The following is a 107,599-nucleotide window of genomic DNA, read 5'->3' as shown; positions in this document are numbered from 1 at the left end:
TGGCCACAAAGGTGTCCAGAGGGAGTATCTGTCACTACATAAAAAATACAAATGCAATCAAATCAATTTTGCTGCTAATCTTTGACATATCCAAGACTCTAATCACCACCAAAGCCCCATCTCCGTACTATTTATAAAATGGAAAATAATTCATTTTTTGTGTTTTTTTGTGTAGTAAATTTGAGGGGGGCACAAGGGTTAAAACCTGGAAGGATAGTAGTAAACCATCATCTTCAAGGAAGAAATGTGGTTGGGAAAAAATCATGAATGACCATGATCAGAGATCACTTAAACGTTTGGTGAAATCAAATCGTAAAACAACAACAGTAGAGCTCACGGCTATGTTAAATAGGTCGAAGTAAGACCATTTCCACGCACAAAATGCGACGAGAACTCAAGGGATTGAGACTAAACAGCTGTGTAGCCTAAAGAAAACCACTTATCAGTGAGGCTAATTGGAAAATAAAGGCTTCAGTTTACAAGGGAGCATAAAGATTGGACTCTGGAGCAATGGAAAAAGATCATGTGGTCTGATGAGTCCAGATTTACCCTGTTCCAGAGTGATGGGTGTATCAGGATAAGAAGAGAGGCGGAAGAAGTGATGCACCCATCATACCTAATGCCTACCATACAAGGGTTAGGGCTAGGGTCACATTGTGAGTTTACCGTGTGTGTAGATGAATGACCCAGTTCTTTACAGACCCTCCTCAAATGTTGACGACAAACTGCTTTCAGAAGTTACCAATTAGAATAATCTTTGAAATTATGAAGCTGGAATAGGTGCCGGTACTGTGGTGTTGATTCCATATATTTTATTTAAAGAAAAAAAAACTCCTCTCATTATTGAACATTTCCTGTTGTCACCAAGGTTAAAGTAAATACTTTTAAAACTTTAATATCTATTTATCAGAATTATTCAACTTTTTCTTCTGCAAAATAGATTCAGATGTAAATGAGTGAAGTTTGCTCTTTCTGCTACATGAAAAGAGAGACTTTCCTTGTTCCTTGTTGTCTCTCTACATGTCATAGCAGGAAATGCACAGATGTTATCAATAACACAATAATTAATAATGGCTGCATGCATCACATTTGGGTGTGGGTGCATGTTGGCTCTTCTTTGTCACAATTAAATGGACATATCAGTGAGATAATATAAAATAAGCCAAACCTTTATCAGTCCTAGTGTGGGGATATGTGCAGTGCTGCAGCAGTAAAGGGAAGAGTACAATGATAAGAAGTAAACAAGTAAAAATGGTTGAATTCATGTGTGTGTGGTTGATTGTAAAGTCTGACAGCAGCAGGAAGGAAGGTCATGCGGTATCTCTCCTTCACACAACATCGTGGGTGTCGCAGCCTACCACTGAAGGACATATCAGTAACATTATTAGTAGCACCCGTGTTTCTCCTGCTGACATAAGTCAAAATGTTTGCTGTGTAAGAGCGCCATTGTTGCTCTTGCTTCCATGCAGATGTTGTTGTGTATTTATTCATGTTCTAACTTCTTGTGTGTATATGGCATGCTATTAACCTAACTATAGGTTAATAGGTAAATAACTATTAAACTAGTACCCATAACTTTATTTAAGCTGTACACTAAAAACATTTGGGTAAGACATCAGAATATGAATATGAGACAAGAAGTCATTATGTCAGCTTCCATTTCCAAGTATTTACATCTAGATCTGTTAAAGAACTTAGAAGATAGCAACTTTTGTTTGAACCCACCCATTTTTCAAGTGAGCAAAATGTCCAGGCATTTATAGTTAAAAAGGTGTAACCAACACGAAGACCAGAGAGCTGTCTACGGGAGAAAAGCAAACAATTTTGACGCTGAGAGAAGATGGAAAATCAGTCAGAGCCATTGCACAAACATTGGCCATAGTCAGTACAATCATTTTGAATGTCCTGAAGAAGAAAGAAACCACTGGTGTACTCAGCAACAGATGTTGAGCTGGTAGACAAAGGAAAACATCAGCAGTTGATGACAGAAACATTGTGAGAGCTGTAAAGAAAAAAAACCTAAAACAACTGTCAGTGACATCACCAACAACCTCCAGAGGGCAGGAGTGAAGGTATCACAATCCTCCGTTCGCAGAAGACTTTGGGAACAAAAGTACAGAGGCCACACCAGAAGATGCAAAGGCTAATGTGTGGAGAGAGAAAAGATCTGCTCATGATTCCAAACACACAAACTCATCTGTGGATCAAGGTGGAGCTAATATCATGGCTTGGGGCTTGCATGGCTTCTTCTGGGATTGGCTCGTTGATCTTCATTGATGATGTAACACATGTTGGCAGCAGCAAAGTAAGTCTACAGAAACATGTTGTCTGCCAATTTAAAGAGAGATGGAACCAAACTGATCGGGAGATCCTTCATCATGCAGCAAGCCAACGACCCAAAAAGTGGAAGGTTTTAAACCGGCCAAGTCAATCTCCAGACTTGAACCCTATTGAGCATGCATTTTACCTGCTAAAGAGGAGACTGAAGGGAGAAACCCCCTGAAACAAACAACAACTGAAAGAAGCTGCAGTGAAAGCCTGGAAAAGCATCACAAAAGAAGAATGCAAAGGTTTGGTGATGTCAGTGGGTCGCTGGCTTGATGCAGTTATGGCAAGAGTATTATTCACTGTAATCTAAATAGATTACAGTGAATAATAAGTCTACCTGTTCCTAATTTGAGTAAAATACCTCATATTTGTGTCACACCAGTCCTGCACTATCCTCTCATTATGAATATGAGATCTTTTCGTCCCTGTGATGTACTGTAAAGTTTGCATTTCTAGTCCTATTAACAATATTTTGTTGTATGTCAGAAGCAATGTTCTGAAAATAATACACTTTCAACTTGGGCTTTTGTTATAACTTGTTTAGGCAGATAACAGACTGCATGTGGACACCAGGACGGGCATGTACAAGTTTGTGTCTCTAGATGGAGCTCCAGTATTATGCAAACATTTTTGAACCTGCTTGTATCTGCTTTCACTCTGGTAATGTTGCCAATAAACAATGACGTATAAAATAACAACAGTGAATCATTTTGAAAAGTGAGTAATCTAAAAGACTTTAATGTCCTAACATAGCACAAATGATGTATGTTAAGGAATAAAAGGCATTAGCTGAATATAGAAAACAAAATATTGAATAGCAATAGCCATTGTTTCCTTGTGCTCCCCCTGACATCCAGGTACTTAACTGACCTGCAAGTCTTGTTTTTTTCAACAAAATGTTTATTTTCACAAATCTGAAAACTGCTTTGTCAGAGGAAATAACCAGAACTGTTCACAGTTAGGCAAACCATTAAAATTACACATCATGGCATCATGTGTATCCACATAGAGAGAAATCCCAGGAAAAAAACAACCATAAAATAAAAGAATAAAACACCTTGAATTTGAAGTTGGCTTTTTTTAAATATAAGCTGGTACCACATTATTTCACGGTTTATTTTAACAAATTTGCATGAAATTGATAGTGACAAGCAAACAAATTCCACTAAAGTACACAATAGGCTACTGTTAAATAACACTGTAGACAAGACCTGCTAAACATGTTTACAGATCGGTTAGTAAAACTTCTATTGCAACTAATATTCTACATGTTTTGAAGCCTTTTGTCTCATATAAATATCAAACAGGGTTTCTAACAATCATTTGCACTTATTCTATCCATGTAGCACCAGAGGACATGAGCTCACTGTTATAGTAGAAAATCTTTTTATAGACTCAATGACATAGTACAGTATTTACCAATGGAAAGTATGCCTAATAATAGAAAGGCTTTACACAGACACGGTGAGAAACGGCAGTATTGGAAAGCACAGTACCTGCCCGCTGTGCTCTAAAAGTGGGACAGTGATAAGCTGGTTACTTCTGCATAAACACCATTTAAAGTGTGTTCAGTTATCTCATGTGTTGTTGTTGACTGTGAAAAGACCAAAACTTCTGTGTACTGTTACACCCTTAATGTTTGTGTGTCTGACTTTCACCCTTGAACAAGCTCTAACATTCACAGAATTTTTGGTATTTTCAGAGGGATCTCTATCACCATGGTTACACATACAGATGCAGATTAAATGTGAAACACGCACAGCCTTTGTAGCTGTAAGCTCTCTGAATGTTATTTATTTATTTGATCTTATCAGTAAACATTGTTTGCAGGACGAGCTCATTGCTCATTACACAAACAGTCACTGATAACCGGACCTGGAAGACGTGTTACCCAGGTTCACCACCGTTTGTGTTTGTTAAACCAGCAAACTTCATGGTATCCCGGCTATGACTAACGTGAAACAAAGAGGGAGCTATGGTCTCATGTGCATACTGTACACATGGAGAGTGCTGTACAGTACACTTGTGTTTCCACTCAGCCACAACCAAGTTGGGCAAGAGAGGAGAACAATGGGTTTATTGTTACCTTCGCCAAGTGGGTTGTTTTCACCCTGTCTGTCTGTCTGTTTGTTTATTAGTTAAAGAGAAACTTCAACTCCTCAAGAAATGTCAGTGATCTTTGGTGGTAAGGATGTTGAACGTTGAACTTCTGTTTTTCTGTAATACAACATTTACTTACAACTGGTCAAGGACGAAATTTTGATTTCAGAGGTGGGGGGGACACAAGTATTTTTAATAAAACTCTAACTCTTTCAGTTCACTGTGTTTTCTAGTAGTTCTTCTAGTTTTCTATTGCTACTTTTAAGTTTACTGTTCCCTTCATGGTTTGACTGGTTGTGAAGCATGTAGCAAAACGTTATCACCCATTTCTGTGTTTCACCTTGTTAGTCAACTTCACTCCAACTCAGTACCACCAATTTTACACTTATTTTTGGAATATATGGTAAACAGACCTCATTTACATAGCACCACCCAGTGGTGGGCAGGTCAAACTGGCAGGAATATCACAGGTGGGGAGAAATTGAATAAAATGTCCATAATTCAGTGTAAGTAGTCAGTGAAGGTTTTGCAGGATGGGTGCAACGCATTTCTTTGAGTAACTCACACTTTGACTTCCAAAGAAGTCTCTTATGTCCACTTATATTTTTTTAGACATCCTGGCTGCACCTTATTACCAAACACACATACACACACACGCACGCACGCACATGGACACCGATTCAAACGTTAATGTAAATGAAACCTCTGATATTACAATCCTTCTAGCTGACGTGACCCAGGCAGCACAAGTTCAACTAACAGTGGCAGATTAATAAGGACTCCTGGGCAACTAGCAGACTGGTGTGCAAGCAAGATGGAGTGACAGCGGGGACGGCCAATCACACAAGAAACGGCAGTTCCGCTTGGTTCTAGTGCTTGACGTGTGTCTGTTTACTATAGCGTAACATTGTTTTTGGAAGGTAAAAACTGCAGGGGACCAAAACGGCCTTTTGAAAAAGTGCAGGGGACATGTCTCTTGTGTTGTCCCCCCCCCCCCCAAAATTACATTGTGCAACTGGTCGTTAACGCATCTAGTAGCTAATGTATTGTGCAGTTTCAACAAAATTTTGGTGGAAATATCAACTCAAAGTGGTCCTGCAAAATGATGTGCCATTTTGCCGACTAAAACATTGTGCATGTTTAAGTTTTGCACAATTTATCCATGCACATAACCCAAGATTAAGGTATTCTCTACAATACCAACAGCATGATTGTCCATCACTTTGTGTATTTGGGTCACCATTTGGATCCAGAAGAAGATTAAAAAAACCCAAACATGATCTTAAATCAAAAATGAAGAGGATTGTGCAGCAGAAGTTTACACTTCATGTGTTTTTTAATTTTTATTTCCTTTCTCATTAAAGGTGCATTTTGTAGTTTGGGTTACGAAATTTTAATTAGAAGATAAAGATCTTCATTGACTGATTTTTCATGCCTAAACAAACTAAATGAACAAACTCTCTTTTTTTTCATGACTGAATAAACTGAATAAACAAGCTGACCTTAAAGGACAACACAATTTCATACTGTTTTACTTTGTTATATATATACTTATACTTATACATATACTTTGTTTATATTTGGCAGACCCTGACGCTATTCTAGCTTCAAACAGTGTTCTAGGGACCTTATTTTCCTCTGAGAACAGCTTGTTTGTGCAGTTGTGGAAAAAATTTAACTACAAATTGTTTCCTCAAGTAATTTTAATCAGAAGGACCATGTCTCATATTTCTCCTACTTGTGCAGTGTTGGCACTATCAACAAAGTAGGATGACTTCACACAAGACAGCAAGGTGCTTTCCTGTACACAAGCTCACGTCCCCCTGAAGTTTGTCCATAAATAGCTTTGCGGGGATTCATATCAAATAGATGTCACAGCCATAACTCTGCCATAGACACTAGGTTGTTGAATCAACCCACCAATTCACGGACAAAAGAAAGCAATGTTAAACATATTAAAGGTATCCTGCATCCCATTTTCCCTCACCCCATTTCCTCTCTTTCTTCTGGTCATCGAATGGAAGGAAATCCGTGCATTACATGATCTACAATGTCGGGACACTGTGACATGAGAGCAAGATCACGGCAGGTAGCTCACATTTCTAGTTAAAAAAGCATTAATTTAAGTGTTCAAACAGAGCCTAAACTGCTTGTTGTTGCAATATAACTGCCCTTGAGAGGGACATCTTTGTAAGTATGCAAATACTGTGGAGACTGAGGTAGCTCTGACCCCAAATTTATATTAATTGGGCTTTTCCAAAAATAGAAAGCATTGGTTCTGTTAAGTGGTCCCTTCTTTCATAACAATTAATTTACATTATCGAGAGGGCACCGTTTGTTGAATGTCTTTGCCTCTGAAATGTAGTGCAGTGGAAGTATTAAGTAGCAAAAAATGGAAATACTCAAGTAAAGTACAAGTACCTCATAAGTGTACTTAAGTACAGTATTGGGAAAATGTACTTAATTAATTCCATCCCTAGTTATAGTTTGGAGGCAATAGATGGCTGAAAATAACTGACCCACACTGGAGCCAGCTCCTGTTCCACTTGATCTATCTTCTTCTGTTTGCTGGCAGCAGAGAGAGGCGCTCTGGCTGGAGCTGTGGCGCTGTGGCCTTCCACCCCATAAACCTGAATGGAAGCCTAATGAGGGAACAAAGAAGGCTTTGAACAGTAACACAGATATACAAACTGTCTGTAACCACAAAAAACAGTAGATTAATTACACTGCAGTTTGGTGGTCAATCGAAGTCCACGAATATATTAAATCTACACTGACTGTACTTTGACCCTGGAGTTATTGAGTGAGCTAGGTGTGTCAAATCTGACCATTTTGAAGCAGTGAAAAAATCACTTTGAAAGGTTTTAAACAAGTTCTGGCATTTAGAGCAAACTATCAGGCAGCTCTGTGAACTCAACGCAGTTCATCAGGCTTTTGAATCTGATACGATCTCATCAGTCAGACACAGATATAGCAACTGAACATTATCCTGGCTCAAATTGTTGGCATTAGTTGAGAGCATTTTGTAATTTCCAGCATCACCAATCTGGATGCTGGACTCAAGCAAGGCACACAGACGCCTTCTTCTAATGAATCTCTTAGACTCTATATTTTACCATTGTTCCAAATTTACATTAGAGGTGCTTCAAACTGTAGTATCAACTTGCATCCCCACGACTTATATCTGCCTGCAGGGCAGCCAGGTTGAACAAAACTGGCAACCTCTCATGGATTCTCATTGTAACCAACCATGAAGCACAGCTGCTCTTGAGCGCTGATTCTGGTCTTATGACTGGGATGACAAGGCAAAAGCTGGCCAAAGTGAACAGCATCCTATTCAATCATTAGGCACTTTGGAGATGAGCCAGGCCTGGGTGGGATCAATTACTCACTGCACAATGCATGACATTGCATCATGCTGATATGGGCAATGATAGTCTTACAAGATCATAAAGCAGCGCCCCTGATCTACAGTCAGGTGTTGTGTTTGCCTTCTGCAAAATCTTAATGCATGATGGGAAACTATTGGCTTTCAGCTCGTCTGAGTGCTCACTGGCACAGATGTTCTTCACAAGCTCTCCTTCTGGCTTCTGTGCTTAATTTCATACTAATGTTATTAGTTTTAGTTTATTCCCTAAAGCTTGATTTATTCAACAGAATAACTTCTACATGCTTTTCTATATCAGAGGAAAAAAGGATGAAGCTTGTATAATTATTGTGTGAGTGTTTTGAACATGATTATATGCTGACTGCTGTGTTATGTGAGAATGTTCTGATCAGAATTTCGGATGGGGAATAAATTCATGGAATGTCTACATATTTCTCATAAACGTGAGACCTATAAAAATTAAAAGTCTGTATGAATAACAATTATTTTATTTTTTCATTTTATTTGCTATACTGTCATTTATATGACGTTTTGCCACAAACACTGTCTCAAAACAATCAAGTGACAAATTCAGATTTGAGTAAAAGTAAAAGAATCACGTCTTAATTGATCTTAATTGAACTTTTTGATAGGTTATTTGTATTTTTTTCAAAAATACATGATAAGCTTAAGGCTTTTAGACAATATACGTGTAATTTATTTATTAACCGAATCAGTTTTATAATGCATTAACCAAGATCAATTAGTGCACATGTGGGCTTTATGGTTACACTTGTTTTTATAGGTATGTTTTGTTATTGTTATGTTTATTTGTTGTTATACTTTATTTAGGCTATTTAAACATGTAGTCCTTATATGGCCACATATTGTGATGTAAAATACTGATGTAAAATACTGAGGTTCTGATCTGGTAATGACCAGACATTTAAAATCATTAGGCTAACTCTTTCATTCAATTTGATGACAAAATAACATTGGTTAGATTGAAAGTTAAGATTTTTCCTCTATCATTACTAACCTGTACCACTTTCCAGACTTTCCTGCCCAAACTTGAGCTCCCATCTCAACAGGGGGGTCGTTAGTTACAGTTACAGTAATCTGTAATCTATTGATCTAAATCTAATTCAGCCTTTTCTCTATGATGTAATAACGTGATAAGTAGCAGCAGCACGTAGCAAAGCTGTGACGCGTGAGACACGTCTGCTTATCGGACACACGCGTGCAAATTAAAGGAGACACGCAAAGATATCGATACAAAACGGCAAGTGAACTGATTGATAAACCTCTACCTCAACGGCGATGATATATGTTTCGTCTCCGCAACAACAACAAAAACGCAACACAGCCTGGGTTTGCTGGGAAATGTAGTTCTTGGTGAAGTGGAAATTTCCAAGATATCTGTCTGCAGGAGTGAGTGGAAATTTACCCTGTCTCCCTCCATGCAGAGCTTTGTGCCTTCAGGGATGTTTTGCTGCAAGTCAACCATGTTAACCTTATTCTCCTCTGACTGCGGAGGCTGCTGACGGTTGTTATCACCAATATGGCAGTTAGCACGTTTATTATTGTATTATTGTTATGTTGTGGTTCTCGTTAACTTATTGTAAATGCTGCAATATTCTTCTTCTTCTTCTTCTTCTTCTTCTTCTTCTTCTTCTTCTTAGGCTATTATTATGAGTTTATACACACATCTACACGTCCACTCTACATGGTGTTGCAGCCTGATCAGCACCGTAACGTAAACGTGCGCCCCCCCGCTGCTACACATAAACACACACACATCATGAGTGCGCACGGTGCACGATGCTCTCTCCCCGACTTGATGTTGAACCCGCGGGCCTGCGCTCTCCCTGTCCTGGCGCTAAAGCTTCAGGGCGCACAGTGGACTCATCTGACGGTAACACTGGGGTGTCTCCCTCATATATCATGTAGCTACCCTGTCTGTTGATCTCTATCTTTGCAGGCTGCCCTGTTTCATCCCCGTCAAACTCGCTGTTGCTTTCTACATCTTCCTGGTCGGCTGTGTGTGGCTGTGTGGCTATAACATTTCAGAAAAAAAGTTGTTAACTAACATGCCGGTTAATATTTTTTATTATAGCTTGTATTTTTATTTATGAAACCTATCCTGTATTTATGGCTCTTATGTGGCAGGCAGTACGTCTGTAGGCTAGAAAGTGAAAGTGAAAGTGAAAACTTTACCGAGCAATCCTCATTGTGGGTGATTATTTATTATTTGTGTAATAAGCAGGATTATGTAGGCTACAGTTAGTCGGTTGTTCTGGAGAAATAACCCCTCCGCTTAACAATAACAACCTCCGAACTATACAGTATCCCTTACCTACTCACCTGTCATACTGCATCCTTCACGTCTGTCAGGATTTACAGTTCCACATATAGTTGTTATTTTCGGAAGCTTGGCAGTAAATTCATCAGATTTTTCTTTATTGTGCCGTTTTTGGGCACCGCTTTAATATTTGCGTTTCACATTCGAAGTGTCTCTGACCGTGGTGCTGAGCTGTAGGCTACTGATTTGAATTTCCCGCCTGACGTATTAATTAGACCAAAAGTCTCTGACGTATCAAAGAAAACTATGGACCAGTGAAGTTTTTGTTTTATTTTAAATATTTGATTTATTTTTATGCTCAGAATACAGACAATATCATGACGTGAACCCTACATTGCATGTAAAGAAAGAAAGAAAGAAAGAAAAAAAAGAAAAAAAAGATAGTTTTACAGGCGGGGTTTACTTCACGGCCCAGAGTCTGATGAGAATTTGAGATTATGAATTGTTTTTCAGAGAGTGAACCTAATTGCGCTTAACTGTGAGTACCAGTAAAACTATGGACTATGCACAATAGATATTAGTCATGCTGGGCTATGAGTGCTTCCATCTATTGCTCTAAAATGACAATCATTTCCTCTTGATCCGTATGAATAGCTGCGTCTGTGCCAGGCCAAAACGTGTGCTTGCAACAGCCAAGTATGGATAACATTTCGTCTCTTACTGGAAGTAGCCTATTATTGACATACAGGATGAGAATAATACACATTTTGAAACTAACCCCATCCTTCTTCAGAGAGTCTGCAATTGGCAGTTTCTAGATTGTTCCAGATTACACGCGCCACCCTATAATCTGATTAGCTCCTCAACGGTTTCTAGTAGTTTCTTTGATTTGCAACAGATCAGGGCCATTAAAGCTGTGTTATTTCAGGTTAATTAGCCACCTTTACATCTACATGCTCGTTGCATGCTGAGGAAGATTTGCTGAGCTTAATGAGATTTTAATATATAATTTTTAAATATATACATATATATGCAAACAAATCTGTATTTTCAACAAAGTATTAAAATGCATTAGTATCCAATCCAAACACAGTAGTCAATTCTCTTCCGCAGTTACACGATCTGTGCCTGGAGAGTGGGTGTGTCGTCTCGTCGTGAACGACATAAATCAACACACCTGTCCTTGTTATTATTTTCTTTCATTACCTTGCATGTCAACACATGTTGCCAAGATTTTTGGCTGAAACAATTTCCAGAAGCGTCTCTGCCACAGAATAAGTGACGTGTTTGTGCGGGGCGTGGATCTGAATGAAGACGTTATAAGTGGGAGAGGCAGCATTGTTGGACGGTATGTAGCAGCAGCACCTGGGACACAGACAGAGACACAGAGACAATTACCGGGCTGCCACCGTTAAATCTACATTCTTGACACGGAAGAGGAGCCATCTATCCCGAAGGTCTTCATCAGTAGGGAGTCACTCCTCCTCCTCCTCCTCCTCCAGCAGCATCTTTTAGCTTTTGTGCTAACGCTAGCTAACAAGGTACTTCTTCAGTGCGTATCTGTGTCTAAACAGCGGCGGTCGGTGAGTTAAGTGTGTATGGAGCACTAGAGTGGCGTTTTTAATCTTTTAAAACATGTGGTCATTGTGTCATTGTTAAGCGTGTTGTGATGTGTTTTGCAGTAATGGCAGCTACTGTATCATTCATTATCCTCAGCTGCCCCTGACTGTAAAGACGTCAGCCCGGGCAGAAATGCTTCAAATACCTGAGTAACATTATTATCAAGACTGGACTGTGTGTTAGATATAATGAAGTGCTTTTAAGATGGGTAACTATGAGGAATACAAATGCTCCTTGAAGATGCGCAGCGTTTGCTACAGCAGGGGACAAAAATGATCTCTGACACTAATCCAGCTAACAGTGCTGCTAAAACGACCGGAAAGGGGAGCAAATACTAAAGCTGCTTCACAGTAGTGTTGTGACGTTCACGAACGAACCGATTCTTTTGAACGGCTCGTTGACATGAACGATGGGAACCGAGTCGCAGCTGGGAACTTAATATCACTGTGTGTTTCACGCAGATGCACACAAAAGCTCCTCCTTTGGTCCTCCCCTGAGTGGGACAGAGAACAGGAGGGGAAAAAAGTTACATTGGGAGGAGTGCATCCCCGCTGCACGGTGCTTATTAGATATGCAAATGTAGCATGACGCTACCTGAGTTGTGCACCCTGCCTTTGCGCAAAAAATCCTTGCGCAACCTTGTGGAATATTTACAATGAATCCAGATCAGACTTTAAAATCTAGTCCACACATGTCAAATGAGGTTATAATAGGGCTGCACAATTAATCGAATTTTAATCACGATCACGATTTTGGCTGCCACGATTAAATTAAGATGATCGTCGCGATATTAACATTTAAAAAGCGGGCTCTGTTGCATATCAAATCAAGCACTTTCTCGACCCAATAGTCAGCCAACCACCAGGGGGCGAACGAAAGGTTAGGGCTTCATTAAGCTGCCTAAATAGCAAGCGAGCGCACCCTGCAGCAGCGGCAGCCTCAAATTATATTCAACAGTGTGACACCCTGTTCTTGACATACAGCGACGCGACAGCGAGCGAGCGAGGAAAAGATAGCATATTTATTTTTTGCCCTTTGTCTTGGGTACATTTTATTTTATTATTTATGATTTATTATTATTTTAAGTTTCAATTTGAAGCCTTGTTCACATACGGTTTTTTTTTAAAAAGTGCAATAAAAAGATATGTTTTACCTAACATAATGAATAATCGTGATTAATAATCGTGATTTCAATATTGATAAAAATAATCGTGATTATCATTTTGGCCATAATCGTGCAGCCCTACGTTATAATCAATATTTCAGAATAATTCAAACTCAGATATTGGTGGGATATCTAATTTTGTATTGTTTTGTTCCAAATCTCACCCCATCATACCTCCCAGTCATTATTTCCAAGACGAAATGAGTTACCACCAGGCTGGCTTCTTAAAACTTAATAAATACAAAAATCAGTCAAATGAGCCAGTTTTTTGAACGGCTCTTTGAAAGGAACGGCTCACCAAGATCTTTGAGGCTCCCCTCAAAGAGCCATAAATCCCATCTCTACTTCACAGACCACAGGAACCACAGGGCAGATCACTGAGGAGCTGGTCAGGACCAGTATCTTTAGCGCCCCTAGTGGTTGTGACCACTGGTCCCTGCCACAGACCAGCTGGTCGGTGCCACAGAGCAACTGGTCGCGACCACTGATGAGCTGGTCACGACCAGTGTCTCTAGCACCCCTAGTGGCAGTAACCACTGGTTCGTGCCATGGTCCATGGTCCCTGGACAGACCACGGAATCGGCTACAACCCCCTCTCGTTTGCTAGTCGGATGAATGAGTGACTGTTCTAGAAATTTCCTTCCCCTCATACAGTAGGAGCATCTGTACTGAACTGGTGTCGCCTCCTCTTTGTACTCTCAAAGGTAGTCTTAGGCTCATTGCCACAGCTGGCCATTAATTAATGAGCCATTGTTCTGTTCACCAACTGTCAATGGCACGCCACTGTTCTGCCACGGTTTCACCTGCACTTCCCTATACAGCTGGATTTGGTATTGTGTTCATTGTTATGACTCAAAGCAAAAGGTGAAGCAGTTGGACCAGTGTCTCCCTTTAAACTGTGTGAACCTGAGTAGCATTAATCTGAACTGTCTCTCAGTTGTATGAAGGAAGTTGGGAAAAAAAAGAAGTTTTGGCCAATAAATGAAAATTCAATGGTTATCTACTCACCTGCATGCCGATGGAAATACAGGTGAAGTTTCATAGTCTGCAAAACATTTCTGGAGTTTCACAGCAAAACGGAGTTGCAGCATTCTCCTTAACAACTGAAGTAGAAGGGGACTTGTTTTGAAACGTAAAAAAAACCCAACCAAGCAAAACATTAAAGGGCTCCATACAGCTTGTCCTACCTAATCTAAGTCCCTAGAAGCCCTGAGACCCCAAATTGCGCTGTTTGCACTGTTGTGCATCCACTTCAGACAGTGTGCATGTTAACTCTTCTAGCTCAGCAGCTACTGTGAAGGCTTTGGCTTAAAAAAGGGGGTAAATAACATCTTTTCAAATCAGTTTGGGGTCTTAGGGCTCCCGGAGACTTGTATTATGCTGGATGAGCTATATGGAGCCATTAAAGTTTTGTTTTGGTTGTTTTTTTCCCCATCTACTAATACTGCAACGCTGTTTGCTGTGAAACTCCAGAAATGTTTTGTGAACTACAAAACTTAGCCCGACTTCCATCGGTATGGAGGTGAGTATGACAGGATTATTATTTTTGGTTGAACTTGTCCTTTAAGAGTATAGGTAATTCTTACCTCTCTGGGCTTCATGCATGTCACGGCTGGTTTGCCTCACCATCTCTCTTGTCTTTTAAATACCTGGCACACGCTCACATCTTTATCATAGCAGTACTCCTGTTTCATCACCATTGATAGAGCCTTGCTTTTTCAGTGTCAATGATCAGTTTTAGAAAGGGGAAGAATAGAAGAATTACACTTCTTGTTTTTGTTCAACTCAAATATATGAATCAGCTTGGGCTAAAGTAGTGTCCCTGTGGCACTGGCAGGGCCAAATTCGTAATAATTTTGGGAGCGATCTAAGTGTGGGCTGTAGAAGTAGGTCCTGGCATACTGGGATGGTAGTGATTAGAATTCCACATTATGTAATTTTGCAAAAAATTATATTAATCTTTTGAATGACTTTGCTGTATTTCAGAGCCAGAGTCTCTTGGACTGTTTATGGTGAACACGTGGAGTGTAGCCCTTGATGATGACATGGAAAAATGCAAACAAAGACTTCTTTTATTGAGAGGGATGGTTACGCATAAAGCCTGATTGTGAAGACAAAATGCGTGGGGTTATTTTCGACCATGCATGGCAGGCTGAAGCCTCAAGAGGGGCCAGACATCCAACCGTGTGTGTTTGTGTGTGTATGTGTGTGGTTGTGTGTGTAAGAAATGGAAACAAAGCAGATGTGCACACACATCACCATGCTTATTATACCTTTTGGGGCATAGGGACTCAATTTGATCCATCTCACCATTATGTCTAATTATCTATTGAATTTGAACTATTTAGCAGATGTTAATAGCATACAACTAGGTGTAAGTTCATGGTTTGACTTCTAGCATGAGGTAATTTAATGTGATTAGGTAATGTCCTGTTGCATCCCTCTACTCTTTATGTATTCATGGCCTAAACCATAAAATGTAGTGCAACAATTTTATTAGAGGTGCACAAAGTGGCATTTTCCAAAAATGCTTAAACTGATATTTCGACAAGTTTTATGTGGATTTCCAATCAGTGTTGATGATAAGTATAATCAATTAAAGCAATACATTTACAGTTTGTATTATATTGACCAAGAAAGCTGAGTTCTTCTGCTTGTGGAACCGTGCTGGCAATGCCGACGTGTACCAGGATGCATTGAGCACTGAGCTTCTTATGTCCACGTCCACTCAGCAAACAAGTTGCTTGGTCCTAAACAAACTTACTCAATGATGCAAATCAAAGCACTTCCTGACATTTGACTCCTTTTTCACACGTAGCTATATTGTTAACTTCAGGGCAAGACCTCAAAGTAAATTACACAGCAGCAACACACACAGGCTACCAGCGAGGAGCACAACTGGCAGCTGAGCTAACGCTGCAGTTTAAAGTACAAAAAGCAATTAGTATAAAGATTTGAATATCTAGAGTGTGATTGTGTCAGCATTCACACTAATTACATCCAATCTTCTACTCTCATTTGGTACCTGACTTGACTGTCCCTCAATATTACAACATTAGTACAACATTGCGCCAGATGAAATAGCCCGTACTTCCTCTTTGACAATGCTAGTGTCAGAGGAAGAACAGATCTTGAAGCAGGTGACTTTTTCAGTCAATACAGCATGCACTAAAGAATTTCTTGCTTATACAGTATTGACTACTTACCAACACTGATTGGACATCCACAAAAACATGGAAAATTGTGCCTTTAAGACTACCTATATACAAGTATGTCTGTTATTAGTGCAAGCTTGTGAAGATGACACAAGTCAGAAGAGATATTAGGTAATGTAGGAAATGCATAATTCTTGGCTAGATGTTTTTGTTCCTTTTTGACTCTTCTTGATTTCTTACATAATGCTCTTAATCTGTCTTTGAAGATTTTACAGTGGCATGGCTTGGGTTCTTTGTGTTAAAAAGATTAAGGAGGAAAGTCATTCATAGGTTAAACCCATGGACTAGCACTTGAAAAGTACTGCAAGTCTTATTAATCGTCCCGTGGTTTATAGAGTGCTAAGACCATTTTTCCCATTAGTGATGTTCAGTTAGACTCTTGAAATTTTTAACCTCACTTTTAATTTTTTTTAATCCTGCTCCTGTTCAGAGAGGCTGTTATAAAAGTTCAAGCATTTTTGTTCGGTGTGTTTCCCTCTCAAATAAAGGCTCTAATGAGGTGTTTTTCTTTGTCTTTGCTGTCTTGCAGGAATATTTACTCTAGGCTTTTCTAGACCAGAGGCCCACAACATCCTCCTCTAAAACTAGAACGACCTCAGTGCCGGTGGATAACCCCATCCGAAGCACGACTAGTGAATTTGACCTGACGGTGGATACTACAGCTTCCATCCAGACAGCAAACCAAAGCAGAGCATTTCCATTGCTCCTTTTTTAACAATTAAATCCATAACTTTGACTGTTTGTGTTCCCTTTTTTGCAAGGACTCGTATAGCTGTAAGATTTTTTTTGATCTGTAAAAATGGGTCCTGGAATGGAAGCAGCGGACATAGCTGTGGTAGCACTGTATTTTATCGTGGTGCTAGTCATCGGGTTTCTTGCCATGTGGAAAGCCAATCGCAGCACTGTGACTGGCTACTTCCTGGCTGGACGCTCCATGACGTGGATAGTGATAGGTGCATCACTCTTCGTCAGCAACATTGGCAGCGAACATTTCATAGGCCTGGCTGGGTCAGGAGCGGCAAGTGGCTTTGCTGTTGGAGCATGGGAATTTAATGCACTTCTACTTCTGCAGCTGCTTGGCTGGGTGTTCATCCCTGTCTATATCCACTCGGGAGTCTACACCATGCCTGAGTACCTGTCAAAACGCTACGGCAGCAACAGGCTGAAGGTTTACTTTGCTTTCTTGTCTGTGTTACTTTACATTTTTACCAAGCTGTCTGTGGACTTGTATGCCGGCGCTCTCTTTATTCAGGAGTCCCTAGGGTGGAACCTTTATCTGTCTATTTTTCTGCTTATCAGTATGACTGCACTGCTCACTGTCACTGGTGGATTGGTGGCAGTAATGTACACGGATGCACTTCAGGCAGTGTTGATGATAGTTGGAGCCCTAACCTTAACCACCATCAGCCTCATCAAGGTTGGTGGGCTAGAGGGTGTCCGAACTAAGTACATGCAGGCCGTTCCCAATGTTTCTGCCATAATGGCCGCAGGAAACTTCACCTATTCTCCCTCCTGTCGCATTGAGCCAAAACCACTCTCTCTACGCATCCTTCGAGGTCCCCTGGATGAAGACATTCCATGGCCAGGATTCATTCTCGGCCAGACCCCTGCGTCTATTTGGTACTGGTGTGCAGACCAGGTCATTGTTCAGAGAGTTCTCGCAGCTAAGAACATTGCTCACGCTAAGGGCTCAACACTCATGGCTGGATTTCTCAAGGTCCTGCCCATGTTTCTAATAGTTATTCCAGGTATGATCTCCCGCATCTTGTTTGCTGACGAGATCGCCTGTATTGGGCCTGAGCACTGCATGGCTGTGTGTGGTTCGCAGGCCGGTTGCTCAAACATTGCCTACCCACGGCTCGTCATGGCAGTGATGCCCGTGGGACTCAGGGGTCTGATGATGGCGGTCATGATCGCTGCCTTGATGAGTGATCTAGACTCGATCTTCAACAGTTCAAGCACCATCTTTACACTGGACATCTACCAAACTTTTAGACAGAAGGCGTCTCAGCGTGAGCTGCTGATTGTGGCCCGCATATTCGTTGTGATCATGGTGGTTATCAGCATTGCCTGGGTCCCTGTAATTATTGAAATGCAAGGTGGACAGACATACCTCTACATCCAGGAAGTTGCTGGCTACCTCACTCCACCGATCGCCGCTCTCTTCCTGCTTGGTGTGTTCTGGAAACGGTGCAATGAGAAGGGCGCATTTTGGGGAGGCATGACCGGTTTCATACTGGGTGCCCTCCGACTCATCCTAGCTTTTATTTACCGCCAGCCTCGCTGTGACCAGCCAGATGATAGGCCTGCCTTCATCGTCAAAGTTCACTACATGTATTTTGCTGCTGGGCTGTTCTGGATTTCAGGATTGGTAGCGGTGGTGGTAAGCCTCTGCACCTCCCCACCAGATGAGGAGCAGGTCCGCACCACCACATTCTGGGGGCTCCGCAGCATTGAAAGGGTTCCCACGAAGGATCGTGAGGAAATTTACAGGCTGACTGAGAAGAGCCATAATAATGGTGATGGAAGCCTCCATAAAGAACTGCCCGCGGATGTCAGAAAGGAGAGGTGTTTGGATGGGGCGGACATCAAACTCTTGGTCCCGTCCACTGAACATGACCCAGCAACCCCTAGTACAGAGACATCCCCTACCACCACCCCTGTAGAACGATTTGGTAATGGAAGGATGGAGATGAGCAGAGCAGAGGAAGGCTGCCATGATAATGAAGAGACTAGCAGGTGTCTGCGTGTGCTGGAATGGTTTTGTGGATGTAAGGAGGGAGCACAGAGCACTCAGCAAAAAGTAGTACAGGAGGAAGACATTGTAGAGATGCTGTACGAGCCACCTAGAGTTAAAGTTCTGCTCAACTTTGGTCTGGTGCTCGTCTGCTCTTTGGGCATCTTCATGTTTGTTTATTTCTCACTGTAGTCTAGCAGTGCACTGAACTAATGGGGACTGGTGGGGGGAGCTTTTATTAAGGGGGAAGTGACTTGGGGGATTGGGGGTTGCAAACAAACAGTGGAATCTCCAGAGATTTGAGCAGCTCTGTCTGTAATATTTACAGTTGTCTTTCTGTAGCTCTCTAACAGAGATCTAAGCATAATCGAATCATTTTTTTAAATGATTAAAGCTACTCCATATGAGAAAAATTATACTCTTTTATGACTATGAAGCTTATTGGCACTGGTGTGTCCATTTTGTACAGCACTTGTCGTTAGCTAATCCTGCATTCAGAATACCTACTGAGATTTTTAGAATTGTTGTACTCAAAGTTAATTTAATATTTGCCTTACACGTATATGCATTTGTCCTCCTTTTTCGTATGGTAAAAACCAAATGTATTCTGTGATTGAAGCTTTTTTTTTCCCACTCCTGCCGAGAGTTTGATTTATTCGACTGGAGGTATTGTATCAAAAACAATTTTGTGAAGCTTACAGCAGAAATCTGGTATTTAGAATATGTGCGTGTTTTGCAGCACAGTGAATGAAGAGAAGAAGCACAAGATTAGAAATTATCCTTTTTTTATTTAATAAAAAATGTCTGGATGTTGTCTGGATGTTTTCATCTTAGAAGAAGAATTAGCCAAACTTAGTAAACGATAGAATGGTACTTATTCATTTTTCATTGGCTGTTAAATGTGTTGTCACTGTGAGGGACTTTATATATTGCATTTTTTACTACTGTGTTTTTGTTATTTTTTTTGTGGCTGTATTCTGTGTTACATTTAAAAACCAACATGCAGCTTCTTATGCACTACTATTGTATCATAACAAAAAGCCACAAGTACCAATGCTCATCATTCTGTATCAATTTATATTTTATGCATATCTCTCATGTTTCACATCGTTAAAAAGTGTGTTGAGTCTGCTACATTATTTTTACGTGTACAATATAATTCAGGGCTCACTGGATCACTCACTATATAGATTTCCCCATATAGTAGGTTATCTCTTGTGTATCTACTGTGTGTCAGTGTACGTTTAGTGTACTGCAGAGCTGAAATGTCATTTAGTCTTGTTTGAATTGCATCTTTCATAAACTTCTTACCAAACGTGTCTTATCGTGCAATGGGTTAGGATTAGTGGGAAAAAAAAGAAAAAAGTCAGGAGACGAAAAAGTTCACGTCCTGAAAATTTTGTGCAGTGAATTCCACATTTGTTTAAAGCCGTTTGATATATCAGCTTTCTCATGTAGTACAATTTCAGAGAGAATGATAATGCAAAGCAGAAATGACATTTCAGACATTTGTTGCAGGATTAGCACATAACTGGATTTGCTTACTCATGACATTATCAAGGGTAATTCAACCAGGTGCCTAAAGTTGCTGGCCTTCTTGATTGTCATTATTTGAACAGTGCAAGGTGTCCACACATCAACACCCAGCATACAAAGACATAAAGATAAACTTTGTGTTCATGTGTATTTCTGAATTTGACCACATTGTTGCATAACCTCAGTCTAAATATCGGTGAAATAATGTGACAAGCCAATCATTATTAATGTAGATGATGCATAACATATGGAGGGTTGATAAGTGATGATTGTTCTATGGGAAAGAGCTTTAAAAACCTTTCTTTCTGAGAGAATACATGTTCTTATTTTTATGGATTTTATTTTTAGAGACTGAAAATAAAAGTTTCTGTGGAGACAAAAAGACACGTGTGCTCATTCTTATGTTTATGTTTGAAATAAAATGATATTTTAATGTGCTTCAGAGCTCATGCAAAGTCTGGTAATTTGTTGACTTGTGTACTCACTAGGAACATTCTTTATTGATCATGTGATTATCAGCTTGTCCAAGCATCTGTTTTACTGAAATTTCAAAATGAGAGCAGAATAGCTGTGGCAATTTATCACGTGGTTATGTTGGTATTGACACTTTTGAATAGCTCCATTATTTTTCAGTGATATTTTGCAACTTGTTCACACTGGTTGTTTTCAAAACTTACTCAGTGTGTTCCCTATATATTTTTGGGCTTTCAGTTATTGTTGACCAGGGTTATATAAACCCCAGCAAGGCTTTATTAATCTGCTCAGAGCCAGAAGAGGATTGGGTGATTGCAGGAGTCTTTACACAAGATTCAACCAATCAAAAAGGCAGGATCAGTGGCTTACAAATCTCTGCTTCTTACCAGTTTAGCTCCATACATCAGTTTGTCCTCAGCTGACCAAACCTCATGACTGTAACTTTCCCTAATGAAGTAAGGGTGGATTAAAAGTTACCTTGTGAAAATACACTTTGAAATGCAATCTGACTTATTAAGAAGCACAATTCACAAACTGATCAATATCATACTGCTGCATATGGTTAAGTACTGTGTTGACATAACATACTATGTTTATAAGAGTGACACAATCAACACTGTTGAACTTATCTCTTAGTCAGCTGATGGCATTAAGGGGGCATAAAATGTATTCCTATTTAGACAGTGACTCATATCACTGATGTCCTATGACTCTCCGTAGCAACAAGTTAAAATGTAGCATACACACTCTGTGTGTGGTTAGCGAGTGGGAATAAATTAAAATTAATTACTACCATGACCAAAGAAGGTAAATAAAAGACTTTGGTAGCAATTTGTTAAAGGGAAATCTTTCTTTTGGTGTCACCTTACTTCAGTTCCTCACTTGATCTCAGGAAGAGGACATTTCTCTCATGGTAGTGCATGGAGGCGTGATTAATGCTGGTGCATCATTCATTCAACCATGACCGTGAATGACTGAATGTTTCAATGTGTAAGGAGGACCTCAATTCAACTCTGGTTGAAGAGAGCTACACCCATTTAAATAAATAAGTCATTCATTCAACCATGACTGTGAATGACTGAATGTTTTAATGTGTAAGGAGGACCTTAAAGGAATAGTTCACTCTAAAACAAAATTCAGTCATTATTAACTCACCCACATGCTGATGAGAAGTCTGGTGTAGTTTCTTATTCCTCAAAGTGCAGCTGGAGACCTGCGGGGCTACCCTCCTGCAGGAATAATCCATATAGCAAGTGTAAGTGGCGCCCGAGAGGAAAAGGTCCATAAAACTACACAAAAACGTTGTAATATTCCTCCATACTGCTCGTCCGCTGCAATCCAAGTGTCCTCAAATGGCGACATCCAGAGTTTACTCAAAACGATGTAATTTAGTAAATTTTTTCTAGCCTAAACAGTCACTATGCAATTGCTGCCTGGAGGCACGCTCCGCGTTCACGCGAGTCTCCCTCACAGCGTTTGCACTACGGAAGCCGCGCTGGACAAGATGAACGAGACTCGCGATAGATACACACTGGTATTTACTTCCTGCTTTGAGCGACCGAGCGACACACAAACACAAGAGGGATCTGCTGCACTAGTGATTTGAAACTTTGACACTCACAGCAGGATGTAAATACCGGTGTGTATCTATCGCAAGTCTCGTTCATCTTGTCGGCGCGGCTTCCGTAGTGCAAATGGCTGTGAGGAAGACTCGCGTGAACACGGACCGTGTCTCCAGGCAGATATTGCATAGTGACTGTTTAGGCTAGAAAAATGTACTAAATGTCGTCGCTTCAAGTAAACTCTGGATATTGTCACTTCAGGACACTTGGATTGCAGCGGACGAGCAGTATGGAGGAATATTACAAAGTTTTTGTGTAGTTTTATGGACCTTTTCCTCTCCGGAACAATTGACGCTCATTATATGGAGTATTACTGCCGGAGGGTACCCCCGCGGGTCTCCAGCTGCACTTTGAGGAATAAGAAACTACACCGGACTTCTCATCAGCATAAAGGTGAGTCGATAATGACTGAATTTCGTTCTAGAGTGAACTATTCCTTTAATTCAGCTCTGGTTGAAGAGAGCTAAACCCATTTAAATAAATAAATCATTCATTGAAGATTAAATGCCTGGCAATGTTGTTTCTGAGTTGATCAGACAATTATCTACTGTGCTAACTGGGGCTACATTAATTTTAGTACTGTTGTTGTGTATAGAGACCTACAATGGACCAAACCACGTCATTTTTGACTTGAAGACTATCTTTTCAACTTGAGTAGACTAAGCGTATAGATCAACATAATATTAAAATACATATACTTCAAAACTATGGAAAGTGAAGTGTGTTAGCATGCTAATATTTGCTAAGTAGCTCTTAACAACAACTTACGGCTGGGCGGTATGGCCTGAAACTAATATCACTATATTTTTAGGCGATACTGCAATATATATGTACATCGTACATATGTACATTAAACTGTTGCTACCACTGTGGTAGCAACTTCGTCTTCTTTTCTCCATTTAAAAGCGAGTGGGAAGCAGTGTTAAGGTGCACTACTGCCCTCCACTTTGACTGTGTGAGAAAGGACGTAAACAGAAATGATTATTATTGAAATGATATCAATTTCATTTTTAAATATCATAATTATTGTCAATATTGGTGTATTTTGACACCCCTAATTTATAGTAGTCAAATCATAAAAATCTGTGCAAAATTACATGAAATCAATTTGATATTTCGATATAGCTAACTGAACCAGCTACAATAATAGATTCATACTAACATGATAATGCATCATACGTCGGCACAATGAGTACTTTTACCTTTGATACTTTAAGCACATTTTGTTACTTGCACTTTGACCTGATCACTGGTCTTACAAAAAGCACTACTACTTACTACTAAGAGCAGAACTACTTCCACCACCTCTCTTGATTTAGGTTGTACAGATGAATAGTTCTTATGTAATAACACTCATCTAATGAAAACTACCTGTGCACAATAACCTCTGCCTGTGTTTCCCATCCGATAAATGTGCAGACCAGAACTAAACAAACACTTTGAGTTTATAACACTGTAATGTAAACTGGTTTGACTTGTCTTTGTCATGTCTCTTGCAGCTCACCAAACCACCAAACGCCACCTGACACACACCCTCCCTCTTTCCCAAGAGCAAACTAATGATATTGTCCTTGTGGAAAAGTACTGGCATCCAGGCCATGGCTTTGTTCATTGTCTATTCTGGACAGTGAAAACACAAACAATTGTCTGAAACAAATGCTACAAATGGCCTCACAGGGTTGGAATGATGATATTATCAGAGTGGATTAATAAGGCTGAATGCATTCTAAATAGCAATATGACTATGCCAATAGCTATGTGTAACATGCATAAAAAAAATCTAAAAAAGGTAGTCAATTAATATGAATATAATTATGTATTGTATGTTATTCTTTATGCGGGCATGCAAAGTTGATCTAAATATTAAGACCTATCCATGCATAAGTCATTTTCATGTATATAAAAGTTAAATATCTTCGAATATACAACAGCATAACAACATATCAGTGTCAGGTGAACTCTGTTAAGGATAAGATGCCATTTGTTTGCCTAAAGGCATGCTGAGGTAGGACTCTCCCCACTGGAACACCATAACGTAAATATGACCCATTTAGTCTTTTTCTCACATCCTATGTAGCCTGTGTCAGTTTCTGCAGTGACCCAGCTGTCTTTCTCTGTTATGTCTTCCTGTTATAACAGTTTGGGGTCTTTCAGGGTGGTGATCTTTCAGCGCAAGATGTGAAACAAAGATATGTTTTCTTCATGCCCATAACTGATCCTCTAACTCGCTGTCAAGTTCTACTCATGAAAAGGTAATAATAAAGATGGAGTGTGAAAATACGGCCTAGGGCTGTGGTTGAGGCTAAGGTCTGTCAGTCCTGGCGAAAGGCGGGATTTACGACTACCTGAGAGGTACAACTCAGGACATTAATATAATTTAGATGTGGTGTGGCTAGCCTGAACCTGCAACATACCAATAGCACCAATACAGGGATTGATAATAGAACTAGATACTGGATCCAACGATGCCGCCTATTCAGCTTCATGAGATTTGCTGGCCTGACTCAGCCAAAAAAGAGTCTACATTGAACATAAATACACATAATGGCTTAATAGACTAAGAGAGCAGTAGTGGTCAAATGAGCTAGACAGTGGACGCAGAGAAGGAGATCTGTTAATGTGAACAAAGCAGTGAATCACAGAAAAAGGTCTTTTTTTTAATGGTTTTATGGAGGTTTTGTTCTAAAGCACACATAAACACATCCACTCCCCGGCACAACCCTGCAGGAAAGTGTCCCATTGCAGAATTTTGTGTTAACTCAGTCAAAGTGCAGGCTTCATCCTGTCCTCTCTGCTCTGTGTGTGTGTGTGTGTGTGTGTCAGTAGCTCAGCCCCGACCTGCAGCTCACACAGACAGAGCAGATCCAGAGAGATGAGGAAGCAATGCAACCTGGTCGCTACGTAAGGGATAATGTATAGTTCGGAGGTCAGCAGCGACAAAGATTGCTTGGTAAGGTTTTCACTTTCACTTTCACTTTCAAGGCCGGCCTGAGAGAGCTACTTCTAGGTCTACACCACTGGCCAAAAGTTGACACCTAAAACCATCCCAAGCACAGCAAAATAAGAAGGGGTGTGATTGAGAGGGATTGTTTTTGTATGTATCTCTACAAAGCTTTTAAAGGATCTTCAATTTTATACCTTAAATGGTTGTGCTTTCCCTCTGGTATTTGTTTCATGCTTACAGGTCTGGCATAATGCCTTTAATACCATATGTTTCTGACAACACCAGAGGCGACAGCTGGGTTTGACAGCACTAATGTGCAGTTCGAAAAAAGCTGACATCTCTCTCATTTAGAGATGCAAATTTCCCTTTCGAGGTCTTTCGGGCTGAAATGATGCGACCATTCATTCATTCATTCATTCATATTTTGTTTATTTTGTCTTATTTCTGTATATGGTTTCCAAAACAATCGTACAAGACACATACAGTTATACACTTTTACCAGGAGCAGGAAGAAGAAAAACTTGTATCACTTGCCCCATTTTAAATGCTAACATAGGCTACTGTGGATACAGGTGGCCAACCTTTCTATATTTACCTTTCCCTTCTTTTCACATATTAAATTCAGCAATACATACTTGGATACAATCAATTACGGTCATCTAAAAGTAATTGTAACTCAATAAATTCACATTTTTTTCTTCATACATTCTCTTAAATTGAATAACATTTGAGCAGCATTGCAATTAAAGAATTGAGTCAAGGTTATGAAGACCATACAACTGAAATGAAAGTGATGGATTTGATTTCTGATCCAAGCTGAGCCAGTTGTAGTTGTCATACCAAGTTGTAGCCAAATACATATTACTCATAAAAATCAGCTTTCTTTTTTTGTTTGTTTTCCCATCACAAGGAATACCAGGTTGGACTCTCTTTTGTTTTGTCTTTTTTGCTGTTGATCCATTTTGACCAAAAATGTCTTTGTTATTCATCTTTATTGGGATGGGAACGGAAGCAGCCATGCAGGGAGTGTAGTGGCCTTTCAAATATATGGCAAAAACATAGTCAATGCATTCCTGCCATTCCGCGTGCACAGCCCCAACTAAACTTTGACGGCATGCCTGGTATTCTGGCATTATTCCATGGCCTCAGTGGCAAAAAGAAATATTTACCTCGCTTAGTAATAACAGCGGGGAAGAATAGTGTCTAGAGCTGCGACGTGATGAATGTGAATCAATGAAGCATACACTGACGAGGCCTTTTCCCGTCAATCTGAGTCAAACTGATCATTGACAACAACATTCTCGATTAGTGACACATCAACAGCACAGCAGTTTACACAGTGTCAAGTCTAAACTGCTGACAAAGAGTGTAAACATATCAGTCAGTTATTGATATGTAACATGAGAAAGTTGGTTAGGTTATGTGTATTGACACAAACTCAAGCAGTTGTCACTCTTGTGAGTCATGATGTATGTAGAGAAAAACAATCCTCATCACGTTTGCCACGTGTATTGCATTGGACTATGAACTCACTGCCACACCTCCCAGGAAATAGGTGAAGGTGTGTGGAAAAATTTAAGACAGTAGGGAGGGAGAGAGTGAAGTCTCAGGTTCAAAGCGTGATATTTCAAGCCTTCTTGTTCTCTTGGGTTAACCCTACAGGGCCCGAACTTCATTCTCCTCATAGCATGTTTTGCATTTTCCTGGGAGAAGTAGGAGTAGTTATGAAGAAAAGAAGCATGATATTTCTCCAAATGATAAATAGTAGTGTTATCATGGAAGGAGCCCATGATTAATATTAGTTTAAACTTGGCTCTGAAGGACCTGTACAAGGGAAACAGTTTCACAACCTCCCACATATCTGTTTCTAGAAGTATATTTAAATCAGACTGTTAGTGTTGACAATTTAGGGTCTTTCCCCAATATGTTAACAGAAGTGGAATTCAACCACTTTTGAGGAGGACATGGACACAGACTTTTACTGCCTTGGAATGGAAAATAAACTTACGCAAAAAACAGTTTTTAAAAAAGGCATGTGAAGTAGATTTTTACAATTCAAAATAATTCGAGGTTAAGGTAAAAGTTCATTTATGTAATTTTAAAAGACCAGAGTTGTCAAACAATAACTGAGTTAAGTCACTTTATGCTACATCACGGGGAAAAAAAAGTAGTGTGGAGGATGAATTGAGGAGTCTCACAGCCTAAAGAAAGGAGCTACTCTGTAGTCTGGAGGTACGGCAGCGGATACTTCTGTATCTTTTGCCAGACTGCAGCAGGGTGAACAGGTGTTTAGTCGTCTTTTAGCATACTTTGGGTTTTGAACAGACGTCTATTAAAAGGGTATATTGGACACGGACAAGACTGCATATAGTTAAACTTGGAGAGAGCTAAGAGAGCTAAGAGATGTGCTGGAGATGTGGGGATGATCATGGTACACATACACATATTCATTTCTTATGGGAATGGCCCAAAATACAGACTTTATGGATTTGCTGTTCAGGAAAATACAGTATAAAGCAGATTATAGGCCAAGATATGAAGCTTAGCGTAAGTTCAATCAGAGAGATGATCTTTATGTTGCTCATCATTCCTATTTCTCTCTCTCCCACTTCCTTCATAATCATCAGCTAATGTCACCTTCTTAAGCCAATCATATCATTGCTGCCAAACTTTACATCAGTACTCCTCTCTGCTGCTGTCAGTTGTCGTTGCAGTGCAAAATGTCGCAACCCTCCTCGACCCCACTGACCAAGTGCCCCAGGTCTGAGCTCACCAGAAGCCTCTTCACATCCATCCAGAACTCAGCCATTCTCTTCATGCAGCCCCTTCAGCAGTGACTAGACTCCATTAGGGGTCCCAATACCAAGCACGGCTTCATAGACATCATGATGGGGTCTAATCGCCTAAGACTTTTCACATTTCGCATATTATTGTGCACATCAATACATTTTTCACACACTCTCACAAGTCTCTTCTGATTGAAATACTATCTAACTTTTTAAACGTGTTATTTAAAGATATAATATGTAACATTTCTGCATGACCAGACCTTTGTTATATGTTTTGTTGAGTTGTGTATTTACATCATCACAAATGTTTCCAACAATGTTCAGACCAGAGAAATCTGATTTTACTGATGTGAACTGTGTGTTTCATTTGGTTGCCTGCGGCTATAACTTCTAGGAGAGAGTCAGAGAGTGAGGAAGTAAGTCTGCGAACGTTAGTATGTAGCGTGAATAAAATATTACCTCGTCTGTATATTTTTCTGCCTTTTTCAGTCATGTAGATAGATTTTGTTCAGCAACTGTCATGGTCCCATGCTGCTTATGTCTTTTGTTATGTTTTGATTGAGAGACCCCTAGTGGCAGAAATTATATACTGTGTGTTTACATTTCTTCTGTTTCTCATCTATTGTTTATGGTAGTTCATTGTATGTTATGTAGTTATGTCTGAACCAAAAAAAAGAAGCTTTAAAAGACCAGAGCAATGTCTGATTTCAAATTATATAAAAAAAACAAACGTTTGGAGACTTAAAAATACATATTTCTGAGTTTGTATCATTACCTCATTGATATTGTAAATACAAAAATATTTGAGTTTTAATCCAAAACTTCTTAGTGCACCTTTAAATGCAGCCTTAGGTACATATGTAGAAAACTGGTACACTTCGGCTGTGTCATGTCATTGTTTATAACAAGTGAGCCATAGAAAAGTTCTCTCTACTGCTAAAAAGTAAGCTCTGATGTTTGTGATTTGATGTCAGTGATGATGCTTATTCTCCGTCATGATTTCATCATTTTTATTTTTACTCCTTTATATAACCATGTAACCTATGCTGACTCCGGTGACTCACAGAACCCCGGTTTATGTTTATGCTTTATGAATGACACAACCCCACGAGCACACATATCCACACACTAAGACACTTAACATGTGAGGTAACAGAACAACTGCAGATGAATGTGTTCCTGCCTATGTGTGCATAAACAAGTAGGCACTGGTATATGGTGTTAACGGGTGTCAATCTGCATTTCAGAGTTTATGTAACATTCATGCCTTGCAGGGGTTTTATGCTCCATTAGCTTCAAAGGCACTGCCCTCTCTTTTGCATATGACAGTCTTGCCTTGGGGTTTCCGTTGGTGTTCTTGTCCGTGTCTGTCCCCTGACGTTTAATCCAGGCAGGCTTGTGATGATGTCACATGGCCTTTGGTCAGTTCAGTCATAGTTTTGCTGTCTTTAGCTCATTTACACCCATGGGGAGCTGTACTTCACAACTTTTTTGATGTACTTTGGATCTGCCAGGTATTTGCATAATGTGGGCTTTTTTGCATATTTTCCTTGATCACAAACTGTCAGCGTACATCCTACTCCCTTGTAATATAAAAGTGTCTCTTATTTCTAGTGCATTTGAGGAAATTAGGAATATACAGATGACATTATCCAGCGGTGAACTTGCCATCTGGCACATGGGGACAAATCCTGGTGGGCTGTCGCATTGGTGGTCTGATGGACCGTCAAAAAAGCCATACATTTTAACCAAACGTCTGGCCCTGTCTGTCTCTTTAACCAGCCATGTGTGCTTGTCATTCAGGTGCACAGGAGAGAGTGCCCAATGGGCCAAACTTACATAAAAGTAAAGATATGTATTTAATGCAATAATTATTAATGCATTCTTGTATGTTGTCTCCTTGCCGCTCTGGCTGTTTGGTGTTGCAGGTGCTGATTGGAGGGTTGACGTTCATGAGCTACTGGGGCCAGTGTGCTCGGCCTTTTAAAGGTCCTATTTGTGAGAAAAGTTGATTTTTGAGTCTCAATCTCAACTCTTCAAATACTGAAGCTTTGGGATTGTAGGACGGCCAGTCACCCTCACAAAGCATCAGAATGCGACGAGTTGGGTATGAGACTCAAAATCCACTTTTCTTACAAATAGGACCTTTAAAATCACCCTGCAACCTCTCTCTCTCTGTCTCTCTGACTCTCCCTCTCTCTCTCTCTGTGGGGGAGATTGTCTCTCCCTGGTTGACCAAATGACAGCCTTTATTTGTGTTCTGTTGATTTGTATATATATATATTTTTTAAATAAATCACTTTTTCTTCCAACATGTCTTGTGTCTCCATTTTTGTCACAGCCTTTGAGCTGGGCTGTGACATAACATAATAAGGCACCATTTATAAAGGGTTGTCATTGTTTTATCAATGGTTTACACATGTTTTATAGATTTACATGATTAAGCTGTTATAAGAACAACCTTTAGTTTCCCAGGGTGTGAAAAAAAGTGGTCGGACTATTTGTCATTTTGGACCAAAGGGTCCTTTTCAAAGGGTGCCTCATTCGAAAGACTTAGAAACTGGTCCACAATAATGCTGGAATACTTTAAAAATCAACACATAAGAATGTTGTATCATATTATTATCATTTGTTAATTTTATTTAGTTTATTTCTCAGGGAGAATACATATTGAAGGTGCAATATGTAAGAATTGGCCAACTGTTGAATTCATACTCAAAACAAATAGGGGTCTGCATATCACCAGAGTTACAGCTAACTGCTGCTAACTGTAGCTGCCATTATCTAGTTAGCCTAGTTAGCAGTGAATCTAGTGGTCCAGAGTGAGAGCTTGGAAAAATAGAGGAGTGTTGGCGTTTACACGGTAGGCAGCGGAGCTTTGGACCGGAACAGGCCAGGGCTAGCTGTTTAGCATGCTTACTTCAGTACATATCTCTGCAGTACAATACACACATAACGTGAAAACTGTTGTTTCTTTACAGTTTGTTGATAATTTTAGTTGATTTTGGGAATGTTTTCAACTAAAAGTCTTTGCATATTTCACCTTCAATGAACATTACTGTAACAGTGCCAGTCGTTCTGGGCCAGGTGTCAAGTCGGCAACCTAAATTCAAGAAACAAGCATGTCAGGACAAAGACATGGGCAGCACTAAAAGCAGAGCCTATTATGGTGCAACAAAGCAAAAACAAACAACACAACAACAAGCAAACACAAACATGGAAGACGGAATTTGCAGTAAAAAACTTGCAAAATCAAAGACAAGCAAGGACAGATAAGAACAAAGACAACCATAAGCAGAGACAGATATGAATGCACAGTAACACTAACTTAGGTCAAGCAATGGTGCAGTTTTGTTGCATTATATAAGGTTATTTCTACTTTTGTGATCGCAAAAGCTCTGTCTGCATGAGGGAAAGATAACAAAGCTGTTTAGGTTGATGCAGTATCCCTGTCCTTTATTGTGAAAAGCATCAGATGTTCTGGTCCCCTGGTGTCAGTTCATTTCAACACACATTGTGTTGTAACATGCTTTCACCACACTGAGCCAACAGAGAAATTCCTGATCTTTTAAAGAAACATCAAGTTGTGAAACTTCAGATTACTGAGATGACATCAGGATGTGCAGATGCTGAAATCTGACCAGAGTTTGAGAGAAACAGAAAAGAATCCAGGGATACACTTTTAATATTTTAGCATACAAAATCTCACTTTGCACATACTCATTCTCATTGTGCATTTGCAAATACAACACCTTGCACCATCCTATTACACGTCAGCTCAGGGTCTTGGGTCAAGGTCTAATGTTTCTGTCTTTCTCCACCACTCCTTCAGGTGATGGAATTTGACCAGTTACAAGCTAATTTTCAGTTCCAGTTTTTCTGCATGTGTTTTTGTGTATCTGTTTCTGTGCTCTTTGTACATACTGTCCCATTTCTCTCTTGTTTCACTTTACAGAGCAGAAAGTCAGTGCAGCGTCCACCCGCTGGCACTTCATAGCAAAACATAACTGATCTGGGAACGATCAGAGGCAGTGGGAGTCGTCCGCTCCGGCGGTGCAACTCTGAGGGGGAGAATCGCCGCCCCTCCAAACACAGGATCCAGTTCCAAGCATTCTTGTCAGCAAACAGATACAAAGCTGAAGTGTCCTTGAGCAAGACAATGGACCTCTAAAGACTTCAGGGCGCTGCATTGTGGCTGACACTGATACCTCATTTTACCTTAGATCAAGACTCCATTTCAACTCCTTACATAAACAGATGGCACAAATTTGCTTTTATTTACAGGAAAAAAAACAATTTTAATGTGATGATTTGACAATGAAGCAATCATTGACATAATTTTACTGCAGAACTGTAACTGCATGGCAGAATGACTCCAAAATATGTTGCATTATACTGCCACCTAGAGAAAATAATAGTAAAAACTGCCATAGACTGAAATGCAACGTTTTCTTGTACTTTACTCCCTCCATGTGGGCAGATTTGGGACTACAGGAATAAGCTCACCAGTCAGCTACTCTCTAACCAGTCAGGTCGATATTTGTGTGTTTTCGTGGCAGGTTATTATGACCTCCAGCACTCCCTTGTCTTTATCAGCTGCAGGAAAAATATCAGCATTTTGTGTGCTTAACATTTTCAAAGTCATTCCCCCACTATCTTACCCTCCCACCCTGCTACACACCTGCTACACAAAACCCACTGTTCAGCCAAGCAGAAAGATTAAAAAAGTCAACAGAGTGTGAGCAGTGGTTGATGGGGTTCCTGTGAGCTAATGACTTTGCTTCTTACTCTAACCGGCTGTGCTCGCCTAACAGTGCCTCTTTATTTTTTTTGTTTTATTTTCACTCCAAGGTGTCTTGCTCTCCTGACCAATTTACCGTGGCCTTCAAAAACTTGGCAAAAGGTTTGTACAATAAAGAAAAGCTGGATAAAGAAGTTGCTTGTGTGATTGTTGCACTTAAATGAGGCTTAGTGGTTAAACTAAATAACTTTGAAACAGTTGAAGGTCAGTTTTGGGCACAGATGATATGTCCTTTTTTGAGCTCTTTTACTTATTGTGTGATGTTTTTAAAAACTATTATATCATAGGACCAGTGGTGGGAGAAGTATTCAGATCTTTTACTTAAAGCAACATTAACTTTTTAAAATCTTAAACTAACAGCTTCCAAACCATGTTGATGGTACAGTGTCTTGTAATAGAGTGAATGGTGTCTCTATCAATTGTTTCTGCACTATGTAACTTCAGTGAGAGGGTAGGATCACAGCGTTACATACATGTTTACTTCAACTTATAAGTTTTCAACACCTAACATTGTTATGACATAATGAGTTTTGTTTGTAGTCAGCACCTACATTACAACTGACAAATTGTTACAAACTTGGAATTTGTATTTACCACCATGGTATTGCACTCAGAAACTGTGAGGGGTGCCATATCTCACAAAACAACAATTTCTACATAATGTTGCTTTAAAGGTGCACTATGTAGTTTACAATCATCACCGGTCTCCATTTTCTCTGCTTTGATTTACAGGTCACTCTTTATGTTAGCAAGTGGTTAGCTGACTTTGGCTAGTGAGCCACAGTTACATTAACCAGTGTTTGCATCAGCAAGTGTAAAAATTTAGTTTTCTTTCGCTGGCAGGGTGACGGGGTGTTCAATAGCTGAGTTACAGCAGAATATTCATGTTGTCCAAAGCTCATATTAGATTTTTCCTCCTGATCGTGGGAATTTGGAGAAATTTCTTTCATAAAAATCTAAGTTCTAAAAAGTCTAAGTCTAAGTCTAAGTTCTAAAGTTATATCAGTCGAACTCAGTACATTGAAATAAAGACAACTATAATTTGTTTTACATTTTCTGAGAAAAATATCAGAAAATCATCCTGTTTTCCCTCCAACTAGATGAGTGCATCCGATTGGTCCAACCTGACCCTTCACTTGGAGGAGACCCTGACCAGTGCTTTGGGTAACTTCCTGAACAACTGGAGAAGTAACGCAACGGCTGCAGCCAACGCTTTGGACAAGACTCTGGCTGATGAGAACTTCAGCAACGTCATCTGGTATCTGGCGGTGATGATTGGCATGTTTGCCTTCATTATTGTGGCCATGCTGGTGAGCACGGTCAAATCCAAGAGGGGGGAGCACTCCAACGACCCCTACCACCAGTACATCAAGGAGGAGTGGACACAACAAAGTGACATCATCAATAACTATTCAAGATAATGCAGACACAGACACATAACCCAGAACAAATCATACACATTTTTTCACAAAAATTGTTGTTTTTCAGTAGATGCTGGTCATGGTGTTCAAATTTGTGAAAAGAATAATAAACTCTAATCAATTTTGTGTATCTAACTTGTGGTTTAGCTCTTTTTAGATCTCTACATATTTAATCCATTAACATCAACAATAGATTAGGATGGTGGTTCCCAACCTTTGATGATCTATCACCACTTATCTTACATTTAAATTAATTCTGAAGGAAATGTGGTCCAACACTGTCAATTATATAAAAGTGATCATTGTTATCGATGCAGTTTCAATGACCCTGAAATGATAGAATAAAAAATGGCTGAATTCCATTTTGCTGCTTCAGTTTCAGGTTGCAGGTATTGTTTCTGCTGGCTCACTATCACATAATCTTCACTGACTGGGACACTTCAATACAACAAAGCTATCATTAAAGATCCTATTTGTAAGAAAAGTTGATTTTTGAGTCTCATTTCAAACTCATCAAAAATACTGAAGAATTGGGATGGTGGACAACCTGTCCTACAAGCCAATCAAAAGTAGCCAACACAAGTTGGTCTTGTTTGCATCTCTAGCTAAGACACCATGGTGGGGCTTAGTAGTACTGGAAGCAGTATATTTTTTAATGTTTGATGATTGATATTTAGTGCTCTGAGCACCCAGTCTGGACCACTAGCTGCATGGCTAACTGAGCTAATAAGCTAAAAGCAGCTACAGTTACTGGTTTCTCTGGTGATATGCTGCAACCTATTTGTTTAGAGTATGAATTGCCAGGTGGCCACTTTTTACACATTGCACCTTTAATTTTAACAATGCATGTAGGAACAACAAGTCACATACAGTAACTATTTATTGACTTTCTGGAGCTAAGCTAAGTTAATCAATGCTAATCAGTTCATTAATAAGCCTTTTCATGCTGGCTCACTGTCACGCTACATTCACTTACTGGGGGACTTGAACAGAACAGAGCCCTTGTTAATGTTATTAGTAACACCTGTGCTTTTTCCACTATGACAAGCCAAAATGTCTGCTGTGAAAAAAAGCTATGCACAACAAATATACTAAAAGTTCAACCTCACACCATTTATAATCCCTTTCACCTGCTTATTTTATTCAGAATATTGCAATCATAATATTATATTAATTTCCAAAAAGCCACACATCCATATATCCCCTTGCAACTGCAGAGAATACATGGTTAGGAATGATAAGGACCAGAAGATTCTGGGAGTGGTTTTACTTTTACTTTCATAGTATAGTCATACATGATTTCTACCTGCAGAGGGCAGAAGAGACTCCTTTCCAAGCAGCTAGAGTACAACTGAACTTGAGAGTGAAGATGAAGAAGACTGAACAGGGAGGCCAAAATAGAGGCGCAGCTGCTGTTGCTTTGTTCAATAGTGTGATAATGTCGTATGTAAAGGTTAAAAGGGCACTATGCAGTTTTGGGACAGAAATCTATTAAATATTAATGAGGTAATAATACAAACTCAGTTATTATTCCATAACTGAATAAACACGAGGAAAATAAGGTCCCCAGAACACTGTTTGAAGCTAGAAAGGTGGCAGGGTCCGCCACATATAAACAAAGTACTGTGTTGTCCTTTAAGATCAGTTTGTTTATTCAGTTTATTCAGTCATGAACGTATTGTTTGTGAGTTTGTTTATGTAGTTTCTTTGCCTTTGTTTTATTTTTTTATTCTTTGTTATGCCTCTTGACCTCTCCTGAAACATCTCTTAATTTGCATTATCTGGATTTTATTGCAATCTTATGTGTGCAAATAAAATACAATAATAAAAAAGCAAACCAAATTGCACTCAAATGAAATCAATTGTTGTTATATATCGATAAGAATATTTTCAGTTCATGCTGCACATGCAAAACTCGTGAGACCACATCTGCAGAGCTACGCGCAGACTATTCGAGTTGCCCTTTGCACACCTGTTGGCATTCTGAGCTGTCACTTTAAATACACCCCCATTTTCCACTCTAGCACCAAACCACACATCCACAAACTTAAACCCCTCAAAATATCTGAACCCCCAAATCTCCAGGGCTGAGCTCTCTCCCCCCACATCACCCACTCCCTCAAAGAGACATCACATCGAGCAAGAACTGTACTCACGTTTAACCACCCCACCGTTGTCCTCTACTATCTCACTTGTGGTTTTATTTTTAGAATTCAAACAACTGGTCTCCTAAAAATGGGCCTGTCCTGCACGGGTAGGGAGAGAGGAGCTGCTGCTATGTATGGTATCCACCCCCCCGGCACCTCACAGGCCCGACAGTCCTCCTCTTTCGTCTTTGTGGCTGAAGAGAGAAGGCGTGAAGGAGTGTTAGAGAAAACAGTTGCTCGCTCCTGAAGATGCTTGCAGAAGCTGGATTTCTCTGCACAGCTTAGGATGCTTGAGAGCTGCCACTGACGGACCAACTTTTACCTCTAAAACTTTCCAACTTTTCCCTTTCGCAGGGCTTAGGTGACCTTTTTGATACTGTGAAACTAGAACCAAACTCTTGACTCTCGGGGGTGTGTGGTTTGTGTCGCACCATGCTCTCCCTGTGGCTGTTCCTGCTCCCTGTGCTGAGCCTGGTTCCTCTGGCCCCGGCCGAGAAGGGCCTGGAGTTCCCACAGTATGATGGGAAAGACCGCGTCCTAGATATCAATGACAAGAACTACAAGAAAGCCTTGAAGAAGCACAGCATGGTGTGCCTGTTGTACCACGGGCCCATACCAGACAGCAAGGAGCTGCAGAAAAAACACCAGATGACTGAGCTGGTGCTGGAGGTAAAGTATGAAGACGAATGCAGGGAGAGAGGAGGTGCAGGGGCAAAATAAAATGACAGGACAAGAGGGAGGGGGAAGAGTTGGGAAGAGATTAAGAATGTTGGAGAAGAAAGGAGATAAGGGAAAGGACAAGGCTAAACCTTTGGTAGTTTTCATCAAACAGACTTATATAAAAGATTAAGAGCATAGAAACTCCACATTAGAGCTCCAGTAATCTGAGAACCAATGCATGCATGGGTTTCCTCAAGGTCAGTGTGTATCTATATGTGCTCTATGACTGCACAGAGAATCTACTGAGATGCAGCACTGTCACTTAAGCTTAACTTCAGCTTAATTCAATGTGCGCTTCTATCCCTAGGAAATGCATCCGGCTAATTCTCCCTGTGGCTCTCATCCGCTGGCAGAAATAGGCCAAGAGCTCATGTGTATGATGTTTTTGAGTAATAAATATGAAGGACACCATACACCTCTCATCTCTTTGAGTTTTTGGTTGACTTTTGGTGACAAATGTAAGACAGCTTGAAGGTATTTTGTGTTCAGGCTCAGCTATGCAGCTGGATACACGTCTAATTAATAGATTAAATGAATCTCTCTGTTTGAATACCATTCAGCTGGAAACAGTGAGCACTGTGCCCTGTCTCATGTTACACATGGCTTAGGGTGAGCTGCTCTCTGATCTGCTGAAGGTAACCTGAGCCCAGTCGGGCAGTCCTGATATTAGCTTCACTTATTTTACACAGCACAGGTGGGCCATGCTACTGTAGAGTAAAGGTGCTCATGTGCGCTAACAATGCACAAAGTTGAACTTACTTGCACACTTGTGACTGCTGGCGTGAATTCAATAGATTTGATTATTGATTGACCCTTTTTTTTTTTGCTTTAAAGCAACATTATGTAGAAATAAGCATTTTGTATGATTTGGTGCCCCCCACAGACTGAGTGTTACACCACTGTCATAAATACAACCCCAGGTCTGTAGCAAAACTCATTACATCATAACAATGTTACGTATTGAAAACTTGTATGTTGAAGTTGACATGTAGGTAACGCTGTGATCCTACCCTCTCACTGAAGTTACATAGTGCAGAAACAAGTGACAGAGACGCCATTCACCCTGTTACAAGACACTGTACCACCGTTAATTTAAGGTGGAAAAAGTTAGCTTACAGAATGGTGCTTTAACTTCTCATTGTGAAGTATACAGCATGTTGATTTTACAATAGAACATTGACAGCATCCACAATTTTGTCAGGCTGACTGGCGATTCAGGCAGGCTGGCAGCCTGGCACCATCTCTTCTGATGTTCACGTCTTCATTACAGACATTAAAAAATGAATAAACTCACGTTCTGTCCTGTGTTGTTGGTGGTTGCTGCTCTGAGGAAAAACGGAAAGTGATCCAGTTGTCTTTACGACAGCGGCACCAACAAAAATACCATTTGGAAATGCTAGGGTGGGAACCTCTTAAACAATTTTGCTATTTTGTCAAAATATGCACAACTTGGAGTCTTACAACTTTCAGTTTAATTCCTCTGTGGTGGGACAAACTTCTTGTGACCACACAACAGATATAATTTATATCATGCATTGCTTGCATTCATGTTTGCTTGCTAGCAATGTTCTTCTTCACTGCCATTGTTGATGCATTGCCACGTGTGGAACCATAATTCCAGTGTTGTACACGTTCATACTTCACAAGAGCAAACTCAGAGTTCATGCACAACACTACATGTTATTGACATTGACCGTGAATTTTGTCATAGTATGAATTCGAGGGCAGGACACACGCAAATAGCCTGCACGTATACATCTGATGCTAATGTATCAGAGACCTACATGTAAAAACTGCTGCATGGCGGTGATAGTGATCAAAACTCCACAGGATACCTTCAACCTCATTGATCCTGAGCTTTTCAGTCTTAGTGTAAACAACCTTGTTGTAATTGTGCAACCATCATTTCTAGCAGGAGATCCTCGCTTAGCTCGCCTACTGTACTTCACAGAGCTATAGCCAGAACAATTACATATACTCTTACTTGGTTATATTTAGATCAAGTCAGTCTGGGCGATTATGTAACTGTGTCTCCATGGCCTCTGAGCCGTTGAGCACCTCTGTCACATTGCCAACTTTGGTATTAATTTTTCTGTCTTAAGACCTTTCCCGACACTGCGGTCAAGCTCCTGTTAATTTTTTTCCAGAGAAGCAGCCTCCATGAATATTTCATCTGACCAGTTTTTCATGTTTCAACGATTCATGTCATATGTCCTCTTATTGAGTCCTTCATGATCTTTATCTTTTGGTTGCAGCTTGTAGCTCAGGTTTTGGAGGAGAAGGACATTGGGTTTGGGATGGTCGACTCCCACAAAGATGCAAAAGTGGCAAAGAAACTAGGTGAGCATGTAAATACAGCTTTTATTTCACCTCCCTCTCCTATCTGATTGATTCTTGAGCCCTGAACGCCGGCACTGTTCTGTAATTTCCCTCAATCACAGGCCTGGAGGAGGAGGGCAGTCTGTATGTTTTCAAGGATGATCGGGTGATCGAGTTTGACGGCTTGCTCTCGGCTAACACCCTGACGGAGTTCTTGTTGGACGTGAGTAATTTAAGGGCAGATTCCCAGCTGCTGCCACTCATCAACACCGGCCTTTCCAAAGTCACAAACCTTCTGCACTTCTTTTATCTCCTCTTTCTTTCCGTCTCTAGCTGCTGGAGGAGCCGGTGGAGGTGATTGGAAATGCTCTGGAGCTGAGAGCCTTTGACAGGATGGAGGAAGACATCCGCCTCGTTGGTTACTTCAAGAGCGAGGACTCTGAGCGTGAGTGTGCAGGGCTGTTGACATGAATTTGATCAGAACCTTGTTAGATGGGTCTGCGATGGGCTCTCTGTGGCTCATTTGAACCCGCTCATCTTCATGGATTTACAGATCCATTTTTACCACTGCTGCACACGCAGCTGCCACTGTCTGGTCCCATCTCACATGCTGTGGAAGAGCTGAGTCTAGAGTAGTTTACTTGTGGCGATGAGCTGCAGCGACATCCCGTCTGACCAACTGTGGGAGCATTAAGTAGAGGTCAAAGTTCAGCTATTTCCGCTCTCTGATGTGCAAATGTCACGTATACAACGGCCAAAGAAAGCACAAACAGATGTGTTATCAGAAAAACAAGAGTACAGCAAAACCCTGTTGTGTACAACGCAATCTGCAGCCTCTAAATAACTCCCTGTTCTCTTTCATCCTCAGACTACGAAGCGTTTAAAGAAGCTGCAGAGCAGTTCCAGCCCTACATTAAGTTCTTTGCCACTTTTGTGAAATCTGTAAGTAACCAACAAGCACTTAAACACATGACTATACACACCATCATTACTCTTGTCTTGAGTCTTTGTTGCTGGCCAACAGGTGGCCAAGGAGCTGACTCTGAAGATGAACGAGGTGGATTTCTATGAGCCCTTCATGGAGGAACCAGTCACCATCCCAGGCAAGCCTCACTCTGAGGAGGAGCTGGTGGAGTTCATAACTGAACACAGACGGTAAACGAAGAGCAATGTTGTGCGAAATACTTCAACAAATGTGTATTAACCAACTACCTTGTGACTTTTTAAAAAGAGTATTTATTAACTCTTTATGCTCTGTGTCGACAGACCAACTCTGAGAAAGCTGCGTGCAGAAGACATGTTCGAGACCTGGGTGAGTGATGTTTAACAACTTTAAATGTAGTTTCCCGTGATACTTATAATATCCTGACATTCATATTTGTTGTCTTATTCTCAGGAGGACGATATTGAGGGCATCCACATCGTGGCTTTTGCCGAGGAGGAGGACCCCGGTAAGAGCATGTTATATGTCATACCACTACTTGTTATTGGAGGGGATAATCATGGGACTGTTGAACACAGGCAAATGGATCGGTAACTCTTGTTCCCTGATATTTAATTCATCAATCAAACTTTTTGTATGGCACTATCATACAGGTTAGTGACTGTAAACTAATCATAAGACAGAACAAATAAAGAGTAAAGATTAGACACTCATGCATGATGCATGTATACAATTATAATAGAAATTAAGTGAAAGTCCAATCTATATATGGATGGTGTCATATTTTGACATCATCTGATGTTGTGTGTTATTGCTTCCAGACGGTTATGAGTTCTTAGAGATCCTGAAGGAGGTGGCCAGAGACAACACCCACCTACCTGAGCTCAGCATCGTCTGGATTGACCCTGATGACTTTCCACTGGTGAGACATGACCACTTCTAGCTTAGACAGACACAGAGGCAGGCAGACTAGAAACAGGTAAATGGATATTTAGCTCACAAGCTGCAGGTTTAATGTGATCGTTTTTCTTCAGCTGATCCCCTACTGGGAGAAGACCTTCAAGGTGGACCTGTTCAGACCACAGATCGGAGTCGTCAATGTTACAGATGTAAGTCAACCTGTCTGACGTCACGTGAATATCAGTGAGTTTCTGCAGACATTATCTGACCTGTGTGTGTGTGTGTGTGTGTGTGTGTGTGTGTGTGTGTGTGTGTGTGTGTGAGCAGGCCGACAGCGTGTGGATGGAGATGGACGATGAGGAGGATCTGCCCACGCCCCAGGAGCTGGAGGACTGGATCGAAGATGTGCTGTCTGGCAAAGTCAACACTGAGGATGATGACGAGGAGGACGATGACGACGGCGATGATGATAGTGATGATGACGATGATGACAGTGAAGATGAAGATGATGGTGATGATGAAGATGAGGATGACAATAATGGTGATGACAATGATGAGGAGGATGATGGTGACGAAGATGAAGATGATGATGATGATGAAGATGACGATGACGACGATGAGTAATCCACAGCATGAGAATAGTAATTGTTGACTCTTCAGTTTTTACTGTACAGTAAAACAACTTTTCACAAATGTGTACTGAATATGTTCCCACTAATGACAATCAGTCTGTCAGTCTGTCTGTCGGACATGTTTGATGATGTAAATAAGCCTGGAGTGGGTTTGGGGATTTAGAATAAAAGACTTATAGAGTAAAATGTCTGGTCCAGACATTTACCTCACATTACACATGACAATTATTTATATATTTATATATGTAAATGGTTGTTAATAATAAAGGACTGTCGATGTCAACAATCACTGTCTTTAAATTATTTTTTATTTTAGGTTGTCCTTGAGGGGGGCCTCCAGCACAAAGGGGAGTTTATTTTCACTATCCACTACTTCAATCCATATATAACACAATGACAGAAAGTGTGACTACTTCGTCCTGTGTTAAAATGTTGCCAGTTAACGTTTCTGCCACCCACTGATACATTAACATTGGTACGTGGACACTCTATGTCTACTTGCACACCACTACATTTCGGAAGGAGATGTTGTTTGTACTCCACTACATTTATTTTCAGATTAAGATTGTACAAACAAACAAAAACCAAAGCACATGTAAAGTTTATTGGACACAATGTGTTGTTAAAAATTAAATTAATGGTTCCAAACCTTTTGAGCTACAAAAATCAACGTCTCGTCGCAGCTCCTCGTCACTTCAGAATAAGTATAATGCAACTTTTTACTTTAGTGAAATGCAGGGATTTTTTCTTAAAGTAGAGTATCTTCATGTGCTTGTGGAGGCTGTTACACACTGTTACACTACACAATCTAAGGGCTTCTTCCACCACCGAGCAGCACTTTCTAAATGTAATTTCTTTTACTTATAATCTGTTCAATTACATATGTTGTGGCTCATTGTCCTCAGTGTCAATAAACCAAACTGGGCGTTAAATATGTGTTTCCTTCTTTTTTAAATTCTACTTTCAGGTAATATAACTTAAGATCTAATGTTCAGTTTACCTAGAAAAGGTACATTTTCTGCCCGGGGGGTGACAGCTTTGAAATTGTAAAACCCCATGCTGACAGTCTTCATTTTCAGTAGGAGCCTCTAATCTCTTCTTTCATCTCTCACTACTTCCTGTTTCTCCATCAGCATTATCTCTCACCTGAATTAATGGGGCAGCAGCAACTGCACAGGGAGATAATACTGCCGTTATTGAACCGACACTGGAAAGCTCATCTGAATACAAATTCCTCACATTTCTCTTCTCTCTTACAGTCATTCACTTCACTTTGCTTTGTTGTTCTCTATGTCTTGTGTGACTCATTGCTCTCTCTGCCACTGCACACAAAGAGAAAATACAATGACAGATGATGTTTCTGCAGCCGTGGGTGGTTGTCGACTTTATATAATGGCACAGATATAGAACTTGTATTTGATCCTCACAACTGCGTAAACACCACTGAATATAATCATAAAAGAAAAAATGGTTGTTTGCAGACAGAAGGTTGAAGAAAAGTCATCTTTCGCATGAAATATTAAGAAATCTGACAATATTAATGATGAAAGAATAGATAAATAAAGAAGAATTTTGCTTTACCTGTTTCTTTTTAGCTCTTTATCTGTAGGCCTTAATGTAGTAAACTCTTCCTCAAACAGCACATGTAATTACAATACCTTTAAATATATATGTAATATATTCCAAAGTGCTTCCAAATGTAGTTGACTACTTTTTTTTAGTAGTTCTTGCACTACAGAAAGTCTCAAAGGCTTATCATCATAACTCTGACTGTGAAAGACACAAAAAATCCTGCAGTCAATTCCTCATTTCATATCTTCATCACGTAAAACTCGTTCATCTGATCCACTAATAAATCGTTGTTACATAAAAACACAACAATAATCAAATGCTTTGAAAAGGTCAATACAAATATTTATTGTTATTATTACTTTTTTTAAACAAATGTGACTTTGACACAGCAGCTGTGACTTTACACGTTGTGTTGTATAAAAGAAGACAGACAACTTGAGACTCTCAGCTGCAGGACATTTAGGAAAGCAATCTCTTTTCTTCATTATTTTCCCTTTCTTTCTCTTTTTTCTCTCTCTCTCTCCCTCACACACACGCACTCACACACACACTCTCACACACTCGCTTGAAAACTGCACATGTATGCTGAGCACATCCTAAATATGTAGAACTGAGGCACATGTGTAGTCAAGAACTATTCACGACCATCGACACTCTAAAAGCCTAAACGAAACTACACTGTCAGTGACCACGGTAACACTTGTGTAAATATAAATTTACAACGTAACAGGCCTCATAAGTACAAGGGGATTTTTAAAATACAAATATTCAAACAAATTAAACAGTTTGATTGACGCTCAGGTCAGGACAGTGTTGCTGCTCCAGTAGCTGTAGATAGGTGGCAGTAGTGAGACAGAGAGGAAATACTGACAGCAGAAATACTGACACTGGGTTGAGCTATTTATGTAGTGAGTTCCTCTAAATTATTCATCTTACACACTTGTTTGAACAGTCGCCAGCATGAGATAAATGCTTATAAATTTTAGAAGGGGATCTGGAGAGGATATCCCAAATATTTTGGAATTGATATGAAATAAATATTCTCTTATGCTCATGGCTGTGTATATCTGCTGACAGGTTTACATTGTGCAGAGAGGTGATGTGTTAATACTACCCCTTCATGATGAATTAAAGGTGCAATATGTAAGAATTTTGGTGTAAAACATTCAAAAATGAACTAACATTTTCAACAGAATGTTGATGACGTCTGAGAGGTTTATGTCTTGTGTTGAAGAGATATTTATTGAAGTTAGCATGCTAACCAGCTAGCCCCAGGCCTGAAAACCTCTTACTCCAACCAGTGTAAACACCAACAGTACCCTGGTAGCTGCACGGCTAACTGAGCTAACAAGCTAACAGTAGCTCCAGTCATGCATGTATAAACAGAATACAGTCAGCAGCAGTTGGCTGGGACTCTGGTGATATGCTGCCCCAGTTTGTTGGGAGTATGAATTCAAGTTGTATAAATTCTTACGTATTGCGCCTTTAAGCTGGAAATCAGGAGTGAATGTTTTTAAATCAAAGAGCACAAAGGCGGCAGTTTTAACACAAGATATAAAAACAGCCGTTGGAACATTTAGCCTCTCTGCTAGCCTACAAAAAGATCAGTGTACACTGCACACACTTAACTGTACAAACATAATGAGCACTATTGGCTATACGGTCTATATTCAGCTGTACTGTGGCTTCCAGTCAAGAGACTCCAGTGATTTGTCTGACATTTCATCTATTTACAGTCCAGTTATCTCCACAATTACAGTGCAGACAGACCAGGTAAAAAAAAATCTTTAAAAAAATCATTCAAGCACAATTTTGATATAAAAAGTACAGGTAAAGGTAGGTAAAGGGATAAAGTATATTCACATATAAATACTGTACATACATCTGTAATACATGACAGTTAAATACTCGTTGCTAAGACTGACAAAGAGCATGTCTTCTTGAAAAGGGTGTTTCAGGGCTTTGTCAAATGTTCTCACTATATCGCTAAGGAGAAAGAAGAGACAGGTTGAGACAGATCCCGGGTGTACAAACACATTTTTGCATCCTAAATCACATACTCCTTCTAAATCATCTCTCTCACGCAGGCACACACTGGCACATGCAAATGAAGGAAGAAGGAAGTCTGTGAGGGTCATCTGTCGTGCATAGAGGAATACCTGAACTGTGTTCTGTAAAATGTCAAGACAGAGAAAGCCAAGCATGTCCCCCCCCGTTTTCTCTCTTTTATGTCGCCCAGGTCAAAGACACAAACTCTATGTGAGAAAGTTACATAAACAAAAGTACAAAAAACAGTACAAAAAGCTATCCTTGAAAAATTCAATCAGTAACAGTCCTGTAAGTCCAGTTGAGCAGCACTGCTCCGCCGTGTCGCTGTTAAACTGAGGTTTCTGATTGGAGCAGCAGTAGAAACTTGTGGGACTTGGGGTCGATGTACTCCTCAGTGATGCGGATGTAAGGAATGCTTTTGATGGTGATAGCTAAGCTAAAGTCAAGACACCTCAGTAGGAACTCCGTCCCCTCCTTTATGCCGCTGGTGACTGAAGCCTCGCTGACCAAAGTCCACTGGTCGGCCATCCAGCGCTCGGGGCCGTACTGCAGGGTCGGACCAGGGGCCAGGTAGGCTTCAAGGAAAGCCTGGACAAAGACAGGACAATGTTCACCAAGAAATAAGTACAACACTGAACATTTGTTTTAAACCTGTTGGATGCTTAAAAGGATATTTTCAGTGCTTTTTCAATAGTTTTGGCTGCCACTCCTAATTGCAGTTCCTACTATATTAATTTTAGCGATCTGGGAATATAGAAATGTTACTAAAAATAGATAGACGAGACAAGAAACACAAGCTGCCCGATGCTGCCTGAGGAAGAGTGCCAAGGTTCAAATGTGTTGCAAGCCAGAATATCTGCAGATCTAAGTCTGTGTGTTCTTCACGCTATTGAGCCTCTGTGTTTGTGCAAAATAAAGACTAGATCCAAAAAAAGATCTTGTTAATACCACGATTGGGAATCTACCTTTTAAATCGTGTAATGTATCGCATTTGCATTAATTGTATTTTTTGCTTTAGTTGTCCAGAATACACAGGGTGCCCATGATAAAGACACTACCTGCTTTCGTTGGGCAACCCTGTATAAATAAAGGTTAAAAAAAATAAATAAATAAATCTAGCATATAACATTTCAGCTTTTCTGCATTTTACTGTTCTCCTCTCATCCCTCCTTTTACTCTGAATCAGTAAGTAAATATTTGTTGCTGCAAAGAAGTTATGTTCCCACATCTCAGCAGTTACACTGGTGAGTACAATGTTATCATAACTGACATGATGGCAAGAACTGTGAAAAACACAGGTTGCATTAACTGGAGTTAGTCCTGTAAACACTGACTTCTGTGGCTTCAACAACACATATATTCTTACACAGATTTTAGTAATCTAATTGGAGGTTCAAAGCCAAACTCACCTTCGGGCTCATGTTATTGACGAGGCAGAAAGCGAGGTGCTTCTGGATGCTCTCCATGCTGTGGCAGTGCTGCCGCCTGGTGGTGCGGAGGTACTTCTGCAGGGCGCGGGCCATGGAGGGAAATATGGCCAGAGCTGCTTCACGCACGTCCATGATGTCAGACGGTGACGCGCGCTCGTCCTCTTTCTTCATCCGCCGCACGTGTGTGAAGGCCTCCTCCACAGCCACCACCAGCCTGAGGAACACGGAACATACACACAGCAGTTAGAGTACTGTCAGTTCTCACACTCGTGTCTAATGAAATGTACAAAAGTCCTTTTCAGACATGGAATACATAATACTTCTGGCTTCATGTATCATCTGTCCTCGAAAACGCATTTCTGTTCTCTCAAACAAGGCATCAGTGAGAGATTTTAAAATTGAAATATCTTGTAAATTGTATAATGTTTGACGATGCACAAGCATAGACTGACAAGATGTTCAGGTGGGACTCTTGCTGGTTATTCATGTTTTCATCCATGCAGTTGGGCATGGATGAAAATTGTAAATATAAGGAGGGAGACTACAGGTTTGGTCAAGAACAATGGTTTTAAGTCAGTTCCTTTATCCTGAACATTGAAGCGAAAGTGTATTCTGATAGACTAAAGTGACAGGAGAGGAATCTCCTCAACAACTTAAAATGGTGGTTCACAATGTTTCCTGGTGAATTGATTTTATTTGCTCAATGCATGAGAGAAGTGTAAGTGAATTTCAGTGCTTTCAAAGGATAGGTTCAAGTGTATCTTGAAGGTGCACTATGAAGTGCTATAATGGACGATGTGTTTACATTTTCAGATCCTTCAATTAGTCAACAAAAAAAATTTACTATACATGCAATTGTTGTAAAAAATATTATGTATTATATGCTATGTCATCATGAATCGACATACATATATTTAAGGTAGTTTCAGGCCTACAGTATGTTGGTAAACAACATGGCGGATCCTGTCTTTATTAACCACTTTAACATAGTTTAAACACTGTTAAAGCCATTAGAGAAGGATCTTTTAAAGCTGCTGTAAGTGATATAATTTTATTGGAATGAATATTAAATAGCTCTATATCAGTGTGTGATCAGTGACCCGTGTTTCTCCTCCCCCTGCTCATACAGTGAAACAAAAGGATTAATCACAGCAAGAAATAATAGAAAAAATAGACAACTCACCTGGCTCTACGTTTACGGACTCTTCTTTCATAGTCGGCCTCTTCGTAGTAAAGCTCATTATGGGCTGCGTCCTTGCGTTTGCCAGCAGCTGTAACCATGGTCCGTGACTGATTCCCATTACCAGGCTGCGCTCCTGCTGTGCTCCCCGGGGCTGCACCAAAATAAGAGGACGGAGGCAAATTAGTTATATCGGTTTGAGCTGGAGGTGGCAGCCCCTGACCCCCAGCAGACTCTGATTAATGGGCTGTATCTCAATTTCAGTGGTGGACAGAGAAGGTCAGATGGGAGGAGAGTGCAGATTTTCAACCTTGTTGGCCAGCATTATACTCTTGACAGTAGACTTTTGAGAGAGAGTTGAGAATAGTGGATGTTGATCTTTGTTTCCTATCTGGGGCATCCCGCCAGATCCTGTGTCTCACTCACACAGAACGTTAATTATAGCATGGAGAAAAGAGCCGATTGCCACTGGAAGCATTCACGTTTCTCCACAGACAGTCGGATGCAGGAACCTTTTTATTCGGGTGAGGATTAAATATTCATCGTTTTACACTTCAAAGGCCATCCTTCTTGTCTGATCCGTGATTTTACTGGTTTGTGCAACAACCCCATAAAGCTAATGGAGCCTGTAGAGCAGTATATTAGAGTTCCTGGGGTTTTATTGTGGGGGAGTCTGATCTGGTCCATATTCATGACGATCAGCACAGTTTGGGGGAGGTTATATAGAGTAAACGCTGCAGGTCAGGTAAGAATCTAAATCATTAATAATCTGATCTGCATATGTGTGTTTATGCGTGCGCAGGTGAGAAAGACGCGTTGAATGTAGTTATAAAACATCATCCTGGTGCATACTGTGGAAAGAATGAGGCGAGATCATTTGCACAGGGAGCATTGTAAATATTTTCCACTGAAAATACGGGTAAACACCAGCCTCTTTAACTTCCTGGCCTACATATTCATGCATGGAGAAGAGCTGCCTGTGAATGACTTTGAATGAGAGAGAGAAAGGGGGTGGAGGAGGGGTTGAAGCGAGCAAGAAATGAAATAAAGAAGGGTTGGGGGGGGGGAAGAAAGTGAGAGCGAGGCGAGCTGGAGACGGTGCTGAGCGGGAGGAAGGAGAGCGATGTGGGAGTATGTGAGGAATGAGCGTTACTCTGATGAATTATTTAAGGCTTGAAATTCCACGGCCCTCTGGAGGCCTCTCCTCTCCGCCGCACTTTGATAGGGAGAGGGGGGGGTGAGGTGGATGGTGGGGAGGCGCTATGAGGACACCATATACCACACCGTATCCGTGCCATAGATCATCAAGTCCTCAGTGTTGTGCAGCGCATGGGGGATTGATGTGAGGCGAGTGGGAGAGCCTTTTAGAAAGAGTGCAATATGTGACATTACAGCATGTGTGTTTATGGGAGCAGGGAGGCAGTATATCTGGTGTGTGTGTGTGTGTGTGTGTGTGTGTGTGTGTGTGTGAGTACTTGCAGCATATACATTATAGTGGAGGCTTCAGAGTGCACTAAAGATGGAGTGAACCCAACCGTGAAATTAGTGGCTTCCTGTGATAAAGTGCTGTGCAGAGAGATGATGCCGACTTTTATCTGTACTTACTGTCCAAAAGGTATGTTCTCAGTATATTTCTAAAAGCTGCTCACGGAAGAGATGGAGATGGAAAAGAAAACATCACAACAAGAGAGAAGAAGGAGTGGAAAACCTGCTCAACCAAGGTACATGACAACAAAAGGAATGTTATATAGGAGGTAATTATTGGGACAGATGAGGCGACTAACCGTCGACGTTGTAGACCTTTAACCCGGCCAGGTGTTTGGCAGCCCGGTGCTTTGAGGCAGAGAGAAGTGCTGGGTTATGGATTGGAAAATCCCTGTAGTAATACTCCAAAATGGACAGAGCAGCCCTCTGAATGCTGTGTGAGATGAGAGAGAGAGATGGAGAGAGAAAAGTTAGAGACAGATTTGAGTGACAGCTGGTCGAGTCACTGCATGGATTTATCTTCACTCAAGGTTCTCCACCTCTGCAGCCATGAATGCACAGCTGCTAAAATTCACTGTTATGTTATCTCTAATTTGATTACTGAATGAAGGGGACGCTATAAATGCAGAAAAGTCGATTAACAGAAAGAACCAGAGTTTCTGGTGAATGCTGCCTTTAGTCAGAGGATAAGTTATTCTGTCTGTCTGGGGCGAACAAACCCATGGTCAAACTTGTGCACTTCACTTGAATAAATGCAGGTAATCCCGCCATCAATCTTTCAGAAATAACATTTTTGGTTATGCCACAATGCTCTGGAGCCACAAAAGGCTTCATCTAACTGGGAATATTGCACTTCCCATGTAAGTAAGTGGAAGTTGGCAATGTCTATGGTGTTAACTTCCTGTTTACCATCCTGCAAATTCATTTTAAATAATACCATGAAGAAGAGGGTAAATTGTATTTATCCTGGTCACACAAACCTCATCTGATTACTACTGTGCTCCTGTTGTAGTCACACACGCGATCAGAACAGAAACACAGTAAGACAGGCACAGGATGAAGGCCTGTGTCCGCCACTTTCTCATCCCGCCCGCCAAACTCTGAGAATAGCTCGCCTTGAGCAAACTAGACGAGGAGGCTGATGAGTAACTCAATTACTGCCTGTGCCAGTCTTCCCTGTGGACATTTATTACACACATACTTCAACGTGATAGAGTGTAATGGCTGTGACCAAGTGCCAGTGTGTGTTTCTCAACGTGCACTGAACAGAAAGGTCATATTCACACGAGGAATTGTAAAAGGATTATGTTCACAGTATCTTTTTCAATTCTTTCTTCATTACAGACTGTGCTTAAAGCACAAAGAGGAGGTGATTAAACTGAGGGATCAGTCGTACCTGAGCTGCCCGATGTTGTAGTGACGCGTCTCTCCATCAGTGGAACGCATGACACACACGCTGTAGCAGGGCTGGAAGTGACGAAGCTCCAGCAGCACCACGGCCAGGTAGTGGACAAACAGCTGGGAGTCCACGAGGGACACGGCAAACTGGACAATACCATGGTAGTCCTCATCCTGACAAGTTTTTAAGAAAGAGTTTAATGAAAATTCAAGGATGACTAAGTCAAACACAAGTGCAGAAAATGTTTGATTTGCATTTTTTAAATTGTTTTGAGCAAAACAAAAAGCTCTGAAGCAGCAGCATCAATAATGTTTTTAAATATGCCATTAAACTCTTGATTATGCTGGTAAATGTCAAGTAAAATGTGTTTTTCTGCCATGAATGACAGTAAAGTACTGTAAGTAACCCAATGAGTGCCCATTTTTTCTTAAATCCATTGAAATACTGAACCACACATCAAAACCCACCTGAGCATCCAGGATCCGGACCCCATAGAAGAGCCAATAAGACATGGTGAGCAGGAGTGTAAGCGTGGTGAGAAAGGCACGGTACACACACACTCTGGGCAGGCTGGCGCGGCCAGGTCGGAGAAACAAGGCCCAAATGGCCACCAGGAGGATGAGGAGCTTGAAGGCGATGGAGAGGAAGAGGCCTTCGCAGGCTGCGCCACATGCCTGCAGCCTGTCGGGCCACATGACAGCCGGAAGAAGCAGGAAGACCAGAGGTGTGGCCAGCACCAGCAGCCCCACACACAGGCCCACAGCCAGGGGGAGATAGCGGCGGAAGCCTTGGGTCCGGTCCTGTATTTCTTTCCCCAGACCGACCACCTCCTCCTGGGAAATACTCAGCTCTGAGGTGCCGGTCACTGCGGTGGTGGTTTCCCCCCAGTTATCATCCTGAAGGAGGAAAGAAAGAAGAGTGAGGTCATGGATGTATATTTTAATATGTTTGATTGTCTATGCTGTTACTTCATTTTTTCTTTAAAGCTGCATTGAAATAATTTTTTCATCATTTTGCTCAAAAAGATGTACAATCACTATTTACATATTATAACTTTATCTAATGAACAAAACAGTTCATTTGTACATCCACCAGGCTCTGTGCAACATTTGCATTCATATGAATGTAAATCCAGTAGTCACTCTACTGAAAGGTAGTTCAATTAACCTCCAAATGGAAAAAAGCATATTTTTCTGCTTACTTGTCGGGCTATTTGTCCATTTAGATTGTTTTAGTGTGCGTTTTTTTTAGATATTGGCTGTAAAGGTGTCTGCCTTATCTCAAATATAAAGTAACAAGATGGCATAGAAGGAAGCGTGCATCTACTCTTGGACAAAAGCCTAGCTAACTAAGCTATTTGCCAGCCGAGGATAGCGATGTTTACATACAGTGCTGATTATGAGCCTCTCATCAGTGAGTAGCATTTAGGTCTGTGCAGTGATATGGTGTCGTTCAGTAGAAAGAAAATAGCTCCTACATGAAGCTGATCACAGCAAAGAACTCGGGAACTCAGACAAAAATAATCAAAATGGATAAACAGCCCTCCCCAAAAAAATTTGGGGTTAACTGTCCCTTAAACACTGATACTAATTTGTATTGGGGAAAAGTAGGTTACAGTAGATATCTTATAACCTGGGAAAAGAACAACAAAACTATCTGCACTGATAGATAATACCAGGGATAAGAGAGATGTGCTTTTTGTTTGTAAATTTAAAATGGCTGGCAAAACGGAGTAAAATTCATCACAAACTGGCAAATCAGATAATAAACATTAACCCAAATCTGACAGGAAACAATGCCTCCATTATCCTGTTTCACTCCCGTCTTTGCAGGAACAATCGGCTCAGATTTTATGCACCGTGCACACAGCACGTCCTGCGTGCTATTTAGAGATGTTTGGTTTTCTTGGGGTTTTGCCTCATTATGACAGGCCGTTTCAAAGTCCCACTGAAATAATATAAGATGACATGTCGGGAAGTGCAGTAACGTTCACGTAGGCAGGAAGATGCACACCGACATATGCCGGCAAACACACACATAAACACACACACACACACACACTGAATCACAACAACAAAAGCTGGAGCTTTCCATGCCCATCATTGCAAATTAGAGTCATATTTTTTTTCTTCCTCGGCAGCCAGGGTCATTTTAAGCATAAATCTCTTCAACAAAGAGGCACGGGGAGTATAAATTAATGACAAGTCTGCTCCAAAGAGGCATTTATTTTTTTGTCTGCTTGTCATTAATTCCACTAATTAGCCATTCATTGTCCCCCCGAGTGTCACTGCATTGTATATCTCTCCGACTGCGACCAATCACAGGAGCAGCAGCTGCAAAGAGAGGCATAAAGGCTGGAAAAATGACAAGCTGACAGATAAGCCATCATGGCTTCACACACACGTGCACACACACACATGCACACACCTGAGCACATCAAAGCTCCGGACTGAAGCCATATGGGCCTGATGAAGAAATCCAGACAGATCCGTCCGCATAAATTCTCACCTGTCTACTGTATCTCACTGTAAACTGTGTCATCCCAGGCTATTAAGAATTTAATACAACTTTCTCCTATTAATAGGAACCCTGCTGCTGTTCCTGGAATGGAAAATAAGAAATCAACATTGCGTTTGCATATTTCCAGTCGGGGAAATGCAGCGTGAGTACGGCACATTACTGTTCACAGCTAATTAACTCAGCCATGCTGGAGGAGCGGATGCCATCAGGAGGCAGAAGATGAACGAGCGTGAGATGAGGAGAGGGAGGGAAAGTGAGAGCGGGAGGGTGGCAGCGGTTAAGGTGTGAGAGAGACGTAAATGAGGAGAGAAAGAAGGAGGTGGAGGTGGAGCGTGCCGACGCAGCATTTAGCTTTTAATTCTCGCTATCTGTCTGCCAGACTAATGTGTGAAGCCAGAGGTCAGCTGTGTGAGCGCAGTGTCGACTCCATTTAGTATCGGATCTCATTTCTATTCCTCTCACATCTCTCCTTCGACGCTCCCTTTCCTTCTTAAGTCAACTCTTTTTACAGGGTCACAACCTTTTGAGCATCATCTCACATCATTCCCCACTTCAGTGCAAGAGCAGAACAATATCCTGTTATTCTCAACAGTTTTTTCTTAATCGTGGAAACAGAAGTCGACCAAACAATATCCACTTAAGGCCCATTTGTTGACTTGTTCTGGAGTACGGAGCCCTGCAGTGGCCATCATCAAGGCCATGTTTCACTACATCAAGGGCTCAAAATCCTATCGCATGTGCACGAGATACAATCTGTCCCCATGTTTGGGTAATTAGCACACGCAAGGTACAGTTAGCGCAACTAGTGTGTCTCAATCTGAGTGTCTAACTGTGTTGGTGGATGAGTTGTGCATGTCTTCATGCAAGGTGGGTATATTTGGATTGAGACAGACCATTGTGGCATGTTGATTGTTCACCAATGTGTTCAAACTTAGCACATGCACACAATCAATCAATCAATCAATCCATACATTTTATTAAAAGTTGAGAATCAACACGCAGCGTGGTCCCAGTACACTTTACAATTACAAATTAACCAGAACATGGACACTAATTGTATATCGTGCAGACGCCAAAGTATTTTGAGCACACAAATTAGTGAAACCGGGTCCAGATACATAATTTTTTTCCCTTTATGGCCTCTCCAGGGCTCTGTACTAGAGCTTTTGACAGCATCATCTAATATTCATGAGCAGATACATTTTGCTGGGTTGTTACTTGTGCGTGTATGCTGTCTTTTAGAGTATGCATAGGGGGCCGCATTTGGAAATATGTAGTTTTTGTTCCATTTTGCTCCTCTGTTGATATTAAGCTTATTGTTCTAACCCAATAAACAGCCTTTGGTTGTTTGACAACTGAAACAGAAAACTATTCAAGCTGGAGCAACTACATTATTTATTTGACTGTATTTAAATAGCAGAGAAACCAGCCTGTGAGAATGTCAGCTAAGAGGCACAGTTTTGTTGTTGCTGGCTGCAATAGCAGGAAGATATTAGCTTATCTTTTTTCCTGTATTTTTAGTGTGATTGAACATCAGCTGTGGCTACTTTGGTGTGGTGCTTTAGCCTTAACTTAATGGCAGGAAGTAATTTGAACATGTCACAGCAGGAAAACCACAGGGTGTAAAAAACAAAATGAATGGTGGCTAATTAACCGCTTCAGTTTCAGGGCCAATATATTGCACATGCTGGCTCACTGTCACAACTTTCACAACTTACCTGGCACTTGAACACAACGGAGCCATCATTACTGCTATCAGTAACACCTGTGCTTTACCTACTATGAGTCAAAATGTCTGCTGTGAAAAATCTGACGTTTTGGACAGTTCAGGTGGATATATTCACTGCTGGTGTTGGTTTTGCAGTCTGAATTGAACTCAACACTTAATCTATCAAAACTAACACCTCAAGAGTCAGCTCCTGAAAGTGTTGATGTAGATTTTGGTCGTTCCCAAAATTCTCACACTCCAAGTGTTAAATTGAAAACACATTCATTTCCAGTGAAGAAGCACCCTGCAGAATCTGCAGTCACCATTTTTTAAATTGCTGTTTAAATTTTAAGTTTTAGGGTGATATTGGTGTAAGTAATATCACGTAGTTGTTATGTCGTAGCATAAAAAAGGGTCCAAATCCAGGCAGGCAAATGGTGGAACAGAGAGTGAGCTTTAATAAAAGCTGATCAAAAGGCAGGAGGAAGAACTGAGGAAATACAAAACATGAAAAAACTAAACCAAGCACAAAGCGCGGGGAACTCAGAACACAGATGAAACACGAAGAACAAACACCGACGGACCGACAATAGACAAAGGGGAAAAAACATCAACTAAATACACAGGAGGCTAATCAGGGACAGGTGAAACTAAACAGGACAATCACAAGGGAGGGAAACAAGACAAAGACAGGAAGTAACACACCATGACACATGGAGATGACGCTTACAAAATAAAAGAGGAAACAGTAAAACTGAATCCAAACATTAACCCTCTAACCCAAGACAACTGTTTGTCAGTAGAATAGCCTATTATAAAACGTTGCTAGCTAATAGCTGCCACGGGTTTTAATCAACACATTTCTTTCTTTTCACTTTCATGCTAATGTCTCAGTTAGCGAGAAAAAAACAACATATCACCTACCAAGCTAATACACTCTTAAAACCAGCCATTAAGTCTCAGTGGAATAATCCCAAAGATTAATGCTCCACTAATCGGGCCTGATCTCTACATACAGTAAAGCGAGGAGAAACAGTAATTAACGGAGAGAGAATGAAACAGAGAAGGGTTACAGGAGAGAGAGAGAGAGAGAGAGAGAGAGAGAGAGAGAGAGGGAGAGAGAGAGGGAGAGAGAGAGGGAAAGAGGGAGAGAGAGAGAGAGAGAGGGAGAGAGGGAGAGAGAGAGAGAGAGAGGGAGAGAAAGAGAGAGAGAGAGAGAGAGCGAGAGGGAGCCGCTGCTTTCTTGGCATTCTTGTCATCTGGCAGTGGGTGAATATGGATTATGGTTATAGGCCTGTTCCACCCTCACAAAGCACAACAACATACTGATTAGCTCCAGAAACACACACATACACACACAACACAGTCTGCCAACTGTAGAAAACAATGGCTAAGCCCCACTGGCCTGGATGGAGGTTAAAATGACATTAACACATTGGTGTGTTGGTGTTGGTGAGCAGATTAGTGTCACTGTGTATGTGGTTGTGTTCAGATGAGCCTTGCAGTAGAAGCTATGGTACGAGAACACATTATTTTAAAATGCCTGGCAGGTTTTCTGAAATGTACTCCAGCTACGAAGAGGTGTGTGTGTCTTCATCTATTAGGTGACAAGGACAGAAGAAGCAAAGCGGAAAAAATACCAAAATAAGAGTACGTGCACCCCCCATATGCTGCGGTGTTGCTCGCGCTAACATTGTGAATCGAAGCTGCTGCCTTCTGGCACAAAGTCTCAGCGTCTAAGTCTCACAAAGCAGCATGGACAGTCTCAGTAACAGACTTGGCGCTCCCTCTGTGACTCACTCGCACATTCACAGAGGCTGTGGTCCAAGACCGTATCCTTATGTCATAGGCATGCGTGTAAACATCGAGGATTATTCATATCAGCTTTCCACAAAGTGGCGTTTGGCCGGGATGCTCAAGCTAATCTCAGTCTGTGAGAATGTCTCTCTGCACCCGAGCCTGTTAGTGTTACAGCAGAGCTGCAGCTACCCCAAAACAGCACCGGCTGGGGTGCACTTTGGTAGTGGTTCTGGTAATGATGGTGCCATTTGGACACACTTTGCCTGGAGGGCTGAGGTAACACAATGGCAGATTACCTTACACTGCGGACAATGGACCTAAGCTACTAGCTGACAATCACATGACATCGTGGAATGCGGCTGCCCGGCCAGGAGGGCATGCTGAGAGAGACGGCAAAATAGGTCAGACCTCTCAGAAATGGCCTGACTGAAGACATGTTCACATCCTAATCACGTTAAATAACACTCAATCAATTAATACAATACAATCAGATTTTGCAGGCAGCTTACACTTCACACACACACACTTTCTCTTTTTCTCTAGCCCACAAACCAACAGTACATACACTGACAAATGCTCTCTTTTTACTATAGATATCAAGTAGGTCAGAGAGCCTGCGAAGGCAGCCCAAGGCAGAGTTCCCTCTGAAGAATAATATCTTTAACTCTCTTGTCTTCCTCCTTTGGTTGTCGTTTTTGCTCCTCACTCAGCCTCCATTGCAACGCACCTGCTCGCCTGCAATGAAAGGAATAGTCTGACATTCTGGGAAATACGCCTATTTGCTCCCTTGCTAACAGTCAGATGAGAAGATCTGCCAGTCTTTTATCTGTCCTTTGAGTATGAAACTGGAGCCAGGAGACAGTTAGCTTAGCATAGAGACTGGGAACAGTCGGTCTGGGTCCGTCCAAAACTAAAAACAAACACCTACGAGCAGCTCTAAAGCCTCTAAATCTTTAATATGCACCAAAAACAAAATCCTCACAGGAATAGTCACTATTCCTGGAAAAGAAATAGTCCGGCACATAACATCCTGTACAACCACAACTCCCTGTTCTTACCCTGCTCCAAAAAAACAAGACAGGACCACTAGTTACATGGCTACCTGAGCTAGTTAGCCAACTGCAGCTGCAGTTAGCAGCAGTTAGCGGTTACTCCGGTGATATGCTGTCCTCTATTTGCTTGCAGTGTGAATTCTACAAGTAGCTAATTCTTACGTATTGCTCTTTTAAACAAATAAGACAGAACATGTTAGCTTTAGCCAGACACTTGCTGTTTACCAGGCCAGTCTCTATCTTAATATCCAACAGATATGAGTGTAATCGATCTTTCTAATCTAACTCTCTGCAGGAAAACCAATAAGCGCATTTTCATAAATATTCTGAATGCATCTTTAATCCCTGCGGTTGACTACGTTAAATATCCACTCTGTCTTTGAGCTGCTTTATCACATCATTCTGCTTCCCTCCTTCTACTTAAAAACCTATTTTGCTTGCAGAGCTCAGCAAAATCAGCTTTATGGGATGACTGGTACCAGTTTGCTCTGCTTTCAAAGCTATCAGACATGACAGTTATACCCAGTATCACACACACACACACACACACACACACACACACACACACACTGTAACACAGCATTGTCCTTACAAATCCGTCGAGACCCACAAGAGGGATGCTAATCCTCTGACCTATTTGATCCCTTGTCACCATTGTTATTATGTGTCAGGCGTTGTGCCAGTGGGCAGCCAGCTGTGTGAGGATGAGTTTAAAAGGTCACGGTGCAGAGTTCATGGGCGGATTACTGGGCCTTCTCATTTATTCTAATGGAACGAATCACTTCTCTAAAAAATAGCTGGCATTCCTTCACACTGTAGTCGTCCCGTTTTTGTCACGTGTACAGTTTTGTGCTACTACGCTTCTTTGGAGAAATACCTGGGGGTCATCGCCAGGATCGGCCGCTGGCGAGGGTTCTCCCGGCAGAGGCTCTCCATTGTGAACAGGGGATTCCTGAGAGGGGGTGTCAGGGGGGTTGATGACGACGGACCTCTCAGAGCGACTGCTGTCTTTACTGCTGCTGGCCTTGTGCCGCTCACGGCTTCGATCCCTGGAGTTGAACAAACACACACAATGACTCTGAAGAAGGGTGTTCGTAAGATCAAAAACATACTCGGGCTCATATAATCGTTATTGATTAATCTGCAGATTATTTTCTTAATTCATTTTTTTTGTCTATAATAACACAATTTCCCCCCTACTAGTGTTTCCAAATGGTATTACTGAAATAATGAAATACTGAACCTAAAGAAACATAAAGCTGTAATCTAAAGAAATGTAAAGTTTCAACATTTATTCTGGTGACTGGGTTGCCAATATGCACACAAAACAAGAGCTGTAATGATACATTGATCTGTATAATAACAGAGAATTCTCAAAAATTTGCAAAAAATCTGCTTCTCTCTTTGTCTTTATGAGGGCAAACTGGATATATTTAGGCTTTTGGACCATTTCTGACAAATCAAGACACTGAAAGATGTCACCATGGACTCTGCAGGCCTAATGATGAATCAGTACACAGGCACAATACAATGCTGATTATTTAATCATGATAATAACTGTTAGCTGCATGGCATAAGCTGGTGGAAAGGAAGGGAAATGAATATTCCAGCAGACAAACACAGGAGGGAGGAATCGACAGGACGGGAATCGAATGATTCTCTCATTTGTGGAATAGGCCGAGTGAAATAGGTTAGAGCCACTCAGCTGTGACGACCCTAATCCACAAGCTCTGTCTGTGTCAATCTCTAGCTCGTCCTCTCTCTTAGTCCCTCATCTGATTTATTTGGCTACAACCAACATGTGGCTGGCTCAATCCGAAGACAAACCCAACTTGCACGGAGGGCGTTGCGTTAAATACCACAACAAAGGCGGCTGCTAGAGGTGCAGCATGTGATCCGGTAGACATTCCTATCATGGAAAAAGGAGACAGACAGCGGAGGAGCAGACAGTCAGATGGGAGGGAAGGCAGACAGACAGGAAACATACCCATGTCGGTTTGATCTCCCGGAGCGGCTGGAGTGATAGGAGTAGCCTGAGTGGGTCGACTCAGTGTCCATTCCAACGCAGTTCAGAGGCGCCGATTGGCCAGGGATGTGAGGAGAGACTGGTCAGGTGGCAGAGAGGGTAAGTTGGCAGCAGTGCTCAGGAGGAGGAGTGGGTTTCTATAGAGACGGGCCGCAGGAATCCTCGACGACTGACGACTACTCCAGAGAGCTGCTTTGGTAGCCACATTGACCTGAGGGATAGAAGAACAGAGGGTATGAGGAACGCATTAAAGCTGCTTTCTAACAAATAATGATTTATTGGAATATATTTCTGGAGAGGCTTGTTATCGAAATATTGAAGTCATCTCCATTTGTATTATCTGTAGCCTACTGTAAGACTGGAAGGGCAGGAGGATACACAAGATTATTTATCATATAATGGGGAATTCATTTCTTTTTTAAAACTGGGCCCTTTATTTATATATTTTGGTATGTAAACGATTTATACTTTGTTAAAGTTTTGGTCAGTCCGACAGTACGCCTCAGCTGGCAGCCGCAACAAGCCTGCAACAGTTGCAATCTAATCCTTTGGGGCAACTTCATCTAAGTTACGTCCACCAAAAGTGCTTGTTTCTGCTGCTGACAGTGTCTAACAACATTACCTAATGATCTGGTTTGATAAATACGAAGATCTGTTTTGTCACCAGAAACACAAGTCTCACTCAAAGATAAGTCTCGCTCTGAAATCTGGCGAATGGTAAGTTATTATAGGAAGACGACGGGAGAAAGAGTTGGAGAAAGAAGTTGGAGTTCACCTAAAGGAACTGCCAGCAAGAATTTATTTCCAAAATCTGTAGTTATCATTTCTAAAATGTTGTTGACAACTTTAGTCAGTCAGTGACATAACTTTGAAGGTTGCAGTTGCCCCAAAGGATTATGTTCCATCCATTGCAGCGGTGTTGTAGCGGCCAGCTGAGACAATCTAGTGGAACTGATTCCACAACTTTTGGTCCGTATGAATCATTTACACAACAAAACAGTTAAATATATGCTAAAAATAGCAGATTTCCCCTTGTTTATTCCTGTCTACCTCTGTAAAAGGCTTTTCCCCGTCTCTAACAGCTATATATAGCTGGCTACTGGATGGAAAATCCAGTCTATTATGTGGTGTTTGCACTGTAGACACATTGACTTGGAATCATTTACAAGTCGAACTTTATTTGGAAACACTGCTTTATAACTAGGCATTAAAACACCACATTCAAAACATGTTTCAGGAAGAATGTAACTGTTTTAATTGGTCGAGCTCTCTCCGTTATGTCTCTCAAATCAATTGTGTGCCTGTGTGTTTCGTAAGTGACTGTGACTTCATGCTGCCGTTTTGGCGAGATGTCAGTTTTAAAAGAATTAATGCATCTCAGCAGACTTCCTGGTTAAATAAAAAAGTGAAATAAATAAAGATTGTTTGCTGAGATGGCTACAGACATACTGAGGGAGCTTCGGGGTGGGGGTGGGGGTGGGGGAATGGAGGCCGGAGCAACCAGCTTCAACACAGTAACTGTAGATGATTTGACATTAAAAAGAATACAACTCTGTTGGGGTAAATGCTAAGGCCTTCATTTATTTATGTATTACTTTCTGGAATAAAGGCAGTAAAATCTAAGTGTAATTAATCTAAAAAGTACTAGAATCCACTTAAAAATAGCCGCCATGTATAAAATTTGGATTGTAGAAATTTAAATTTCCATCAGACTGATAAAACTAACTCATCCACACAATAAATAGGTAATAAATGAATAAATATATTAAGAAAATAAATGAAATAAGCGGAAATAGTCAAAAGGAAATAGTAGGAAATGACCCTAGTGTCCTCCACAAAAGCATAAAAATATTACAAAATGTGGTCCTTTAATAAATACATTCTCAGTTTTACGTCTGCGGACTCTCCATCCTGTCAGTCCTGTTTAGGTCATTATGAGGTTGTCGGACTGAAACTATCAGACTCACTTCCTGGCCTCTAATGTAGTCTGTGTGATGCATGAGGACGCCTCGGTGCCTCGCCATGCATGACCGTTCATTTAGACCTCAATCTACACCCTGTCTGTCTCCCAGCTGTTGTCCTGACAACCACCTGCCAATCAGCATCCCCAAGCCCTGTCTCATTTTACGAACTGGAATTATTCTCCCTCCCGTCATTTACAGGCTATTTGTTATCCCTGCAGCAAATGGTGCGTATGAACAGAAAAGAAATAGCTCATTCAGCATATTAGGACGTGAATCCAGACAGCGGCGTGGAGATGATGCTCTGGAAACGACGCTGCAGTGGAGCTGATTCCCATTAAGATGATACAGATGGGTTTTCCCCTCCAGCCCTTCCCATTAAAGGAAAAATGGCCCGTGCATATGATGAACTGCAGATTTTCCATTCAGGATCGACGTACAATGCATATAAATTATGTAATATTACCTCTGGCTGTCTATAGGATTACATGTGCCACACAAAAGCTAGAATTTGTATTATCCTGCAGACCTGTACAGTAACCTACTATTATCTGAGTGTGAAATGAAAAAGCACAGTTTCTCTGGTGCTATTAAAAGCAGGGGAACACGTGTTGAACAAGGCAGAGCTGCATACATGCAGGACTTTAATAAATATTGTACAACTCACAGCATCAAAGCTCACGTCGGAGCATCAAATTTTAAACACAAGGCAGAGTTCTGACGGAGGAAAGTCACATCTCATCCGCTCACATCTGCAGCGTCCGCTGTTGCCTTGGCAACAGTGGAGGCAGGAGGCCCCATCTAGCTGCAATAATCAATCACCCTTGCTGAGAGTAAATTTGTGTGATACACTTATGTGTGCGTGAGGGTGGGGGGTGGCACAGCGAGAGGGCACAAAGAGCAAACAATGGCCTCTCATCACACACCCAGCAGCGCCAATGTAGTTAAAGGAACAAGCCCGCGAGTTGAATAAAAAGCTGTTAACCCCCTGAGTGCTGATCTCGGAGCGCGTGGCAGTGGTATGTGGGCCAAGATGATCCCTCTGAGCAGCCACTCATCCACGAGACGAGCATGCAGAGGCACAGTGAACCAGGCCATGTGGAAAATCGCAGCCACGGGGTAAGAAAAACTATCGGTTACAAACCAACGGATAACTATGAATAAAGCATGCAGGCATAACAACGTGTGTTAGAGATGTGTGGCTGCTTGCTTACTCTGGTCCATCTGAAAAAAAAAAAAAAAAAAAAAATACAGGGGTCCTCTGAGAGGGTCTCTGTGTGGAGAACCGATTCTCTAGTGAAGCGTAGTTGCTTCGGCGCAGACCGTTCTGCTTGACTGCACCGGGAAGAGATTCACAAGGGCAGAAAGTGACACTAATGTAAAACAAACACTCATTAACATGTTTGTTTAGCGGATGGAGGCTGTTGCACAGTGGGAGCTACTGTAATTACGTGTGGTCGGGCTCAGAGAGCTGCTGCAAACTCGTTTTTTTTCCCCAAAGAGAGAATATAAACAGACCACACGATTGCAACAACTATGTGTGTGTCTCCATGGGCAGAGCTGAAACATCTGATAGGTCGGGGTCTTTGCAGCATTTTGCCCTGCCGATCCAACTCATCAATTATTGATGACTTGACTGAGAAAGTGGGATTTAACTGTACTGTCCCTGGCTTCAAAGACTTCAGCCTCCAGTCTGGACGGAGAAAGAGAGGTGTGGATTTTGACAGTCCATGAAAGCGCCCGATGCCGTGTTGGCACCCTAAAAGACACCAGATCAGCCTCGTAGCTCATCTGAAGCGCATGCTGAGGTCTGGTTGCCATGGCATCTGTGCCCTCCCTCACACCCATTACAGCCCTCGTGCCTTCCTTCCTTCATGTGTGCCCTGCCCTGGTGGCATCATGCCATAATCTGCCAGATGCAGCAGCTGGCAGTCTGCTGTGCCGTGTGAGTTCATTTCCTTTAACGTTTGTTTCACAATTTCAATGCAATCTACAATCTACAACATATAGCACAGATATGACCTCAGGGACGAAACTAATGACTATTTTCATTTTTGATTACCCCGCTGGTTGCTTTCTTGATTAATTGTTCTGTACTAGAGCTGCAACGATCAACCGATTAGCTGGTAACTGTTAAATTAATCTATTTTGATAAGCTATTAAGAGAAAAGTGTTTTGAGTATTTCATAGGGGGAAAAAATGTCAGAATTCTGATTCCAGATTCTTAAATGTGCATATTTTCTAGTTTCTTTCCTCCTCTGACAGTAAACTGAATATCTTTGGGTTGTGGACAAAATAAGACATTTGAGGACGTCATCTTGGGCGTTTTGGGACTCACTGATCAAGATTTTTCACCATTTGCTGAGGTTTTATAGACCGAACAACTAGGTAACTCTTAAAAATGCTTGTTTTGTTCAACCAACAGTTCAAATGCCAAAGGTAGTTAAGTTACTATCATAGAAGACTAAGAAACAAGCAAATAGTCAGACCTGACCTGGAACAACTGAATATTTGGCATTTTTAGTCCATCCTGAGTCCATCCAGTGGTGGACTGAGGATGTTTGAGTGGCGAGTGAGAAAGAGACACTATTAGACTTTAATTATTAATTATTAAGACTTTATTATGTTTCGTCCACTGGAAGGGCACCCTAGAGGGCACTTTCAGATCATTATTTCGAACATGGGGGCACCAATGAGGGCAATGGCCCCCTCTGGACCCCTCATCTGAGTCAACCACTGAGCCTGACCAATGCTCCATTTTTTGGACTGATGGCGATACTGATAAAATATTCTGATATCGATATATCTGCCGAAATACAAGCATTTTCTTTTACAATGATCCCTCAAACGTGGTTATCAAACACACAGATATGTAGCGGAGGCAGGATATTTTACACTTTAACACTAAATGTTATCATCTAAAATGGCATCAGTACAATGACACAGTAACCTTCACTGGGGATTTATGTATTATAAATTATCCTGAGCAGGCCGATACAGATATATCTGTGATAGGACAATATCGGCTTTTAATCAAAAATACTGCAAAGACACACACACACACACACACACACACACACACACACACACACACACACACACACACACACAGGCGCCACAGTCCAGTAAGCTGGATAAGACCTCTGAAACAAATCAAAGAAAGGGTGACACAGCCTGTGCCAGTGTTATTTATAGTGATAACGATCTCTGATCCCTCCATGGACTTCAGATAACCCAGAGGAACAGCTGCTGATTAACATATTATAACATCTCTGCATAAAAGGGAGCCGAGGATGCTCAGGCACGAAACTCCCACGGAAACATTTTCTTCTCATTCACGACCTCCTCCCCTCACTTCCTGCGTGTTTTCCTTTCATTGTTTGATGTGTCACATTTGATTCTTGGCTCTCAGAAACATTTTTCAGAGAGCGAACCCGTGACCTTTGATTGACTGGATCGAGTCTGAGCCACTCCCACCCTGCTGCTCTCTCACACACCCTGCAGTAAAAGGAGAAAGTTAAGACCTGACACAGTCCTGTGGAATGCAAACTTAGTCCCCCTCTGATCCGCTCATGTGGAACTAAATAAGAGTACAGTGGAGGGAGCGGGAGCTCGGCAGATACCTCAGCACATTCCTGCTTTAAGAGCACTGCTTTTATGCCTGTACATACAACTGCTCCACAATGCAGCGTGCTATCCGAGCCTTGCAGGACCCTAATGCACCTAGCCTTAAGGTAGCTCCTCTTCTCCTTACACTTGTGACACGCTGCCTGCCAGCCAGAAATGAGGGTTTATAAAGGGAACAATGAGGAAAGCATCACCAACACCACTTTCCCTTGATCAGTCAGGCAGGAGTGGCTTCCAGGGGATGACAGTGTCCCTAAACCTCTCTGCACAGCACCTATCAGCACTGCTCAATAATAAATGAGTGTAGGTGCTGCACAGTTTCACTGCATCACCATCATCATCATCATCATCATCATCATGACTCCGAAGACACTGAACAAGGCAGCACCGACAGTGTCAGAGGAGGGCTCGTCATAGTAACACCTCATCCAGCTGTGCAGCCTCCAGACAGCTGCTGATGATGGCGATACACACCGTCACCCCGCAGCAGCAGCAGCAGCATCTGAAAAACGCCCTTTATTTTACAGGCTTCAGGGTCTGGAGGAGAGAGGGACGTGGTGTTACTTCTCTGTTACACAGAGGCAGCTTCGGTTACAATAGATCTCGTTTCAGTCACATCCTGAGCACCATTAACCACAGGAGATACTATCACCTCCAAAAAATGCATGCATTCTTGTGGTTTTATCTCATTACGCACGCACAACAGATACAGGAGCAGTGTCTTATTATAAACTATGCTCGCAGACCTCTTATAAATACAGGATAGGAGCACTAAATGCCTGTCTGATGAGAAGGAACCATTTTTTTTTTTTTCACGACGGCAGCATTGAACTTGATCAGTAATTCCTGTGAGGGGTTGTGGCTCCGGCTTATGCCAATGATATACCCGGTGTAATGAGCGCAGCATCGCGATTATCAGTTCATCCACCTACCTTTAATGTCCCAGATGCGTGTCAGATATTCCTCCACAGGAGTCAGCGTCTCGATGAACCGCTGCTGCTGCTGCTGCTGCTGCTGCCGCTGCGGCTGCTGAGGCGCGTCTGTACCGTGCTGACAGAGCAGGGCAGCTCCCTCATACGAGCCTGGCCATTGTGGTGAGCAGCAATACCAGAGAGAGAGAGGCAGCATGGAGGTACAATACGCGTCCGAGCCCAGCCGGCGGGTTGCGCACTGAGATGAGCAGTTTCAGCTGGAGGCCGCAAGAGGTCGTCCTTTAAACAGGAAGTTGGTCCATTTTCACCATTTGGAGATTTCGTTGCGTTTACTGTTGCTTCACTTCAATGTTTGTGTTTCACCATGCAGGGTGAGCTTTGTGATGGAGCCAGATAAGGAAAAAAGACATTTATTTTTAGATAGAAAGTCTAAAATAGTCATAATTATGAGATAAAAAGTCAAAACTGAGATAAAAGTTGTAATTATGAGATAAAATGTCATAATAATGAGATAAAAGAGTCAAAATGATGAGATTAAAAGTCAAAACTGAGATAAAAGTCATAATTATGAGATAAAAATCAATTAAAGTCATAATTATGGGATAAAAAAGTCAAAACTATGATGTAAAAAGTCATTATGATGAGATAAAAGTAATTGTTAAGAGTGTATCTAATAATTTCGACATTTTTTATCCCATAAGTATGACTGACCCATGGGAATATATTTTCTTATTCTGGCAGAAATGGTTTCCACAGTGCAGGGTTTGATACTAGAAGGCAGTTTTCACGATTATCTTCTGGAGAGGGAACGTTTGTCTGTGCTCACCTTAAAACTGGAGTTTGATCTGATGATTTTGTGACATCACAACTAGTTTGGATCCCAAATTAAAGTTTGCATAGTCATAGAATAGGATTCTTCAGTTAGGGAGATAAGTAATTTATTCAACTTAATTAAACTTTAAACAAAACCAATCAACCAAACAAACAAAAAACAATAAAAACAAAAATATGATTATTCGAGGCAGAATTTGAAATGTATCATTAAACATGCTTTTGTGGGGTTCCTCTGGGTGCTCTCATTCCCCCACTGTCAAAAACATCTATATTAGACAGTGCCCTTGACAGAGGCAATGACCTAGATCTTGAGTTGGTCCTCGGTGCTGAACGGGGGCAGCCTACTACTCCTCAAGGACAGGTTAAAGCAGAGAAGTGACAAAAAAGATTTTTTTTTCTTTCAGGTTCGTTGTTCGTTGTGATGTGCACGGACACTTTCAGGGTCGTGACATGTCACCTGTGGACTGCGGGAGACAGAAACTGAGTGGGGGGAAGATAAATCAACTACTTCAGGATATTTCATCTCTGGCCAGACGACAGAGACAAATTGAAAAGGAGAAAGGTCATTTTTCACCACTGTGACAAGGGTCACTTTTACACCAAGGTCAAAAAGACACAGGTAAGCCATGGTAGTAACAGGTGACAGATTGCGGTGTTTATTAAATGTTCAACTGATGTTTGCTACATTTTATTTTACTGTATTATCAGCAGAAAACAACAACAATAGCACCAGTGGCTAAATCACATAATACACCAGTGTTGAGCTGAAGTTCAGTCGCTGGTTCAGGTCCTTTTTTGACATCTGATAGTCAACAAAAATCTACAATTTCATAACAACTTGGCAAACTCCATCTTTTGATGAATCTCATGTGGTATGATTGAAAGCTCCAGAACAGCTTCTAATGCAAATAAAGCAGTTTTTAAAAGGCAAAATGTATAAGATTCACTTTGAAATAAAAAGTTATAAAAAAGTGAATTTGAACTTTTTACTGTTAAATTCTCCATTGTGAAACTCCATCAGAGGGCAGTGTTGCTCCTTCACATCTCCGTCTGACGAGTATGCACCAGACTGACCAAAACCAATGCAGAAAGCGTGACATTTAAAGGGGGAATGTCCAGAATAAAGCAAAATGGTAGCTCCAAACCTGTTCACACGAGAGTAAATTAAGGAGAAACTCATTTCCAGACACTGTGGTGTATGACAGAGCTGTGACTTAAACAGCCTGCAGTTTTTCTGTCTACTTTTAGCATTTGACCCACAAAACTATCCAGAATATTAATAACCATCTTCATTGGCTTTAGAACTTCCTGCCCCATTTAATCTTAAAATCTGATGTCAGGCCCGGCCTCTCTCCTTCTACTTCCCATCATACCTATTATATCCAGTGTGTAGACAGAGTGTGTAGTGTGTGTAATGTGCAGTGTGTAGACAAAGGGCTGTCACTCTTGCTGCTGGAGTGGTCATGAACAATACCTCGAGCCCCTTGGGCCACATTACACCGCAGAGACTCGCATAAAGGGACGAGAGAGGGAGCGCAGGCAGCCTCTGACTAATGGAGAGAGAAATCAAAGGGATAAGCAGCTCATATCCACTGAGTGATCTCATAGGGAAATATAAAAGCAGCATGTCAAAACACTGAGGAAAACCTGCTCCATGATTTATTTTTGTTTCCATAAATTATGCATGTTCCCGTTTAGATAAACGAAAGGACAAAAAAGGACAAATGTGTTGTTTTACTACTGATGTAAAGAAACCTGGAACAGAATTAAAATATAAAGGCAGGTTCCATCTTAAGATGTGGTGGTGGGACTGTTTCATCCAGATCTTAAACAAATCATCTTGCCATTAGTCCCAAAACACCAAGCCAAACCATACCTCTACTTCTTTCGTTCTAATCTTTTAATTAAAACAGGCTGCTGACAGTAAGACAATCATGCATACTTAAAGAGGAACTATGTTGTTTGAGTGGCAAAATCCAAACTCAGGATTTTAATATTTACAATATTAATGAGGTAATGAACAAACTCAGAAATCTTTATTTTTATAAATAAACACGCTGTTCTCAGAGGAAAATATGGTCCTTAAAACACTGTTTGAAGCTCGAAAGGTGGCAGGGTCCGCCACATATAAACAAAGTAAAACAGTATGACATTGTGTTGTCCTTTAAGGTCAGTTTGTTTATTCAGTTTAATCAGTCATGAAAAAGAAGAGAGTTTGTTTATTTAGTTTGTTTAGGCATAATAAAAACAAGTCAATGAAGATCTTTGTCTTACGATTAAAATTTCTTCCCCAAAGCTACATAGTGTATCTTTAACATAGTGTTGGAAAATACTCCAAAATGTGTATTTGGCCACTAAGTTCATCACTGCTAATAGAGTGCTGCTAATAGTTTTCTTTCACATCACTGTCTCAGTTATGTGCATTTAGGGGAAATGGGGAAAAATTAAATAAAGTTTTGCTTGCTTCTCTTAATGGCTTTACTTGGAATAAAAAAAGGGATAAAAAACTAAATTAAAATCTTAAATAGCCAAACAATGCTTTCAGAAGAAACAAGTTAAAGGAATGCATTTTCATTTTGTTCCTTTCCAGTGTTAAGTGGTTAAGTGGTCAAGTGGTTCTTGTGCATGTAAAAGTTCTTGAAAGTTCAAAAAGTCAAAGTCCACATCAACAGAAGCTCCTCTCTCCCACAGAAAACACTGCTCCTCAAATGCCTCGTCAGTAGTCTTGCCTTTAGTGACATCACATTACTACACAGAGTCACACACTTGCATAAATTATGCCTAGCTACTGAGTTGGCAGGAAAGAAATTGATTTAGCACAGCTGCTCTATCGTTGTTAGCGGTGCTGGCTCAGGTGTGCGTGAGGTGACCAATCAGAGCAGACTGGGTATTCCGGAGGAGTGCGGGCCTTAAAGAGACAGGAGCTAAAACAGAGCGTCTCAGACAGAGGGGGAATACAGTACTGGACAGTATGAGGAAACTCAAGTGTTTATTGAGCATGAAGCATGTAAACCTATTAGTAACCCAAAATAAAATGATGAGCCTGACAATTTGTAATATGTCTCCTTTAAGATGAAATCCAATAAGGCCTAGAAGAAGAAAGAAACCTTGTGGGTTCAGAGATATTAGAAGATAACTGGGATCAAAACAGCATCAAAAAGTAAAAAAAACCAAACAGGTATCACAACATATCTGAACGTCAGTCCCACATTGTGAAATTACTGTAGACTATTTATAAATATATTTACACATTGGTCCAAACAGGAAACAAAGTCACAACAGATATGCAGCAACAGATCAAGCATAACAAAGTTTTAGTAGTTTGGCTACACAAATATAATATACAGCAGCATTCACAATATTTCCACTTCTTTTTATCCTTGTGTGCAGTAAGAATAAACTCTTAACTGCTTCCAATGATGAAAAGTCAGTGCGATGGTCCCATAATCATGCACAGCAGTCTACAGTGTGTCTACATCAGGGTATTCCTCCAGTCTTGTGGTATCAATCCCCAGAAATCATTCATCTGTCGTGGCTGGTTACAAACAGTCCTCCTGCCTCCACCTGTCCTCCCCACAGCCTACACGTCCAGCACGTGGTGCAGGTATGAGATGTAACAAATGGCGAGCCGCAGGATCTCAATCTTGGACAGCTTCTTGTCCGGTGGGAGGGTCGGCAGCAGCTTCCTCAGCTCCGCAAAGGCCACATTGAAGGCCACCACGCGCACCCGCTCCCTGGTGGCGTGCGCGGATCGATATTTGGCTGTCGCGCGCCTCCTCCGCCTCTTCTCCTCCCTGCTGAGGCCGGCCACGTGCACAGAGCGCGCGGGTTCGGTCGGCATGGAGCCACAGTGCGCGTTCAGAGTGTCAAGGAGGGTCTCTGAGTCTGTTTGATCCCAGGGAGGGTCGGAGCCGGGCGGGTCCGAACTGAGCATCATGGTTCTGGTGTCAGACTGGAAAGATCCTGAAGAGAAGGTGTAGAAACACATCCAGAAATGTTTGGAAATGATTCTGGTTCAACTTTTTTAGGACTCATTGTACAAAAAATGTGCTGAAGTATGAAAAATACAAAGTAGTAGTAAAAGTAGTCTAACAAGGCCTAATACATGTATTTTTACATGTATGTAGATACTGTATTTTATGGGTCGACCCGCCTGGACAATTATCGAATCCCATATTCAGCATTTTTCTGATAATCAGAGTGTGTTTTCTTCTCTTTTGTTTCATTTTTTGCATATAACTGCTGATGAAATAAATTACTTTACGTATTCTGAAAAGTAACAAGTACTTAAACTTGTGAAATAAATGTAGTGGAGTAAAAAGTTCAACATTTGCCTCCAGTTGTAGTGAAGTGGAAGTGGAAAGTAGCAGGAAATGGAAATACTTGAGTAAAGTACAAATAGGCTACCTCAAAATTGTACTTAAGCACAGTACTTTAGTACATTTACTTAGTTCATTTCATCACTGGAGGTGGAGTAAGAGGATGTTAAACTTGAACCAGCTGCTAAATCCAGTAACTTTTAAGAATAAAACATTCATGTGATTGGTTGTTTCCCCAAAAAAAAAACAGCTGCTTTTCGTTGTCGTAGCCATCGATCAGGGGAAATATGGAGTGAAAGTAGGCTGAATGAATAATTTAAGTGGTGAAAATAAAGAAAAGGAGCTGCTGATGTTATTGATTTTACTATAAACATGGATACTTTGTTTTTTGTTGCTTCCCCAATCATTATTAATGACTGATGACATGTGGGGCCATGAACTTTGTTGGCTTCTGAAGGGGGGCATGACTGAAAAAGCTATGTGTTAATCACTGGACAATGAAAACTGTCAAAATATGAAACTGAACCAGACAAAAACCCTAAAATAATAGGGACTCGTGCTGCCCCCTAGTGGCGGTCCTGTACACTTGCTGCCAGCAGAGACTCGGCGCTGTCCGAGGTGCTGAAACTGAAGCGAATGCGACTCATCAAGTCACTGATAAGATTGATATTAAATACTTAAAATGCACCTTTACTGTCACAAACAAACTGAAGACTCAAATGAACAAGTAACAGACTAACACCAGCTGTTCTGCCTTGTGAAATGACTTCATATACACAGGAAATGTAAAGAATTACCGCAGTTTTTGGCGCCTTCTCTGTGTGTTTAAGAAAAATAAATGTTTCCTAACACACTAGACTCAAATCTTTTCTGCGCTGAAACACTTTTTCTTTTTAAAACAGAGCTACATGTTTCACACAGAGCAAGAGTGGCTTGTTTAAGACTTGGGTTAATTTTCTATATTCTTTATGTGTTTAAATGTAAAGTAGCTCTATCTCTGTCTTAAGTTTTAATATTTATTTATTTGTCTAATGTATTAAGCCCTTATTGGGGTTTCTTTTTGGCTCTTTGTGTGTGTCGTGTGTTTCGTTTGTTTTTAGTGATCTATTGTCTTTTTTTTCTTATGTGCAATAAATAAATAAATAAATAAATAAATAAATAAATAGATGCAACACACCATAGCATGTATAGCCTAAGCAAATATATAAAACTCAACAACAAATGCACAAAATATAGTCACAAGCGCGAACTCAACAATAAATACGTACAAGAAAATACAGATGGACCCATATGAAACGAAAACTGTCAAACAATACAAGACAATTCATGACTTCATGGCTGATCCCTCTTCATAAACTGTCTCAGTCTGAGTTTAAAGTGACCGCAGTCAGTTTGATTTTTATTAAAAGCTTTAATAAAAGTTTTAATCTTTCAATCTATTTAAGGAACACAACGAGAAGATCAAGTAGAGGTGCAGGAGAAGTAAACTTACCTTGCGCATTAGAAAGCCACCAGATTGAAGAATCTCACATATTACAGCCTCGTTAAAAACAGTCGGTGCAGGTACGTGAAGCACGCAAAGTTACCTCCGCTCCAGCCTCCATGATGTCCTGCGTTTCACTCTGTTGAAGTCAAACTAAGGAGCTGCATAGACACAGGACGCGGTGCGTGAGTGCAGCCCGTCATGGTGTCATCACACCCTTCAGGCTGGATGCTGTGTCTGGTCCCTCCACCTAACATCGCCTGGTGGTCGTGCGAGATAACACACTGTCTTTCTCTCTCTCTCCATAAGTGACGACACCCTCAGCTGGATAATGAGTGTTTGTTGTCTCGACCTCTTTCACTTTCACTCCCGGCGCGTGGAAAGGTGCGGAGCAGTTGGATTTGCAGGCGTTGTCTCGGCAGCCTCGATGTGGATGAGCATAAATGGATTGATTATAGGCTTAAAGATGTGAAACTACTTCCGATGACGCCATACTTTCCTGAATCCTGTTAGTTTAAGGTCAAGTGAGCACCTGCGACTAAATAGAAAGAGTCAAATTCCTTCAAAATAAAAGTAAAATAAAAAAACAGAAAGAGCTCATTCTTTGACTGGAGACAGATTGGGTCACACGTGTGAAGCCTGAGTAGGTGATGAGAGTTTTTTGCACATTTGCTTTGGTTAAAGGTGCACTATGTAGTTTTGGGGAAGGCATTTTAATCATTAACTGATTTTGTGCGCCCAAACAAACAACTACAACAAAAAAAAATCAACAAACTCTCTTTGTTTTCATGACTGAATAAACTGAATAAACAAACTGACCTTAAAGGACAAAACAATTTCATACTGTTTCACTTTGTTTATATGTGGCGGACCCTGCCACCTTTCTACCTTCAATCAGTGTTTTTGGGACCTTATTTTCCTCTGAGAACAGCTTGTTTATTTATAAAAATAAATATTTCTGAGTTTGTTCATTACCTCATTAATATTGTAAATATTAAAATCCTGAGTTTGGATTTTGCCACTCAAACAACATAGTTCCTCTTTAAGTATGCATGATTGTCTTACTGTCAGCATTGTTTGAATTTCTTCTCCAAAAACTACACTGTGCACATGCTCTGCCATGTGCAGCACAAATCAAGACAACTCATTAATGCAAGCAGGAAAAAAGAGACCGACACCAAGTTTAGTAAAGGTTGCAGTATCCGTGCACCAAAGCCTGATATCGTGGCTCAGTCTGTGTTTACAGGCTCTTGTGGTAGGTGTGGCATCACAGCTCTGGCATTTTGTTTTCGATCTGCTCATCTCTTAGTGGGAAATGTCACTGCTAATCATTGCTAACATAATCACTGCGAGCAGATCACCAAAGGGCCTCCACCTTTGTGCCGACGGTGGAAAAATGTTTCCTCTGACAGCATCAGAAATGGCACCATAAACACCCAGCGGGGATCATGTGTGATTATTGAGAAGGCCTCGGCATATGGCTAACATCATTATCATTCTCCCAGAGATGTGGCCACTTCTGTCCTGTTGATTGAGAAATATCATCATGGATACGCTTGCTCTCAGAATTGATGTGAGTAAATGGTATTTGCACCTGATTGGTTGGAGGGCATGAAATGCATTCTTTACTTTGCAAGTCTGGTAATGGTGCTGTATCATTGATTTGTATGTGTTTTATATTGAGATAAAGGGAGTCTAAATTGCATAAAAACTTAAGTCATTTCTAAGTGCTGTAGCGTAGGCAACTGGACTTGTTTCAGTTTCTTGGAGAGATTTCACCTCTCATCCAAGAGGCTTCTTCAGTTCTAAATAACTGGAGGGGAGTTGCAGGCTTTTTAACTATGTGTGGGAGTGTCCTTATAGACTCGTTAAGGAAACGTGTGAGTCACTGTTTGTATGTAAACCATCATGGGCTTTGTAAGATATATCATGATGTTGTGTGTGAAGTATGTAGTGGTTCCATGGTGTAATGGTTAGCACTCTGGACTTTGAATCCAGTGATCCGAGTTCAAATCTCGGTGGAACCTAATTTGAGGCACAGTTGATGTGTAGTTAAGAGCTTAGACATACTGCTTAAAGTAAAAGAAGTTGCATGTTGATGAAGGTTCTCAGTCATCCAGTATTTCTAAGTGCTGTATGGTAGGTAGGCAACTGGACTTGTTTCAGTTTCTTGGAGACATTTCACTTCTCATGCAAGAGGTTTCTTCAGTTCTAACTAACTGGAGGTGAGCTGCAGGCTTTTAAACTCTGTGTGGGAGTCCTTACAGAGTCGTTAAGGACACGTGTGAGCTCTGAGTTTCAGAGTCGTTAGTGCCACTTGTGGGTCGTTGACCCAACCGGCCTTCATGTGGGTTGCTAAGGCTAGGTGAGCCCAGGTGTGAATGGTTTTGTAGGTGGGGGATAAGTAATGTCTTAGGCCACCTCCTCTGTTCAAAGACGGCAGTTCCAGTTTGACATAGATGGATACTTTTACTCCTCTTTCAAACCATCTTTCTTCTCTGGCCAAGATGTTTACATAGTTGTCTTCAAAGGAATGATTTGTCTCCTTTAGATGTAAGTGGACAGCAGAGTGTTGACCTGAAGTCATTTAATTTCCACTGAACCTAGACTGTTAAACTGCCAATGTCATATGAGGGTACATTTGAACAGAAATTGTATGAAAGCAACACCTCTGTATTGGATGCTATTAGAATAGTTTTGGAATATATGTCATGCTCTCGGTAAAGTTACATGAGGTTCAACAATTACCTATTCTGCCATCTCTGTCTTTGTAATTTTATTTTTTTTTAAAAAAAGGTCAGGCCTTTTCTTGCCCTACTTCAAACACTTTAATTATTACCAACAAATCCTCAGAGGATGCCATGTCCACTGCCCTCCACTCAGTCTTCACACACCTGGAGAATAAGAACAGCTACATCAGGATGCGGTTTGTTGTCTTAGTTCAGCATTCAACATAATCTCACCCATGAGGCTGATTGGAAAACCAAACACTAAGGGCTGCAGTACAACACTCTGCAACTGGATATTGGACTTCCTCACAAACAGACCCCAGAGAGTTCAGAGTGGCAGTCACACCTCCTCTGTGTTAGTGCTCAGCGCTGGAGCCCCCCAGGGCTGTGTGCTCAGCCCCCTCCTGTTCACACTGTAAACCCATTACTGCACTCCCAGACATCAGCAGAACTCTATTGTGAAGTATATGGACGACGCGGCCATCATCAGTCGCATTACAAACAATGATGAGAATTCATACCAGGAGGAAATCAACAATCTTGCAGAGTGGTGCACAGAGAGCAATCTACTGCTCAATGTCAGCAAAACCAAGGAGCTAATAGTTGATTTTTGAAAAAAGGAGGCAAAGAAGTACACCCCTGTTTACATCAGCAGAGCTGAGGTGGAGCAGGGGAACAACCTGCTGCCATTTGGCAAAAGATACAGAAGTATCCATGGCCATACTACCTGACTACAGAGGTTCAGTTTTGTTTACAACCCTGGTCCTGTAAAAAGACAATGAATGAACCCTTACCTTTTTACGTTTATTAATTGTTAATCTGAAAAATTTGCCTTTCTGTCCATCAAAAATGTTCAAAGGTCACTTAAAAACATGTACATCCCAAAGAAAATGACCATTTATTACTAATCAATGCTGACATCTTTGTAAGTTGGGACATTAAACCTTTTAGCAAGGCACTGCAGCTGTAAATGAGTCAGTCTGATGCTGGCATTCCATGTGTACTGTCTACATGATGTCAAGATTTTTTTTAAGGGAGACAACAAAGGAGAAACTGCAGCTTCGATATACACACTAATCTTCCATTTTTCTCTGAAATTGTTATTTTATACATCTACTTATCAGTTTACAGTATCTAAAGGCTTCAGCTTTGACTGCAGAGCTTCAAAGCAGATTGAACAAAAACAGAATGCCTGATCCCTCCACATCTGTCCCAACTTTAACTCTATACTGCAGAGACCTGATAAGATCAGACACCTGGCCAGGACTAATGATGCAACACCATGAAGATTTCACCACCCAGACCCTTTTATTTCCAAATGCAATGAAAATATTCAACACTTGGCACCACTCAAACACAATCACTTGATTTTAGCAGAATCCCTCGTGGATGTATCACAGGAGGACTTTCAGGTTCTGTGCCCTTTGCTACCATCCACCTTGTCTCTCTGCGTCCTCTCCTCCCCCTTTTTTAACACCAGTTCCCCTGGGTTTAACTCCTCGTCTGTCTCAGTCCGGACACCATCTGTTTAAAGGCCAGAGTCACAAACCTCATCTCCTCCTCCTCATCTGCTCATCTGCTCATGCATGCATGCGCATGTGCATCTGCGTTTTAGTGAACGTGCATGTGCAAAAATCGTTGGCTCAGACCCTCAGTTAAACAAATTAATTGTCGGCATGCTTCCAAGTTTAAACTACTGTACATGTGGAGATGTACGTAATAACTGAATTTCAGTGGTGTTTTGCATATATGACCTCAGGTTTTCGTCCAACTTTCTGTCCCTCTTTACTTCCTGTTACTTTCTGTCATGTCCACTTACCAAGAAATCAACATACACATCACTGTATATGCAAATAAGTTCAAGTAGTTTAATTTTAATTTGGTCTCTATTTTCTCACCCCCCTCCCTCACTTCTCCTCTCTGTCTGGTTGCCATCTGCTGTCTTAAATTGTTTCTGCTGATTTGGAGTCAGATGACATCTAATCGATCAGCTTTGTCGCCATGGCTACAGTGATGAGGAGGATGAGAGGAGGGGGAAAGGAGGAGAGGTGAGACATCACAGCAGTTCTGCTGCACTTCTCGAGGTGTTTGTCACAACTTCCAAAAATACTTTCTTTTTAAATTAATTATTGAAGGAAGATGAGGCACCTCAGACGATAACGTCAAGCTGATCCACTTGATAAGCTTAAAAATTAAAAGAGAAGAGATTGTTGATTATTCTGGTGATTATTTTCTTTAAAATAAGCTTTTAACATAAAAGAGAGTGCCCCCGAAATGCACATTATTGGATATTTTAGCACAAGGTGATGTCTTCAGTATACAATGACATGGAACTTTTTCAGAACTTGAAAAAACAAATGTTTATCTCTCTTTCTTGGTGCATGACTTCAATGATAAACAAAATAATTAGTGTTCGGTCGATCTGCTAATCAGGTTATTGGCTAATAGTTCCAGCTCGAGACTGTGAGTCAGCTAAGAACCCTGACAAGATGGGATCAGATGAGAGGCATCTTATCTGAATATATGAAACTAGGGAGACAATGATCAAGGCATCAAGTGTTGTATAGGATATATATTGTAGGATGATTAATGCAGATTTTGCATTGTGTCAATACTGCTGGAATAGTCCGTTGATGTACTTTGATTGTAAACTCATGCTGATTGCAATTTTGTTTGATGTTCATGCTGATTCTTATGCTTGATGTATTTTAAATTCAGATTGTTATGCGAATCATTTATTTAGGGGGATGGCAGGACAGTCATCATTGTATTGTTTTTATTGCTATCCTAATGATCATACATGTCATGTTTGTTTGTTTCTTTCTATGCTGCACTTTAAACTGCAAAACCAGTAGCCCTTCTTGGACAAAGAAAGTTGAACTTGAACTCATCCCGGCTCAGATCACTTACTGGTTATACCAGCTATTCATTGCGATTCATAGCTATGTAAGTTAACTTAGGTGTATTTCCTCTAAACATGCAAAAATATGCGTATTTGTCTACAGGCACGTATACAAAACATATGAAGAATTACGCTTCTAGTAATACACTCAATAAAAGAATAATAAACTTTTACTTGGCTGAAGTGGAGCGCTTCTTTCAAGAAAGTTTTCCTCTCATCTTCTGTTAATTGACAACAAAACAAACAGTCTGTCTGCCACCTTAACAAGCTTTTACACAGTTTAATTCCAATCTGGCACTTAAAGTTCAGTTTTGTTTTCACGCCCAGGCACAAAATTCCCAGCTGTAAAGGAAGGGAAAGAACAATGGCTGCAGCAGTAAATAGAGCCCTTGTGAAGTATAACTGATAAAGTGAAGCTTAAATTGAAAAGCAGAATAGATTGATTTGTTGCACACCTGGGAATAACACTGGGGACAGCCTGTATGGGGTTCCACCTGAGTTAAAATTCAAAAGTTATCTCCTTCAAACTTAAAAACAGCGCCTTCAATTTGTCGCTTATTCCAGCTACTTAATTTAGACTTCTGCTCATCCAATTCACTCAGACTGACATTACAGAGGACACCTGTTTTCTAACTCCTCAGGGGACAGAGATAAAGACGGAGACTTTCACTTCAGTCGGGCAAATTTACCCCAGAAGCATCGACTCTTATCTCGGTACAAGCCTGCGCTGTAGCGTTAAATAAATATGCGCAAGGTTTGTCTGTCATCCTCTCTGTTAACAATGTAAGTCAGTGTTTTGCTGCTAGACGCTGCCACGGCTCAGTGAACATCACTTCATCGTGTTGCCTTCAGGGGCTTCGGCTCAGGAAAGCCTACTTAGCTGACAAACATATAATAAGTGGCTTATTATCCCGATGAGGATAGAAGAGGAAAGTACGAGAGGAAATGGTGGGCATAGAGTGAGATTAAAATATGCTGCACTGACTGGTCCATTGAAGTAGTGCAGAGAAATAGCAATTATCCTTAATTTCAAACTGAAGGTATAACATTTAATAAGAGACATCAAAAACTACAATGGAGGAGAGCACTGAAAATGAAATTTGATGACAAGGACAACATGATCGAAGTCGTGTTTGCAAATGCACAAGTCATTTCTCTGTTTCCTGTTCGTTTTTCTCTTTGGTGTTGCAAGCAGAGGGTTGCAACTCTCCGTATTTTGGGACCATCCGTTGCCAGGAAACTCATTCACAGCTGTCAGCTAGAGCAGACTGTCATCGCCCCTTTATAACTGAACTGAGGGCAGTTTATTTGTCTGACTCGAGAACAGCCAGGGGTGCAAAAATGATTAAAATTACTGGTCACAGCTCAGGTCAAATGCAATATACAGTAATAGCATTTCATTAAAAGGATCCTGCAGCTGACCTAAAGGTTTCCAGTTATGGTTATAGGAGAAGATCCAGACTGAGCAGACCATCTTTGACCACAGTATAAGAAAAGGAACCAAACTAATAGTGAAGTTTTGAGAAAGATTGTAGATTGCACTTTCCTCTCTTGAGGCTCTCATTGCTTTCAATCATTACAGATATCAGAAAACATTTATTTAATCTTATTTTTAGGTCTTAGTCACACTTTTTCGACCATGCACGATAGAAGCAGTGCAACTCAGTGTCCACGAGCATCAGTACAAATCAGGCTGAGAAATAAATGCAAAGAAACTGTTTTTATGAGAGACCAGAGTTTATAGCGACCAAAACCAGCATTTTTGGTCAAAACATAATGTTTTTCTGACCCTAACCAAATGTTTTTTGTGCCTAAACCTAACCAGAGCATGAACACAGCATTGTGACAGGAACATTTTGAAAATTGAACTAAAGAAACATAAAGTTTGAACTTATCTGTCGTTTTGCAGAAAGATACTTTGCCAACATTTGTATTTTGTTCCTTTATTTAGTCATGAAAACGAAGAGTTTATTTATTTAGTTTGATTAGACATGACAAAAACAAACAACTTTCTCTTCTGATTAAAATTTCTTTCCTAAAACTACAAAGTGCACCCTTGAATTCAGCAGAGTACGCCGTGTTTCAGGGAACTATTTTGAGAGCTATGATTTCATCTATCCACAACAGTCAAGAACGAGAGAAGCAGATATGGTAGAAGACACAGGATGAATACACTTTACTATGTAAAACTTTTTAGACATGACATTAACAGCAGGTGAAATCCTTTTTTGTGTCAGGATCATGTGTTTGTTGTTGTAATACTCGTTTTGGCCACACAAGGGTGAAGTGCACCAATAAGTTATGATGGATCACACTGCTTGTCTTGGCTGGACCCGGCCTACTCCACCTCTGATCGATTGTTCCTGCCAAGAAAAGCAGTGTGATCCATCATAACTTACTGGTGCACTTGAAACACTGGGAAACACTGCTTTTACTGCTTTGGCCATTTCCAAAAATTTCATCTTAAACCTCCTAACTGCTGGTTGTAATTGTTTTAAAACTGTATTTTATTACCATTCAATTATTTTAATTGCGTGACTGTATTTTCATTTGACTTCCAATTATTTCATTTTATTTGTTAAATTCAGGAATAATTGCAAACTTTTAGGGGTTTTGTTTTCTTAATCAAATTATCCTCAATTTTAATGGCTTTGGCTTTTTTACCAGCCCGTTGTAAGACTGCTTTTACTCTGTCAGTATTTTCTTTTCTTTGTTTTGTTTGAGTCAATGTCATTAACCCCCAGATGATCTGTAGAGTATAAATAAAGGTTGATTGATTGATAAGCTTCATCCTCTTCTGGCCAAAATTAATATTATTAAATGACTTAGACAGCCCTCTTATCACTTTTCACTGTCGCCTACAAAACCTGAAGTTACAGCTTCCTCTACTGACATTGACTCTGATCCAATTGTACTCCACTCATTGCCATTGACCACTGTTGCGCGTCACAAAGAATAAACAAATGCACGTTTCCATAAGAGCTTTCCATCTGCTCTGTCATCTATGCTGCATTTTAGAGGAAGCAATACTCAGCAACACTGACGTTTTTTTAAGGATACACCAGATGTACCCTCATGTGGCCACTTCTGTTTCATTAGAAAACCATTACAACAGCTTTTAGTTGAAGAGAGGAAACCACAGAAGCAGCTGTTGGATATAAATGTATGAAACTGAGCTCCTGCACGATCCGAATATGATGTTTTCACCAATCACAAACTTTTATTACATCTTACAACTCCAAACTTTGTATGAATATCCAAAGATAGTGCAGCTGCTGCCATGTCAGTCATGAGAAGAGGCGACTTCTTACCTCAGGTAATTCAACATGGAGCTAACTGGTTTGTGCTGCTCTCTAGTGGACGAGTGCATACTGTTTTGTGTAAGAAAAGCAATTCATGAGATATTTCTTGTAATCTAATCTCTCAAAGTGCTTACAGTAAATTCACTATCACCTGTGTTTAAAATGCTGACACAGTGTCTGAGTCTGGGCTTAGTGACATGATAGTGACACAGGAGAGGAAGTGACCTGATTAGCAACTGTTTTGAAGCGTCTGCTAACCCAAACTTCCTCCAGCTGAAACAACTTGAACGACTTTTAATTTGTATCCCTGCCAGGCAGAAGCGCCAAAAGCATCACAGTAAATCCTGGAGCTTTGTTTACCGGTGGTCATTCCCGTGATTAGATCAGTGACATTCATGAATCTGTTAAAGGTTGCAGTCTGCGTGCTTTACACCGATTCACTTCTGCCAATATAGCCACGATTCATGCCTCACCATCTGGGTGGCTGTTACTCACTTTGGCCTCCTCGAGCTCTGGCAGATATTCACATGCTGTGATTAAACCATAAACTGCAGCAAATCAATCTCTTCACTGGGGCAGAAACTGGACACTGTTGTCTTCTGGTGGTGAAAACTAGGAGGAGAATTTCTGTTTGGTAGGAGAGCCCCTGGGCATGCACGCCAAAAAGACACATAGAATCATTGAAGGAAACATAACCACTGCGGTGGAGGTTATGTTGGCACAGATATGTCGGTGTATATGTTTTCTGATATTGAACAATATGAACCTTTTTGGTTTTACACAACACGATGCAGAAAAAGATGCTTGGGGTGATTTAAAATTCCTAAATTCTCGGTGAAGTTTACTTTTTCAGTCCACTGATGTCATTTCAGACGATAAAGTTTATTGTTAAACTGTAAAATATCCTCCCTCTGTATATGTAAACACACTTGAGGGATCATTGTAAAGAAATGTGTGTATGTCTTGAGACCAAGACCGATCTCCAGCACCACAACATTACAAGCAGCAATATAATCTGAAAGCATTTAAAGTTTGGTCGAACAAATTGCTGCATTTTCTCACATTGACCACATGATGGCACTGTAGGCATTCTGCATTTCTCATAAAGACAAACCAGCCAAAGGCCTCTGTTTCTCCCTTTTTCACGCCCCTGAGTATACCCTATAATTGCCTGGTTGTGGTTCTCCTAACAGTGTTCTGCAGATGTTCCCTTTATGTTTATATGTCCAAAATTAGATACATAAACCAGAGCAAACACACACCGAATACCTGACATGTGGTGTGAAACATCCTTATGAGTACATCATGCAGCGTTGCAGCAAATCAGTCTGGGATCATGTAGCTCAGAACATCACAAACCATGAAAACATAGCTCCGAGCAAAACACACGATCCCTTCCCGTCACAACAGAGAGAATGCAGCCAGAGGCTTGATGTGAAACACAGCAGCGAGCAACAAACTAGTGTGGTGATGGTTGGAAAAACATAGAGGCCTCAGAGATGAAAAGACAAGGCCTCGTAAACACCAGAACGCGTCAATGATTTTGAATTTGAACAATGCATGTCGCGGTTTGACAAATCCTGCAGCTACCGATGCTTAAAACTCAAATCTGTCTCAATTAGTGAGAGACAAAATGAGAGACAAGGAGGAAGAAAGATTGCTGACATGTCCATATGTCTGACTCATGTGTGCCTATGTGCTATTACTGCATGTAGGGGTTGTTCATTATTAACCCCTCCTCCCCCTCCTCATAGAGGCTGGATAACTGGGATTTGGTCCCAGATGTGTGCCAGCTCATGTCTGCCTTTGATGTCCACTTTTTTTTTTTTTTTTCACGGGGAACATTCGTGAGCGGGCTCGACCGCAGGCAACTGTTTCTTCAGAGGATGGTAACGTAAAGGAAAACAGAGGCTGGAAACCAGGAACGGTATAGTGAGAGGATCACTCTGCCACATCTGCTTCATGTGGTTTGAAGACAACAGGAGTGGCCCATCACTTTGAAACATCTTGCGCACAGACAGACACGCATGCTCTCAAATATCCACCGTATAGAAGACACACAGGCGACATACGGTCTGTCTCTTTCTGGGCAGGCTATAATGTGGAAAGCACACATCATCTTGAAATAGAGGATGTGTGTGTGTGACAGTTTAAAACTAAATATGCAGCTGGTTGCACTGATAAAACCTACATATTTTTGGCTTTAAGTGGTGCATAAATTCCACTCCTCATTCCGCTGGAAGGATGTAGGTGTGTGGAGTCCCGAGAGATCCTCCCCCGTGCAGGCTGAGTGATTGATGAGCTTGATTGCTGATTGACAGCATCTGTGAGTGTGTAGATGAGCTGTATAAAACAGCACCTTGAGTCTAAAGCCCATCTTTTATGGTTGACATCTTAGCTTCAGAATGGGTGAGTGTCCTTCATGCTCTGATTGCTGTTACGTTGTAGTCTGATGTGGGCTTAGTCTCGGTCTCTCTCTTCTTTTTTTTAGCAGGAAAGAAAGTGTTGATTGTGTATGCCCACCAGAGCTCTGGCTCATTCAACGCTGCGGCTAAAGATGCCGCCAAGGAGGCTTTAACAACTCAGGGCTGCACAGTTGACGTGTCCGACCTGTACGCCATGAAGTTTAAAGCCACTGCTACTGCTGAGGACATCATCGGTATATAAATGTCTCACTTGCATCAGAGTTCTGCTTTTAGTTGCTCTTCAGTTTTGCATGAAATGTCTTTCTTTCTGTAGGAGACGTTCAGAACGCTGATCACTTCCGTTACGCCGAGGAGACCAAGCTTGCATGGGAGGCAGGAAAACTGTCGGATGATATCACCGAAGAACAACGCAAGCTCACTCGGGCAGACCTCGTCATCTTTCAGGTAGCGCCCAAGTGACTAATGTGTTTTGTCAAGCGTTCTTCATTAAACTAACTTTAAAACTCTTCTCAGTTCCCCATGTACTGGTTCTCTCTTCCTGCCATCATGAAGGGCTGGATCGACCGGGTGCTCACGCTGGGCTATGCCTTCTCACAAGAGAAGCGATACAGCAAGGGTGTCTTCAATGTAAGGGTTCAAATCAAGAGGTTTTCCTTTATGTAAGGCTTTTATTTCCTTAACTCATTTTCTTTCTCCAAAGGACAAGAAAGCCATGCTGTCCTTCACCACTGGGTCTCAGCAGTCCATGTTCAGTGCAAATGGCATTAATGGAGACATGAATGTCACACTGTGGCCACTGCAGGTACTGCCTCAGGATAAACTGACTAAACCAAGCTGTAAATGGGCTGTTGACTGTGACAACATAGCATTCACACCGTGTTTCTTTTCCAGAATGGCATCCTGCACTACTGTGGCTTCCAGGTTCTATCCCCTCAGATCTTCTGGGCTCCGTCTCACGTTCCCTCTGAGGTCCGCAGCACCATGCTGGAGGGCTGGCGTACACGACTGCAGGGCATCCTGGGAGAAGAACCACTTGCCTTCACGTCTCTGGACTGCTTCGACAGGGAGAAGGGTTTCCAGCTGAAGCCGGAGTTCCATGAGAAACACGCCGCCAAGGAGTTCGGACCGACGGTGGGGACCCACCTGGGCAAGCCACTACCACCACACAACCAGATGAGGGCTGGAAGCTGAAGATGGTGGAGCCTTGTTGAGTGTCGGGCCTTTGTCTTCATCCTGTCTGTGTGATCAATAAAAGCTGACTAAATATTATGACAGTTCTTGGAACATTTGTAACTCTATCGTTAAGGGCTGGGTTCTTGTGCTGGATGAGGTACAGCCAAGAAATGATCAAGGTACGGGACTTGCCTTGCTTAAATATGCAATCTTTGTTTGCACAATATTTAGTCTTGCAGTAAAAATGATTCTCCTGTGACTCAGCCAGTTTTAATGGAGACACAGTAAATGTTACTGGCAACCACAAGCCTTTTTATAGGCCATTTTCTTGACCAATGGTAAGCATTAGGCCATATGTTTGAAGGGTGCCTGGATCTTATTTGTAAAGATTTCCCTCTTGATGCATATTCAAGGCTTTTTCCTGCTCTTAACTGAGGAAGGTCAACTCTCCCAGAATTGTTTTCAGCTGGTAAAACTTTTCCAAGGCTGTGTCTTATCTCTCCAGTTTTGTACTCTGTTCTCAAACATTTACAAAAACGCATCAGCAGTCTCGTTATCGGCTCCTAACCCTGTCAGTTGGCGCAAACGTGACAAAGTGCAGATTCCTTTTATCTATTTGTCCAAATGTCCTCTGCATTCAAATTGGTTTTATGCCTTCATTGCGCTCAAAGGGTAACTCCACCAATTTTGCACTAAAGTCAGGTCTTGGGGAGAACTACATGTGTTTAATAAAGTGCCTTTTGTGGCTCCAGAGGAAGCTGCATGTAATCTGATAAATTACTTCCAATGATGTCACTCAGTGGCTAAATTGCAATGTTTTAAAATGGACTGTTTTGGAACAAATGTTCTGCAGAATCAGCAATCACTTTTTTCTACTGTGGGTTAATTTGCTGGAGGTTAAAACTTTTTTCATTTTTCAGGCTGGGAAATATTCACATCAATGTCCTTAAGTCAGAATAACTTGGGAAAACTGAGAAAATTATGGTACACGAGTTGACTTCAAAACCTGGAAAAAGGGTCATTACGTCACTGAATCTTGCTTTGGGGCCAGACTTTTGTGCCGACTCTATTGAAGTCTATGGGAGATGCATGGAGAAACCTGGAAAATTAATCACATTACATGCCGCTTCCTCTGGAACCACAAAATGTTTTATATATTACCTTTTTCACATGAGTAATACTCGAAGACTTGTAAACACACTTTAATATATAACAGAAATGTTGGAGTTACTCTTTAAAGCACATACTGTCCTATTTTAGAGCGGTATCCTGGTCCTGACCCCTCAGATCTGCTTTGCCTCTTTAGTCTCTCACTGCTTTGAAGGGGAAGAAGGGTCTCCAGTTGAAGCCTGACGTGCATTTGAAACATGCTTAACAAGGAGTTTGTTCAGACAGTGGGAAGCCACCTGGGGAAACTGCTCCTCCTCCTGACAGCCAGATCAAAGCCAGAGGGTAGTGATGAACACTGCCCTTTGGGTTCTGAGAGCACAATAAAGCTTCATCTCTTGCTGATCCGTGTGGAAATTTTGAATGTTTGGGCGAGCTAAGCTGTGTGTTTTTGAGCCGGTTATTTTGATCGTCTCGTGCCGTCAGGGAGAAGCTGAACTGAAGTGCTCTGTACCTTGTATGCAGACACGCTGACGACCAGGCGGGCAGGTTTGGCCTCTACGCAGGAACATAAGTGGCCGAGCTCTTTTTCCCAGAGAAGCAGCTTTTGTTTGGGTACGGAGGAAATGAGACGGGGAGGAGGGGGGGAGGGTTGGAGTGCGCACACTTAAGGAAACGGCCTTGCACTCTGATGTCCAGAGCACAGCCTGTGACATGTAGGAACTCGCTGGTGTGCATATTTCACAGCTGAGGTTCCACAAGGTCACCGGGTGTTTGTTTGAGTTTAGTCAGGTCCGTAATCACCTGTCTCTGCAGGCATTTCATTTCCTTCTTCTGCTGTCAGAAAACAGAAGAAATTCAGTCATCTCTTGAGCGTGAGGTGTTTGAAATGTGGGAACCAATTTGCTTCAACCTTATAACTAAAACTCTCCAGCTCTGCATCAGTAGCTCTTCAGACTGACATGAACAAATCCTACCATTGTCAGTTTGAAGCTTTTGAAGTTTCCTTTTTCTATACGCATCATTGTCCCAGACAGAAAACCCATAGTGTTGGAGTAAGAATCTCAGGGTTTGGGGGGCACTGAGTGTTTATGTTTGTAAGGCTTACACCACAGTCTGTGATCTGGTGTCTATCCTGCTCTCCCATTGTCAATCCCAGTTCTCCCACCCTGGCTGCGGGGAAGGCCATTTTTGGCTGCATCAATGGGAGGAAGTGGGCACCGTCTAATAGCAGGCATGGGACAAGAGTCTCCGGAAAAGCAGCCCGGCGTCACTGACAGCTCAAATACAAACAGAAGCAATAAAATTAGAAAACAGCGATGCAATGTTCAAATTAGTACTGAAGGTGGAGTGGACCTTACTAACAACCAAGTATTACACCAAGCACACTGAGCACATGGAGAGTTTTATTAACATTGAGATAGGATTGTGTTGAAGGAATAGTTTGACATTTTAGGCAAAACAATAATTTGCTTTCTTGCTGAGAGTTGAGGTCATTTCAGACAGAGGGTTGTTACTGTTGCAGCAACATTGATGTTCCTGTATTCCTAAAATGAGCGCAGCCCAGTTGTCAGAATAATTATCATATTAACATTTATACAATACGTGTCATATTACATTCAAATGACATGGAGGAATGTCAGGAAGTGCAGGGGAAAGCGGATGGCTGCCAAGTGGAAACCACAGTTAGAGGCAGCGTTTTATCATTTGTAAGCACACAACCATATTTTGGATATTTTAAACCAGAGGTCAGGACATCTTCCATTTTAAAGAGATGTTGGGAACATTTCCAGGCATATTTGTTGCGACAGAACCAAGTAAGCCAAAACATGATCTTCTCCTGACCCTGACCAAGTGGATCGTGTGCCTAAACCTAACCAGACCATCAGCACGTAAAGAAACGTAGAGTTTCGACATTCTGGTGATTCTGGTGAGACTGCAGGATGCAACACCGCCATCACAGATGATCACAAAATTTAGATCACAACTATCTCTGATAGCCCCACAAATGAACTGTACCATACACTCCATGTTGATCTATCTACACTAATCACAACACATAGCCAAATAGAGAGCGTGGCGGCATAAAACAGATGTAATGGCTAGTAGTATGACACTATTAATATGTGTTCAAATGAAGGTTTTTTTCTTACTTACATCATGTACATGTTTTATTGCCTGGAGCAGATAATCAGACTTTGAAGAAGAGTCTATCCAAGAAGGAAACCTCCTCTCACAACCCAATTGCCAGAATAAATGTTTGCTAAGATAAGTTAAAACTGAACATTTCTTAGGGTTGCAATTTATGTTTGTTTTTGTTGAATGTTCTATTTCTCTCTTGTCACAACACTGTACTCAAACTCTAGTTGGGTTTATGCACGAAAAATCACTTGGTCAGGGTTAGAAAAACATCATGATTTGGCCTAAAATAACTCTACTGGTCGCCACGATCACAGATGGAGATGGTCAGACTTCACGTGGAGAATAGCTGTTATTGGTCGCCACGGAAACGGCATGAAATGTCCGCAGGTCTCCTTAAAAACGCCCGGTTTTGATGCCATGAAAATGGTTGGAAATGTCCTAAGAAATATCCACCGGTGTGACTTGTACTGCGTTTGGCCGTTTGGCAGCCTTGTTGGCTTGTAATTACATCACCACGTTCCCCTGCACGTCCCAATGTGAAAGGTGTCAAATGAGCATAATGTGAAAGTGATATGCCATGTTTGATACTAATATCCACATTTGACTTTTTTGGTTTGCAGAAACGCTGGAGACCAGGCTGCCCCTCATGTATGTTTATAATAATTTTGGAAACACCCAGCCTGCTCTAACAAAATCCTTCTACCAGCACCTTTAAAGCTCCTCACTAATTTACATGTTATAAATCAATTGTTTATTCTGAAAAACTACATGTTGTGGTTTCATGGGGGGTGAGGCGCCGCGCCATCCTTTCTTCAGGCAAAGTAACTTCCTGGATTTTCCATTGGTTGCCTGGCAACTGCTCCCACAGAATAAAGAGCTGCTGTTAGGTGGACTTTTTTACCATTGGACAGACTTAGGCAAGCTGTTTCCTTCTGTATATGCAAAACTAAGCTAACCAGCTGTTAGTGGGTAGCTTAATACTTTCCATACAAGCACGCAAGTGGTCCCAATCATCTCATCTAACTGTTGGCAAGAAAGAATATACGTTTATTTCCCAAAGTGTCAAAACATTCCTCGTGAAGATTGTAATAAAAAATGTAAATATAAAACATCTACATAAAGACACGGTTCCCTCGACCTGAGGTGAGATTTGAGTGATAGACCTGAGAATGCAGCGCTGAGCCACTCGTGATTGATTGTTCTTCGTTGACTTTTGGGTGTTTTGATTAGACCGTAAATGGGTCCCTGTGTTTGCACCAGATGTCATAGGGTTAACAACAGGCCAGCCATTAAATGCTATGACCCAAAACACAACGGGGGAGAGAGAGAGCAAGAGAGAGAGAGAGAGAGAGGGGAAGAGAGAGAGGTGGTTGGCTAAGAAGTGAGGCAAATTATTTCTATCATCCAGCCTCTCACTCTTTCAGTGGCTACATTAAAATCTAATCAATTACAGCTCGACAGAAACCACAGCTTATTGAACTTGGCCTGTGTGCGTGTGTGTGTGTGTGTGTGTGTGTGTGAGTGAGTCCATATGTGCACACTCGTGAGGAAAGTGAGACGCAGCTCAGAGTAGCTGAATTAAGATTGGCAGCAGGAAAGGTTTTTAATGAAGAACCTCACTGGCGTTTCCTTTTATACTTTACTCAAAGTTCAAACTGCCCCTTTTACCTTCACATCACAGAGTGTCCATTGTGTGTTCCCCGTGATTTGGAGAGTGAGGAATTCACTCTGACATCTGAGCACAATCATCCCCCAAAGCACACCAATCACAGTAGCCTCTTAAATCAAGTTTTTCGGTGAAGTTCTCATCGTTAAAAAGAGAAAAATATGAGATTGATAACCCAAGAAAACACTTCTTTACCTTTCCCTCTCTCAAGCATTCAACATTATTAAACTAGATTTACCTCAGGGAATAACTTACTTGTACGTGGACTGCATACCTGAGGCAAAATATTTCAGTTTGATCAGCCCTTGCCGTGACAGGAGATGAAGTATTTTTACGGCTTCATTTTCTCAAAAATTCAAGGCTTACACGCATGAGTCTGAAAATGCCTGTGTGTGTGTGTCCATCAAAGATAAATCTCTGAGGGCCTTACACTTCTGATCACAGCCTGAACAGCTGGTAAGAAAAAAATGATTAAAAAAGGATGGACTACGACAGCTGTGGAGGAACACGACCACAAATAGAGCCAAGTGGCTCTTTACGAGGTCCCAATAAGGGAGAGAAAAACACGGGTGAAAAAATAATAACAATCCCTGCCTCCTTCCTCTTTTCATGAACCCGTGCAGGATGTGTCTTTCATGCCTCGCTCTTTTCATCCTCATCTCCATCCTTCTTTTGTGTTCGTCCTCTCCTCTCACCAGTGTGAAAATACACAGGAAACTTTAACCACAATGGGACTTTTTCACACATCTTTTGCTCATTAGGGATTTGAATGCTCACTGGAGGCGGACTCCTCTGGGGAGCTGACTGCATTTTACCACACATAAACAAACACTTTCACAAATCAGGCTCCTGACGTGCGCTTCGCTCGGCTCTGGCTGGCAGTGATAGGGCCCAGGCGGGCCTGCGCTGTGCAGCTTTGAAACTCTTACACGGAAGGCCTGCCATCGCGGTTTTGATGAATGGATGGACATCAGACTATTGGCCTCTGCTCAGGCTCTGATGTATGGAGTGCCTGGTACTGGGGAGGCTGACGTGAGGCAGGAAAGCTGTTTCGTATTTACGAGTTGAGGTTTGAGTGTGGCTGGGAGGTTCGGGGAAGGCTTTTGGTGGTTTGGAGCATCACAGTGACAGGGTTAAGACTGCAGTCAGCCATTACGCTCCTCTCTAAATCCCTCTCGATATCGTAATGAGAAGCAGATCTCTACTATCTCCACCAGTGATGGGAGAAGCAGACACATGGTGAACATCCTGGCTCCGACGCTGACTCTCCTTTCCGTTCAATCTCTGATTCAATCTTCTCTCTGGCTTTTGTTTCGTGTGTCTCCCTTGCGTACTTCTCCCACTGTCACACATCGGTATAAACAATGAATGGCTACAAATGGCCTCATATGTTGTCATCTGTATGTAATAGATGTAAGTGAAGCTCAGACTAGATGAATGGCAGTGCTAGTGCCCCTCACTAGGAGCTCCAGGCGTGCAGGGCTCAACTCCAGATGCAGCCTGGGTTGCCACATCCTGACCGTAATCCCCCCGCGGCGCCGCGTTCACTTGTGTGCATGTGATCGGCGGGGAGACTGTGAATGAGAACCACCTGGGACAGCAAAAAAAAATAATGGCTTGAGGTAATTTACCATCAGTCTGCTGATTTCGATCAATAATTTTGCGCCACAGGGTCAGTGATATTTACAGTGTATCGCCATTAAGATCTTTTTCCATTAAGGCCAGTCAGACTTCACTCTGCTCACATGTTTATCTATATTATTTCTTGTTTGAATGCTGCGGAGGTGTGTTTATATCCAACAAACTCTGCGCTGTTTGGTTTTCCCTCCGTGCTCACGCTCCTATAAAACTTGACATTTCTTGTTTGCATTTGGACTTCACTTTGTTAATGTTAAATGGACCTGTTTATCACCGATGCAACTTAAAAGTTTCAAACCCATGTAAAGCCATGAACTTGATCCCAGTGACAGAACGTCAACACAGAGGCTCTCGTGCACAGCCATAAGCGAGCAAGCCAATACCTATAAGTAATGTAGCCGGTGAAGCTATCGCTGCAGGCGTCTCCAAAACACCAGCGCATTCCAGCACAGGTGATGGTCCATTTTTCATTTAGCGTGACAGGACAATAGGGGTGAAAGTCAGCCACCTTATCTGTGAACTCTGTGTCAGCAGCATACATCGGGATTGTGAAGATAGGATTACTAGATTAGAGCTACAGCCCCCAGGGAGCACAGTGAGACGGACACCCCCTCATGCAGCCTGTGGACAGATTCTGTCATTCACTAATCCATACTGGACACTCACTGTCCCCCAGAGCAAGACTTCTCTTCAGCTTATCCCCATCATCTGCATGATCCCAATGACCTGGCTCATAGTAATGAACATGATGTGTGTGTGTGTGTGTGTGTGTGCAAGAGTGCCAAAAGGGTGGGGGTCGGAGCTGGAAAGGAACCTGTAAGACTTGGGGAAAAGCAGAACTTGGCCTTTGTTTGAGTTTCTGCTGCGTGCAGAGATGATAGACAAAGTCAATGGACTGTATGAGCCACAGCCGGTCATGGTCAACAGCTAAGCTTGAAGGCACTGACAGATTCAATGAGGTCACAGAAAGAGACAGACAGAAATGGGGTTTTCCCATACACATGTGCTGGCTCTGCCTGGCTTGGACAGCGTGGCAGAGATTTACATTTTTTAATGTCTTGAACTGACGACGCACTGGTCATGAGTAGTTGTCAAAGAATCGTCTGTAAACATTCTTCCTTACGCTTACAAAGCTTAATTCAGATATAAAAACATTAAATTTTCCATAAATCCTTCACAATTAAAGTCCCCCATTATTTAGTTATTTAAAAGCTTTTATTATGAAGCAGCAAAATCAGGAAATGTTGAGTTTTCACCAAGAGTAACTTGCAACTCCCAAAACTTATCACACTCCGGAGATGGTCCACCAACACACTGAACATGGTAAACGTATTAACCTGCCTCATATCAACATGCTAACATAATCGTTAGCATGCTGATGTTAGCATGTAGCTCAAGTACAGCCTCAAAGTACCACTAGCTTGTCTGTCAACTCTTTTTAACGATGGTTCAAATGATCACATGTACATAAAAGGTGGTGATGAAGCCACAGAGAGTAGTCGTCTGACTCTGCAGCTTCCCCTTCAGAGCCTTTCAGCTCATTGTTGGTTTTACAGCCTGAAACTTTGCTGTTTCGGTTCACTCTCATTGCTGTCATCAGCGCCACTCCCAGCCACAGGCAGTTTGTTTTCAGTGTAAAATGTCTAAAAAGCCCACTGCATACCTGCCCAGCATAAATGGCCGACATGGTATGATAGCAACAAGCTAGTGGGACGTTTCCGCCAGGAGAAACACAACTCCCAACGAATGCTAATGTTGCTCTGCGGGTGACGGATCTATAAATATGAAACTGTTTGCCAATAAGTTCACCATATCAGCAGCTTGTTTCTGCTGTCGGCGAGTTGCCAAAAAAAATCAGGTTAGATAAATAATTTATAGCACATACCTACATACATAACACAAAGCCTCTGTGTATTTTCTCATCTCTTTGCATGTTTGACATTCGAGCAGTTCTCAGGTTACACCGGCCTATTCATGGGCTGGTGTGAGGGATGCTCTGTCAATGTGAGGAATGCCTTGATTGCTACATTTCCCGACAGGGACGCAGTCTTTCTGCCAAACACGCACCTGCACGGACACATCCCTGAAAAAACACAAAAGATCACCTCAACACAGGCTTGCAGAATATCACCGCTGACAAAACACTGGCTGTGAAAACTATAGACAAAGTCCAATTGAACAAAATAGCTGCCAATCTTTTGTCCTTTGAATTTTAAAAAGGTCTTTTCCTTCCTCATGTTCACACACACTCCTTCACCAGCTCCATCCCCTCCTTGTGAACGCCACATTCAGCGTCTCTCACGTGGGCCCTTCTGTTCCTGAAAGATAATTGTAAATGAATAAGTAATTAAGCAAAAGATGAGTGAGGTTAGGAGAGCAGGAATGTGAGGGAGGAGAGAAATGCAAGAGGGAGCCTCAGATCACGAGGGAGGTCGACTGTTGACGGTAAAGATGCGGTTAAGAGTGAGCTTGAGAGGGACCCTCTGAATGAAAATTTGCACGAAAATAGATTGTGTCTGTCAGACCCCCCGCTGTGACGCAGGGCCAGACTACAATAGAAACAGCAGTCATTAGCAATAACTCTCTCAATCTTTCTTCCTCTGTTTTCCTCAACTTTTTTCTCCCACACCCCCATCCACCCTCCTCCTCCTCCTCCTCGCTCTTTTACGTCATCGCCACCCTGTTTCCCTCCTGCAGTCGCCTACCCTTTTCCATCTCCTAATCTCTTGATCTGTTTATCCTGTTTGTGAAATCATGTACGATGAACTTGAACATAACCAGAATACTTCAGGAGTAGTTGAAAGAAGCAATACTGTGTAAATGCACTCTTAAAAAAAGGAAACACTTAAAGTATGTTTGCAGTGTGGATAAACCTCTGCATCCCAGCAAGGTTGTCTTCTTCAAAACTTGTACTGGCTCAAGTCAGGTCAAATCACAAATATGTGTAAGAGGGCTTTACAAGGAGCGAATCTCCTTCCAGAGCTTACAGACAAGCACTATGTGCCGTATGTGTAGCATGAACAGAAATACTAGTAGTAGAATAACTGTATTGAAAAATGGAATTGCAATTAGTGACCCTGAGTTTTCGTCATGCAAAGCATGTTTATCATGCTAACCAGCTAGCCCCAGCCGGCCCAGTGAAAAGCTCCTGTGCCAGTGATGTGAACACCAACACTTCCTCAGTGCTTTGAACTCCCAGCCTGGACCGCTAGCTGCATGGCTAAGTAAATTAACAAGCTAACAGCAGCTACAGGTCGCAGCAGTTAGCGGTTGCTCTGATTACTATTTGTTCTGAGTATGAATTCAACAGGTGGCCGATTCTTACAAACTGCACCTTTAAATAGATTTTTGGCCACGTAGGGAAACTAGCTATTAACACAACACTGACTTTTGCCATTTATGTTGATATGGGGAACTTGTTAGCAGTTAACAGTTGCTTATTTAGACATCTAGCAGGGATGCAGAAACATTATTTATTCATTTGGAGTCATGTTCTTAGCCATCGTATTTATATAAGTCCAATATTCACTCTCTTCTAGCTCTGTTTTTGGTCTCCACCAACCTCTGAGGTTACTATCTGGATCCTCAGCTAGGCTAAATAAAAATTGTTACATAACATTAAAGCAGCTACAGGGAACTATCACTTTTTTTGATTCACCTGGCTACTGTGGACGAAAGCGGTATGAAAACATGGCAACAAATCTTCTTGCTGATGGGCTTGTTTCTTCATGTATATCATATAGAGACATCAGTATGAAAGGGGCACTACGTAGCTTTGGAGAAGAAATTCGAGCTCAGAATTTTAATATTTACAATACTAATGAGGTAATAATACAAACTCATATTTATTTTTTCCATAACTGAATAAACAAGCTGTTCTCAGGGGAAAATAATGTCCCCAGAACACTGTTTGAAGCTAGAAGGGTGGCAGGGTCCACCAAACATAAACAAAGTAAAACAGTATGAAATTGTGTTGTCCTTTAAAGTCAGTTTGTTTATTCAGTTATTCAGTCATGAAAACAAAGACAGTTTGTCTGTTAAGTTTGTGTAGGCATAACAAAAGCAGTAACGAAGATCTTTGTCTTCTGATTAAAATTTCTTCCCCAAAACTACATGAGAGTGTATGAGACTGTCTCATAACCAGTTCAAAGTTTAATTAAAAACTAACTTTGAAAAGATTCACGCAAATTGTAAAAGTGTTAGGAGCGCAGAAAATGAACCCTGCAACTTAATTTAATTTGCAGTAATTTAATTAATTTTGCTCTGTGCATTAAAATCTATTTGCCGTTTCCTTATTGCTGCATGTTTGTGTTTGTTGATGAGCTTTTGCATCACTTAAAATGCATCTAAAGTCATCTCTTACATCCTACTCTAATTAGATTCTTAATAGGAAATTTTCCTCTAGCAGAAGGTAAGGAGAAGCTGGATGACTTTTTCTCATACAACACTCGAACACACACAAACACCCCTGCTGTTCCCACTCCGGCCTCCCTGTGAATGAGGACTCCAGAACAGAGGTTGGCAGCAGTCTGCAGGACTACGGATGCTTATCAGAGAGGCTTACAAATCCCCCCTGATGCTCCTGATATGGAGGACAATGGGTGTGCGTGCGTAGTGGGAGCTTTCTTTAAAGCCTCATTGAAACTCACTTCACTTCTCTGCTCTTTAATGAGGTCAGAGTAGCCTGCTGACTGCATTTCATCACTGAATACAGGCAATACAGTCATAATAAACTTCAGTGGGGTGACCTGTACGAGTAAACGATATCTTTTTCAGGGAAAAAACATGCAGGTCACGCTGCACCAGGTTATATCAATACTTCAATCACTGGGCATGACATCAAAAGAATTACTTTCACTTATGAGCTCTCCCAGTGTGTTATCACGATTTGAAAATTCAAACATCATTAACGTGCATACTCTTAATAAAACCCCACTGTTTCTTCTTTCTTCTTTCTTGTGACTCTGTCTCTGTATTGAACTTGGGGTTAATTGCCGTGGTGGGAGCAGCTGTGAGGCCAACAGAGTTGCAGGTGAGCTTCCAGCGGCTCTCAGTAAACACATGAGCCTCCCACACGGCTTTGTGCTACTTCCAAAGGATGTGACTGAAATGAGTCTGAATGAGACTCAAGTAACAATGAAACGATAAGGCTCCTGCAGCTGATGTTGCTGTTAATAGGTTCAGGACGAGTATTGTATTAATACAAAGAAACCAAAAAAAATCAACCCCTTTGCACCTGATTTCTTGCCTGATGCTGAATAACAGAAACTGGCATCCAATTAAAATGTGAACTAAATCTTGAATATGATTTCCGTTTTTTGTTCGTTATTCGGAGGGTGTTTTCAGTTACTTCTCTGGGGCTGGATGTTGGGTTTAACCTGTTTGTGGGTTTTGGGTGGAAACAGACGACACATGTGGTTTACCGACTGTCTGCAGCTCTGGTTTCATATTTAGGTAACTGGGGCGGGGCTCTGCAGGGAGCACAAGGAGGTTCCCCTGTAGCATGGTTTCATGTGGTTAATGTGTCTGTTGTATGTTTACTATAGGTTAGATTTCCACTATACACTACAGACTGTGGTTACAACGTTTTTCTCATAGCAGTCACTAAATTATGATGAAAATCTAGTGCAATTTAAAAAGCTATGAAATTAGATGTTAAATGTAGTTTCTTAAATTTGGAAATTATTTAATATAACTGTTTTTTCTAAAACATTACAGGTCACTTGCTACTTCATGTTAAATCAGGGGCACTCAAACTTTTTCCTTTGGAGAGCCAAAAGTAAGCACCTGTTGTTTCATTTTATGAAAGGGTGTGTAGCGGTTTACATGTCTGATTGTCTGCAACAGCCCAAAGGATGTGGTTTTACGAACGTTCTGGAGTGCCCTGTCTCAGTTTCTCTCTCTGCCCCGCTAACAGATATCAACAGTAGCTAATGTCAGTTTAGAAATGGAGTCCGCTAACATAAACTAGTAACCTGCCTTCAGCTCAACACAGGAGTTCCACAGAACAACTTTAAGATGCAAAATGGTACTAAGATCCCAAATCCCCTCCACTTGCTGTGTTCCTGTGTACCCACTGACTATGTTTACCCTAAAAATATGAAAGAGCATTAACAAGATTATATATTTTTTTATTGTTTTATTTTTAGCTCAAAACAACTGGTGGACCAAATTGAACTTAATGTCAGGCCAGCTTTCTCACATGAGCCCCACTTTGGGCAGCCCTGCATTAATCTATATGCCTTGTACTTTGATAATGATTTAATTTATAATACTAGGCTATATAATGTCAACTATTGTGTTACACTTTACATATTGACATGATTGAGGAAGATATAAAAACACAGACCTGCGTGCGGTTTGAAAATAAAGTTGCAATATGTAATTTTTTTTAGTTTCAACTAAAAGTCACAACAGTTTTGACGTCATGTCAGAGACGTCTAAGTGTTGTGTTGAGGAGACATATATTGAAGTTAGCATGCTAACCAACTACCCCCGGGCCTGAAACCGTCTTTCCAGCTGCCCAAAGCTCCTGTGCTAGCGCTGTTAACACCAACACTCCCCTGGTAGTCCAGCTAGCTGCACGGCTAACTGAGCTAACAAGCTAACAGTCAGCAGCAGTTAGGAGTTAATCTGGTGATATGCTGCCCCTGTTTGTTGGGAGTGTAAATTCAAGGTGGACAATTCTTATGTACTGCGCCTTTAAATGTTGTATGAATGCATTATAATGTGTTATTGGACGATATATAGCAGCCCAACAACTAAATAAATAAAAAAACATATGCAGCATCAAAACAGGCAGTGTCAAAATGTACAATTTCTTCTGCTTCCATGGGTTTTTAGAAAAGCACTGCATTTTTCTTATAAGATCTCACTTTCCTGAAAAAAATCATCACAATAATACAGAATATAATTCCATACATATTTTACAGAGAATGATAAATATAGACATGTGTAGACTTGTATGCCTGAAAAACTTGTTGAATGTTGCCAGACAGTTTTATCACGCGCAGCATCTAAACAGGGTCATTTAAAAAGCTGTCAGATTTGATCTAAGATGTACTTTTTCTTACACATAACAAAAATTCACACTGCACGTTAGACGGGTTGTATAGTATAATAATAATGATTACATAGAATGTTGTCCTATATTTAAGGTGCAGTGCATGCCACATGCATAGACCTGTATGCCATATAAAAATGTGCACGAAGCAACACATCTAACGTTCAGTAATGTGAGAAATGTTTTATGTATTTTCTCTGATGCGTCTCAAGCAGGAAATTCCGCGTGCTCTTCTCTTTTTTTCTTCTTCTTCTCCACTTGGCCGAAACTGACGAGCTGGCTGCTGTTTACTGAGCGCCTGAGGCGATGCCATGTCAATACGCATAGCTGTTAGGACCAGCCTTGGAGGCGTAGCTCTTCAGAGTATCAGCAAGTGCTGAACAAGGAACAGGCTCAGATTCATTGAAGGAGGTGGAGGGTAGCGCACACAAGTTTCTCTTCCCTGCAGAGGAGTCCAAGTTATCCTTCAGCGCCAAAACTGAGCGAAAACAAAGCTGTTCTTTTAAAAGACGAGACTTCAGCGAGGGAGGAGGAATAATTAAAACAGGTAAGCGGATTAAATGAGCTCATATGAAGCGAGTATACAGGTAGTTGACCGCTTTTAAACAACACGTAAAGCTCCAACGATGCTAGATGCGTGCGTAAATAGTGCTGCATAGATATGAAATAACTGGTTTAAAGACATTTAACGACTTTATTAACTCTTATTATGGATACCAAACGAGAATAAAATCATTTTCTGAATACTTATTGAAAAAAAGAAAGACCCTATAGAAATATGTCAACACAATTTTCGCGTTTGTATTTACTTCTCCATCTTCTCTGCGCGACTCTGCGCCGTTTATCTGCCTCCCAGTTCAAACAGGGAGTCGGGCTACTGTTTACCACGCTGACATCTGATAAGAGGAGTTTGTTTCCAGCCTGAGCTGATACAAATCAACAATGACAACAATGTGACATTGTATGTGTCTGTCGTCAGCAGGAGTCTGTGTTCTTTCATGGATTCCGTACTTTTTGTGCGTAATGACGCACAAAGCAAAACTCTTTTTTTTAACAAACACTTTTATCTGTGCGGAAACCTGTCTTGAAAAGAGTTTCTCCCACACTGAAGCATGTAAATAGACTGACAGGAGAAACTTCTGACCAGCAATGCTGCACCTGCACCATTCTACTGCCTGCATTAGCACATGAAAATAGCCTTCAATCGCTTTTATATTGTGTGTATTGAGTAACAAAAGGCGTTTTCGGCTAATTTGTAACTGGATGCTCGCGGGGGAGAAAGGGCAGAAACACACACACCCACACGCACACGCGCGCACACACACGTACACACAGAGAGAGAGAGAGGAGGGAGAGAGAGAGATGGGCTTCGTGTGCTGCCTCTGTTATCTGATGGTGTGGGTGTTAAAAGGTTAATTAGCTTGAAGCCTGTGGGGCTACCTGGCACCTCCAGGTAGTTTCCATATAATATGATGGATTTAGACAGAGATCCTTGTGAGGGATTATCTCTGCATAGAAAATCCCTCCACTGTTAGAGTGAAAAGCACTCTCCAGCGTTTAAAAATAACTGAAAGTAAAATAATTAGATGTCAGGATTCTGGTTTTTCTCCCAAAGTGCTTTATCAGAGGCAGCAGTCCAAGAACCAAAGCAGTGATGTGAAAAGTATCCAACAGTAAGACTCAGAGCAAAGATATTGTGTTAAATGTTACTTTGGTAAAAATGAAAGTCACTCATTCAAATAATACTTGAGTAAAAGTCTTAAAGTGTCTGATAATAAATGTACTAAAGTACTAAAGTTATCAAATAATGTAATGGAGTAAAGACAATAAAAAAAGTAAGTACCTCAAAATTGTACTTAAAGCAACACTATGTAGCTTTAAAGTAATTCTGGAGAAATCCCCAGATTGTAAAATACCAACGCTTTTTGGGAGCCAAAGACCCAATTTGGTATTTGATTTTATTGGTATTTGACGATCTGGGTATGAGGCTGGCGTACTCCGCCACTCACCCAATGTTTGGCTTGGATCGACTCCAGCACTCCGCATCCCTACAAAGGAGAAGTGGCTATGGATGGATGGATGGATGGAAAGAGACTGAACTATCTTTCTGCAGAAAGTTACATAGTGTTGCTTTCAGTATAGTACTTGAGTAGATGGTCTTAGGTACATTCTGTCACTATTATTAAGATCCCTTACTAGTAGAAGTTGCAATACCAAATGTAGAAATAGTGAATTATATGCAAAATCTCGATTCGTAATGAGTAAAAGCACAGAAGTATTTATCAGATATATAAATTCAAGGTAAAATTCCTCATTGGCTGCTGTTAGGAGTGAGTTATAAGTACAACATCTGTTTGTGTAGGTAGTTTTAGTTAACTGTTCATTTATAAAACTGATGTTTGAATGTCTGTTTTTGACTAATCCAGTTATTTAAATAGCCATAAATCTTATATTTGCATACAGTGCAGCTCAATCATTTGCAACATTTCCCATAATGCTCTAGTAAACCCCACCCACATGTAATATTATTACTTTTTAGATTATTTCCTTATTATCACTGGTGCACACAGCATGTAAACAGCATTTTAATGTTACAGCTGGTGTAGGAGGAGCTTATTTGAACTACTTTGCATACTAATGAGCATTTGTTTACAGTTTTATTTGTTACATACTGTACATGTTTCAGTTTCAAATTTTTTACAAGCTGATCGTATGTTTTGTATATTTAAAATATGAAGCTTTAACACAACTGTCAAATGAATGTTGTGTACTCAAACATACTGTATAGAGCTGCCCCAGTAGCTCAGTTGGTAGAGCGTTTGCCACATGTAGGCTGTGTTCTTGCCACAGTGGCCCAGGGTTCAAACCTGATCAGTGGCCCTTTAATGCATGTCATCCCCCCTCTCTCTCATCCTGTTTCCTGTCACTCTTCAGCTGTACTGTCAAGTAAAGGCTGAAAGAATGCTTACATTTTTTTTTTTAAATACAGTATTTGGAGCTGAAATGTGGTGGAGTAGAAGTATTACATAGTAAAAAAGTGGAAACACACAAGTAACCTGAGGACGGATAACAAAGACAGACCTACGACACACCAGACAGCTGCACATCCTAATACATTCCAGGTGTCCTTGTATATACTTATTTTCACTTTGGCCTCTTCTTTCATCCTCTGTGACTCTGTGCCAATTATCCCGTGTGCAGCACGACTCTCCCACACACACAGACAGACAGATGTCTGACGCGGTCACATTTCACTGCTTTCCGCCGTGCTGTGTCACCCAGTGGTCAGTGACCCTCTTTTTAACCTCGCTCGGACCATCTCGCAGGCGTCAAGCCTCCTGCTGATCCCTGCACACAATTCACTCTGTGGGCGTACGAGTCGGTTGGGGTTGGGGTGGGGGGCACGGTGGGGTTAAGCCGCTCGTGTTCTGGTTTTGATCTATTACCTTTCACCTCTGATCTCTCACGCAGCGGCGGGCTGCCAGTCAGGGGAGCTGAGAGAGACATCACAGGCCGGGTTATTGGCATGCAAAGCTGCTCTAGACTACCGCCTCTGTGATCTCACATATTGCTGCAGTCACCTTACTCAGAGCGCTAATGCGGCCCGTATTTGAAATTGTGAGCATGTGTTCGCCTGTTATAAGATTCAGATGTTGTAAAATGACGTATTCGCAGTCATGAGCAGCCTTTCTTTGATCATCGGGGTGGTGACAGCTCCTCTCTCACCCTCTCCTTCAGGAGCAGAAGAGAAACATGGGGATTTTTTATGTGAGAGAAAACATTCTTTAAAATGGCATCAGGTTTCCCACCCTGCCCAAATGCTTTATCTTGGAATGGCCGGAACGCTCCGGAAATACACCCTGTTTGGACTTCTCGATCCCATTTCCTTATGTCTAATCTGCGCTCTGTGCAACTGGAGCTAATGTAAACATTTATTGTACCGCCCCCCCCTGACTGCACATCAATCACAGAGAACCCCTTATGTTTGTGACATGGCAACAGAGAGCCTCTATTAACTCACGAAAGCAGTGTTTTAACAACTTAACCACATTAAGATTCTTCAGGATCCGGTGGCATACCGCAAGTGGCTTTATGTTTTATTAGCTCATGCAGTTTGGGTCCACACGGGTAAAATAAACCGTGCTTTATGTGACAGAAAATTGCTTCTTAAATATGATACCAGAAGGTGAAGCATTGGATCTTTAGCTGGTTAAATGTATGCTGCAAGGAATGATGATTTGATGTCTTGTTTTTCCAGGATCTGTCCCAGTCAGAGTTGGTGTGCGTCTTCTCCCAGAGCTGAAAAATGAGTCTGAGCCCCAGTGATCTGGACGACCTGCTGCAGTGGTTTGGAGACCCCAACATCTCCAAATCCTTCAGCAACATAACGAGCGTGGAATCGATGGTGTGTGACACGGCGTTCAACCGCAGCGCCCTGCTCTACTCCATGTGCGTCCTCTACACCTTCATCTTCATTGTCGGGTTGGCTGCCAACGCTCTGGTCCTCTGGGTGAACATCCGCGCTCAGAGAGACTCCACCCCTCGCCACGAGACGCACATGTACATCGCCCACCTGGCGGTGGCGGACCTGTGCGTGTGCCTCACCCTGCCCGTGTGGGTGAGCTCGCTGGCCCAGCACGGCCACTGGCCCTTCGGCGAGGTGGCATGCAAGCTCACGCACTTGCTCTTCTCCGTCAACCTCTTCGGCAGCATCTTCTTCCTGGCCTGCATGAGCGTGGACCGCTACCTCAGCGTGACGAGGCCCAGGGACAGCGAGGGAGGCGTGCGCAGGAAGTTGATCCGATGCGGAGCGTGCGTAGGGGTGTGGCTTCTTGCTCTGGTCGCCTCCCTTCCTGATACCTACTTCCTGCGTGCTGTGAAGTCGACACACGGGGACTTAATGCTGTGCAAACCGGTGTACCCAGGGGAGAACCACAGTGACTGGGTGGGGGGAATGCAGCTGAGCTTCATCCTGCTGGGCTTTGTTCTCCCCTTCCCCGTCATTGCAGTGTCCTACGCCCTGCTCGCCAGGGCTTTCAAGCGCTCCTCTTCCTCTTCATCATCATCCGCAGTGGAGCAGGAGCGTCACGTGAGCCGCAGGGTGATCCTGGCCTACATCGTGGTGTTTCTGGGCTGCTGGGGGCCCTACCACGCCGTCCTCCTCGCTGATTCCCTGGTTCAGCTTGGCCTGGTGCCTGAGACCTGCGGCCTGGAGAATTTCATCTTCGTGGCCTTACACCTCACCCAGTGTCTGTCCCTGCTCCACTGCTGTTTCAACCCCATCCTCTACAACTTCCTCAACAGAAACTACCGCTACGACCTCATGAAGGCCTTCATCTTTAAATACTCCACGAGGACGGGCTTGGCGCGCCTCATCGATGCTTCCAACATGTCCGAGACCGAGTACTCTGCTGTAGCTGTAGACAACCCACCACAGATCTGAAACATTCCTCGAACACTGTTCTAAACGGCTAATGTAAACTTATGTTTCAGCTGATTTGTTTTATCAGAATCTGTCCGCTCTCAGCCTCACGTTTGACATTAGAACACGCCGATCCAGCATCCTTTTTTACAGGAATCTACTTGAGTCATGTAGAGAAGCTTGAAGACAGGCTCAACTTTGATGGACTGATTTAAAAGCACTTAGAAAGCAGTTTTATTAGAAACTGATACTGAAATCTTATGAATATCGTCACTCATTTGTAAAGCCAAAACAGTGGCCGTAAATGTGTAAAATCATTGCCTGTACTGAGTGTGTAGGAGTGTATTGCGTGCGTGTGTGTTCGTGTGTGTGTGTGCGTGCGTGCATAATCTGCCGGGCATTGAATACTGATAGTATCATAGTTATATTGTTAATCTTTTTGTATCACGTTGTATTTATATACTGTACATTTGCCTCTTTTATATTGTAATTCAAAGTCTTCACACGCTGGTGTCTGCTCAGTGCTCCACTTCATGCAGCGCTGCCTCATCGTGTTCGTCGAGCCACTGACTGGCTCAGTGTAGTAGTCCTGCTGCCTCATTTTTAATCATAACCTCATGTCACATGAGCTGAACCCTTCAGACAAATAACTCAATTTTGAGTTCTTTCATGCAACTTGTATTTGTAAGTTTTCTAAAAATGAAAACGAAAAGAAAAGTGTGTGCTCTGTGTTTCATTGTTTTGGTAATAAACTTTTTTGCTCAGAGATGATCAGTATCAGATTGATACTCTCATGTCGAAAACTAAATATGATCAGTTCAGACTTGAAACTGCTAGCCCAACTCTGTCTGACGACAAAAAATATCCACCTACCAGCACCTCCAAAGCTCATTAATCAATATAAAATGTCTTGTTTAATTTGCGTGAAAACTGAAGGGTGTTTGACCATTTCTTGGCCGGGTGCAGTGACTTCCTCTCGTGTTTGAGTCTCTGTGCTAAGCTAAGCTACATGCTTTAAAGGTGCAATATGTAACAATACCTTTTGAATACTTGCAACAAACAAATGGAGGGCCGCTTATCACCCAAGTATCGGCTAGCTGCTGCAAACTGTAGCTGCCGTAAGCTAGGTAGCTCAGTTAGCCATGCAGCTAGCGATCCAGACTTGGAGCTCATAGTGGTATTACGAGACAGGACAGGCTGGGGCTAGCTGATTAGCATAATAAATACATAGATGACTTTAATGTAACGTCGAAACTCTTACTTCTCCAGATTCAGTTGATTGTTTTAGTTTTCTTACATATTGTCACATAACCTCCCACGTTCTGTTGCAGATTTTGATTTATGTTGCAAAATCCATTCAGTATCTCACAGTTGTCTCCCACCATCCCGCTTGCCATCTCTGCGCTAGCTTCAACTGGGCCTACTGAGCTTGAAGAGCAGATAGATGTAGCTCCTGTCTCTTCTGAAAAGTATTACATAATATACTGGACTCTCACCATATTTTGCATCAGTGCTCATAGTAGAAATGATGCACATGTCCATGTGGTAATAATCCTGCTGTGTCAGCACACAGGCCACAGATGGCTAAGACTTTTATTATGACCAAATAGCATGAGTGAATAGCTTTACTACTTTCATGGAGGCAGCAGCTGTGGTGTGCAACAACCAAGTGTTTATTAGGGACCAAATAACATAAGATATTGTAGCATCAGTTTAGAAAGAGAGAGAGGGAGAAGTGTGTGTGTGTGTGTGTGTGTGTGTGTGTGAGTGCGTGCTTGACACCAAGAGATGACGTTTTTCATGTCACACACATTGAGTTATACAGTTTACTCTCTGTCCGTTGTAGGAACAAACATATTCTTTTAATAGTCTGACATAGAGCACATTGTGTCATGTGAATGGTTACACATGTATGCTTTTACACTGAGATTTCATGTTGCGATTAGAAAAGACTGGAGACACGAACATGTGTCTACAAGAACAGAGGCATTCCTTTGGTATTGTAATGTGTAACATGTGTGCAATGTGTGTGTTTTGTTATATTAAATCCATAGAAAATGTTCTGCCTCAGTGATTTCTTTGGTTCTTGTCAAAATAATCTCACAGCTTAATATCCTCCATGCCTCGAGATGACTAAAATAATGTGTTTTATGGGAAGCTCTGGTGGAACGTGTTTCAGAAATGCTTTCGCTGCCCCCATTTGAGGCATTGAACTTATAAACACAGCAATCAAACTCATCCAGACATTGCGAAAACACTGCAACAACATCACTTTGGGTGGTTTATCACAGCTGTCGCGTGACTTGATGCACTGTATGGTGGACTAAGGCCTGACAGAGAATACACATTTATATACACAATCATTTTTACACCAACTGTCTTTAAGATAGCAAAGAAGAAAGATTTTACCATTGACTGTATAAGATATGGAAGGAGCTTCTGTGAAGTGAAGCCAACAGAAAAGCGCCTTAAACTGGCATCCTTCCTAAAGACCAGCAGGGGGTGACTCCACTGGTTTAAAAAAAAGTCTGATTGTATGTAAGCTTATGAGAAAATGACCCTACTTCTCA

General features: G+C 41.4%; 6 protein-coding genes across 8 annotated transcripts; 4 read left to right on the top strand and 2 right to left on the bottom strand.

The window, feature by feature from the left end:
- Positions 1-11,257: 11,257 nt before the first annotated feature.
- On the top strand, positions 11,258-19,051 carry slc5a3b (solute carrier family 5 member 3b). Of its 2 annotated transcripts, none has more exons than XM_084362376.1 (2): positions 11,258-11,638; positions 16,627-19,051. In XM_084362376.1, the coding sequence occupies exon 2, from the start codon at positions 16,897-16,899 to the stop codon at positions 19,024-19,026; it is 2,130 nt and encodes a 709-aa protein (XP_084218502.1). In that variant the 5' UTR covers positions 11,258-11,638; positions 16,627-16,896; the 3' UTR covers positions 19,027-19,051. The 2 variants fall into 2 exon arrangements, with proteins under 2 accessions (XP_084218502.1, XP_084218503.1); XM_084362377.1 differs by having other exon boundaries at positions 11,258-11,680.
- A 17,699-nt stretch (positions 19,052-36,750) lies between these two features.
- Positions 36,751-42,369, top strand: casq2 (calsequestrin 2). The gene is made up of 11 exons (XM_084361684.1): positions 36,751-37,237; positions 39,544-39,628; positions 39,730-39,830; positions 39,941-40,052; positions 40,476-40,549; positions 40,632-40,762; positions 40,874-40,919; positions 41,004-41,058; positions 41,372-41,472; positions 41,585-41,659; positions 41,778-42,369. Exons 1-11 carry the CDS (start codon positions 37,001-37,003, stop codon positions 42,072-42,074), a joined length of 1,314 nt encoding a protein of 437 aa, XP_084217810.1. The 5' UTR covers positions 36,751-37,000; the 3' UTR covers positions 42,075-42,369.
- A 1,602-nt stretch (positions 42,370-43,971) lies between these two features.
- LOC311262689 (vang-like protein 1) lies at positions 43,972-67,040 on the bottom strand. Of its 2 annotated transcripts, XM_084362286.1 has the most exons (10): positions 66,824-67,040; positions 66,315-66,428; positions 60,265-60,514; positions 59,155-59,326; positions 51,665-52,093; positions 51,195-51,370; positions 50,098-50,231; positions 48,317-48,467; positions 47,113-47,347; positions 43,972-46,291 (listed from the first exon to the last, which is right to left on the bottom strand). In XM_084362286.1, exons 3-10 carry the CDS (start codon positions 60,333-60,335, stop codon positions 46,031-46,033), a joined length of 1,629 nt encoding a protein of 542 aa, XP_084218412.1. In that variant the 5' UTR covers positions 60,336-60,514; positions 66,315-66,428; positions 66,824-67,040; the 3' UTR covers positions 43,972-46,030. The 2 variants fall into 2 exon arrangements, with proteins under 2 accessions (XP_084218412.1, XP_084218411.1); XM_084362285.1 differs by lacking the exon at positions 66,315-66,428.
- A 2,858-nt stretch (positions 67,041-69,898) lies between these two features.
- On the bottom strand, positions 69,899-73,745 carry LOC311262063 (helix-loop-helix protein 1-like). The gene is made up of 2 exons (XM_084361205.1): positions 73,469-73,745; positions 69,899-71,620 (listed from the first exon to the last, which is right to left on the bottom strand). The coding sequence occupies exon 2, from the start codon at positions 71,592-71,594 to the stop codon at positions 71,238-71,240; it is 357 nt and encodes a 118-aa protein (XP_084217331.1). The 5' UTR covers positions 71,595-71,620; positions 73,469-73,745; the 3' UTR covers positions 69,899-71,237.
- Positions 73,746-84,700: 10,955 nt separating this feature from the next.
- Positions 84,701-86,087, top strand: LOC311262740 (ribosyldihydronicotinamide dehydrogenase [quinone]-like). The gene is made up of 6 exons (XM_084362396.1): positions 84,701-84,801; positions 84,884-85,051; positions 85,132-85,262; positions 85,332-85,445; positions 85,519-85,620; positions 85,710-86,087. Exons 1-6 carry the CDS (start codon positions 84,798-84,800, stop codon positions 86,007-86,009), a joined length of 819 nt encoding a protein of 272 aa, XP_084218522.1. The 5' UTR covers positions 84,701-84,797; the 3' UTR covers positions 86,010-86,087.
- Positions 86,088-99,986: 13,899 nt separating this feature from the next.
- Positions 99,987-107,089, top strand: LOC311262615 (atypical chemokine receptor 3-like). Its single transcript, XM_084362154.1, has 2 exons — positions 99,987-100,154; positions 103,866-107,089. The coding sequence occupies exon 2, from the start codon at positions 103,914-103,916 to the stop codon at positions 105,048-105,050; it is 1,137 nt and encodes a 378-aa protein (XP_084218280.1). The 5' UTR covers positions 99,987-100,154; positions 103,866-103,913; the 3' UTR covers positions 105,051-107,089.
- Positions 107,090-107,599: the final 510 nt, after the last annotated feature.

The sequence above is a fragment of the Pagrus pagrus genome (assembly GCF_965226575.1).
Source record: "Pagrus pagrus genome assembly, chromosome: 9".
NCBI classification, from domain to species: domain Eukaryota; kingdom Metazoa; phylum Chordata; class Actinopteri; order Spariformes; family Sparidae; genus Pagrus; species Pagrus pagrus.
This window is presented reverse-complemented; position numbering and strand designations above follow the sequence as displayed.

Bases quoted from the DNA above. Each gene is read 5' to 3' on its own strand.
- LOC311262063 (XM_084361205.1), bottom strand. From the start codon at position 71,594: ATGATGCTCAGTTCGGACCCGCCCGGCTCCGACCCTCCCTGGGATCAA.
- casq2 (XM_084361684.1), top strand. From the start codon at position 37,001: ATGCTCTCCCTGTGGCTGTTCCTGCTCCCTGTGCTGAGCCTGGTTCCT. The intron at 40,053-40,475 runs GTGAGTGTGCAG...TTTCATCCTCAG, and splicing joins CAAGAGCGAGGACTCTGAGC to ACTACGAAGCGTTTAAAGAA. The intron at 41,660-41,777 runs GTAAGTCAACCT...GTGTGTGAGCAG, and splicing joins GAGTCGTCAATGTTACAGAT to GCCGACAGCGTGTGGATGGA.
- LOC311262689 (XM_084362286.1), bottom strand. From the start codon at position 60,335: ATGGACACTGAGTCGACCCACTCAGGCTACTCCTATCACTCCAGCCGC. The intron at 52,094-59,154 runs GTATTTCTCCAA...TTCCTCCTTCAG, and splicing joins ATCCTGGCGATGACCCCCAG to GATGATAACTGGGGGGAAAC. The intron at 48,468-50,097 runs GTTAGTCGCCTC...ATTTTGGTGCAG, and splicing joins AAAGGTCTACAACGTCGACG to CCCCGGGGAGCACAGCAGGA.
- LOC311262740 (XM_084362396.1), top strand. The intron at 85,052-85,131 runs GTATATAAATGT...TTCTTTCTGTAG, and splicing joins TACTGCTGAGGACATCATCG to GAGACGTTCAGAACGCTGAT. The intron at 85,621-85,709 runs GTACTGCCTCAG...TTTCTTTTCCAG, and splicing joins TCACACTGTGGCCACTGCAG to AATGGCATCCTGCACTACTG.
- slc5a3b (XM_084362376.1), top strand. From the start codon at position 16,897: ATGGGTCCTGGAATGGAAGCAGCGGACATAGCTGTGGTAGCACTGTAT.
- LOC311262615 (XM_084362154.1), top strand. From the start codon at position 103,914: ATGAGTCTGAGCCCCAGTGATCTGGACGACCTGCTGCAGTGGTTTGGA.